This window comes from Fringilla coelebs (genome assembly GCF_963513975.1).
Source record: "Fringilla coelebs genome assembly, chromosome: 1".
Lineage (NCBI taxonomy): Eukaryota > Metazoa > Chordata > Aves > Passeriformes > Fringillidae > Fringilla > Fringilla coelebs.
The window spans coordinates 149,573,907-149,718,085 of record NC_140028.1 but is presented as its reverse complement, the minus strand read 5'-3'; the positions used below and the strand labels follow the sequence as shown (position 1 = coordinate 149,718,085).

Here is a 144,179-nt window from a genome sequence, read left to right as displayed (position 1 = left end):
TGAATTTAAAATGGGCAAAATCTGTGTTTGAACAATTAAATTAAAAGAAATTTAATATCAGCAGAGGCTGATATGGACATCACTGTGCATTTAGCCCAGATTGATAGAAAAGATTACTTAAGATTTGTTTTCTCTTGAATGATATTTTGAAGGCATCTGAAGAGAAAATCAATCTTGAATGTCCTCAGAGTTTCCTTCCAATTGGAAGTTGTTCTCTCCTCTGAGAACAGAAGACCCCACTGGACTTCCAAAAACCAGCTATAATGCAGTGAGAAATTTGTCAGCACAGCAGGTTTTTTCATCACAGAAACAACAAAGCCACATGGGTGGCATTTTGTAGGTGCCTACCATGAAAACAGCTGCAGCTGCTTTGATGTTCTTTGCCTGCCCCTCAACAGATTCTCATTGTGAGCATTTTCAGAGCATGATCACAGCCCTGCATTTCAGACATTTACACTGCACTGCCTCCTGCCTCCATTTAACCACCTTTTTAGGCTGCCTGGGCTGCCCAGCTCCAGAGTGAGCCTTACCCTTCTCTGGAAATCCTGATTCTCTGGCTATGAGAGCTGCACAGCTGCCAAACAGTGACAGGACAGCTATTACCATTTTTCTGACACTTCTGGGACGTGAAATAATAAAGATGACTATCTTCCAGCCCAGACACAAAAGGGAATTTCCCAGACAACTGCTAAACCAGCCTGCATCAGGAAGCAGACATTTTTTTCCTTTTGATTTTCTTTGTGCCACCAAGTGTGACAGCAGCATCTCTCCAGAGGATGCACCATTGTGGACCACGAAATCTTCACCACTGCCTGTTCTCTGACACACAGCATGGAGTGCCAGGGAAAAGGAACAGAAAAGTTGTCTTTCATCAGGAATATCTTCTGTCAGAAGGCAAAATTCAGACAAATTCTTCCAAACTGGGCATTTTTCTCCCCAAGGTTATGCTGGAGAGAGAAGCCACACACTCTTCTCATAGCAGCAGCAAACTTCCAACAGCATAAATATGTTAAAAACTGCCCTTCTCATATCAGTAATAGATATTAACCAAACAAACATCAGTGCACTCTGAGGGAAAGCCATTTTTGTGAGAAAGGGGGTATGAACCCTTACCATAAAATAGAAGAAAATCTTATGTCTTTCTCCAAACAACCCTTCTCAAACACTTTTATTCAAACCCCTCTCTCTTGTGAAATAGTTTGTTTCTCAATCTCAGAAAACGCAGAAAGTGCCACCACATTGAGGGCTGAACTCCAAATATTATTCATTTTTCTTAGTGTACATATTTAGCAACAATTGTCCTTTTGAATTTCCTGTGCCCAGTGCATCGCTGGGAGGTTGACCAATTTTTTTTTCCTATTTTTTACCCCGCACATTGTGTTACATAAAATAATAAGTCTGCCAGGAATACGAGGCATGACACACCAGTGACTGTGCTAATGAAAGCCTTGGTAGTTCATCACAAACACAGGAGGTGAATAAACCATTGTTATGGCTATAGGAATATTTTCAGTGTGGATCACTGTTTGCCCGGCTTTTTAAAGCACAATCCAAGCTGCTGCTGCCTTAAGCTGCAAAGCTCCATGAGAGCAATGCTGACGATCTGGTTGTTTCCAGGGAGGTTTTTTATGTGATTTCCATGAGTTTTGTCACCAGATTTGATCGCTGTGTGTGCTCTGTGCTCTGTTTCCCCTTGGATCCGCTGCTCAGGCTCACAGCTTGTCTTTGGCACAGTCCGAGGTGCTGATTCAACAACAGAGACTTCTTCAGAATAATGAATTTCTTTTAACTGCCAAGTGTTAGAGGGCACTGGATGTTGGACTGATAGGGAAAATAAAAGGGAGACCTCGAGGTGAAATTTGTGACCTATTTCCCAAGCAGAAAAAAGCCTTGAGGTGAACTTTGTCAGGTTTATCACACAGCCACAGCCTGGGAAGTGTCAGCTGGAATTGTCAAATCTGTGAGATCACATTGCAGCAGCAAAGGAATTCAGCATTTGAGACAGGCTGCAGAAATGAGGCAATAAAACAAAATCATCATGGGCAGAGCACTTTTATCTCTTACAGAACGCCGTGCCAAAATTGTAGTGAATGGATCATCCTTGGGAGCTCCTGAGCCTTCCCTGCATTTTCATTACACTTCATCCCCCTGACAGCAGCTCCTCTGGGCTGTCTCAAAGACCTTCCTCCAGGAGGGGGATTCCTGCACCCCTTTAGATGCTTGATTCCAGTGTTTACACCCAGATTTTCCAAATCTCCCTTGTAATAAAAGCTAAACCACATGGAAATTGGAAAATTTGGAAGATTTTTAAAGGTTCTCCATCTTATTTTTTATAGACTGATCAACTCATTTTCTTGCAAACTTTCCTCTTTTGGTTCTCTTGTCTTCTGTTAATGTAGTTCTTTATCAGATGTTTTTATGATTATAATACAGTGAATTTTCTCTATAGAAAACATCTTTTGCACTTCAGACCAGTTTTATAATCCTCAAGGTTCATTTTAATTCTAACCTTGTGCCTCCAGAGTACGGCTGCCCCTTTTAACTCAACAATGCTTGTGACTTTTACTCCTGCTCGCTGCTCCATCAGTCCAGGCATAAACCAATGGAAAATACCACACCAGAACAAGATCCCAGCAAAGCCTCTACCTCCATCACTTCCTCAGTTTTGATCATGAATGACTGATAATTATCTCTTAGCTGTATTTTTCCAGCTTACCATAAATTCATACCCCTGGCTGGTTTCGTTCTCCTTTGCTTACAGGAGCAGGAAACTCAAAGCTTGACCAAGACCAAGGGATAATCATTGAAAAGCACTTTAAAAAAAAGAGAAAGTCCTTAGAAATAGCAGCAAACACTTCCTATTCTGTTAATTTTACTTGTTTCCCTTGCAGTCAGTGGAAAGAAAAAGGCACTTTTGGCATGTGACTCTGTTTATAAATCCACTTTGGATGCTCAGAAACACCATCAACCACATTGACCACATCTTTACCTCAAAGTGAACTCTGATGCACAAAACTACAGTGCTTGTTTGTGACACCAGTTATTAGCAAGACCTACCCCATTTCTTCAGGAAAAAGTGGGGAATGGGTTAATTATTCCTTCAATTACAACCTGGAATGGATTAATTATTCCTTGCAGAAGTAATTCTAAATCAATTCTAATAAATTCACCAAAAAAAGTGTATATTTATAGGAAGCACCATTTTCCTTCCTTGTAGAAAAGCATCAATGTGCAGCACCATGGAGTATAGAAAGTTTGCCAAAAAACAGAGATGCACATCTAAAAAAAATAATAATAGATGAAAAAAAGACAAAGAAAAAGAAGAAAAAATTTTACTGGGTTCCAGCTTTCCATAAGAGAAGCAAAGCTGAGATCCAGTAAGCCTTAAAACTTTTGGCCTTTTCAAAATCATCTGTCAGTTTTGTGGTTGTGTGACTCCATTCTCCTCTGAGCAGCAGCAATTGGCCCCTATTAAATTCCCTCCTATTTTTCCATCCCTTCCTGATGTCATAAGGAAATAAGACTCCAGTGTTAAGTGCTTATGGATTTGTGCTCTGTAAGGGTGAGGTAGCACCTCCCTGAGTGTGTTCACACTGATGCTGCAGCAGGGCATAAAACACTGATGCTGCCATAAAATGAGCTTTTGCAGAGATTTCTGTGGAGGTTTAAGACCTGTTTGTGCCATCCCTGCACTGCAGTCCCCATCCCATGGGTAAATCGGGGTCAGGGTCTGTGTCCAGGGGAAACTCAAAAGTGCCCACAAGGCAGCAACCTAAAATAAACCCTTTGGCTGGGACAGAAATAGATTTTGGATGTGCACGTGGTGTGGTGGTGCGTCTCAGCCAGCTGGGAAGAAACTTTCCTTTAACAAATGGGAAAAGCCAGTCAGAGAGGAGCCCACAATGGCCAGTGTGGCACAGGGAGAGCTGGGTCACACCCTCAGTTTGTGCATTCATTCCCTTCAGCCATGGGAGGCTGGCATAATTACACCCCCCCAGCAGGGTCTGCAGAGCTCTCAGTAATTCCAGACTCAGTGTTTATATTCTGCTGTAGAAATGTGTGTGTGTTTTTATATGGCACAGTTCTCCAAGGTTTTTCTTCCAGGGGGGCTGTCAGGATATCTGTGAGTAGTTCAAATGCTTCGTGTGTGTTCATTGCTGTTAACAGCACACACCACGTAAGGATTGCAGTGATCTGTCCAACTCCCAGAAAGAGAATTAAAAAGAAAAAGAAAAACGTTGCCATTTGCCATAAGATTGGTTTCAAAGAAGAGATTCTGAGAAACAAGGATCACAAGGCAAAGCCTAAGGACAAACAAGTCAGCCTAGGCATAGGAATTTGAACTCTGAATACCAGTGAAGAAGAAAAATGGCTTCAATTGACTGCTTTTGAGAGACTGGCAGGAGTTTGTGGGCTTTAGAACTCATCCCTGCTCTGCAATCCCCCTTTATCCCATGGATTACGTGGTAGGTGGATTTGTCTGTCTTCAGGAAGGGTGGAGAAAATGGAAGGCAGGATGGCACCCAATGGCCAAGACCTTCCAAACAAGGAAGAAAGAGGAAAAAGCAGTCAGTGGCCTGTTTGACTCAAACAGCAGTCACTTCCCTCCCACGGCTCTCACCCCAACAAGATTTCTCCCATCATGTGGGACAATGTATCCACCAGCCCCAGGGCAAGGAGAAAAGGTAAAAAATCGTGTCAGCATTCATTTTCCCTCCCTGTAAGAGAGGAAGTGTTCACTCACATGACAGCTGGATCCCAAAACCTTGGAATGAGATGATGGGTGACTTTCTTCAATTGTAGTGGCCCTGCATCTCTTTTTTGCCTTTGCAGGGCAAGAGAGAACATGGGAATCTCCTCCCCAGACCTTCCAGCTGGCCTGAAAGTGAGGGGAGAAGCCTCTCAGTCTGATGGCATCCAGCAGAACTGTTCAGGGTGGACTTCAGCTTCCAAGGGATTTCCAAGGCAAACCTTTAGATTTTTGCCCCCTAAACTGCTCCAGCTCATGGGTGATTGAGATATCTATGATAGAAAAATGTGCAATGAGAAGTGATTTTGGAATTTGCGCTGGGAGAGGTGTGGATCCTGGAAAGATGTGTCTCTGCTCAGCTGGAGAGCAACAGTAGCTCAAGAGTTTTCCATAAATTAAGTCTGTCCCAGCACTTTTCCATAATGACTGGATCACTGGAGGTGAGAGAAAAAGAAGAGTGAGTCTGGATGATTTTCCCTGGTCTGGAAGACAAGAAAAATAACGGGATTTGGCAGGTTTGAGCAAGGACATTTAGAGCATGAATGTTAAGAGCACCTATGGGGGCTTCAGCTGTCCTGGAATTCAGAGCCTCCCAAGCTTCTTGAGGCACAGCTGGACTCCTTAAGATCAGGGACAGTTGCCACTGCCACAGAGGAGTGACATTTCTATTAGCAAAGCAGCTGCAGATCTGGATTTTGGTGTAATCCTGTTTCCTTTGATTATCCACCACCATTGATCCAGACTAATGAACAGTAAGGAGTGGAAAGCTAATAACTGAACAAATTATTATTGCAAAGTTTGGCTCAACTGTCTCTGTTTCAGCTGAGAATTATGCTTGGATTATGGTGGAAGGAAAAATGTCAATTTATCTGAGAGGGGGAGGCTCAAGGGAAATAAAAAAGGAACAGCTGGACATTGTTCTCTGCACATGCAGGAGTTTTGGCTGACTTTGTTGAACAAATTGTCTGAGACTTGAACAATAACTGAGCTCAGCTGGGCTTCCTAAATAGCTGCTTTCAAAATCAGGGACTGGCCCTCTGGGAATACCAAACCACCTTCCAGACTGCTGTCCTTGTAGTACCACAGAGGTGAAAGACCAACCACGGCTTGGGTCTCCATCACTCTGAAATCACGTAGAGGCCATCAAATTGTTACATATTTTGTCTTGCATGGCCAAGGAATTGCAATGGCTGAAAAGAGCATTCTCCCTCGCCCAGCTGACAGAACTGGGACTGTGATTTAAGTTATTTCAAATAATAGTTTGACCAAATGTAATCCCCAGTCTTTTTAACACTGTGCAATGTGAGTAATCTGAAATGGGACTGAAATGAGGAGTAAATATGAATATTGAATAAAATTACACCAATTAAATGCAGGTTTATTTCAGAACTTCCAGTGGATTAGCAGTTGGAAATATCTTGTTTACATTTGATATCTCCTACTCCTAAAAAGCAGGGATATATTGTGGTCACAGAAAGAAGTAAGGTGGGTAGTTAGAATATCTCCAGAATATCTCCTGCCATGCAGATATCCAATACCCTGCAAGATTTGGATGGAAACTTCTGATGCCTCATCCTTCCCCAAAATAAAGTCGAATTCAAATTCTTCAAGGTGTTAATGTGACAGTGTTTGTTTTCATTTTCTATTTTAACCTGCTGGAAAGCCACATGTAAAGCAGGCTACAACATTTTCCAGCCTTCTCAAAGAGATGGGGATGGCAGTTCCAGGTAGAGCCATTAAGGTGGTGAAGCAGCACTTGTTTTCATGGGATGACCTTGTTCCTTGGCCTTTCTTGATGAGAAATTTAAGCCTCTTAGGCTTCGTAGTGAAAGATTTGCTTTCCTGCCCTGGATTGTGTTTGCAGCTCTCCTTTGAACTCTCTCCATTGTTTAGATGAATTTTCTGAAATGTGCTCCAGAGCTGGACACATCATTTAACAAGTTTTAAATTGGAGCAGTTTACAGAGGCAAGGTCACTTCCCACCTTCTACTGAATGTTCTCCATGTACATCCAAAAGTTCCACTGGTTTTTATTTTGCAATAATTGCCATTGAGAAAGTTATCACTGCCTCATTTGCCACTTGCCAGATAAATTTATCTCCTCCCACACACAGAACTTGCTGTCTTTTCTCCCAGACATTTCAGCCTCAGTTTGACTTTATTAAAACAACTTTGATTGGACTGTGAATAATTAATCCTTCCTTTCCTATTGATTATTTACTAACTGCTCTTTCTTGTGACACCAGAAAACTGAACTCAGAGTTTTCTCATGGGGTGGTTCCTAACCATCAGACAGCGCTGAAGCAACATCAACTTTAGTTTTTCCTCTCTTCAGAGAGGAAATGTGAATGATCTCTGGAACACTTGATAACATAACAAATGTTTATGATGTGAAAAAATAAAATCATTGGCTGTCAGGACAAACCACTTCCAAAAGGGTCTCTTGTGCTGATCACACAATGTTACCTGTTCATAAAGGGTATTTCATTTTCTTATCAGAAGAACAGACAACTGCACTCTTGTTGGCCCATTGAAAAAATTCTGTCCAGTCTTTCCAATTTTTAAAATATAATCCTTATTGTTTCAACACAAGACTAACCTGGCTTTTTGGTTTATCCATTTCACACAGTTTTGGAGGCCTTTTCAATTCTGCCCAATATCTACTGCATTCAAAATAAACAATTTCTCAGTTCCCTGTGTCCATGCCTACAACTTTTTCTGTGGAAGGTTCCTGCAGACTGCTATTTTATTTATTGCTTTGGGTTCTGGGGTTTCCAGTGTTTGTGTGCTCCCTGTCTGCCCTTATCTCTCGACCCTTTTGCACTCAGGTGCAATCTGCAGCCACACTGGGAAAACCAGAGGAGCTCCACCTCAGCCCTTCATACCCTTTGCAAGGTGGCCAGCAGCTCATGGGCAGCTGGATTCTTTGGCTCCTGAAGAATTATCAGCATAAAGAGAAATACTTTTAACTCACACAAGACTTTCCAAAGTTTTATTTATTAATCTTTATGCCAAAAGCTATAGTTACAAACAAAAGTTAAATAACAAGCAATGGTGTAATCCCTTCTGTGACTTGCTGCTGTGTCTGACTGGTCTGGAGGGTGGGTGAGGACTGCCTGGGGTTCAAGGCTCCCACTTCACTCCTTCCACATGCCCAGCAAAACTCCAAAACCCTGCAGTTACTGTTCTCACTCACTCTAAGGACAGAAATCAGAGCTCTTGAGGGGCTGGGGCTCAGGGTCTCAGTGTAGCTGAGGCTCAGGTTTTGGTCTTCTAAAGGTTCATTTGCATTGACTTTTCCAGAGTAAACACTTTGAGTGAGTCACTATAACCATACAATCTGTGAAAGAAGGAGGCAATAGGCCCTGATGCAGAGTCCTGAATGATAAAGATATTTTGTAGGAATTTTTGCTTGCACAGGGGTGGGTAGTGAATTGTCCAGTGAGCACATACATTGCCAGTAACCAAAACTCTTGATATCTTTGGCAGGATCACATAAATAATGTTTCTCCTAGAATAACATGTTCTTGAACTGTTTCTCCAGTGTATTCTCTGCACATATGCTTCCTATTAGTCTCAGACAGGGAAGTCTTACCCAAGAGCACTTGTATATCCAATTTACAGAGGTGAAAAGGAGAAAACTGAGAAGTTTCTAACACCATCTTAGAGTCTGGTTTGAAAACTTTCTATCTGCCCCATCTGTGCATGTCTTAAAGGACATGAAGCCTGGGCAAGACTTTGGATGCTTCAGCACTGTTTTCCATGATTGTGATCTTCATGATAATTCTGCAGGTTAGGGGTGAAGCAGAATGGTGTCACAAAATAAAATAAAATAAAATAAAATAAAATAAAATAAAATAAAATAAAATAAAATAAAATAAAATAAAATAAAATAAAATAAAATAAAATAAAATAAAATAAAATAAAATAAAATAAAATAAAATAATAAAAAAAAGAATCCCTCTGGGGACTGAGGCTTAGAGAATTGGGGTTGTTCAGCCTGGAGAAGTGGAAGGATGACATTTTTGTGGCCTGAAGGCACTGAAAGATGGGAATGCACCCTGTCCCAGCACAGCATCCAAGACAGGTGATGCAAACCATTCCCTGGAAGGACCAACTTCTCCTAAAGAGCTGCTCCTTCATCTTCAGATGGCTAAAGGTGATATGCATCCTGAGCTTCACATCAGGCTCAGTGCACATTTTTCCAGTACTGTTTCTCTTCCTGGTAGAGGATGGAATGTAACTCATCCATAAGGAATGACTTCAGCCTCACCTAAGCCCCTGTGGAAGCCTCTTTGACACACACACACCAGCTCATGCCAGCACTTTCCACCTCGACAAACATGCAGGACTGACACAATCTCACTCCAAGCTTGGAAACATAATTAATGGTGTGTCAGAATGACTCACAGCATCCCTTACCTCATGTTTCCCCTTCTCCCTCTCAACTCTGCCTCATTTTCCAGCTCCTGCCCCTGTGCAGGTGGCACACAGACTTGTCCACTCAGGGTTGTCACCCTGCTCAGTGCAGCTTCTTCTCTTCACCTCCCTTTGAGGAACTAGAGATGAGCTGCAAAATTCCGTAGTTTTCAAGGTTTCTGTGTTACTGGGAAAGACTTTCATGTCCTGAGTCATCCCACCTTATTCCACTTAATATTTTATTTAATATTGCTTTTCCTGTCAATCCACTGAAGGGCAGATCTCATTTGGGCTCTTATCATCTCTTCTCTTTTATCTCAGATCTTAAGCTACACAACCTTGCCTTGTTATTTTGGTTACCTTGCCTTGGGAACATCCATATCCAAAATCCTCCATGTGTCCTAACTGGGAGGATCTGTTGTCTTCCTCCCCTGATCCTTCACTTTATTCCTTTCCTATCATATGGAAAAACCTTGCTTCTTTTCAATCACAGGGACTTGGTTTTTTTTTCTTTCTTTTTTTCTTTCTTCTTTTCAATAAGTATTTACAAGTGGATAGAAAAATCTGAGGAGGCAGTGAGGACAAACATCTTCATCAATTTGTTCCATTTTCTCGTGGTCTGATCTTAGACTTTTTCCCAAGTTATGTTTTATACACCAAAAAAATTATTTTTTTAAATGCCCTGAACACTTTTATTATGCTACACTCTGCTTGTTCACAGAGTGCCAGAGTGGTTGATGCTGGAAGGGACCTCTGAAGGGGATCCTGTCCATCACTGCTCCACGAGGGCTGATGGTTCAAATCTCTGTGACAATAAGATCAACAAGACAAATCTCAGTGTTTTCCTTAGCTACAAATTTCAAATGGTCAGTAAATTCCAGAAGCCCAGGTAATTTGTTTCCCACAGCCTCACTTCATGTGATGCATCCTCAGATTCCACATGAGATAATACTTGGGGGTAAAACCTAACAGTGCAGCATTATGATTGAAATATGGTATTCTATGTGGTATTTTTTTTTCTGAAGTATTTATTTTCCTGTTATTGGAAGTTTCTATAATCTCTCTTCCAGGACTAGCTAGGAAATTATAAAATGTTCACATATTAAACTAAACAATCTATGAATTCTGCCAAAAGAAACGAACCTACATGCTGAAAATCTCATTACCTCTGTGAAAGTTCATGAACTTGTCAGGAACACCATGATTTATAGCTTTGGGATTTTTTTATTAATGATGATTTCTGGGGGCACTCAGCTCGAAAAATCAGAAGTCTCAGTGTTCATACCTACATGTAAACTAAGTGCCTATGATCCTTATATGTTGAGATCTGTGATTTAACTCAAGTTACCTAAATATAGGTATCAAGGCACCATATCTTTGTGTCAAGGGGAATTTATTTTATTTGGGATTCCATCTCCTGTCTGATAATCTGTTGCTAGTCCATAAATTTGTCAATCCTGATAATGCCCACCTTTTCCATATAGGTTTACCCCAAATGGCACTAGAGCCCATCTTTAGACAACTCAGTCCAGGGGTAAAATTGCTGGAGCTTTGAGAGTTTTGAAGACTGCTTTGAGGAAAATGAACACATTTTATCAGTTTAATTACTCTCTAGACTCCATTGATTACATCCACAGATTGCAGTGGGAAATGGGACACAATTCCATGTAAACACCTCAATATGTACATGTCTTAATCTCTCAGGTGAAACCCATCACATATTTCTAGACAACCTGGTTCCAATTTTGCTGTCTCCAACCCAATATATTCCTTGACAAGTCAGAGTTTCAAGTAACAGCTGGAAAAAAAAACACATGTAGAAGAAAAATACCAAATATTTTGAGGGTTGTTGGTTGTAGTTATTAAAGCAGAAGGTTTGGAGATCTTCCAAGAAAAGGGAAATCAGTATATATTAGGATTTGTTCAACAGCCAAATGCTGTGGACAATTCCAATTATATACAAAACTGAAGAGTCATACGGAAAGGTCCAGTTTATTTCTTGTTCCAAGAAACTTCTCCAAAATAATACCTGGATGCAAACACTAAAAATGGAAATACATTCAGTTCAGTGTCTTTTAATTGCAGTGTTTATGTATCCATTGTCTTTCAGTTGTATCATTTATATATCAGTCGTACATTTGCTTATTTTTATACCCCTTTTTATTAGAGTATTTTTATATTTCTCTCTCCAGCTTGAATTTAGATCTCTTCATTGTGCAGAGTTATTTACTGCCCCTTGGAAAACTGGTCCAGGATCTGACAAGTCTCACAATTATAAAGCTGTTTATTGCATTAAGCTTAAATTACATTTCTTTTTTCTTTCATGTTGTTTTATCCTCCTGGTGATGTTCACAGAATCCTAGAATGGTTTGGGTTGGAAGGGACATTAAAGATCATCCAGTTCCAACTCCTCTGCATTAATAGCACTGGGTCTCTTATTCTCTGTTGCACTTACCTGCCTCATTATTTTAAGAATATTCTTAAGCCCCTCCACTATTGCTTCATTAGGTTATTTATAAAACGTTTTTCTTCATCAATTTTAGCCTTCTCATAGCCTTTGCCGTTTCTCTGGCTTCATTCCTATCTCCATGTAGAAGTTTTACATCTAGAATAATGTCGTTCACAACAATTATTTTCCCCAGCCCTGACATGTCAGATTTAACTATTAAACACTCAAAACCATCGTTCTGTGGGTTGCCTGCCTGTATTTTAGGATAATGATGTTTCCTGCACACTTAGCAACTTTCATAATTGGACAAACAGGATAAGCCTCAGTGCCTAAGGTCTGCCTTGCATCATCTTTAAATCCAGCTCTCTTCTGTCAGGAGCTGCCTCTATTCTGAAGAAAAATGAGGGGTTCTGCATAACCTTTTCCATCATGGATCCACAGTGCCATTTGGCAAAGCAGTATGCCAGCTATTCATGAGAACAAAAACACAGTGAACTCAAAATATCCACTTTTTCCCCCCCTTCTTACCACATGTTAAAATTAGAATAAAATAATCAGCTAGATATAAACTTGGTGAACTTACAGTTTCCAGCTGCATTTTTCCTTCACCACCTGAAAATGTGATGTTTAACTGTCCTGGGCCTAGCTCTGAACCTTTTTACCCACATGTGAATAAGCCAGAGTCCTGTAGAAACTGAGAACTTACAGAATGTGGGGATAATAATTCAGGACCCTTCCATGATATTATTTGCCAGCACAGATTTTCCCAGGACAATAAGTGGAAATGTTCCAGGAGAAGAAAACAATGGTGGTGCACTGTGAAGGAATAATGGAAAAAAAGCATTTTTGGTGATGAAAAGAGCTGGGGCTGTGAGACTGCCTTTCTCATGCTACATTTGTGATGCTGTAACCAGTCCTCTAGAATTCAGAATAATGATGAATGGGGGCATTACACAGCAATTTATTCCAAGGGATTGTCAGCTTCACCCTGCCTGTGCTGTGAAGATTTTGGCCCTGGGCCTTTGATTCAAACCTAAAATTGCTCTCCAACGATGCTCCTTCCCAGGGCATTTCTGCCACGGAATGAAATTGCAGACTCATGGTTGGTTTTTCTGCCACTGACCACAACAGGCCATGGCCTATGGCAAAACCTGTATTCAGAGAAGTTAAATGCCACATACAACCTCTTTAGAGCAACAACCCACCATGAAAAATACACCACAGGCCTTCCTTGCTATGTGGCAAATCCACATTAGCACAGCAGATCTCTTCTGCAGGAGCTCAAGAAAACAGGCTTAAGAAGAAAAACTTTGATTTTCAGGGGCCACACCATTTTTCTTTTTTAATTATTACTAAGTCTGGCACAGGGTGAAAACACTCTAATTTTGCTGCACTTCCTGTGAACTATCTTTAAAATTTAAGTTACAGCAAAATAGCCTCGATAGCAGCTTCCATGATAACGATGCATGGAAATAAAATGAGATAAGAGACAAAACAGAGTCCTACAAGATGAGAAACAGAAATTACTCCGTGATCCATGGCCTTGTGATGATACAGAGTGAAAGCAGATTGCTTGCATTGTTTTGAAGGTTTCAAATAAGGAGAAAATAGCTTATTTCAGGCTGGGGTTTAACTGGTATTTGGAAGACTTCCAGTAGTCACAGAGTGCTTGAGCCTTGTGCTTTAAAATAAGATACAAATGGCTTGACAAACCATTGGGAATTTGTGCAGCCAAGGGAAAGAGGTGGGGAGGGGCTGGCAGAGGCACATTCCTGACTCTCATCTGGATGGGATGTTAGAGTGCACCAGTCCTTGGCTGGTGCCAAGGATTTCTTGTAAAAACAAACCTGGGGGAGGGCGGGGGCACAGAGCTCTCAGAGCCTTTCCTGGGCGATCCAAGAGTCCTGGCTCACTGTCCACTGCTCTGCACACCCTCTGTTTCTGCAAAAGCATTCAGAAATTCTGTTTGCATTTTGAGCATGGTAAGTTGCTAATGTATAAGGCAGATATTCTTTAATGGGTAAGAATTCCAATGCTGTTTTCTAGGATTTATAAATACACTTATTCCATAACGAGACTAAAAGACTGAAAAGTCCTTAAAAAGGAGATCACTTGGAGCAATTTAAAACAATTTCTAAAAGAAAGGCATGAAGGTAGGATGAGGCAGATATTGATCTTGGCTGAGCTATCAGTGCCAAGAGACAGATGGCACTCACTGACTCATGGTAATAATCACAGAGATCAGCTTTTAATACACTGATTGTCAACATGCAGAGAAAAACATGATCAATAATCTATTGCTGTTTTCTATTCTTTTCAACCAGTGCTGATGGAAAAGAAGGTTCATTGGGGCTGGGCTATACACCAGTAGTAGCGAGTGTTCAGCTGAGCACGACCCCACGTGATGACAGAAAATATATTTTTAATGTTTTGTCTCAAATCTTTCTGCATTCCCTTCCATATTCAGGACTGATTCTGAGAATACAGAGCCCTGCTAAAATCAAGTGCCTGTGAAAGTATCCACAGCACTTCCAGAGCGTGTGCTGTTTGAGGGAATAATATGTGAATTACACCACGCAGGGTCAGCTTCCCTACAGATTCAGTGGGGAAACTAAGGCCAAAATATCAGAAGAAATGTAGCTGAATGCCTTCCAAAAGTTCAGGTGAGAAACCAGTGAAGTCTAGCATCCCAGCCTGTAACAACCAGGTTCTCAGCTTCAGTGCTTCAGCCAAGAAGTTTGGCGGATTTAAATCCTTCTCTGGTGTTTCTGAAAAGCAAACTGCCTACCTTTCCCAGAGAAAAATTTCTGGAGACAGCCACACCATGTTAGAGATGATGGATGGTAGAAACTTTATTATACAAATGGTTTTCTGCAGGAGACACACCCCAGGACCTGGACTTGTTCAGTTTTCTTGCACAAACACAGGCAGTTTTAATCACCTGGACCCACAAGGTGTGTGTCTCAGGTTAGAAGATGTGGCTGGGCCTGTGTGTTCTATCACCATCTGTCAGAGGTGGGCAGTTATCTCTGTCCATGGGGCAGTTTTCTTTCTCTCTCCCACAGCCCATCCTCCCTCCAGCAGATCTCTGCTGTCCATGGCCAGTGAGTGTCCCTGCAGGGCTGATCAAATTCCACCATCCCATGGGGAGATGCTGCGCCCAGGGCAGGAGCCAAGCATTCCTACCTGGATACAATCTGCCCTGGAACAGCACAGCAGCCTTTGCCCCCTGCATTCCCAGAGGAGCAGCTTTCTCCTGCCCTGCATTCCCAGAGGGAGAGCAGGCCCATCTCCAGCAGCCCTGCAGCTGCAGAGGAAAACTCCCCCCTTGTGCAGGATCCTGCTGCAGCAGAGCCACAGCTGGCACTGCAGGAGGGCTGAGCCCCCCTGGGATGGGGCTGTGCCCCCACCCTGACACACAGGGGACAGGCACTGCTCTGGCTCTGGCAGTGGTGTTTTGTATTACTGAATTTATATTTTATTTTTATTTTCTTCCTTAATTAAGAACTGTTACTCCTATTCCCATATCTTTGCCTGAGATCCCCTTAATTTCAAAATTATAACAATTCAGAAGGAGAGGGTTTACATTTTCCATTTCAAGCGAGGCTCCTGCCTTCCTTAGCAGTCACCTGTCTTTTCAAACCAAGAGAGTGTGACAGGAGGATGAGAAGGTGGGATCAGCCGCTGGAACTCCTCTGGGGACTTTCAGCAGGACTGCTTTCAGTTGTCCTGAGCAGGCATCAGGATGGTGACATGGAATATTTCCCATTCAACCAGCTGTGTCACAGCAAGAAGATCAAGCTGGCATCAGCAGCAAAAGAAATTATGGATGAACATCTTCAGGGCAGACATTTGATTTGGAGGATTCCTGTTACTCCTGCAGTGGAGGGCAGATGACACCTCCTGCCCCAAAGGCTTGTTCCTGACTGTTCCAGGGGAGAAGCTCTGCCCCACTGCACTGTAATAATCTCTCCTCCTTCCTAGCAAGCTGCTGTGGTTTTCCATTTCCTCTAGCTGGTTTGGCCGCGGGGCTTTTGCATTTTTTGTTTTCCTTTTATGTAACATGAACATCAGGTAGTAAAGATCAAGTGGTTTAATGCCTGGCTGATGCATCACCTGGGTTTAATAACTCGCAGAGTCAGTGTGGGGCATTAGAGGGAGATGGGTGGAGAGGGGGGTAGGATGGGCATGAGAAATGATTTCCAGATTTTTTCTCTTCCTATTGTGTCCAGAGTTCAAAAGCAACAAATGCCAGAGTCTGCGAAATACAGACAAAGTTTCTCTACTTTTCCCTACTTTTGATTTTTCCCTCACACTGGACCAATAGGGCAGTAGTAGTTTACAAGAAGTGTACTAGCAGTAGTTACTAGTAAGCAGTAGAAATATAATCAAGAAGAGCTATAAAAATTACCATGATGGCAGGAATTGGTTTATATAGTACAGGAGATAGGAGTAAAAGAATTTGGAGTATTTTCTGACCATGAAAGCCAACAAAGTCTAATGCAGCTTGAAATCCCTCAGGCACACCAAACAAAGCACCCAAGGAGGAACAGCTGGATTAAATTTGACTTAAAAGTCACCATAATTGGCACTGACCAGTAGTCTGCAGTACGGGGATGAGTAGAGTGATTTTCCAATGGCATAAATTATAGCCTGGTTCGGGTTCTGACTCCACTGTTTCAAATTCATGAGCTGATTGAGAAATTTGCTCTGATCTTGCTGAATGCAATGAATTGGGCCATGAAGGAGTAGCCTTACACGTGCATCCCCGTAAATGAGACTGAGATAACCACAGTTTTATTGAACACACAGCACCCTCTTCATTAGCTGAGAACCACAGCCTGATTTCAAAAGCTTTCCTCTGCTGAAATCTTCCATATCCTGTCCATAATCTCTTAAACCATCTCAACCCTGGAGCACAAATATTAGAGAAAAACAGGGAGATACATTTCCATTCCATGTGCTTCCTCTGCATGGATGTGAATGACATTCACAATCTCTTCACTGGCCCATGTGGTTTTGCCAGCATCTGTTTCTTGGAAGTGAAGTGAGTTGCATGACCTCTTCCATAATTAAATTCAATTCACTGCTGTTAAAAAGAATCTATATCATATTCTGACTTCAGTAAATGCATAAAGCTGCAGCTCACAGTTGCTTTTCCCTCTCTTTCCTCTGTTTCTCCCATTACAAAGCTGTTTCCAAACTTCAGTGCAGGCATGGCCAGGAACATTTCATTTCAAAATACATATATATTATTCTTCAGATAATTCCCACTATCCCTGTGCAATGCTTTACCTTAAACAATTATTTTTCGCTCCTCCATCTTTCTGCAAAGTTACTACAAAAAAAACAGCCAAAGCCTTTCTCAATCACTGCTTTTAGCCAAGTTTTTATATTTTCTGCTTTGCAGCCAGGATGACCAATTTAAAACAGACATAGAACAATATCAGCGAGGAGACCTCTATACATGCAAGATTAAAAACAGTTTAAAAAGGTTTGAGCTTTGGCTCAAATTTTATTTTATATTTCTGCTCATCCTGTCTGTTAAGATACACTTTAAACTGTCTAAATTTTCTAGAAGTCTCAGAGTTATCAAGGATTCCTGCACTGGACTAAAGCAGCCAGCCTGGTTTCCCAGGCTAATGCAGACTACTTCCACATGGAGCATCCTTTGGTATTGTTTGAAGAGCCTGATAAAGTCTTTATGCAGTATGAATGGCACTTTATGTGAAATAAAAACATGTTTGGGGGAAAAAATACAATTATTTCTTTGGCTAATGTTCTTCCCAGGAAGCATCTTCTTCCTTTTTTCCTCCTGCTGCCCACACTGGGCGGGCACCATGTCCAGCCAATCCTTCTTCGCTGGCAGATTCAAAAAGTGCTTCTTTCTCTTTTCTTTTAAGGACCTGAATTAAATTTTTACCAATGCCTTTTCTGGCCCTTAACTAAGAAAATCAGGTAACCTGTTTCAGACCTAAGATGAAGAAGATGGAGATGAAGAATTCAATTTACTTCCATGTGTATGTAATATGAGCAACTCATGGAGCGGATTCCCCTGGCTCATTTAGGTTTTGGGACCTGCCCAGTCCAGGCAGGATAAAGAGGAAGGTGGTGACCCATTAAGGCTCCCCTGGTTAAAATATCCCAATTTACATCTTAACCATGGCAATGCAAATCTTGCTGCTGCAGCTGCTGCCTTCTGACCTCTCTTCTCCTTGGCTTTCAGACACAGAACACAATTTTAGATGTGCTCTGGGCATTGTCCTTGGCTGCTGACCAAGGCTACCCAGCACTTTGCTGCTCCCAGAGACTTTCAGCTGCTCACTCAAGTGTTTTCCACTGAGCAGAGAGAAGCAGGATATTGGAGGCAAGATTAAGTCCCCCCATTTCCCAGCACTGGATCAAATAAAACCTTCTTCCACCCACACATTGCTGTCTCAGCTTAACAACAAAAACAACCTGCCAATCTCTCCCCACACAGAAACCTTTAAAGTTTTCATCAAAAGCAGAGGAAAGATACCACAAAATTTCTCAAGCCCACCAGGCATAAATTGCCGTAATTCCTTTCAAATTATCTGCTGTTATTTTCTTTGAAATCACTGGATGAATCAGATGAGAAGTGAGGGAGTGGGGTATTTCCTGTACCAAAAACATGCCACAAATAAAGACAAGAAAATTTTGCTCCTCTCTAGAGCAGCACTTGTTGGACTGAACCGTCAACATTTTTGAGCAAAAACTTTTTTTTTCGCCTCCTAGAGAGACGGGGAGGTTAAAAAAAAAAAAAAGAGGTAAAAATCAGAGCCTTTAAATGCCATTGCAGGTATAGGGGAGATTAATTTGGGGAAGGCCACCATCAAAACAAAAAGAAGAAAAAAAAAAAAAGAAAAAATTGAAGAAGAACCCACTGTAAATAGGGACAAGAAGAGAAAGGAAAATAACAAAGTGAGATTCAATCTTAATGAAGCTGAGAAAAAGAAAAGCAAGCAAAATATTTGCACTTACAAGGAATGAAGAGAACTAACAATGAATACTCAGAGTCTGATTCAAAGAATATGGCAGAGCAAGAAACTGAATTTTGGTATTCCCAGACCTGCAGCCATGGGGCTGTGCTGATTTCCTAGAAGCAAGCTGGAAAAATAATGAATATTAACAAAAGGCTCATGAGAGTGAGTAGTTTATCCAAGCTGTAGGATAGGAAGGGCTCTGGGGTACCATGATTTAATGATGTGTTAAAAGAACAGAATCAGGAACTTCTTTGAATTACATATATATATAGAGAGAAGAATCATATTTCACATATATATTTTTAAATATACACCCTTAAGAAGAAAAAATCTAGGACAAATTATCAAGGTGGAGGAGAAACTTTCCCAACAAGACCTACTGTATAATAACCCCCCTGGAGAAGGGATGAGCACAAAGTTTCTTGAATACTAAACATGATTTTTTTTCCAAACCAACAAGTGTGCACTGAACAGAAAACCTGTGCTGGCAAGAAATGGGAGCATTTAATAGACTTGTCCTGTGGGAAACATAGAAAAGGGAAAAAGACTTTCAGAAAGCTGTGAAAGCAGCTCTCAGAAGACATCTCTGGTTTGTGAAGATCTTTGGGGATTGAAGGAGCCACGGAGATGTTTTGCAGTTGTTTGCTATCAGTCCAAAGGAGGAAACAGCTGGAGAGTTCCTAGAGCAGCTCATGCAATCTCCCAAAGCAGTCACTCCAATCATCCTGTCACCCTGGAACGTGATGGAGCCAAGAGGGGAAGCATGGAATGCCACAGGACATCTGCTCTGCTCCAAAGACCCATGCCCTGTCATTAACAGGGACAGTCTGATTTCCTTATTGCTGTGATCCCTTATTAACCTCATGAGGAAAATTCAGAAAAGCAAGGAGCAAGATAATCAAAACTGATGAGGCAGAGGAACAACATTTTTTCTTATTTTCCAACTTCTTTCCAGGGCATGCCTGCTGACCCACCTATCTCCAGACCAGAGAGCCAAGGGCAGGGTCTTTGCCCAAGAAAACAAACTTGTGTACCCTCTGCACGTGGGCTTTGCCTATGAATCACCTCCTGGTGTCATTCCAGATCTTTCTGTGCCAGTATTAAAACCATTCCAAGAGTGGGATGGATGTGAGATGAAAGATGCCTTGATAGAAGAAGCTCTAAATTCACATGGAATTGCTTCAGGATTTATGCATCCAAGAAAACCATGCAGATGTGTTTCTGAGCATTAACTTATCACTGAATAGGCACTGTTTCAACATAATTTATACTTCAGTCTTGGGATTTCCCTGACAGCCTCCTCCAAATCATTCCTGCCTGCTAATGTCCTGTCAGATTTAATGATTCTGGCTTCTCTGACAGTTTTATCCTAATGCGAAATAAATGCCTTCCTGATGCTTCGCTCTCTGTTGCTGATGATGTGATAGATCAACATTTTTATTTATGTTTGTCTTTTGGCCTTCAGAGGATAATCAAAGCTGGCCACTGAAGGCCACAAAATGGATCCTGTTGGCTTCACTGGAAGCCAGAGCGGGCCCCTGACCAGGTGGGAATGCCGTGGTCATTGATGCAGGGGACCAGCCCCAAAGCAGGGGAATAATCTCAAAGGAAACCACTCCTTCTTGCTAATTGAAGACAGACAAGGGATTTGAGAGACAAAATAATTTTTTGCCAGAGGAAGTAGAAAGAAGGGAAAGTCCTGAGGCTCTTGGGGTATCACAGGAGCAGTTGCATTAAGAACACACCAGAGGAAGGAAAGTTTTCATCACTAAAGCTTCTTTCACTTTATACAAGCCATTATTCAGGTGTCACAGTGCACAGAGCCCCCACAGCCAGCCCTGGTGTATCACCCACGAGGATTTACTCCAGACACAGCATTCCTTTACTCAGCCCTTGCAAGAATTAACATTTCTGACTGGGTCCAAGCCAATGCCAGCAGGACAAATGGTCCTCCCTGGGAAGTTGTCATCTTTCCAAAGGAAAATCTTTTTCTTCAGGTTTTGCCTTTTCTGGGCTGCAAATTCCCATTCTGTGGTCCCTCAGGACTGATTATCATGGGAAGAGGATCACAGTTAATGTAATTTGTCTCTTGGATTGAACAAGAGGCTCTCACAAACACGTCCCTCTCCTTTGGATAGGCGCATGGATCCTAAATTGCTGACTTTTGTGTCAAACTTTGGATTTTAAAATGAGGTGACAGGAATGTCTCCCTCCCCACAATGTCCATTCCCTGAATTATGGAGCCTACAGAGGGATGCACATAGTTCTGGAAACTTGATAACTGAAAACTAAGACACTCCAAGGGACATATTCCCCATGATAAGACTTGATTTGACTTCTTTTGTTGATTTTTCCGTGCCTGCTTAATGTGACCAAAATATCTTCAGAACAAGTCAATGCAAGAAAACAGGGTGACCTCCATAACAAAATATGAGGTGGAGAAGAAACTCCTGTCTCTAACACAGCAAATATTTCAGAAAACATCATTTTTCACTCTACTGTTTCCTCCTCTGATTTTTTAATCTCCATTTTTTTCCACAGAATAAGCCAAACCCAAAAAAAAAAAAATCCAACCAATAAAAAACACCATCCCAAAACCCCAAACCTTCTCAAAAGGTCAGAATGATGAATAATATTTCATACTGCAGGTTGCAGAGTCATTGCATTCCATTTCAACAACTCCAAAACCACATGAGAAAGTTTGAAAATACCTTGGAAGATAGAAGGGAATGAGTCCACTTACAGAGGGCCTCACTCTCCTACTAAGGCAATATTCAGCCTATAAAACCTAATAACTGGTAACAGCTTCCATTATTAACAGCAAATCCTCTATAGGCAAATTATCCCTTAATCTGCCATTACCACTGTCAACATTTAATTAATCTGCTCAAAAGCCTGGTGCTGCCTCAGTGAGGCAAAGGAAATTTTACCATTTATTTAGAGCTAAATCATAACCCAATTGCCATTTTTAGACACTTGAACACTCTCTGACTTTCCAGATGTGCAACACCATTCTTTCCAGTGGCAGCAGTTCATTTCCAGACAGATTTTGAAGCCTCATTTCAGGGTTAATTTCAGTGTTTTCCTGTAGTATAAGTATTGTTTAAATACCAGGCACTTCTCGGGTGCTCAGTTATCATTATTTGTTGTCATTCTGCAAATGAATACTCATGAATTAATTAATCCTAGGGCATGATGGAAGGATTAGCTATTTGTCTTTCACATGCAGTTTATGCATGTGATAAATTTCAGGTTTAGCAACTGTGTTTTCACTTATTTTCCAATTCAACCCAACTCCTGGAAGGGGCATTTTTTCCAGGAACCAGTTTGGTATGAAAGTTTTTCGACCCAGAATATGAAATGCTCTCATGGTGTGTGCTCATGTGTTGGCCCATGTAATCTTCTATTATAAAGACACCACTGCATGTGGAGTTATTGTTTTCTGATAAAAATAGTCAGTTTTTTTTGGTGGTATCAGCAGCACTTTCAGCAATCACCATACCAGAGTGAAGTGATTTAGGCCCATTAGGTCCCAGCTTCTTACAAATCCTTTCTCAAACCAAGTTCTGAATTTGAATCATCTGTTTAAACAACAATGTAAAGTAAAGTTATTCTATTCCTGGAATCCTTCAGCATGCAGAAACAGTGGAAATAACAACAAAATTCCATTAAAAAAAATTGTACATACATTAGCAAAGTCCTCTCTTTTGGCCAATGCCCACACCCAGAACAACCTGGAGTTCATCCTGCATCCATTTGTTTAAACAACTGAAGAACAATGAAACATTTCTGGACATTCCTGCAATTGCCTTCTATCCATCAGCTCTGGCAGCTGCTTGGCAACTCTTCCCTTGACCTCCAAAATAAACCCACCCTCTGAAGAAAACACTGCAAACCTCTAGAGCCAGCCTGTTTGCCTGCAAAGTGATTAATTTGGGTTTGAAACCAAAGCCAGTGTGCTGACAACGTGGAGAAAACAGAGGGAGAAAAGTGTTGAACAGCTCAGAACGAACTGTTCCTGCTTTGCAGGATATTCTTCAGGTTTTCCAAGGGATGAGAAATGAGCACTCTGGGCAAATTTGAAAAGTTTAGGAGGGGATCTTCCTCATTATCCACCTCCTCACACCTGACTGTGGAGACACCCTTTTAAAGTCTGCATTGGAGTCCTTCATGTTGCTCAAGTCTCTGTCAGCTGAAATTCAAGGGCTTCCCTCTCTGAGACGCCCCTGAAAATTCCTTCCATTATTCTACTGATAAAACAAGAATATTTCATAGAACAGCCTATACTGATAAGAGGTGAGGGCTGAGATGAAGAGGAGCCTTATGAAACCCAGTTAAGAAACACTTGGGTTATCTCAACCAGATGTTATGAAACTCACCACAGGAATTACTGGCTTAGATATGCTGGCCTGGGTTGGGAAGTGTTCAAGCCACATAATTAAAATGATCTCATTTAGCTTTAAAATCCACCTATCCTTGCAGCTATTGCACTTGCTCACTTCTCCAGAATTCATGGGACAATATCAGTTTCTACTAATTTTTTTCAGAAAATTATTTGCAAAGAAAGGCTCAAAAAGCATCAAGAGAACAAAAGGTTCCCCATTGCTTTAATAATTTTCAAGTCAATATTGAAACTGGGAGTCAGGATTTATAAAGATATGAAAAGTTAGAGTTCTTACCTACCATGTACACTTTTATTTCATACTCATCTAATCGTTTCTGGACATGCCCAGCTACATCCAAGGAAAACTTAATTAATCTTGACTTAAGTCAAAACAAACAATTTAAAGCATTTTAAAATCCTCTCTGGGGCTCAGGAAAAAAAGCAAACAAGCTTCATAACGGAAGACATGATTTCATTTCACAGGCTCTTACTAAGTTTTCTACAATTTGCTTGAACATCTGCAGTGATTTTCCAAAAAGAAATCAACAAGTGTTGCTTGTAGCTCCAGAGCTTGAGTTCATGTCCCACCTGATTTTTCCTGACAGTCCTCAAGATGCTCCTGGACTTTTTTATGATTTATTTTATTTCCCCCACTCCTTCCTTCATGTATAGCAAAGAGTCCTGGGGATTCATAATAGAGGGAAAGGGGGCATCTCTTGCTTGTTCCCTTGAACAAAGAGAGTGTTCCCAGTATCCCAGCTGTGCATGGGGATTGCAGACCTAGGGCCCCCTTAAAACACTGAGTTCCTCTTGCCTGAGTGTCCTTTTTGGATGGAGACAAATAGAATTTTTGGTTTAGGTTGATATCAGGAAAAAGTTCTTCTCCCAGAGCATGGTGGGGCACTGAACAGGATCCCTAGGGAAGGGGCACAGCTCCAAGTCTGCATGGTTTGAGGAAGCATTTGGAAATCACTCTCAGGCCCAGGGTGGGATTTTTCTGGGTGTCCTGTGCAAGGCCAGAAGCTGGATTCCATGATCCTGGTGGGTCCCTTCCAACACAGCATATTTTATATTTCTATGATAATGTATTTTTGCAACCAGCTCCACATGCACCTGTATTTACTTAACTTCAAAATGAAGTTTGTGCTGGACATTGCTGGATAAAGTGTCATCCTCTATAACCTGGTTAAATTCTTTATGCTCCCCAGGAAAAAACCTCTGAAATTGTTAAAGAAAAGTGCTAAATTCATTTCAGGGCATACAGAAGGTGATCTAAGTGGGTGGTTTACAGTTCATTGAACTATCACACATCCACTGCTTAGCCTGGAAATATTTCCAAGACACACAAACCAGAGAGGCAGGATGGAGCAAGGAGGTATCAAAGAGCTCAGAAGAGCTGGTCAGGGCCCAGGAAAGAGAGTGACCTGAGAAAGGAGCTCACGTTGAGGTCAACAAGCTCCCATCAGAGACCAGCTAGGAACAGCAACTTCCAACCCCTCCTAGGACTGATGCCAGTGTTTGCTGATGCCATTGGAAATCCAAAGACAACCCTCAGCTGTGACCGTGTTTGCAGGGGTCTCAGGATGAGAGAAGAGACAAGAAAGTTGACTCCATGTTTCAGAAGGCTTGGTTTATTATTTTATGATACATATTATATTAAAAACTATACTAAAAGAACAGAAGAATTTCATCAGAAGGCTGGCTAAGAATAGAAAAAGAATCAATAACAAAGGTTCAGACTGACTGAAACAGTCTGGACAGCTGGACTGTGATTGGCCATTAATTAGAAACAACCACACGAGACCAATCCCAGACCCACCTGCTGCATCCCACAGCAGCAAACAATCATTGTTTACATTTTGTTCCTGAGGCCTCTCAGCTTCTCAGGAGGAAAAATCCTAAAAAAAAGGATTTTTCACAAAACATGTCAGTGACACTCAACTTCATCTCTCCCATGTAGATAACAACAGGACCTGTCTGTGTGTTGTCTTGAAGCTCAGTGTCACAACGTTCATCCTGTTCAATTAGTCAGCAAAGGGCCATGACTCAAGAGGGACCAGAATACAACAGGAAATCAGGGATATTAAGGATATTAAGGAAAAAGTTTTATCTGCTGGTCTGTTCCTGAAAGGAAAAGGTTGCGGAAACTGTATCGTAAGCAAGATGTGAGAAGAGGGAAAACTTATTTTTTGCTTTTTTGTTTGTTTCCAACTATTAAAGGAAGGGAATTCCTCATTACCTTCTAAAGGGGTGCACAGTTCTGGGCAGCAAAATCATTTGACATTAAGTTTTGGTGCTCAGGAAGGCATATGTTCCAAAAGCTGAGAAAACTTTCCTTTAAAAATTCCTAAACAGTTCCTTAACATTTACCATGCATGATATCAAGATCATCAGAATAAGAGCCACAAACAAGTCTTCTATGTAAAGTCTTTGAGGCAGAAGAAACACTGACATTATGAATTGTCCTCCCACCAGATATGGGAAGGAGAAGCAAAATTCTTTTAAGGTAGATGAAATTTTATTTTGGTTAGAAGTCCACCTCCTATTAGTTACCACAATGGAAATCTGGTGGGATTCAGCCATAGACAGTCAAATTCTGCATTTCTTTACTCTTTATGTTTTTTTTCCTTTATGTTCATTTCCCTGTTTGTTTCTTTCTTTTACTTCAAGATAACAATTTGCTGTCATTTATTTTTTCATTATTCTTCCACTCAGGCATGGCTTTCTATTTGTTTCTCTCTATCATACTTGACCAATCTTCTGAAATGCTAGATGTGCAAAATTGATTATTTAATTTAAAATTCTTTAGAAATGAAGGAATTATTATAAAAATTAAATCAGGAAATGCTTTCCTGGTGGTGTACATGTGCATGACTTCTTAGCTCTGATATTTATTCATTTTTATAAAAACTTTAATTTGAAAACACTATTCATTATTACAGTTCTGACAGGTGATAAGTGCTTGCTTTGTCTTTGAGGGTATTTTTTTGTAAATGAAATTACAGATGGTTTTAAAATGCAAATTTGAAAAACATCTGTTAAAACAGAACATGAAAATGTAATATGAAATGTCCTGGTTCTGTGCCCCTGCTCTATTCTGGATGGAATATCAGACCTACCATTGGTTCTGTGGGTTTTTTTCCTTCATGATAAGCATGTCCATGCCATAAAACCACAAAATTCTAACAGATCAATAAAACACCCAGCTGAAGAGAGGCTTTCTGTTTGGTGGGGCAGCAGGCACACAACCAATTCCACCACGAGCTGTAAATTTCCAGAGTCACAGGGATGGGCACTTGCTCAGGAACAGTCCCCCCATTTATGCAGCCTCTCAAAGCCATGTCCTGTTCCCAGCCCGTGTTTGCTGCGAGCAGGGAATGCCATCCCTGGGGGTTCAGTGTCTGAAGGGCCAGACCAAAACACCCCTGGGCAGAACAATCCCCCCACACTGAGACCTGGGCTGCCCTGGCTGCTCCACCTCCTCAACAAGAGCTGGCTTGGCTGAAGGTAGCTGAAAATAAGTGATAAATTCATGCCATGGGATCAGATGTGTCTCATTTACAGTGCAGGGCAAGACTTTGGAAAAATTCCCATTTACTCATTGAAAACAAGGTTTTCTAAATATAAGGAAGCTTTAAGTCATCGGTGTTTTAAGGCAAGCGCTGAAGATCTACAGAACTGCAGTGCTTTGGAGTTCCTAGAACCTGAGGTTTGACCTACATGTAGAGAAAAGCAAGAGAATGGGAAAGAGGTTCATCATCCAAGCTGCCCAGGTGCCACTTAAATATCAAATAAAGCCCTTTCCCTCTGTCCTCAAAGCTGTCAGGAGCTGCTATAAACCTTCCACTCAGCAGAGCCTCTGAAGCAGGCTGTTAGCATTTGTCATCCTCCCTCTCCTGCAAAACAAACCCTCCATCCATGTGTTCCACTGCAGAGCAACAAAACAGATAATGGAGATGCCAAAAAAGGTCATTTTGTGAATTTCTTCTCCTTCCCGTTTCACTCAGCTTCTGTGGAAGATCCTGACAGGTGGTTTGAATAAAACATCCCACGTGCTTTCTTTTTGTCATCAAAGGCTGACAAAGGATAATTTGTTTTTTTGCATCCCTCCTGCAATGCCTTTATTGGGAAAAGCTGCAGCAGAGGCATTTTTGGGTTCAACAGCGATCCCAAGCATTTCTGGGTGGCTGAAATGAGCAGCAGGTGTGGGCAGACAGATAGATCAGACTGCTCTGATGCACTGCAAGCCAACAACACCTTCTTTCCAAGCCAGCCAGGGCTACCAGGGATTCCTTACAGCTGAGCCTTGGCCAGTGGGTGTCACTAAAATTAAGCTGCAAGGGAAATTAAGGGGAAAAAAAAAAGGCATGGGGGCAAGACAACCTGAATTTTAAAAGCATTCCAGACCTTACTTTTGGCCCCAAGCCTTGTTTTGAATCCTTCCTTTGGTCAAACAATGGCAATGAGATCAGAGCCAGGCATCCAGTGCCCACTAATTACGAAGCGGACTGACGCTCGCAGGGAATTGCTGGTAGGATGCCTGGATGGGATGGGAAATGGTTTTACTGAGGTATCCCTGGTGGTGGTGGCATGTTTCTTTATGGGTTTCCTACTGCCCTGTCCCCCCTGCAGCGGGGGGACGCCAGCCAGGTGACTCACTGAGGTTCTGCCCCATGTTTACTGCAGCAAACCTCCCCACAGGGAGTTGCTCGCTGTGCGCAGCCTGATTTTCCCAAGAACACCTCAAAGGGCTAATTTTAATAGAACAAAAGCTTTGGAGGGCAGGGAGAAGGGAAGGGGGAGGAGGGTTTCTTGAGGGAGGAAAGAGATGGCAGAAATAGCCTCCTTCCTTTTTCCTCTCTCTTGTCCAAGATAAGGAAACATCACACGCTAAGGGCAATTTAAAAACAACTTAAAAGGCAGATAAATTTAGTCACACGTATTTCACTGGGTGGACAGTCAAGATACAGAACAAGTCTTCAGCCAGAAAGATTTGAGGGAAAATTGCCAGTGGTTAAGGCAAAGGGGCAAAAATCAAGGAAATATGGTCAGCATTAAAACTACTGTAAGACAGGGTCATAAAACCCCAATTCATCCACCCACAGCAAAGGGAAACTGAGCCAGGGTGTTTCAGTATGCTTTGATTAGAGGTGTCCTTCTGTCAAAAGGGTGGAATGGCCCATCATGAGTATAAATATGCAATTTTCACATTACAGAGTTCATGCTGCTGTTCTGTCAGGATTCAGACTCTTTCAGAAATCTAAAAGGGTGAAAAAACTACAATTATAGAAGATAAAAAAGGAAGGTGATGAATGGACATCACAGGCACTGCTGTGGTCTGATGATCCTTCCATGAAAAGCTGAGGGGACTTGCAACTCTGAGGCAGGGAAATGCCCCCAGAAAATTACACTGGCAACTGCTCAGCAATTGGGATTTTGCAAGGAACCAATGTGCTGGAGTCACACTCCAGATGAAATACAAGGATTATAATAAAGTCTCCTCCTTTTATGTCTCCTTCCAACTGTCTTTTTGTTACTTTATTGACTGTCTTCTCAGTGGTCTTTGGTTTATATGGAATTTGATCCGACTTCTAAAGTTGGACAGGCCAGGAAAGATATTCTATTCATCATTGTGGTGAGCATGTATCAACCACAGGTCAGCACTAGCTCGAGGACATCTGCACAATGCTCCATTGCACTAGGCAAACATGTCTTTAATCTCTCTGTACCATCTGGAAAATAAGATTTCTTTTATTTTTCCCTTTTGATTTTCTTTTCTGTTGAGATTGCAAGTATTAAAAGGCAAGCCCTCTTTCTGGTTACCAAAGGATACACCAACACAAGCAGGACAAACAGTCCAGGACCAGTTCCTTGGCCCTGAAGGCAAGTGGTGTGATTCATCTTATGGACATATGGCTAAACTTTTGCCCATATGAAAAAAAAAGAGTGGCCTCACCCACACCTCCTCCTGGGAACAGGCTCTGACCCGTGGTAGTATTTGAACCATCTCTGAGCATTTTCTGGGAAAGAGAAAAAGGGCATGGAGTGAAAATGCTTCAGGGAGTAGATCACTATGGAAGATTGCAGGCTCAGCCCAGGTCATCTTTAACAGCATAAACCCAGCTTGAGTGTACAAAGCCCAGGACAAAAAGACACAAGGTTGGTTTAGACCTGCAGGTATTACTGGAAAAGAAAGAAAGGAAAGGAAAAGAAGGAAAGAAAGGAAAGAAAGGAAGAAAGAAAGGGAGAAAAGAAGGGAGAAAGAAAGAAAAGAGGAAGGGAGGGAGGGAAGGAAGGAAGGAAAAGAAAGAAAGAAAGAAAGAAAATAAATAAATAGGATTTTTCCAATTTTGTTTTTGGTTTGGCTTCTGTTAACTCAAATCCTTGGTCATGAGCACCTCCCAGCAGGAAAATACCGACTCAAAGGCAGCAGGCAGCCCGACACAATCCAGCACATGCTCGGGTGCACTCCCAGCCATTCTTTACTTGGTTTTCCAGCCCTGGAAATATGTGTTTCCAGCAGAATATTTTACACCAGTTCATGAGGTGGAAATGCCATTAAAGAGCGTGACTCTCTTGACAGAGCAGTGCTGGTGTGCATTGATCGGCTTGGCTGTGGTGCACTTCCAAACACACAGCAAGGAAAGAATCTCCTCTCAGATAATCCTTCCCAAGAGCAGCGAGAAGGAACTGCTGGTGCCACAGAGCAGAAAAGATTTCCAAAGCCTGGATTCTAATTTCCTGATCTTTAAAAGGAAAATGCTCATCTGCGGCTAATCATGTTTGCGCCTTTCGCCGTCTCCAAGAGCAACATTTTCCAAGGTGCTTTTAATGAAGTGAACAGCCTCCTAAAGACTCAGGAGAGACAGAGAGACTGTCAGAGACAAATCCCTTTATTTGATTAGGCTTCACAGGATCTTGGTACATTCCTAACAGAAAAGAACACAACAAAGATTGATCCTCCTCCCACCCAAATCAGTTGGACTTTCTCTCTGAGGCAGGACCAAATCCAGCACATATTAATTAGAAATGGGTTTTGATGAAATGTTGTTCTGTAGAGTGAGGTGTGGAACCAGAAAAGCAGATGGGGTTGCAGAGAGACATAGCTGGAGGTGACTTCCAAAGGGAAAAGGACAAGAAGAGGCCAAGGTGGCAGGTTTGACCACGAAATACAAACAGGGAACAAGAAGAGGCAAACACACAACGAACCTCACCTCTCATGGGAGCTTGGCCCCTTCTGTGGGACGCAGTGGTGTAACCCCACCTACATTCCCAACTCTGGGCCAATAGATAAAGGCATTTCTTCCTAATGAACTGCTTCATGTGCCTTGGCAGCAAAGCACATAGCTGGGAGCAGTTGGGAAAGCGTTTTGTCAGAGGCAGTCTGGCTGAAGGTTTGCTTGTAGCACTCTTTGCTGGAGTTCTGTTGGGGTACATTTCTCATTTACAATCTGTTCTGCTTTTGCTGCTTCGTTTTTCCTCAAGTATTATTTCTATTCTATCTAAAAGAGCATTTTTTTCCCCAAACCCAGATGGAATGCTTAGAATTCTTAATTTAGTCATTTTGTGAATTTAGTGGCAGATTCTTGCAATTACCTGCGCATAAAATGGTCTCATAAACACCTTTGACAGAAATCACAAGGCACATTCTGCACTTCTAGGCAGAGTCTGTGGTTTGTCTGTCAATTTATCTCCCACTTTTATGCTCTCTCTTTTTCTGGAAGCCAAATATTGCATAAAATTTGAGCACATAATTTGAACCAGCTCAACATAAACTGAAATGTTGTCAAAGGTTTATTCACAAGTTATAGATTCAGCTCTAGAGAAAAACAGACTTTTCTTTCTGCTCCATTCTTTTGATGATAATCTACTTTTGAACAAATGAAAACCCACTTCAGTTTTCATCTGTAGCTTTCCTGACATGTGAAAAATGGACTAATTCCGTGAAATAACATTTTCTTACATGTTTTCCTTCTTTGGTACAACTGAGATTTGGCCAGGACAGAACACCAACCTGCCAGGATTATGCGGAAGGCGTAGGATTCGTGGTATTTCAGACCCAGTCAACACAATTAAGCCAGCTTTGTTCTATTTTAAATTCACAGACCACGGCAATCACCTCAGAAGTAATTTCCAGAAAGTTTTGATTTGTTTTGTTTTGTCCTTAAACGCAAGTTCCGGGCTGATTTCCAGGACATTGAAGTTTCAAACCCGAATAATCAGCTTCTGAGGGATCACCTGAGCTGAACCTGCAGGTCCTTGACAAGAAGTACCTGCTGGGAACAGACAGATCTTCTCTGCACACAGAGTTCTGTTCAGCTTCAGGCCTCCCTGTAAGATCTTCTGTAACTGCTAAACCATATCTTTCCAGAAGTATCTAGCAAAAATCTTCAGCATCTCTGACCTGTTGGGTAAATGAAAAATGAAATGATCTATAAAGCCCTCCAATGTTCCAACAGTGATGGTCTATATGATGAAAAAAAACCCCAAAAATCTCAGATGTCCACTTTAAAAAATATGATCCATTATTCTATTTTTGTTTTTCTATTTGATTGCAAACTGATTTAAATACCAGGTTAAATCTAGCTCAGTCTTTTCAGGGCTATGATAACCCCAAAGCAAATTGCATCCTCAGCTTGCTGACACGAGTCTTAAGGGTCAGAACTCTAAATTCCATCACTTAGGTTGAGCGCCAAGTATTTTGGAAAGAGAAAAAAATAAAAGAATCAAGTAATCTTCATATGCATCTGAACAGATGCAAATAATTTTAATAAAACTAAAGTGTTGCCTGGGGCTCTGCACCCTGGAGCCTCATTCCAGTGTTATTCTGACATGTAAAATAAAACCTAATGAAAAGCTACCATTGATTTATGGGAAGAGAAAGGGAAATTTTTTTTTTTTTTCATTTCCAAACTGTTGTGGAGCCAGGAATGGATAAGAATGATCTGCGCTGGATACTATAGTGCAGTTTAGATTGTGGTTACTGGGTTTTGGTTATGACATAATATCAGCAGAGAAACATAGAAAAGAATCGATTTTAAGGCTTCTTCTGGGCTTGCTGTACCCTTAGTTAGCAGAACATTTTTTTGTATTTAGCATGAATTTGATGATAATTTCAGCATTATTTACCAACTCGCTACTAAGTTGTTAGAAAAGAAAAATCTGGGAGATTTGGATTCAAAATATGGAAACCAAACACTCAGACCCTGCTATCTGTCACCAAGCTCTTGCAGCTTTTACAGAATCACAGCAGAGTTTGGGTCAGAAGCAATCTGAAAGATGATCTTCTTTCAATCCCCCTGCCATGGGCAGGGACACCTTCCACTGTCCCAGGGTGCTCCAAGCCCCATCCAACCTGGCCTTGGACATTTCCAGGGATGCAGGGGCAGCCACAGCTTCTCTGGGTAATGTATTCCAGAGCCTCACCAACTTCACAGGGAAGAATTTATTTCTAATATCTCATTTAAACCTGCTGTCTGTCAGTTTGAAGCCATTCCCCCTTGTCCTGTCACTCCAGGCTTTTGCAAACTGTCTCTTTCCATCTTTCCTGTAGCTCCCTTCAGGCACTGCAAGGCCACCATGAGGTCACATCTCTTTTTCAGGCTGAACAATCCTTATTTTCCCAGCCTTTCCTCCCAGCAGAGCTGCTCCATCTCTCTGATCCTCTGGACTCTCTCCAGCATCTCCATGTCCTCCCTGTGCTGCTCCCAGGGTTGGAGCAGCTCTGCAGGTGGGATCTCACCTGCCCTCCCTCAATCTGCTGCCCACACTGCCCAGGGTACGATTGGCTCAGCCTAATGATTCAGTCATTAGAGGGGAAGGTAAAATCTGCATCATTTTTTTGGAAATTAAATAGCTCTGGACATTATTGAAAGGCAGGTGTATCATAACTGAGACATCTCAAGTAGAGGTTAAAATGGAAATGGGTTCAACCTGTTCTGCTGTTTCCGAGCACAAAGTCAGAAAGCAAGGGAGTTCTGTCCTCATACCAACAGTCCCTAAAGCTCCCCTCACCTTGACAGCTCTAAAATTGTGAAAACCAATTAAAAATGAGATCAGGTTTTCAGAAATATCTTTTAAAAGCAGGAAGCTGGGATGTCTTGGAGATTCCAGTATTAAAGTGTTCCACGTGCAATGAATTCCTGCCTCTTCTCGGTTCTTGCTCTTACAGAATAAGGCTAGGGAGGTTGATTAAATACAGAGAATTTATTCTTTTGGCTCCTTGGCAAGAGGAGGCTCTGGGATCATCCACTCCACACCGCTTCCCTAAAAAGGAGAGGAGGAGCATGCATTGTAAAAAGTGCTTCCCAGGGAATGTTGAGGGAGTGATTAGGCACTAATGACCCTCCTGGGGCAGGGAAAGGTCCCATTTCCCCTGGCCCAAGCTGGTTTTTCAGCTCATTTGCCCTTCTAGCAGCACTGCTTTTTCATATCCCACTTTCTGTTGAATCAGTGATTCGGTTGTTTCAGTTCCAAGTTTTCTTAATTTTTTTTTTCCCCTGCTAACCTTGGTAAATAGTCCTTCAGTTGTCAGGTCCTGACTGATTATCTTCACCTGGCTAAAGACTCTGCATTTTTCCTTCTTTGGTAAAAACTTCATGGGTGTAGACGTCTATTCCCTGATAGGGAACCCAAATTAACAGATAAAAACCAAGATCTTTGTGTAGCCAAATGGTTGTACTTTTTTTTTAAATTTTTATATTAAGTGAACAGAATTTTTCTGTTTAAGTCAAGGCTACATTTTGTCTGGGAATCTGTACTTGCTCACCCAGTTAATTAATCTGAAAAAGGCCATATGATTCTTTTTGTGAGGAACCATCCATCACTGACTTAGCACTGAAAGTGCACCATGGCCATAAAACTCCAGCTGAAATAGGCCAGCCCAATGGAATAACCCACAGTCGGTTGGTTTAAGACTATTATATTTATTTATTTTGTGCTTTGGGAGCTACCAAATCAAGAACCTATTCTCAATTATGGATTTTGACTTGATTCCAGATACCTCGAAGCCAATTTTTAGTGAAATCTTCTTCATTTTGAAATCAAATCATATTGATTTCAACAGGACACCTTCCACCATCCCAGGTTGCTTCAAGACCAACCCAACCTGGCCTTGAACTGTTTCATTTCTAATTTTACAGCATCCACTCAAAATTACAGAGGAATTTTGCTTTTTATTTTGTGATGGAATCCTGCATGTTAGAGTACAAAGATGCCAGTTTCATTCTCAAACTCCATGCTGTTAAGAAATAGGAATTGAAAAATTAAACTCAGTCAATAAAGACTTCCCTGAATACCTTTAAGCATATTAGGACAGAAGTAAACAAAAGACAACTGGATGAGGGCACTTTATTTGAATTTATTTGAAGTTTTGAAGTTATTTCTTTCTTCTCCTGATTTCCCTTCCCCTTACTGCAATCATGTATTGCTGTTGTCATTATATTCTTTATTTCAATTTCAAATTAGAGAAGAGAAATCAGGACATTTAAAGTAGTCACTTTTAATTTAATAATAACTTGATGTCATTTACAACATGGCTGCTTTCAGAAGGACGTGAAGGCTAAATTGGGGCTGCCAGATGCTGCTAATTTTGGATAAAGCAGCAGTTTTACACTCCAGCTCTGGAGGATGTTGGAGCATTCACCCTTCTCACTCCTAATTTACACAAAGGGCAAGTGCACCGTGGCTGAGTTTACTTGTTATAGCAGCAAACATCTTGGCACAGGTTGCCACTGGCACAAAAAGCAGAGAAATGTCACCAGAGGCTGTTTCCTACACCCAGCACTGGGATTGCTCAAAAATCCCCACTGGAAAAGAGCCTGCTGAGCCCTGAGATCACAAAGGGCTCCTCGTGCGTAAATGACACCGACCCTGATGCTGAAACAAGCAGTTAAAGACCCTGAAAACTCAGAAAGAGCACGGGGAAAATGCCTCTGAAGTTATGGTTCATCTTATGTGCTGGGCTTTGCTTTTGTGTATTCCCAAGGTAACTCTAAAAGCTGGGTGAGGATGGGCCATCCCATTCATCTGGCCCTGGAAGTTGTGTCAGGTGATGAGCTCAAATCAACCTTGCAAGGATAAAACTGAAATGGGCAGGTGTTACCTCAAAAGGAAAGTGGCATTTCACACAATTCTGATATTCAGTGTCAGATATTCTGGTATCAATCTCTGTCAGGGGTGCTCAGGCCCCTGACTCAGATTGTCAGAGCAGCTCTTCAAAAGCATCCTCACAGCCCAGGAGAACTTTATGTTGGTCAGAGGGGATGGCAAGTAAAGCCCTTCCCCTCATTTTGCCTCATTTTTGGTATAAAATGGAAAGCAGACCCGTGCTGCAGAAAAACAAAATGCAACTCTTCTTCAGCTGGAAGGGATGCTTGTTTTTGAACATAAAAGTGATTACAAGAAATAGGTAAGCTATGATTTTGACTTGAACCCAGATAAAATCTCCTGGCTAATCATCACTTTCTCGATCTGAATAGGTTTTTTTATCCAGTTCTATGTTTCCACGCTTCAAATTTGTTTATGATTTGCAGACTTTAATAGCACAAAAGGCACAATTAGCCATGAGTTTTCACAGGAAACCCTGATTGAGATAAGTTAATGAGCTTGTTCATTAAAAAAAAGTCCTTCATTTTTTAAAATCCTTAGCAATAAACTGAAAAGCACAAACCACAGATGAAAATAAAGGTCATGCACTGGTGAAGAGCACGTAAGCATAACATTTTTAAGCAATATTTAAGAATAAAATATTTCTGAAGATAAAGAACAGAAGAAGAGAGTAGATCTGCCTTTTCTGTAAGGCTCTGGCAGGGGTTTGTCTTTGGATTTTCATGACAGATCAAAGTTATCCATAGTATAAACTCTTTTTGCTTGTATCTGTCTAGATGTAGGATATTTTTTGATAATGAATATTTTTATACTAATTGCCATTAAAACTCCCAGCAAAGCAGAAGTTGGTGTTTGGGTTTCACTGTGGTGCCATGGAGTTAAAAATCAGTAACAAAACTGGTTCAGACACCTGGCATTTCATCTTGGCTTTGTGACTGGATGCAATGGGATTGGATTGGATGCAAGGCACAACACACTGGTTTGGCATTTCATAACTGTTCATCTTTATAATGGAAAAGATGAGAGGAAATATTAAATCAGGAACCCACTGGCCATGGAATTACATAATCCCAGAACAGCTGGGTTGGAAGGGACCTAAAAGCCCATCCAGTTCCAACTTCTGCCATGGCAGGGACACCTTCCCCCAGACCAGGTTGCTCCAAGCCCTGTCCAGCCTGGCCTGAAACACTTCCAGATCTGTAGAAACATGGGAGAAAAAATAATCTGGATTGTTTGGCCAGCAAAAAGAGATGATCTCATGGAAGAGGAAATTTGAAGCTCCCCCAGACCAGGAATGGTGGTGATGTGACTTTGATATGTGTCTGCAGTGGAATGAAGGAGCAAAGGAGATTTCCCTGAATTGCTGAAGTCAGCACACAGTGTCCTACAAGTCCTTTCAGGAACATTTGTTGATGGAGCAACAGGTTCCCATCCCAGAGATTGAGAGCACAGCGAGCCCTCAGGGGGCTGCAGCTGTCCATTAGTGCTGTTAAAACCTTACAAAAGTATTCACATGAAATTTATTTCCCTTTTTTAAAATAAAAAGCTTGAAACAGGTACCCAAAAGCTTGGTCTCTCCCTTGGGGACTTGCAGCATGACTGAAAGCCAATCACCACAAGCACCAAGGCTCAGTGAGGATCAGAGGGATGATGAGGAGGGAGCAGAGGGATGATGCATGTCAGAGGCATTTGGGATCCCAGGGGATGTGGGGTGGCCACAGCTCCACACCCCTCAGTCCTGTTTGCTGAGAGGTCCAGTGTGTGTCCCCACAGCAGGGCACACACCCCACAACCTCTCCAGGAGCTGCTTGAGACCTTCAGACCCTCCAGTGGGGTTACCCTCTATCCCACAGTCTCTGCCAGGTCCAGCTCACTGACCTCTCCCCTTGTCCCCAGCTGGGCTGAATTCCCTCAACAAACCAGGCACATCCATGATTGCAGGAGTGCAGCTCCTCAGGGAACACTCACAGCCTGCTCTCCCCAGCTCCTGGACCACACCAGCCCTGTGAGCCATGGCCCCTTCTCCAGCTGCTGGCCCTGAGACCCCACACCAACCTCTGGGGGCCCCTTGCCCAGGAAAATACCTGGAAATGGAGTTTAATAAGGAGACAGGGCAGCTTGAGCAAGAGCAGAGCATGGCCAGCCCAGGTTTTTTGCATGTTCTGCAGCTTTTATCCCCTTATCTCTGTGTTTTCCCACGCTTGCTCCTCCCCAAGCCACATTGATTGGTCCTTCTCTAAATATCCTACAATAACTTTCACATCTCCTGTAAAATCATCTCACTGTGAGTTTTATGTAATCTTCAGATGCTCCTCCCTTGCATCCCTGGTCCTGTGAGGGCTGTAAACCCCACAGCTCTCAAGCTAAGACATTCTTTGGCCAAGCCAAGACATCTCAGTGGGGCTCAGCTGCTCACCAGCCCCAATGTGACTGAGACAGAAAATCCCATTGGCACCAATCACATTATTGGGGTTTCCTCCACCTAATTGTAGTTCCTCAGCTCCTTGAAGAGCCTTTGGGTTTATGGTGATTAGCTGTTAATCACCAGTGCTAATGGCTTAGGGAAACATTCTGCCTGGTTTATTGCTCTTTTTGGCCAGCCCTTCCATGGCACCAAGCATGACTTGTACAACTGTTAATCCAAAAAAAAAAAATTTCCCAAGGTCTGGGGAGCCCTGCCTGGTGAACATCTTGTGCTCTCTTCCTTTCAGCCACTCTGTATCAATCAGCAGCTTCTCCTTACCCACATCTGTGAAGGTTTGAGATCCTATAAAGCTTTTCCTGATAAACAGCTTCTGCTCCATTTCTTGGCGTGTGCCTTTCCCTGCAGCTCCCTCCCTCCAATTAAGCCACGAGTTTTATTTCTGAGTTACCTTCTCATTCAACTCTGAGCCAAAGATGTGTGATGCTGACAGCTGTGCCCCTTTCCCATCCCTGCTCAAAGCTCCTTTTCCTGGGAAGACTCATCAAATCAGCTGGTGAAACGTGTTCTCCAGCCCACTGTGAGACAGAAGGGGCAGGAATGAGGAGATATTGGTGAAAACCAGCAGCAGCTGCATTATCAAAGAAATATTCTAGATCTTTCAGACTGGTTTTAAAGCAAAGAAATCAGTTTTGAAGCAGGGTCCACATGAAATTTTTTTTGCTTTTCCATAGCTAAGGGTATCTCTTCCTTCCGGACTCACTCCACAGAAGGCAAAGCTCCTCCTGCCCGAGCTGCATATCAGAGAATTTAACAGCACCCCAATATGCAGCCTTGAGAACCCCAATAAGAACAGATTGTCCCATTTCCCCTTCACTTCACCAGCCACTTCAGGACACATTTTTTCCATCCTCTTTGATGCTTTACTGGAGCAGGGACTCTGCTCTGAAGGTGTGGCCATGGCACAACTCAGGATTTACGCAGCCCTGGCCCTGCATTTTACCTTGGCCTTTCCAAGGTTTAATTTAACCCAAGGCCAAGAATTAAAATATTAAACCAAACCAAAAACAACAAAAAAACCCCAACAATTCATGCCTGGTTACATTTGTGCTTGTGACCTACGCCTGTCCGAACAGGAGTCGGACAGGACAAAGCACAATGCACTTCCTTGCTTTTATTGCTCTCATTCACTTCATGTCATGCCAAAGAAGGTTGATTTAGGAAGTTCTAGTAATTAACTGCTGATGTTTTTGACTGCTGTTCCCAAGGGACTCACAATGACTTGTAATTGTTGTTCTGTAGGAAATGCTTTCTGGAACGATTGTAGATAACATATATTCTCTCTATGGCTTTACTTTTACTTGATTATTTTTTTAAGCTAGGAACATGATTTTTTTTTTTTTCCTTTAAGCAAAAGTCACCTGTTCCCTGCATCCTGGAAATCTCATAAATCACCTTTCTCCTCACAGACTGTGCTTACATTTTGCTGTCCAAAAAATAAAGAAGCTTCTTATTCCAGTTACACATAAAACATAGAATATATGAAATGAAAAAAAACAAGGAAAGAGTAAAAATTAATGCTGTTTTTAAGCTTCAAGTTACAAAGTGCCTTTCTTTGCTTTTAGCAGCTGAGAAAACTTGAAAGGAGGAGGTAAGTAAAGGGGCCATGTATATTTAGAGAGCACCAGTCGTTACAAGAATTTAAGCCCAGACTGGTGCTATTAGAGGAGACTCTAACAGAATCATAGAATGGTTTGGGTTTGAAGGAATCTTCAAGATTATTCAGTTCCAACCCTCTGCCTCCCACTGTCCCAGGCTGCTCCAAGCCCCGTCCAGCCTGGCCTTGGACACTTCCAGGGATCCAGGGGCAGCCACAGCTTCTCTGGGCATCCTGTGCCAGGGCCTGCCCACCCTCACAGGAGAGAATTTCTTTCTAATATCTTTCAGGGTGAAGCCATTCTCCCTTGTCCTGTCACTCTACACCTTTGTAAATCCTCTCTCTCCATCTTTCTTGCAGGCTCCCTTCAGGTACTGGAAGGCTGCAATTAAGTCACTTCTCCAGGCTGAATAATCCCAATTCTTTTAGCCTTTCCTCATAGCTCTCAGTATAACCTCTCACTCATCATGGCATTTCCCTGTTTTCACTCGCTGTTCTGTTAAAAATTAATTTGTGGGTGCCTTAGTGCTATTGATTTACTGAATGCTTTTATAGATTCTACTCAAAATTAAAATAAATATAATAATTATAGTTCTAATTCCTCTTTTCATTGCCCCTGCTGCTCATGCACACAGACATGTGGTGTGATTTTTGGGGTGTTCTGTTCAGGGCCAGGAGCTGGACTTGATCCTTGTGGGTCCCTTCCAGCTCAGGATATTCTGTGATTTTATGCATTTCTCAAATGCACCTATTAAAAACCTATTTTCTCTCTCAGATAACTCAACAGTTGCATATCCAGAGCTATATTTCATAGTGAAGAAAAAATTTCCAAAAGCCTAATTTTCAGATTTTAACTTATTATATTCCTCTGCTACTGACAGAGAACCAACCCCAACGACCCCAGAGCAGATTCCACTGCTCGTGCTGAGTTTGCCAGGTTTGCAAACTGGAATAACAATTTGAGAAATGCTGGATTGTTTCACAGGACTGACCTGAGCAAGAGGGACTCAGGAAGGATATGGTGATAGGAATTCAGCCCTGAGAAGGATGTCAGTCATAATAAAACTGCTCTGCATTGAAGTGCTCGTAAAAAACCGGCTTTCTTCACACGCCACGGCAGAGCACTCATTACTCATTTGTCACCCTGCCTGGGAGTGACATTTACCAGCTGCAATTTGCCATTGTGATAGTTTTCCCCTTTTGCTTCCATTGACCAAACACAAACAATTTTTGACAGCAGATCTGAGATGGCATCAGCAGCGTGCTGCAGCCACTTCAAAACAGGAATATGGCCATGTGTCACTGACAATAGAACATAAAGGCATGGACCATGAAGGTTTTCCTCAGCCAAGATGTCACAGCATGCAAGGGAGTGATCTTCCATCAGACAGAGAAAAATGTGGAGCCCGCTGAGCACGGAGTTTAGCTGATTTACACAGAAATGGGTCAGGTTGGAAGGGAGCACAGTGTGTCCAACCTCCTGCTCCAGCAGGGTCATGGCACAGGATGGTGCCAGACAGTTCTGGAATATCTCCAGACCTACACTTGGAATGAGCTTGGCCCTTTGTAGGTTTTCATCCTGATTTTAATGGTCAATAAGGCAAATGAAGCACAGGCCCAAAACTGCATCACAAATGAAAAATAATCTGAGTAACACAGAGGTCAGTGATTGGTGATGTCCTGTACCTCAGAGTAAAACAGTTTGTCTTCTCTTCCATGTTCAATGTTTAAGGTGGATTTTTATTTCTTATTTATATACTAAAATTAATTTACTGTCAGACCTTCCACCCCCCACTCCATAACAATGCTTTTATAATGTTTGGGATTTAATACCTACCAAAACTCTGCTAATGTGACCCTTGACATGTTCACAGCTCATCCACAAACTACAGCTGCTCCCTGCCTGTGATTTTCAGCTTGGATTTTCACATCTCTTGGGAAACAGCCTTGCAGAAACCCATCCATCCTCAGGGGAACTGCCCCCACAGACCTGCACAGGTGGAGACCCTGGACTGCTCCCTTTCCCCAGCCACAAGGGACATTTTTCCACTCTCCCTGCAGCAATGATTCAGCCCAGGGTCTGGAGACCTTGGCTGCCATCCACACCACTCACCAAAGCAAGTACAGCTCAGCAAAAGGTATGTCAGTGGAATGTAACTTTCAACCTCCTACCCTTTGTGTATTTTACAGAGAGGAGCTGAACACTTTTATTCTTTTTTTGGTCACACATTCTTCGCCGGTGTTCTGTCAATTAATAAATATTTGCTGAATTCCAGTGCACGGAGTATTTTTACAAATGCCCAGAATATTTCTTAGATTAATTCAGAAGGCCTTGCCTGAAGATAAGGTGATGATAAGGAAGCAAGCAGAACACTCACACAAGGTACAGTTATCTTGGGTGTTTTATCAGGATTTAGGGTTGTGACACAGCCCCAGTGCTGTTCTACAAGGAATCTGTGCTTACAAATTCTCACGTCCAGGACACCCTCCAGGTCCCACCTCTGACACAGCTCCTGTGTGCCCACGTGGGTAACCTGATTTATCAGCAACTCCTTTTCCAAAAGCTGGCAAATTCCTGCTACTCAGCCCCGTGCTTTCTTCCACAGAGGTGATTCTCTCTCACAGGTGAAAGCTGTGAAGTGGAAGCCAGAGGTGAGGATGGTGCAGGAGGCAGGAGGAGTCTCTGACCCATTATTTAATTCACTTGTTCTGCCAAGCTCCATAAACACAACTTCCTTCTTTTCAGGCTTTATCATTCACACACAGTGGGATTCACTTGAATCACTCATCCTGCACCCCTCCAGTAATGAGTCTAACCTGTAGAAATCCAGAGAGCTGCAGGCAGGGAAGAGAAAAAAGCAATTCCTTCTGTAGCACCTCAACCAGACCAGGTGACTGAAGCCCATCAGTGCCTGTTTCTCACCAGTGGCTTTCCAGGTATTCTGGGTCACTGGTTTAGATGGAGATATCCACCCTGTAAACACCTGTGAGGAGATGTTTTGATGATGATGATGACATTTCCAGTGATGGGGCAGACACAGCTTCTCTGGATAACCTGTGCCAGGGCCTCACCACCTTCCTTCCCAATGTCCCATCCATCCCCGCCCTCTGGCAGTGGAAAGCCATTCCCTGTGTCCTGTCATTCCATGTCCTTGTCCCAAGTCCCTCTCCAGCTCTCCTGGAGCCCCTTTAGGCAGTGGAAGGGACTCTGAGGTCTCCCCTTCTCTAAGCCTTCTCTTCTACAGGCTGAACAACCTCAAATTTTCAGCTTTTCCTCAAAGAAGAAGTGTTTTATTCCTCTAACCATCCTCACAAACCTGGACTCACTCCTGCTCAGCTGGAACTCAGCTTCAGAGCCGTATTAAAGTCACCCTGCAGATTTACCACCTCTGAGTACCTCTGCAAGGCTCCATCTCAGCTCAGGCTGTCCACAGCCAGCTCATTGTGCTCTATTTTTTCATCAATTCTCCTTGAAAATCGAGGCACCCAAATGCAGGGGCTGCTATAAGAGATTTTATCAGTGCTGGGCAAGGATGTGGAATGCATGGGATGGGCACAGTGCCATGGAAAACACTGAAACACCACCTGAAAATCACTGTGGGGCCAAGAGGCAGAGATCAGAGGAGGTGTTTTAATGTGAGGGTCTGGAAGAGTCTCATTGCTATCGTTGCATGGATATTTGAGTTGTGCCTTTAAACTGGAGTTACCCATAATTCCTTCAGAAAAAAGAAAAAAAAAAATAAATTTAAGGAAAAAGCCTCACAGCAGATGAAATGAAAAATGTTGAATTATAAGCCAAAATTTTCCTTGTAAAATCTGTGCTTGATTCCTTGCTGATATAGTCAGCAACTATTAGTGAGTGATGTCACAGAATCTGGTTGTTTTCCACTGTACCAACAATCCCTCCCCACCTTGTTTGAAATGACAAATAAAACACCTGATTAAGCCCTTTTTCCCTTTCTAGCTTTATAAACAAGGCTGCCAAGGAGGAACTGCTTCCTTATTTCAGAGCTGGTGTTGAATTTATTAATTGATAGGCAATGAAAACAAACCAATAAAGAGTGTGAGTGTACACAAAGTGTCCTTCATGGAATGACTTTTCCTTAGGAGGTGCAGCAGATGGGATCATGCAGAGATGCAGGAGCAACCATTTTCATTCCATTAAAAAAAAAAAAAATCTCTGTTGCCAACAGAGAAAAATAATGAAATTTTTTTGGATGAAAACTAAAATAAAACTATGCACATTAAGGCTTTGATGCTTGATTCTTAATTTTGACATTTCTGAAAACACAAACAGAAGAGACAAATCATCACAGGACAAACTTTGGTGAAGGTTAAGTTTTGTCATCTAAAACATAATGCTGCATACCCCAGATATTGACAAAAATTCAGGGCAGTTCCCTTCATAGTAAACTTACTCTGGGACAGGAAAATGAAGCAGATTTACCAAAATAATTGAAATCCATCTTTTTTACTACATTATGGTATTGCAATCATACCCCAAATCATGTAGGCCTTTTGAAAAAACTATTTTACTGCTTCAAAAGATTGTTGCAAGTATTTTCAGGAAAAAAAAAAAAGTGGATTGATGTCTTTGGTTTTTTAATGCAGCTCTCAACCAGCACCAGAAAAAATCCTGTCTTCTCCCAGTACTTCACTTTCAGCAAGTGAATCCTCAGAGCCCCTAAATCACTTCTCCCTCATGGAAAACTTGGCTTATGGTGGTGTCATTCTTCCAAGCTCTCCTTGATTACTGAAGTGACCATTTCCTGCCATTGCACATTAGCCCATTAGGTACACTGCAGACATAAACAAATCAAAATCTGCCCCAGGAAAGTGAAAACTTGAAAGCAAGAGACTCAAATTGTCATTTTTAGTTTACCTGGGAACCAAACCCACAGTGACTGCAGGGATTCATTCATGGGATCAGTCATCATATCTTAAACTTCTCCCAGATTTAAGCAGAATAAGGACAGGCATGTAAAAAATAAACATCAGAAGGTCTATGAAATAGTGAATTTTTTACCCACAACCATAATTTTTTGCCTTTGCCATTATTTTTCCACTGAGCTGCTGAAGCCCATGAAACATTTACAACTCAATCTCCCAGATTAATTTCCAGTAGCAAATCAATTATTAAAAAAAATGAGGAGGAAATCTGAGCTTTTGCCTGACCACTGCTTTAAATGTTTTATTTGTGTGAGACACTCTGTACAAGACAAAGCTAAATAAACATTTTGTAAAAAGGTGGTAGATATGACACCCTGCCAAAATAGTAACTCTGCTTCCATATTCATCTCCATAATCCATGTTTGTTATTAGTTAAGGGGTCGATTTTCAGCACAGGGTGCACTTTTTTATTCCACAGAAGCAAAGGGAATGAAATGAAGACACCATGCAGACCCAAGTGCCAACACCACTGGTGCCTTTTAAAGCTCAATTATTAAATGGTCACTGCTTTGTTCAGCTCAGGAAGTCACATTATTTGGGAAATTAAAAAAAAAAGACAAAAAAAAAGAGAAACATTGAAGAGGAAAAAATATTTTAAAAATTGGATGCATGTTGTGCACAGGATGTGTTTTTACACAGATCTGTGTAAATGTTTTTGCATTGCCACACAAGTGTGTGATTGACACAAAAAGCCCTGCCATGTCTTAAGGGAAATAACTTCTGCTGCTTTACATGGAATAAAAACTTGCAAATCTTGATGCAGGAAGCTACCAGGCAATGCCCTGGCATTACTTTTCGAGAGTATTTAGGTCTAAATGAGAGTTCTGGTTGCAGATTCCTTCCAAGGAGCCACTCCTTTTTGCCTGGTAAGGACACTGAGCCCTGCAGAAGGAACCTGCTGCTCTCAGGCTGGCCAAGGAGCTCAGCAGTGCTGAGGTGCCCTGCCCAGCTGGGGGCTTGGGGAGGTGGTTCAGGTTCTTTTTTCCTTCATTTGTGAGCCATGGCCTGGGTGAATCTGGAGTTAATTCACTGTCGGGTGGGCAGTGGGCTTTGCAAATAAATATATAAGGACACAATGACAGATAACAGGTAAGAAAAATCTGTTTTAACAAAAAAAAATTCTCCATTTTCCATCAACCAGTGATGAAGGAGCCTGAAAGTTCTTTGGAGTCTGTTTTAGAAAGAGGGACAGAGTTCAGGGCCTCTCCTCATCTTTGTGTATCCTCCACAAGAACCCAAAACCCACATTTTTCAAACAGTCTATCCTCTTTCTCATATCCTAAAAATCTTTACATCTTCATGGGTGTGATGCACTAGAGACAATCCTCTTGGGATCCCTTTGAAGGAACAACTCTCTCATCCCAAAACAAAGCTCCACCACACCCTGGTGTCTCCCCTCCTCTGGACAGAGAACAGATGCCCTGAACACATCAGCACTGCAGACATCCAGATTTCAGTCAGATCAAATCTGCCTGTCCCACAGGGCAGCCCTTATCTCTGCCTTATCTCCAGCCTGGCACAGTTTAAGGCTTTGAAATAAACGGTGTGGGTTTACTAGACTGGAAAAAAACAGAAAGAAATTTTTTTGGTTCCAAAAATCTTCCAATATTTGTCATCTCCACAGTATTTTCTGTCCAAATACACCCCTCAAAGTTTTATATTATGGGCCTCCTGTGAGGCAGGTGGGAAAATCAAACTGTATTTGTTTCATAAAACAAAGTGTGCATTATAGAATAAAGAAATTTCAAAGAGGGGATAAAGGTTTTCCAGCTGGGATCTTTGGCTGTTTGGGACTTGCCAGAAACACTGAAGCTCAAGCTGAGGTATCTTAAAAAAAGCATTATTGAATCCAGCTGCAGCTGGCAGCACAAACACATCCCTAAGTACACAGGGATGGCAGAGCCAGCAGGCAGCAATGGGCATGGATCTGGTGCTGGTGATGTCTCAGAGGCTGAATCTCTTTGGGAGATCTGGATCTCCCAAAGCTTTAAGTTCATCTGTCTGATCTAAACCAAACAGATTTTATTACAGTGAAAGAAATAAAATTAAAATAACTGCAACCCTGAGATGCTTTACTGCATATAACAGCTTTAAACTGAAAGAGGGCAGGTTTAGATTGGATATTAGGAAGAAATTCTTCCCTGGCACAGGGTGCCCAGAGCAGCTGTGGCTGCCTCTGGATCCCTGGAAGTGTCCAAGGCCAGGCTGGACAGGGCTTGGGACACTCTGGGACAGTGGAAGGTGTCCCTGACCAAGGCAGGGGGGTGGAACAAGACGATTTCTAACTTCCCTTCCCACCCAAACCATTCTGTGACAGTTTGATGTGAATGAGAAGCAAAGGGGGAGGCAGATCTTCATCCAAAGGCCGTCTCAACCTTTCTGGCACTCCTTTGTAACTTCTGCTCAGGTTGGTTTTCAAATCTAACTCCACTGCACATTCCCTGAGATCTCCATTTGCACAGTCAGTTTGCACCTACACCCAGAACAGCACTGAATTTTTGCTGGAAATTGATTTTGAACTCATTTTTCAGGACCCAGAGGAGTTTCCACACTGACCAGGAAGAAGGTGCTACAATAAACATCAGGAAGTAAAAGTCCTTTATTGAACTCTCATGAAATATTCACTCCCAAGAGAGGAATACCTCTAGAAACACCATTTATCTGCCCTTTTCCCTGAGGCATTTTTTCCAACCTTCTGTCCAGTAACTTGCCCCAATTTTGGTAAACTGTTGCTAAAGCAGAATTAATCAGATTACAGACTGTGGCTTCAGAACCTCAGTATCCATCTCCACAGTACCTCATTCCAGCACATGCATTTTATTTAACCACAGAAACTGGTACTTATCACAGATAGGCACCATTTGAATTTCAAAACTAACAACTCTCCTGCTTTCTTGTAGTTATGAGGAAGCAAAATCCCAGCTCTGATCTGTCACCTGGGCGTGAATAAACCCTTGTGTAGAAATAAGGGCATCAAGGTAAAGACACTGATACAGCTGCCTCTCCCCAGAAAGAAAAACGAGCTATATCAGCATGAGGCACTGTGACACACCAGCTGCACCTAGGAACTACCTGTGGGATTATTTTGGTAACACACAACCACAATCCTTAATGCAAATTTAAGACACAACAAGAACTTGGTATAGGCCAGGCTTTCCCCAAAAAAGCCCAGATGGTCACCAGCCTATTTAGGCTTGCTAACACCAGGTAACCAGGTGAATGCATGTTCCTTGGATGATGTTTTATAGGGGCACTGGAGCTTTTTCAAGGAAGAACAAGGCAGGGCAGAGAAGGCTGTAAAGTGAGAGAAATCTGGGTTCAGCATCTCCCATCAGATGCTTCCAAACAATTGCAGGATACAGAGTGGATCCAGCAGGAGACCTCGAGGGGATGTTGATGACTTCAGAGCTTCATCTGTAACCTTGATTTGGTGGTGGGAACCCAGCCTGCCCTCAGGAGCTTTATGCTGAGGGCAGTGACAAGGAATTTACGTCAGTGTTGTTTATATTAAAAGCAAAATAGCTGAAGCACAAGGTGACTGAGGTGAAACTCTGCCAGCCTGCAAACCTTGTCATTCTTCCTCATTTCCAACTGCCCCATTTCCTGTATTGGTGGGAATAGGAATGTGCTCATTCAGTCATTTCCTTTTGCTCTTCCCCAATGAAGTGCAGGTCAGATCAGTCACAAGATGGGTTCTGTGCCGTTCCAGTCGATGACAGCTCCTTGCCACCTAGAAATGAAATCACTGACATCAGTTCAAGGCAAACCCACACCCCTGAAGCACCCAGGGAAGCTCAGAGAGACTGGGATGGACTTGTTTGGGGTAACTAATCCCATCCCAAAGGGAATGGAGCAGAAGGGAGGGAATTGCACCTCGATTTTAGGTGCCAAGGTCGGAGGTCTCTGTCCTGACCCTTCCTCCAGCTACTCTGGGCAACAGAGCAGCAGCTGATTCACAACAGAGGCTGTGTCATGTTGGACACAATAATTAGGGAATGCCCAGGATGGCTACAAGAATTGACCCTAAAGAACCAAAATACTCACTCAGCTGTCAGTAGGCAATTTGCTTGTTTTGTTATTTTTGTTTAGCTCTGATTAGGAACTCTCTGACTTTGAGATCCTGAGCTGGATCGCTTCACTGAGCTCCTATCTTGGCTCCTCCAAGCACTCCACAGCTCACTTTAATGGTGATGTTTTGCTTTTCTTGTGCTGAGGTTCTCCTTTTCTCTGCCCTTACTCCTCCTTCAGCATCACCCTGAAGATGTACACTGAGAACAGAATGATTCTGGAACCTTCCACCTTCCTCATTCCTGGCTCTGCACTGCCCACCTCAGCAATGCAGTGAGTGAATGCAAAGGAGGCATCAATCCTGGATCTGCCACAAAATGTGTCTTCAAACCATGGCAAAAGACAGAGATCTGACCCAAAGGCTGGTGAAAGCAGGATGGTGCTCTCCAGTCCCCTCCCTGGAGTGAGTCAGCTCACCCCTCGTGGCGTGGATTCACTCTTGGCCGTGGCTTTTCTCATCTGCAAGGTCGTGGTCCACATTTTCTGGGAACTGAACTGTTGTATCCCCAGTGCTGAGTGTTTATATCTGTTCTGAAAATCTGTCTCAGAGTAGTAAAGCATCGGTGAGGGGGTGGAGGGAGCAGTGAGCTGCCAGTGCCACATTCTTTCTGTCACTGAGGACAGGATGTGTCAGCAAGGGTATGGCAGCTCAGTCCTTGAGCTGAGCAAGCCAATTAAGTGTAAAACAAAACCAAAAGCTGAATTCTTGCAGCCTTCAGGGCAATGTCTCAAAGGAAGTGACCATCTGAGGGCCGTTGTGAAATTTTTTCCTCCTGTTTTTTTGCTTTGCTGAGAAAATTAAAATCGAGAATTGCAGCAAGATTGTCTCCATCCCAGGAATACAGAGCAGAGGTGCCCCACATCTTAAATTAAAAGCAGAATTTGTTTCATCTGGGGTTACTCAACCTAAGTCTGGCATTTGCCAGAGGTGAGAGCTGTCCCTATCAGACTGTTCAGAATGTCACCCTCAAACACCAAATGGAAAAACCAACTGCCACCTTCTGTCCCCATTGGATTTGTCAGGTAAAGCCATCAAATCATCCTTATCTTTGAGTACAATCTTCCCAAGGTGCAACTTTCTGTCTCACCAGGGTGATTAAAGCTTTGAGAGGGATCCACAGAGGGCAAAAACCACCAAATGAGCCTGCACTGTGCCCTGTGGGATTTCTCACCTTGCTGACACCGTTTCTGCTGTTGGCAAAGTTGTTAATCACTGTGCAGTGAGGAATTGGCCTTTTTTAAAACTGGCTTGCAATAAAGAGCTTGAACAGAACATAATTTTTGAAGCAGGACTGAAGATTACTTTCAGAACAAGCCTCATCTCCTGGGTTTATTTTCAAACCATTTTTAGACCAAAAAGCAGCCTTTGGCTGTTTGCTTCTATGAGACAGGTCCAAAGCTTTTTTCCCCCTTCTTGCATCTGTGTTGGGGTCTCTAGCTGGTCAGGGTGACCCCAAAAAATGTTAAAAGTCTCTTTTCCCAGCCTGGCACCTGAAGAAGGAGTCAGAACTCTTCAGTTCTCGGTCTCAAGGTTGTTTATTGTTCCTTATCTATAAAATTCGTTCTCCTGTCCTGCCAAGGTCCGTTCAGCAGGACAGACAGAGGCACTCTGCCTGCCCCAGGGTGGTGTTATGTCTTTATACTAAAAACTCTGTGTACAATATTTACAATAACTTCCCAATACCAATCACCTATGTTAGACAGTGAGCTTCTACTCTAAACCAATCCAAAAGTGCCAACATCACAGCAGAAGATGGAGGCCAAGAAGAAGAAGGAGAAAGGCTGGACACACCCAGATCCCTCCATCTTGCCCCAAAAATCTGTTTTTCACCCTGTGATAAATTCACTAACATTCTACCTAATTTTTCATGGCCTGCAGATCTTCATCTAAGGTTGGTAACTTGCTCCATGGGTCATAATCAAAGTCACAGGCACCTTGAGCTCTGTGCCAGGGTCTCTGAGCCCCCTGGCAGGGGTCTTGGCTGCTCAGGACAGACAGAGGGATGTCCTGGCTCCTGACACATCTGCACAAGAAAAGGTGTCAAAGAGTGAGGAATCTCACTCACAGATGCTGAAATAATATTTTATTTCCAAGCAGATCCTGGACAATGCAGATGCTCACTTCCCCAAACTATCCTGCCCACAGTGTAATTGCAATGAGAGGCATTTTCTAGCTGCTGATTCAATTATAATTTATCAGATTAGCAAAAGGAAAACTGCATTTGACCCACCTGCCTCAAGTACAACCTGACCCAAGGGTCATGCAGTTAATGGGAACTGAAGAGGAACAGGTCAGGGCCTGAACAATGCTCAGTCTGGAATAGCACTCAGTGAGCATCTCCTGTGCTGACAATTTGGTATTGTTTGGGAGCACATCAATAATTCAGGGTGAAATGCCCAGGCTCTGCTCTTCTCTCATCCACCAAATCCCCTTTGGGTGTTTCACTTCACAGCCAGCAGGTGAACTCATGGATCCCACAGCCCCACCACCACAGAGGGTTAACAAAAATTCCTGCTAAATTCAGGTTCTAAGAGCAGAGGAGGGTTTGGTTCCCCTCAGGCAGAGCTAACAGATGTTATTTCCTCCAGTGCTGAGGATCAGCACTGTGATATAAGAGTATTCCTCAGGGAAGAGCAGGATGAGTTGTCTGCACGGCATCTCCAACACAAGCCAGGGATGCACATTCCAGACATCCCTGGGCAGAAGCCACTGCTGCCACAGATGTCTGGGGCTGAGAGACACAAGAAAAGCACTTTTACTTGTCCTTTTTTGGGGACCTGCAGGTTACACTGGTACCTGGTGGTGCCTGTCATGCCAGAGGCAGCTGAAGGGTTCCCTGCTCTAAACTCAGAACTGAAATAATAACAATAACAATAACAATAACAATAACAATAACAATAACAATAACAATAACAATAACAATAACAATAACAATAACAATAATTAGAAGTATTAATAATGAGTATTATTTTTATTAAAAACTAAATTCAAAACTATTATTATTACTATTACTATTACTATTACTATTACTATTACTATTATTACTATTTGTTGTTGTTGTTGTTATTATTTAAATATTAACTAAATGCCACAAGAAAAGCACTTTTACTTGTCCTATTTTTGGGGGCCTGCAGGTTACACTGGTACCTGGTTGTGACTGTCATGCCAGAGGCAGCTGAAGGGTTCCCTGCTCTAAACTCAGAACTGAAATACTAATACTAATACTAATACTAATACTAATACTAATACTAATAATTTTACTAAAATAAATTCAATTATTATTATTACTATTACTATTACTATTACTATTACTATTACTATTACTATTATTATTAACTAAATATTAACTAAATGCCACAAGAAAAGCACTTTTACTTGTCCTATTTTTGGGGACCTGCAGGTTACACTGGTACCACTCAGAACTGAACTCTTCTGATGTTTTATGCAACAGGGACTGAAAACAGGAGTCTCCTCCTCCTCCTGCAGAACCAAAACAACCCTTCTGATGATGATGATATTATTATTATTATTATTATTATTATTATTATTATTACTACTACTACTACTACTACTACTACTACTACTACTACTATTACTATTACTATTACTATTACTATTATTACTACTACTAACTAAAAGTAAAACCAGTCTATTACCAGTGCAGTTCTCCCCTTTAGGAGAGGGTAAGAGAACAATGAGCAGGCAGATGTGAGGCACAGAATTCTCTGTGTTACAGGATGGTGGTGCTCAGGTATTGGGGAAAGCAATGGGCTTAATTTAATTAATCAATTTAATTTAATCCAGTCCATTTTCATGGATTAAACCAGAACTGAGGCATTTGAATGAAAGGAAAACTCTCAATTAACAATAACACCAATTAATGATAGTTTATTGTCTCAGCTCTGACTGTCCAGACTCTGGAATTCTCCACTCTGCCTGAGAAATTATCCTAAATTTTTTGAAGAGAGAAGTCTTCATCATGAATTCTTCATCAAAATAAGTAACAGCTCTTTGCTTTATGAAAAGTTAGTTTAGGGGAGTTTTCCACAATGTATCATAAAAAACATTCATTTTTTTATCCCCTAAATTGCTAAACTTCTGGTTATTTGGATTGGTTCCTACTTTTCCTTATATGCTGTTCTGTAGTTGGAAGAAAAAGCTCTTAAAAAAAAAAGGAAAAAAATTTACATGAAAATTTTTTGCAGCAAGGCCACGCTTAAATAAATACCCTCAAAGCAAAGGGAGAACACTGAAAACAAGGAGCCAGCCTGCCCAGGGTAAATCAAACTGAGAATGCTACAAACAAAATAAATTGACACTGGAATTTGCTGGTGATTTACCTCTCAAGCAGATGAAAGCAGGGAACTTAAAATAAACAAACAGCAGCACTACCAGCACTGTAGAACTCTGACACAATGCCAGGAATGGAAGATATTCTATGACTTTAGGTAGTTCATGCATTATTCTCCCTGTGGGGCTTTCTGAGGTTATACATTATTTATTTTAGTTTGAAGTCATGCTGGTGTGTCACTGGAAATGAGGAATCAATAAAATCTGTGTGTGCAGGAAGGCTGGACTGATGTCACTGCTGTCACCTTGCAGGATGACTCTTCTACCTTTCAGTGATTTTTTGATCAACACACTGGCAGCCACTGTTCTTATTTATTTATTTTCTGCTGGGTTTTTTTGTTTTGTTTTTTTTTGTTGGTTTTTTTTTTCAGAGCAAATTGTAGCAAGGACAGGAGGGAAACTGCAAGAGAAACCTGAACTGCCTGGCTGGCTGATTTAACAAATGTTATGGTATCTGACAATGAGGCTTTCACTTCTTGCTCCAGAGATATTCAGATAGTAACTTCCAAAGCTGTGCTGGAATTGATGTAAAGCTGAATTTTCTGCCCAGTTAAATTTCTCCATTTTGTTTCTTTCATGTCTCACTGAGCTGAAAATGTTCCCATTAACTTCAGTATGATTTGGATGAATTGCTTATAGAGGCCTCAAAATGGCCATGAAAATCCCAACACAAGAGGAATTATCCTTGTCTGTAAGGTGAGAAAATGAGCTAAGGGCTGTCAGGAATGGCTGCACAAAACCTGACAAACCCTGTGCTCTCCACAGAAAACTGAGATGTGCAACAGGTCTTCATGCATTGAAAATAACACCCAGGTCCCTCCTTTTGTTCTTAATCAAAGACTGATGAAAATGGAATAATTGTCTCCTTTTCTCATTATACCTCTGCAATCAAGCACTTTTGGGAATTAGATTTCGATTTAGATTAGATTTAGATTAAGATTATATTTAGATTCAGATTCAGATTCAGATTCAGATTCAGATTTAGATTAGATTCAGATTCAGATTTAGATTTAGATTAGATTTAGATTCAGATTTAGATTCAGATTCAGATTCAGATTCAGATTCAGCTTTAGATTTAGTTGCAACCAAGCTGTGCTCTCAGACTGAATTTGGCTCAGTCAGTTCTTGGTGATGGAAGTGAAGGTTCCTCTAGGAACGAACACCTTGGACAGTTCAATGTTAATTACAACAGCACACAATTAAATGTGTAGCATCTATTATCACAGCCTGGCCCATTCAGATCCTTTCTGATTTTTAAGCATTAATTTTTCAGCTTTACTTGCTGAAACATTTTTTTTTTTGACACTCCAGCCTCACATATATGACTTGTGTCAACAACTGAACGTATCTGTATGAAAAACTGGAATTTCACTTACTTTGTCCTAATACAGTGCTCAAGTGGAGGAGTAAGATCATTTTCTTTATTTTCAGGGCACACCTGAGTTGTATCTGCAGAGACAAAACAGACATTGTTAGTGCCTGGGGAACCTTTTCTTCCTACACAGCCCCAGAGAAAAAAACCTCTCAGATGGTTTGAGTCCAACCTCTGCCACATCCACCACTGACCAACATGCCTGAGCCTGGTTAGATTGCTCATACAGAGATGGTTTCAAGGAAAACCACAGATCAGAAAGGGAAATCACGTGCTGCAGGGCTGTCATGAGGCTTTTATTTTGCAATTGATGTTGTAATTACTGAGTAGTTTTGCTACTCAAACTCTAAGGACCGTGGTGGTGCTACACTTGAACAGGAAACCCCAAGCCCAGCTTGAACTGGGTTAGGACTATTCCACCCTGGAAAAGAAGATGGTCCCTTTACTGCTCAGCAAGCAGTGCACAGACAGGAGAAGAAGAAGCTGTGTGGAACACTGTTGGGGAAGATGAAAAGGAAAGCCTTGTAAACATGATTGCCTGGCAAAAGATTTTGAGAATATGGAAACTAAGCAAGATTGTGATGAAATCAAGCTCTGAGATACCTTAGTTACTGAACAAGTGGAAAGCAATGGTGTGGCTGGCTGAAGGATGGAACAACACCCTCTGCTTGCAGACAGCTCCAAGGGGCAGAGCAGACCCTGTTAGCTTGGCAGAAGGGGCCCAAAGAGGAGTTTTCAGGGTTTAAAATGTAGCACAGTGTGGCAATGTAATGATTCTTATGGGCTGTATGTAAATGCTGAAGGATTTGTATCCTGTACTAGATTGGTTAGTGAGAATTAGAATGTTCAGCACAGAAGAAGATTTATGGTATTGCAATGGGAACCTCGCTGTCTTATCCTCTTATCCTCTTTTACTCTCTCATCCTCTTTACCACACTCTTGCCTTCTCTCTCTTTCCCCCTCTCTTTACTTCTCTTGGGCAGCTCCCAGAAGAGCCCTGCACCCAGGCCCTTTGCAATAAACCCCAAGTTCCACCACCTGGCTTCAGGGATCTCTGCTCTCCATCCATCCCGACTGTCCTACCCCCATTGCTCATACAGAACACCAGGGAGCCTCCCTGTAAGAGCCACAATGAGGGATGCAGGGCTCCAGGCAGCTCTTCCAAATGCAGTTTATTCCATCCCAGATGTCCCAGCAGTGCAGGGTTGTGGGTGACAGAGCTGTGCCTACAGCTGTCAGCTCCAGCTGCAGGCAGGCCTGGAGACCCTTTGGTTTGGTTACAATGCATTGTAGACTTTTCTTTGCTGAGCATCTTCATACAGAAGAACCAATCTATACCTTAACTTTTACCTATAGCCTGTCATAACTGCTATCATTACCATTCATGTTACCATTCTCCAATCACTGAAAGTCAGTACATTACAGTTTAAGCTAGAAGCTGTTATTCAGTTTTCTTGCAGTGGAAAATTCTGAGACATTTTCCTACTTGCCACATTGGCAGGCTTGTTTGCCTGTGCTATCTTCTTGCTTGGTAAAAACATCTTCTTGTTTGGGGTCTAAGTCATAAAACCCCCTTCTAACTCACACACCCTTTTGCCTCCTTGGTTATTCAGTAAGACTGGCTCAGCAATTCTTTTCTTCTATATCAAAACTTGCTTCCAACTCTATTCCTTCATCAGACTCCACATTCAAAAATCTTTCTGCTAAGCAGACATTTCTTGTCAGACTTTCATCCTTCCCAACACCTCCCCAGGCTGGGAGCATTCCTTGGGATGGAGAGGCCATTGCAGTGCTCCGGGGAAACAGAGAGGTCACTGTCTGAGCCACGGCATCTGTCAACAGTGAAAGTAGAGCTGAACTTCCCAGGGACAAAACATCCTGCCACCAGCTTGGATGTCAGTCTGCTCAGCTGTTTCCTGTTTTGGAGTCAGACATTTAAACTGCAGCAGACCAAGAGGGTTTTTTTTTCTTTCTCCTTTTCTGTCTGTCGCCCAGCCAATGGAGCACGATGCCAAGGCAGGGTGCAGGATTTGGGTCTGCTTCAGTGAGACTGATGGAGACAGGATGGGAGGGGATTGTCCTGACCATTCACAGCTGCCAGTCTCAGATCTAGCTGGCTCTCTCGAGTCACAGAGAGGACCTGGCTCTCCCCTGTGTGTTGATCTGATGGGTACAAACACATGCAGAAAACTCGTGATGACTGCAAGGGTTGGAGCGGAGGGAAATAGACAGCATTTAAAAGCACATAAAGTACTGGTGGTTTTCCTCTAGATCCTCAGGAACTTAGAGGCACACAGGAATCTTTTAAGTTGAAAAGAGCCTTTTTAAGCCATAATTTTGAAGAGTTTGTCACACATAATTTTAGAATAATAAAAGTTGAAACCCCTAAAGTCATCAAGTCTAACCATAAATCCAGCAGCACCACCAAGTTCACTATTAAACCATGTCCCCAAGTGACACAACCACAGGTTTGTGAACACTTCCAGGAATGGTGACTCCACCACTTCCTTGGGCAATCTGTTCCAGGGCTTGACAACCCCTTCTGTGAAGAGATTTTTCTCTAAACCTCTCCAGGTGCAACCTAAGCCACTGTCCTGATCACAGCCCTGGTAGGAGGACAGGCACATGGTGTGGCTGCCTTTCCCACTCATGGCCAACTTTGATGAATTTTGTCAGTTTTAGACTTGAATTCTTCCAATCAAAAGGTTTGAATGGAGTGTTTCCATTCAAAGAAACAGGAAAAAAAGTATAAAGATGTATCTAAGAGTAAAAGAAAAAAAATATGTATATTCTACCTTTAATTAGTGAGAAACTGAGTGCCTGCACTGTTAAAGCTCTTATTTGCATACCCAAAATTTCTACCCCAAAGATTTGTTATAATTATTTTCCTCTTTTTATGATGGTATATTGATGTCATTAACCTGCTTTTATGAAGGAATTTTATGTTTTTTGTCTACATTTTGGCAAATGGTTAAATATGAGAAGCAGAGTAAATTCTCAATATAAAGTAGCAATTGCTGCTACTCCCAAAATAGAATTCTACTCTTCCATCTTTTTTGCCTTTCTTGCCCAGTGCAATTTCTTTGATATTTCCTGAAATGTGACCTTGATAGTAATTCTACCTAATTATAATCAAGATTCCCATTTTAAGGAATTCAACTTTTTGCTCAAGTAAAGCAAACAACTTTGCTAGCCAGCAGCAGGGAGGTGTCCCTGGGGCAGCACCCAGCTCCTCATGCTGCATCTCCAGGTGATGCTGCCTAAACATCACCTCTTGCTGGGATTTCCACAAGGGAAATACCAGCAATATTTAGCATTCTGGTATTTCCATCTGCCCCTGTGTGCTGGGTTTAGATGTTTGGCCAGTGTTACCTTTTTGGATGTAAAGTAATTACAGTTTTCTCCAGACCTAGCAAGGGATTACTGCACAGCCAGAACCAGGGCAGCATTTTTGTGGAATGATGGAAGTATTTGCATTTTTACTGCCTTTTGCAGAATTTCACAGATAACAAAGGATTTACTGGGACACAGCCCTGGAAGGGGCTATGGCCACAACAAAGAGATATCTACAACTCTGTGCACATTTTTGTTTTGAGGAGAAACACAAAGGAATGCCATGACAGGTTGGACAGCAAAGGGAAAAATTTATATGTGCTCTGGGGAATTTATCATCCAGGGGTCTCAGAGGGCTTGGCAGCTCATGATTTTGGAAACATTCCTGGTGATGGAAAGACACATCAGGATACCTGTTTTGGACCAGACGTTATGTGGTACAACACAATAGAAAAAATGTGTCTCTAGTCCTGTGCTGAGCTGTATCATCCATGTCACTTTTGTCTGGGATGTGGGAACCAGCTGGAAACCACAGTCCTGTGAAAATTGATCATTTTTGGAGCTAATACATCATGAGACCCCTGCAGCAGAATGACAGGGATTTTCTTTAAAGTAAGAGGATAAATAACAGGCAGAAAGATGATTGAACTCACTACCAAATCTTGTGAGGGGCTCAAACCCCCAGCACTCCCAGCACAGAAACAACTTTGCCACATGGACTCAAGCAGAACATACCACACCCAGCCTGTGCAAAAACCTGGATGTTGGTGCAAATAAGGAACAGAAACCTGAATGTTGGTGCAAATAAGGAACAGAGACAACTTATTTCTAAAGAGCAGACTGCAGTAGAGTGGCTCCTTAAGATTGAGAAGGAATTTGGTTATCAAAGAATCACAGGCAAGATAGTATAAATGTACCAAAGGAAAGAAAACAAATGGGAGTAGGATATTATTAGCAAACAGGGATTTAGTGGTGGGGAATGTATTGAAGTAGGTGCTTTCTAAGGATCAGAATACTCATCCAAATGCTTTCCAGTTGAAGAAGTATTTACTGTAAAAGCAGCTGTGTAATTTGGCATGGCTTCCTGAAAGAAGGAGTGTGACAAGTTGGAAGATCTTTTGAAGGCTTGTGCTTCCAGGCAGGTAAGAGACTAAACTTTTTTAGCAGATTACTGCCATCTTCTTGCCTTGGAGGCAAGGATTTCATGTTTCCTCACCCTCTCTGCTCATTTTCCTACAGGCATTTAGGGTGAGGAACTGGAGACTTGCACTTTCTGCTGCTTTGAGATGATGTGAATGGGAGTAGAGGAATATATTTTGCAGTCCTGGGAGTATGAATAAGCCAGAGATCACAAGCAGTTCCTTGGGAATCAGTGCCACTGGAATTTTTTGCCAGTATGCATAAAGGGACCCATGCTCACTCTTAACCCTTCCAAGAGCTGATCCTCAAAACTTCCTTGCAAAGTGCAATTAATCACCAAAACCAATGATGGAAATTAGGCAGCAGCACGCAAATTAACGTTCACTGCCTGCAACCATCGCTGTTTTTATTATTGATCCTCCTTTCTGCCCCCCCAGAGGTGAAATGCAGAGGCAGGGAGCTGCTCATACCCACTGTCAAGCGAATCTCTCCATCCTGGTTGGCCAAGCCATCGTAGTAATAGAGGTCAAACCTCCGCCCTGTTTTCCAGTCACTGAGCAAATCCTTCTCCAAACAGAAAAGCACACTGAAGTGGCTTTCACTGCAGACCAGCCAAATTGGGAACTTGGGGGTCTTCAAGTAACAACCAACCTAGAAGAAAAATACAGAATAGCAGAACGTCACTGGGGTTGAGGGAAGAAACAATTCAATGTGGAAAACATAAAATTTGGAAGATCATTTATTTATTCTAGGCTACAGACACTAATGAAGGCTCATTAGAGACTGGTGATGAAGCAGACCAGTACAGCTCTGGTAAATCATGGAGCATGTAAAGAAAATATTAGGCCTTGAGTTGTGGCAGGTAATGAAATGCAGTTGTAGTGCTCTTACAGCTCCAAGATCAGATCCCAGAAGAGCTGAACAGGCAGGAAATATGTCCCCTGCAACAGCTGCAAAACCAAAGGAATACAACATGGGATCAATGGGAGGCTGTGCTGTCACCCAACAGTGACTGGCAACCAGGTAAGACAACCACAGGATCTCAAGTGCCCTGAGACATCCCTGCCTGGGCAACTCAACTGAGCCCAAAATCTTGTGTTGAGTAAAGAAAGCAATGTATTCCCTTCACTTTACCACCTCCTAGTTCACAGTCCAAACATGTATTTTCAGCTATAGAAGAAAGCAAGAACAGAAGCATTTGTTTTGAATCGTTATTCTTGAAAATGAAATATGCTCATGGGAAAGTAAAACTTGAACCAAAGCCTTTTCTAAGCCTTTGTCCTTCTTTTGAAAGTGTATTTATAAATAATGTGAATATTCTCTAGGAAAATTTATAAAAACTTTCATATTCATTCATAGGTGTTTTAAACTAGAATACTCAAGAGATTTATTCTGTAAGGAATGGAGGAAGGGGATATCAGCAGCACTGCAGCTGGGTTTTCTACCTTTGAGAAATTGCTTAGGGAAACTGAAATCTGAAATTAAACATTTTGCTTTCAGTGAAATCGTTTTGCTTTCAGCCATTTTGCTTTTCACTGAAAAAGCCCTAGAGGAAACTGAGGAAGTTTAACAGAAAAATTCTCATACATGATTTCTAGATATAGATTTGTGGATGCAGCTCCTACAGTGCAGCCCTCAGATCTTCACCCTGGGCACAGGGGCAAATGGCAAAAGTCAAAAGGCAGAAGCCAACATTAATTCTGTTGTAATCAAAACTATAACCTGCACCCCAAGTGACAAGCAGTTTGATGGACATTTAGAATTTATATCTGAAGTGTTACAAGTGCCAATTCAGCTGCCTTCCACAATGAGAATTTCTTCTGATATGTTAGATAACAAATCTCCAGCTAATTAAGTAACTGTTCCCTGACTCATTACTTTGCTAATATCTATTTAAAACAGCCTTTTATACAACAGTTTTGCTTTTTATGTAAATTCTTGGCTTAGAAGCAAAGAATTTTTTACACGCTTCCAATAACACTCATAACAGGAGTTATCAAAAAAGAAAATACACAGTTTCAACAAAAGATGGCAAATTAGAGGGACACAGATGAAAAGATTCAGTCTCACAAACATGCATATTTTAATATGCAGATAAGTCAAAGCCAAAAAGAACAGCCAGTCTCCTCCTAAAAATGTGTTCTTCCTACGTTTGTCTGCAATAGCAACTTCCCAGCTTCATCAAACAACATTTGACAAAGATTAGAGAGATGCAGAACTTTCAAAGCCACGTCCACTCCAGCTCTCACTCACATGAGCCATCCCCTCGAAGCCAGGACAAACTGTTCAGATGATTGAGGGCTGCAGGAACATTCTCCAAAAATGTGCACTTTTCAATTACAATCTTTGCAGAAAGCGGCGAGGGCATGAACTTTGAGACAACTCAAGAGAGTCTAAAAATATTGTAGCTCAAATCCTGCTCTCCCAGAAGAAGGGAGAAGTCTTTGTTTTGGTCAATTTAACCAGCTGAGGGTTTGCTGCTGCCTTTGGAACCAAGATGCAGAACATATTTTGTACAAAATATAAAGTGGATCTATGCTGCTGGCACGGCCAGGACAATCCTCACTGGGAGGACTCCTCTGGCTGCCTCCTCAAGCAGCAGCTGCCATGTGTGGAGCAGGATCACTGAGTCATTTGGGTTGGAAAAGACCTCCAGGAGCATCGAGCCCAGCCTCTGGGTGAACATCACCTCGACAGCCCGAGCAGAGCGCTGAGCGCCACATCCAGCGGTTTGCTCAACACTCCCAGGAGGGAGGGCTCCACCACCTCCCTGGGCAGGTCATTCCAACATCTGACCACACTTCCAGTGAAGGAATTCCTCCTGCTGTCCTGCCTGACCCTCCCCAGGTGAGGCTGAGGCCGTTTCCTCTTGTCCTGTCACTTGTTGCCTGGGGGAAGAGGCTGACCCTCACCTCCCCACACCTCCTGTTTGGAGAGAAAAAAGGTCATCCCTGAGCCTCCTTTTCTCCAAGTTCAACACTCCCAGCTCCCTCAGCAGCTCCTCACAGGACTGACCCTCCAGACCCTGCCCATACACAGAATTATGGCCTCATTTCTCTGCTCCAGCTGGTGCTTCCTGAGTGCTTCCTCAGCAGCATGGCCAGCCTGCTTGGTGGCAGTGATACTGGATAAAACCTGGAATAAAAGCTGGAGATGGGACAGGGAGGAACAGCCAGTGTTGTGACTCCTCAGGAAGCCCCTCAAACTCAGCAGTGTCTGTGTCACCCAGCAAGAGCCTGGCAGAGGACAGGGCTGACTGAGCCCCCTTATTTCCAGCATCTTCCCGACATCTGTAGGGCTGAATTCCAAAGGCAAATCAGGGATATGTGACTTGCATCCTTTTTATGATATTTTTTTATTAAATAAGAGCTCAATGGCTGTGTTTTTATCTCTATTCCAGGGTTGGTTTTCCAGCAGGCTCACTACTCATTTTCAGGCAAAAAGAAAAGAAGGGGGGAATGAATGAGGTGTCCTTTTGTGCTGCATTTCTTCAATTCCTAAGGAGACTTCCCTGACCCTGATCCTCTCCCTTACAAAGCCCTCAAGAATGCTGATAAATTTCAGGAAGACCCTTCTGATCTTTGGGAAACATCAACTTTTCAAAAGCAAGCACCTTCAAAGGGCTCATTCTCCATCTGATATCTCTGTGTGTTCACACCATGGTGAAATTCAGCCTACAGACAAGTATTTATTGCTGGGGAATTATCCCAACAGACCTGCCAGAGTGAGTGGATGGTGCCTCACCATTCTGCCCTTATCTGTTCCTTGAACAAGGCCAACTTTTCCATGGATATTCCAAAAAAAACCCCAAAAAACCCAAAACCAACCAAACAAGAGAATGTGATAGCAAAACCAACCAGGATAACTGGATATGATCTGATGGCATTTTTCCCCAGGAGTTTTATCACTTAGCATAATTTCAGCCCCTTGCTTTTAGGACTTAACTATTCTTTTTCCAGTTATAATCAATCATTCCTTGCTTTATGTTTCTTTCCCTGAATACAGCTGCTAGAGATGTTTATTTGAGAAGAAATCACAGCGTGTCATGGTTCCACAGAGGGCTGGGTTCTGCCAAACTGAGGAATTTCTGGCAGGATTGACAGGCAAAAAGATAATTACACCAAGCTTTCAGAGTTACAGGCAACAGCCCATTGTTTGTCCTGTCAGGGTTTTATTCCCCACAGCTGCAGTGACCTTTCCTGAATGAATACTGAACAATGCTCCAGGGGTGCTCAGAGTGAAGTGTCAGTGCTGTAAAATCAAACACCTTTTCAGCAGCCCTTGGGGGAGCAGGGACCCCACTGAGCCAGGGCACCCCTGAAACACCAGCTCAGCCACACCACTGCTGTGTCTGCAGGTAATTCAGGGGCACTGTCAGGGTGAAGTTATTGCCATTGCCAAATACTTGATTTCAATCAGATTGAGAAAAATAAAATTCATGCTTATGAGATCTGATATTCAGAGTATGCAGCATGCCAGGTGAGACAGAAATTGAAGAGCTTTTAGCCATATAAAATAATAATATCCATAAAAATAATTTTAGTCTCATAAAATAAAATAGCAAACACTACTGCTACACTGGAGCCTTAGGTAATTTCTCTGGAAATTGGATCATTTTCTCTGGAAGCTTTGGATCCTTTTTCTTTTTTTTTTTTTTGTAGAAAAGGAAATCTTTCTGATAATGAACTTGGAAAGGACATGACTGAAGAAGAAAAGAAAGGGATGTGTGTTAAATCTTAGGACTCCCAAAGCAAAGAAGAGACTCCCGCAAAGAACTGGCTTTTAAATAAAGTTCCCTTGTACTGCCATGGTGTAAAAAGCAGCAGATGTAAAAAGGAAAAGAGACCTCAGGGTGCCAGGCAGCCTCAAGATCTTTTCTTTATCCCTGTCCCACTCAGCTGCTCTTCTGGAATGTCCCAAAAAATGAAGAAATTTGGAGGGAGAAATTTGGAGGGAGATTCAGACCTTCCCTCAGATTTCAGCATTTTGCCATTTCCTCACTGCACACATGGTTTATAGCCCACTTCAGGGAGTTACATCACTGCAGTGACACAGACAGGGCAGGATTCAGCCCACAGAACTCTTCTGCATTGATTTCTAGGCCCTCTCATGCAAGTCAGCCCTTGGGCTTTGGCTGTAAAATCAAATAAGCAAGAGATGGGTATTGTAAGAAATTTAGACCCTCCCTTTCACCAGTGATGCAGGGAGCTGGATGAACTCCTACCTGAAGCATTTTTATCCTTAAAAGCACTTAAAATATGATGGGATAAATACAGATCCACATGCAGGTGCTTATAATCTAGAGAGAGCTGTGAGAAATATCTGACTTATCATTTTCTGCTTTACCCATCTGCAAAGCATGCACAGCTCTACTAAACATGTGGCTTTGCTATCCTCATTGTCTTAAATAAAAACCCTGTGATTCTATTTCATTTGCAAGAGGGAAGCAATGCCAATACCCCAGCAACAGTGGGAAAATAACTGGCCACAGCTCAGAGGACAATAGGGCTTCATTAAAGAAAATTTGAGTTCCAGGCTAGAAAGGGAGATGGAAAAACAAGGAATGAAGAACAGATTTTCTCAGAGACCAATGCTTTGTCAGCCTTGTTCCAGTCAAATTTGAACGTACCCCATGTTTTTGCCCACAGTGACGCTCACTGAAGTCTTACAGAAATAGCAGCTTCCTTTGCTGCACCTACAGGGCACAACATTTACCCCTATTCCTGAAAAATAAATGGAAAATTGGAGGCAACCATCAGTTTCCATTTTGCACTTGTGTGTTTTTGTGGTTGGTTTCTCAGAGGAGGTGGTTAAAACCCTCTTTCCAAACTTTCCCCTCCACAACCCCACCAATGTCCTGGCTCGAATCCAGCCCCTCTGATGGGGAAAAGGGATTGTTTAGGGGACACATTTCCCTGGGAAGGAGGTTACAGGAGGGCAAAAACACAGGTGAGGTGCCAGGAGACAGAGCATGTGTGCTGAATTTCATCATTCAGGCCCTGCCATAGCAGAGAGTGGTTTCTTCAAAAGGACCAAAGATAATATTTCCCATCTGTGGAATTTAAATGAATAAATTCTGTTTGTTTCTGTTGCTTTGCTCTGTCTTTTTGAAAAGAAATAGGGAAAACGTGTGCAGCTTCTTTGTCGATGCCATCCCCATTTTCAGAGAAGCAAAAACTAAAAAGCACCAGGTCCCTTGAAGTGCTGGGGTAGTCAGGAATCAGAGTAGGGGGAATTTGGGAGGTCAGACAGCAGGAGATTTAACTGAGAAAACACCTTAAAGCAGGAGACAACTGTTGAAAACAAAGACAAATCAGAGAGAAGCCTCAAAAGGGACAAATAAATTTGAATATTTCCATTTCTTCACATACAACAGCACATACCTAAAGCAGTTTCCAAAAACATTTCAGAAGGATGGTGAAATTCATCAGCCAGCACCATACTGCCTTTAAAATGATAGATTCAGACCTGTACTCATCCCAGTTCAGCCACTTTGACTTTTATTCACCTATTAAACCTCTGTGTAAAGTGGAAATGACACTTGCCACTCTTGCAAAGCACAGATCTGCTAATAGGAAATTGCATGTAAATGCCATTTATTATTATCATTATTCATGTTAATTAGCACTGTGGCGTTTGTTAATTGGTTGTTAATATTATTAAAGGATTAGCAAGTCACGAATGATAATAATGATAATAATCTGTTAAATTTATTACCTGAGAATGCAGATTGTTTTTCCCTTTTTCACTGTTATTTAACGATCTGGCATCAACATGAGGAGCCTCTTCTTCCATCTCTTCCTACTTTTAACATCTCAAAACATTTTGAAAGAAAGAATTTCATCAATCTAAGTCTTTTCACCTGCAATTTTAATGTGGCATTTAGGCCAAAGGCTCTGACTCAAACACAGGGATTTTCTCACCCAGGAGTGCTAAAATTGGTCCTGTGCCTCATCCCCTTCTCCAAGGTCTTGTCCCTGCTGAGAAACCACTCAGCTTCCCTGAGACTGAAGTGCTGCATGCTGCAGCTCAGCAGACAGAGCAAACCCCCAGCAATTCCATGTGGAAATGTTCCTACTGCTGGACATGCTCTAAATAAATCCCAGGCAACTTAAATCTCAACTTGGGCTTCTAAGTTAAATGTGTAAAATCACATGGAATTGATATTGCTTAGCACAAAGAGAAAAGGAACACCAAGATTTGTAACTTGCCTACTGAAAAGTAGCAGAATTGGACTTTTAGCTTTTTTTCCCCCCCATTAAAATCCAGAATCTCACTGTGAAACTAAACATTTGCACATGAAACAGATGGAATGGATCCATCTGCCATTGTGAAACAATTTGCAGCAAGTAATTACACTGCAAAAACTCCACAGAGCTTGGTGATACGGCAGGACTGAGAGTGATGACTGAACATGAACAATTCCAGACAAATGACTCGGGGCACACGTTTTTCTCATCAGCAAAGATAACACAGGATCCACTGGAGGAGATGAATGGATGGGGAACACAGGGATTCTCCAGAATGGAAAAAAAAGGGATGGATCATTTTCTTTGGATTTGCCACTGCTGGAATTTGAGGATTAATTCAAGTGCCCTCACAATATCTGCAAGTCAGAAACCACGCCAAGGGAACCGTGGATTCCACATGTTAGAAAAACGAGATAAAATGGTAGAGAAGTCTTCTTCCGTGTGGATTCACTGCATCTAGCCTGGAATCTTAAATATCCCATCCTCAATGTGTTGGAACAAGCCTAGAGCAGGGGAATAAAAACAAGCTTTGGACAGGATGTGCTGATAAAAAAGGGAGGCACTCTTACATCAGCTGCAAATGCCCAGCGGATGGGGATCAATTGTTCAGGGGGCAGGCTGGATTATGAGTGAAATTATAATTAGAGGAAACCAAGTAAATGAAGAGTCTGATTTATTAATAGTATTTCCAAACACTCCAAACACTGAAAATTTCCAAATTCACAAGGACTTGTGAATCTTTATTTGCATTTATTCATGTTTTAGAGTAGAGATGGATGACAAAAACTGTAAGATCACAGATATGTGCACTAAAATCAATGAAAAAATGGCCATCTGAACAAAAAGGCAGGAACTTCATGGATGAAGATTTTTAAAAGAAACCCTGCTATATAACAGGACACAAAAATATCCTGAGTTATCCCCTGAGAGTTTAGCTGGATGTGACCTAAAGGGAGTTTTCTGACTCCAGTGTCCATGATTCACCATATAGCACGCTCAGGATTTTCTTACTCCTGGAAACAAATAATAAACCCAACCAAAAATGACAGTCCTTTTCCATGGCTGGCTTCAGTTACCAGCCTCAGAACCATGCTGTAATTGGATGCTGAGAGGAATAAAAGAGTCACTTAGAAAGACAAATTCTATTCTCAGTTCCACCTCTGCAAACTGCCACTGACATTTCTTTTTCCTGAACTGCTCTGAAATTTATAACAGGAAGCAAAATCTGGCCCCTCATGCAGAAGTCACAGGGGAGACTCCCCAGTTTTGGGCCAAAATCCACCAGAATCTGACTTTTGTCCCAGTCCTAAGCAGACATTGCCTCTGAACTGAAATGCAGAGAACACCCAGATGTTCTTAATAAAAACCAGGACAATTTGCAGCAGATGCCCAGCTAGTGTAGACTCTTAAAAATGAAAAAAGGAAACTATGTCTACTGGAGTTTCTGTAACTGATTAAGTCACTGACTTGGAAAAACAGATCCCTGCTCATGAGTCCAGCTGCCATGTAAGAGCCCAGCAGTGGAAAGAGATCCCCTCTACCATATAATTTGCAGAATAAGTGGAAAATGGTGTTGGAATCTCTGGGTAACTTATTTTATTTTTAGAGGGCAGGTGGGTAAGAAATAGCTCTTACCTGCCCTGACCTCATTTACCATTTTGCTACTCCCGAGTCATTTTCCTCTCTGGAGAATGGAAAAAATGCTGGAGTGGTGCATAACCATTTTTTGAGGGTTTAAATGTCACATTGTTTATAGAAAAGAAAAAGAAGTGTGAACTAGACACAGAAGCTTATTTATTTTTAGTCCACCCTGTTCTGAATTAATCTGATTTGGGTACACTGATAAGATGCCTTGACTGAATTCAAGCCTTTTATAATCCTGTGAATAATGTAAATGATTGTGCTAATTAAAAATAACAAAATGTGTAGTTTGCCAGTAGCAGGAGGATGTAGCTGACTTCAGCCTCATGGGAAGGAGTTAAAATCAAGCTTTGTTTTGTTACACATTTATATCAGATCAGTAAAAACACATCCTTTGGTAATCACTTTCAAACTTTTATAGAGGTGCTGCTGCTGCAAACGCAGGTGGGACTGCTACAAGTATCTAATAAAAGCAAGAGAATTTAAAATAATAATCCTGGATCAAACACAAGATTGGCTGTTTAGGACAGAACTTGTCTTTAGGAAAGATGTCCATCCTACCATTCTCCATCTCCTGCTGATGGAGAACTAGTGAACTCCATTCACAGGTTTTTCCTGAGGTAAGTTAATACCTGCCATTCCTTTGAAAGTTTCAATCTATCTTTTAATTTTCATAATGACTACAATTAAAATATGACTATTAAAAGCAATTAAAGAGAACAATCCCATTGAATTAACAGCTATTTTAATTGTCTTTAATTTTTTTTTTACTGGTAACAGAACCACCACTACAGCACAGAAAAGACAAACTGAACCAAGCCAGTAATTTCTTTGCTACTTTACCTACTCCAAGCTGATTTTAAAAGAAATTGTTTTCTTTTTAATTAAATTTTTAATGGGTAGCATACCTGACAGACATCATAGTGCTCAAACAGGGACAGCAAACCAATATCACTGCGACTCGTGATGCCTTTCAAAATGGTGATATTGCCATTCCCAGAGTCCAGCTCAATCACATTGTTGAAAACATTGGACACAGCTTTGCCAGTCAAAAGCAAGTTCACCAATTCCTGTTTTGGACATGTTTGAAATTAAAAAAAAAAAGAAGAAAACAAAAACCAAAAAATAGTTGATCAGCAGAAGACTGATTCAGGGTTGATGTGAAGTTACACATGTACATGACCCCAATTTATGGAGTGGCTTTAGGTTTATGGTTAGAATTATAAAAAGATTCCAGATATTTTAGTCAAAGTCTCCCATAGTAAAATGAGGAAATTATAAAATCACTGTGTTGGAAGGGACCTACAAGGACCATCCAGTCCAGCTCCTGGCCCTGCACAGACACCCCAACAATCCCACCCTGTTCCTGAGAGCTTTGTCTAAATCCTCCTGGAGCTCTGGCAGCCTTGGGGCTGGGACCATTCCCTGGGGGAAAAAGCCTTTTCCAGCTGTGGGTTGGACTTCTTGTCCAAAAGGATTGATGCCTCAGGTTTCTATTTTCACATTCTGTGCTGCTTTAGTGTGTGGGTCTGAGCTCACATCAGAGCATGGTGAGCTCTGTGCACAGAGCAGGGAGACAAAACAATTCCTGCTCCAGCTGGGCACCAAGGACAAATGAGCCAAATCTCAGGCCAGGAGCACAAACCCCGTGGGCTGGAGAGAGAAAAACAAGCAGGGTGGGACTGCAGGGGCTAAAGCTGGGATGGGACAATGAACTGCAAGGTGCAAATGGAGCAGAGCTGATCCCAGGGAGAGACCCCGTGCCCGGCCGGGCATTTTGGGGCCATTTTGGTTCATCTTGGGTGCAGCCCTGGCTGGGCTCTGGTGCTGCCCAAGGTGCATCCATGGAGGAGATCCTCTGGATAAATCCCTGCTTTATTCTTTAGCTCTGTCCAGTCTCTGCTCTAGGGCAGCCTGCACAAGGCATCAGGATGCTGTGAGAGACAGTATTGAAAGCTTTGCTGATGTCCAAATATTAGAGGAGTTTTCAATTTTCATCCCTCTGGAGGAGCACTGGTGATAATTTATTTACTCTCACATCCAGCTATCAAACATCTCATGTAAGTGTTGTTTTGGGTTTTTTTAATGGAAACATTCTGGTGTCCTCTCTTCTCTACAATGAAAAGTCCAGCATGAATGGTATAAACTCAAAGCCTGTCCAGTACTACATGGCATTTCTGTATGTGCTTAGTGATGTATTTTGTATGTTGGACAAAATTTGTTACATTATGATTCTTTCTCACTGGTTATTTCTGGATGAAATTAGATCTCCTTCAGTAAAACATTTACCCATATGGATCACTAAGATATTGATATTTCCTAGAGATAACTGCTCATGATTTCCTCTCCAGTTGAAGCAGGGACGTGTCAGAGGCTAAATGTGAGAGGGTGGGTGGCATTTGCACATGTGAGTGTGCCTGAAGTTCAAGAACAGAGATATGGGATATTTTTCTCAGCTAACATCTCACCAGGGCCAGCTGGGGTGCATGAAAGCAGAGCTAACAGCAGACTGTGCTGCAGCAGTGAACCAGCTCACTATTAATAAGTAACATATGGCTAAAACCAGGAGGGGAAATAACAAAGAGAAAGTTTCCAGAAAAAATACTGTAAATTACCATGCCCAAAGACATGAATAACTCTGGCATGGCCAGTTTGGGATTGGTTTTAAAAATACTGCACACAATTACAGCTCTGTGTTTCTCCTGAAGGATTCCCCAGATTTTATTGGCTTTCACTGACATTTTTAGCACTTTTATTCACCATCACTGATGTTCTACCACCTTCTTTAGGAACCATTGTGTGGTGACAGTACAGAAATCCTCTAGCAACCAGAGAGGAGCATGAAGCTTTTCTTTGGCAACCACAAGGACAATGGATGGAATCCTGGAATCACTGAGGAGCTGCAGGATCAGACATGGAACCTCAGGCACCCTTCTGGAGGGCAGGGAGGGAGCACAGCAATATTTCAGCACTGAAATCAACCAAGGAGTCCCAGAGAGGAAGATGAGAGGACTGTGAGTACATGGACACACAGCAGGCCAGAAAACCAGCCTGCAAAGCAGAGCCTCTGAAAGCAAAGACAACAATGCGCCAAAACAAGAGGAAAAATTAAAAAGGATTAAGGTTCTTGCGGATATGGGAATAAGGGAAAAAATAAAAGGAAATGGATGGAGGTTTTATAGCATAAATCTCCACCAATTAATTTTCATAAATAATTTTTTCCCCATACCTAAAGGGGCTGCAAAAGAGCTGGAGAGAGACTTTTCCCAAGGGCATGGCGTGATGGGACAAGGGGTAATGGCCTCCAGCTGAAGGAGTGGAGGTTTAGCTGATATTAGGAAGAAATTCTTTACTGTGAGGGTGGTGAGGCCCTGGCACAGGTTGCCATGAGAGGATGTGGATCCCCATCCCTGGAGTTGTTCAAGAAGAGGCTGGATGGGGCTTGGAGCAAGCTGGGACAGCGGAGGGTCGGAAGGGTTGCAACAAGATGAGCTTTAAAGTCCCTTACAACCCAAACCACTCTGTGATTCCATGATTTTATGACTAAAAAATAAGAAACCCATCTCTTCCCAGAGGTCAGCTCCCAGCAGAGGCACAGAACATCCCCAGAACTGGACCTTTAGCTCACCTGGGTGCAGTAGCCATGGCTGCCAATCAGGCGGTTCGTGAGCACGTCAAAGTCATTGCGCACCCTGCAGAGGAAAACACAAATTTAAAACCAATCAAATGTCAAAACATTTGCTTCTTTTCATCTCTAAACCTTAATGAAAAACAAAATCAAACTGTTTCCCAACCATAAATGTAGCCCTGTATTTTCTGAGTCCTTTCAAGGTGATTTTTTACATGGCAAAAAAAAAAAAATAAATTAAATCCCAACTAAACCTGAGGGAAGGAGAAGTTTGGTAGAGGTTGAAGGAAACAGCTGCAGAGGAGAAAAGAAGTCATTGTCACCACTAGTTAGAATTTCAGAAATTAGAATTGCTGCACTGTTTGCATGACAGAATCACAGAATGGGTGAGGTTGGAAGGGAACTCTGGAGGTCCCTTTGTCCACCTCACCTCTGGTACCTGAAGCAAACTTCCCAGGTCCAAATCTGGATGGTTTCTGAATCTCTCTAAGGAGACAGACTCCACAAAGTACCTGAGCAACACACTCCAGCACTCAGATAAGATCTGCTATTTGCTGTTCCTATAATAAATACTTGTAATATATCCATACAATCTATACACTACATTGTCCGTGAAAAAAAAGAAAGGAAAAAAAAACAAAGCCTCTAGGTGTACACATTTATAATGGTGCTGTGTGGCTCCTAATTCTACGTTGTGACACCAAAGAGAAAAGTCTGTGAAACTGCATTGCCCATAATTATGGAGTAATGTGTCCCCAAACTAAGTTCACTATCTCATAACTCCTGGAATTACTGAATTAGTGATTGGTTGATGGCCTAAACCATAAAGGTTGTAACTGAGATCATTTTTTATCCTGCAGACATAATGGAATTGCAAACATTATTTTACACATGAATAAATGTTTAATCTAGGTTTGAGGAAAATCAATGTACTATGTTCAGGGAGAGTTGAGGCAATAAAACCCACTGATTAATTCTGTGGGTCATAAAAAAGCTATTTTCCTTCAATATAAAAATGCTGATCTCAATTGTTTTGACTCCATCCTTATTTTGATATTGCTACTGAGGTGGAGAGAATGCCTGAATAATGATCAATTAGAACTTAGTTATTCTATACACATCCAGGTTCCTCATTCTCATTTGAATTGACTTGGCAAATCTATGCATACAAATATCCATGTTTCTTGACAATTGGCACAATTAATTCTAGTTTAAAAGGAAAGTATTTTGTTTCTGACAAAGCAGGAGTTGAATTGATGTGGTCAGGTCACAGCTAGCTGGAAATTTCCCCTTAACATTGACACACATGCTCCATTAAAAATGTATTTATTAAGTAAAAAGCCAGGATGTTTCCTGTCTTCATCCTAAACTTTAGATAAGTATTTTTTCATAGGTTTTCTCTGAATGCCAAAATCAGAATGTAACATGTAATTTCGAGGTTTACAGTCCTAAAAGTATTTAAAATAATTCAACAAAAATCATAGTCATGGAATCACAATTCCCAAACTTTAGGTAATTATTTTCTCACAGGATTTCTTTGAATGCCAAAATCAGAATCTAACATGTAATTTCAAGGTTTACAGCCCTAGAAGTATTTAAAATAATTGAAAGAAAGTCACAGTCATTGAATCACAATTCCCAAACATTGGGTAATTATCTTTTCATAGGATTTCTTTGAATGTAACATATAATTTCAAGGTTTACAGCTCTAAAAGCATTTAAAATAATTAAGAAAAATGTCATAGTCAATGGGACTCACGATTCCCATTTTGAAAAATGCACTTTACCCCTTTTGCAAAAACGTATTTCATGCCTTTTAAAAACAATTATTTTAAAGACAATTCACAAGTCAGCGTCAGACGTAACAAAGTGCCACTGATGTCTCCTGCCCGTGTGAAATCAAAGGAAAGGCTGGGGAAAGTGTGCCCGTGACACGGAAAACTCCCTCGTGCACCACTGCAAGGCATGGAAGGGATGATAAAAATCTTTGGATTTTGGCCATTTTTCAGTTTTAGCAACGGCCTCATCTCGCCAGCGCCGCGGGCAGAATGTCCAACATGCGTCAGTCGGGGACGAGGGGACATACGCCACACACAATGGCAGGAAGCTCTAATTCCATCTGAAGGCACAAACAACCTGGGAGTCTGGAGGTGGATCTCAGCTCCCCCTGAAGAAGGACAACATCTGCCTTTGCAATCAGCCGAGGAAACCGACGCGGCCGCGGGATTTACACCTCCGCTCCACGCGGGGCTTGCGCCTCCGCTCCACGCGCTTGGGGCTCCTCTTCACACCTGCCAAAGGCTCCCCAGCCTCTCTGCAGGTGTGTTTGGGGTGTTTCAGGTGCGAGTGCACCTCAAGCTTTGTAAAAACGTCAGATAGTCACAATCCTGCGGGTGGGTTTTGCCGGGGTGGGGAGAGGTTCATTGGGAACAGGCAAATCTGAAGTGTTTGCTCGTTCTGCCATCCTGGCTATCAGATGTCAATGCAGACATAATCCATAAATCATTATCACTAATTTGACTCCCCCAGCGTGGAATTTTCCATTTATAATTTTTAAAGCACTTTAGAACAGAAAGAACACCCATTAATTTGAAGCCAGGAGCCTTTTAATAATCCCAATGATCATCAGACAACGATTTAAGGCTTGACTCCCTGAATCCCTTTTTAATTTACAGCCCAACATGCCACGTGCTGCTGTAACAGAATCACAGATCAGTAAAAAGACACGAAAAAGCAACAGTGCTAATGGTAAATATTCCTTTCTTGTGCTATATTATCACTATTTTCCAGTGTTGTGATAGTTCATATCCCAGCTGGAGAGTGAGGTAGGAGAATGTTGGCTGCTAGAGCAGAACAGTGGGGTCTGCTTCTCCTGGTAATATTATAAAATCTGTTTTAAAATAAAAATTATCCATGCAGAAAGCAAGATACTGATTTTTTAACTCTCCTGAATAAAGATTTTAAATCAAGCACGTGCTCCATGTGCAGTTTTCAGCAGAAATCATTCCCTGTGCTGATACGAATCCAACAGTTGACAATGAGAATTTGCTAAATTTCAGGTCACTTGTAAATGTCCCTTCTTGTTTTTTAGCTTTAGTTGTAATGTGTGTGATGTGCTTTATGTCTGCCTGAAAGCAGGGAAGACAGAGTTTGAATTCTAAAATACATACAGAATGTGGATGTGTTTTAATATGCTCACAGAACTTAAATAACATGGCAAAACTCAGCTCCACATGGTTTATTCACTCAGCTGTTATTTTAAAAAATATTTGTATTAAAGCCTTTTTCTCCCTCCCAAAAAAGAGTAATTGTGAGCTCTTATCCTGAGGCTTAACTGCAGTCCTTTCAGTCCTCATGCAAGCAAACTTTTTTTTCCCTCACATTATTATCACACAAAATGAACATCCTTATGTGGTGAAACCAAAAGGTGTGTAAGGCGACTTCAGAATAAAAACTAAATTTATGGCATCTGGAGAAATCTCCTCATGACAGAAATTACCAAAATACAGCTGGTGTGAATTATACCTATAGTTTCATGGTTTTTAATGCTGCTGGGTTTAAGGCAGGGATGCTTGAAAGTCCTTCAAGATAATATCTTTATATATTATAAATTAATTTCCTCTTCACGCTCCTGTTGGTGGTGAATCTGTGTTAATCTTCAGCCTGGTTGAAACTGTTGGTTTCAAGTTATAAATAATGTGTTTATAAAGGATGTTAGGTACTGAAGGTGGACAGATGTTCTGAGCCAAAGCTTTGATTGCTCTGAATTGTCACAGCCATGCTGACACCGTTTGCTGACTTCCAGGCAGTTATTAGAAATCTGCCTAGAAATCAATCCATTCTGGGATATAAAAATAGCAAAAAAAAAAAAAAAAAAAAAAAATCTAAAAGCTAAAGATGGATGGACCAAACCACACTTGAAAAAAGAAACTGCAACGTCATTATAAACTTTAGTTTATGATGGTGCACTGACAAAATACATTTCAGTGATCTGCATGGACTCAATAAAGTTTTAAAAGAACATAAATACAAATCCAAAATATAAATTTTTTGAGCATTAGAATCTCCAATATAATATAACCTACAATCAGATGAACTTTTCCTTAACAAAAACTAAGTGAAATAAATGTTTTTCAAATGCTTCCCATACATTTACTCTCAACTTCCAGGAAAGTTCTTGACAAGTCTTCAATGGGGAATAATTAAATACTGAATACAAAAGTCCCATTCAAACTGAAATAGGAATAATCCCAGACTATCACAATGTGAGTCAGTTCATGCCATAGGTATGGCTTGGCTTGATATCAGAAAAAAATAAAATAATAGAAAAGAGAAATGTAAATATATAATATAAAATATAATATATATGTTATATATATATAATATAAAATAACAAAATAATATAAAAGAAAAAGGAGTATATTTCAGTAAGTGCTGACTGGTTTACAGTCCCGAACTCTGAGGCAAAGCTGCCACAGAAAATTGGTGACCTCACTTTGTTCATGGCAACAGACAGTCACATTAACAAACACACAATTACAAGTCTACTCCCAAAATAGATTTGGGGCTGGCAGGGAGAAAAAACTCATCTTCAAGCATAAGGATTTCAAATAATTACAATGGGGATATGGAAAATGACAGGATGGGTGACTGCCTTATTGTGTAAATGTTCCAGAATATTTCTTTTTTTTTTTTTTTTTTTTAATACTGGCACATGGCAAACGTTTCAAATGAATGTTCAAAGAAGAAGGGAAGAGCCACCCTAAAAAAAAAATAAAATTAAATATTGTTTAGGATTCAGAGCAGGGGAAGCAAGGAAGTGGCTTCATTCTTTATTTATCACTTTTGCCACATACCTGCTAATTTCACAAAGTTCTTAAAACGGTCTGAGGGACTCATGCAGGTTAATTCATCAGCTCTGCTGCTCCATGGTGCTGACAAATTATGAAAGTATTTCATTTCACAGAGACAGATCTGATGGGAAAAATGATTAATCTATTGGCATGTTCAACCCACTATTTAATTTTTTTTATAGAAATTATCTTTCTGACTGAATGCAATGTCCTCTTGACAGAGGAGGAACAAGCAAAGATATTAAATCTGTATTTATCTCACCACATTGGCTCTTCAGCAAATAGCTGAATAACCTGAATGTGTGAAAGTAACCTGCTGAAATTTGGCCAAAATATGAACATTTATTTGTTACTGCTACATTTTGTTGTAGAATCACACTTATTCTTCCACACCTCTCCCGTCATTTAATCATTATCCTTTATTTTCCTAAAATCAAAAGAATAATTTCTGAAATCCTTTGATTCGCTAAAAGAAAAGGGAAAAGGGAAATAAACAAGTTTGGAAAGATGAAAAAGCTGATCAATCACTGCAGGGCAAGGTTCATATCACTGATTTTTATATCTAAAGATAAACACATAAAGCAAAATCTGACTATTTATTTGTTACTGCTATATTTTGTAGTAGAATCACACTTATTCTTCCACACCTCTGCAGTCTTTTAATCAATATCCTTTGTTTTCTTAAAATCAAAATAATTAATTTCTGAAATCCTTTGATTAGCTAAAGGAAAGGAAAAGAAAAAAGGAAACAACAAGATTGTAAAGATGAAAAAGCTGATCAATCACTGCAGGGCAGGGATCATATCACTGATTTTTATATCTAAAGATGAACACAAACAGGCAATCCCTCTAGAATTCTTTTAATTTGCGAACATGGAGAGAAACTGGTAGATCCTGAAGGCACTTTAGGTCACCTTGCTCAGGTAATTTGCAGAGCAGAGGAAGAAACTTCAGGAAAATTCCTTTTCTCCATCTGATGAGCACATAATAAAAGGAGCCTACCACAACCTGGCCATGGCCATCAAACTTTTACATACCAAGGACTGGAGGGATAAATCACAAATATTCTGGCACTGAAGACAGACTGAATTTATTATTTTTTTAAGATTAAAAGCTGAGAAGTGAGAAATAAGGTTGATCTAGAAATAAAAACACCCTGAAGTCATTCTTTGAAGAAGACTCCTCAACTGAACAAACCAGTTAGAAGTGCAATTTCTTTAAGTTAATACAGATTTTAGCTCAACAGAATCTGAGCATTTAGATATTGCAGGGTCAGAGGAATTTCTGATGGTCAGAAGGAAGGAGAGTTAAAACCTGGAGCAGTTTTCCTGTGGGAAGAAGCTGAAGAGACCAGGATCATTTCACTGCAGCAGGACACAACTGGTGGACTCCAAGGTAAGGGGATGATTAAGGAAAATTTCCTCACTACTTTTCCAAACCTGAATTCCACACCACTCCTTAAATGTCACCATAGGACACGAAATAACACGGCGCAGACACGTTGTTCTTTTCGAGGTAAAAAGAGACTTTTTAATTTCTGACTCCAACATTTATAGACTTCCAAAAGTGACAGTGGATTGGAGGGTGACAGTGCCACCTCTCCAATGACACTGGACAAACCAACAGCCCATCAAATTTTTCTTTTTCCATAAAAGAATGCAAAAGAGTGAGTTATTTACAAAAAATGTGTGAGAAAGTTCATTACAAGAATATAAACATCAGAAGGCTTAGAAAATCTTAAAAAATTAGAACGACACTTAAACTGACTGGGCAATTCAAGGGGAAAAAAAAAAAAGGAAAACTCTTTCACAAAACACATTTCTGCAGTGGGGAGCTCATTGCCACAGGGGTTGTGGAGGCCAAAAGGATTAAAGTGTTCACAGAAATTGGTGTAACACAGGTTTCATCAATGGCTCATAAACTCACTGACCTGGGCACAACTGGAAGCTTGGGAAATCCTGGGATTCCTGCTGGGAACATGGAGAATATCCCAGCAGAATGATCCATCATTGCATTTCTTAGTGAGTTTCCTGTCCTTTCCCTATCAAACACAGGCTAACAGGCTTGCAGAGCCTTTCCTTGATCCTACAGGGGCAGCCCTGTGAAACAAGGGGCAGCTAAACCCACAAATCTCAGGTGTCACTGACATATTTCATGAAAAATCCTTTTGCTGGGACTTTTCTCCTGAGAAGCTGGGAAGCTTCAGCTTCTCCACATTTTGCTCCTTTGGAATGTGATTTGGAGGATTGTTTTCCCAGCATGTGAAATTGTTTTTACTTGATGATCAATGACAGCCAGCTGTGTTGAGGCTGTGAGCAGCCACAAGATTTTATTATCATTCATTTCTATTCCTTTCAAGCTTTCTGATGAAATCCTTTCTTCTATTCTTTTAGTATGGTTTTACTATATCATTTTCTTATAATATATATAATAAAATAATACATCAGCCTTCTGAAACATGGAGTCAAGATTCTCATCTCTTCCCTCGTCCTGGGACCCCTGTGAACACCCCCACACTCAGGTTGTCCCCAGAAGAATATTCCATGTTTATATCAGCCCTGGTGTGACTTACAGCCACATCCCACGCTGGGATAAAGCAGAATTGTGGAGAGGGAGAGGAGAAGATGATGCTCTCTGCATCTGGCAGGTAAAACCCAGCCATTCCAGTTCCTCTCTTTCACAGAAATTCACATTTCTTGGTTGTTTTCTCAGTGGTAGCTCAGGACCCTGGAATCTGGTCACACTTTGATAAGATTTACTGATGCACTTTCTCTCTGTGCTAACACTGATCTTTAAATTAAATCACTTTCTCTGCCTTTCTTGTTTATTTACAACCCCCACCATCTCAGTCTTTAGGAAACAATTATGTCCCACCTCAAAATTTGCTATTTTAAGGCTAAAAAACATAAAAATTCTGTTCTTTTAGAATTCTTCTCTGACAAAACAGATTCCTCCTTCTCCTGCTCTGTGCTTTTCCTACTCTTCCCCCAGATTTAATGTGTGAGCCCAGCCTGCTGTGGTGTTTCTCTAAGGACAGATCAGCGCCTTGCACAATCCATTAACATTTCTTCACCTCCTAAAACTATTCTGATACACCCTCAGAGCAGATCCAAGGCCATTTTTTAATGCTGGCTCAGAGGCACTGTGTGCTCTGCTGCTCCTCATCCTGCCCTCTACAGCTGATGAACCCCCCAGCACAGCAGTGAGCAGGCTCTGTTTACAAGACCTTGCACTTTCTGTAGTGGAAATAAATTCCTTTTTTATTGCCCTCATCAGGAGGCTGAGCCAGTTCTATTTTTTTTTTTTACAGCACAATTTGTTCTCTCTATTGACAGGGCCTTTCAGCTTTTCAGTCATCAGGTGCCTTCATCAGCACACCACTCCCTTTTTCCATCTCAGGGTCCCACATGCTTTTTTAAAAAAAAATTAAAATTAGAGGGGAATATAGCTCCTCCAGAACTTTACACTAATATTTACACCAAAAATTTTGGAATCAAATCAAATCAAATTTGGCCCCTTACCTTTCTGAAACACCCTTGGAGCCCCAAGAGTTGGAGCTCCTGCGTTCTGTGAAATTGGATTTTTTTTAAAATACACTGGAAGGAATCAGTCTAAAATCAGTCTAAAACTTTTTAAAAGTTTCTCCCTATCACCCTATCACCCCTGTGTACAAGAATCAAACCTTTTGATTCAATTATACTTCTGGCAGCCTTTCTAAATCCAATAATGCCCTCCCTGTGTCTGCCATCAGGAATGCTGAATTTTTTTGTTTATAAAAATCAAGCCTGAGCCTTTTAATGGCTGGAGTTTTTAAATTAAAAGATTTTTTTTAAGACAGCCATGTATGTGATAATTTTTGATAATAATAGTTGTATTAATCATGATTTCATGTATTAATCGTGATTAATCAGGTTTCAGTGTGGGCAGAGATTAATTAATAAGGCCATTAAAGGAGTGGTTTTGGTGGAAATGTTGGGGTACACAAAGCAGAGAGTACTTTGAACCTTATTGGCATAAGAGATTTGGCCACAGGATGCTTTGGCAAGAGCAAACAGAGCTTTGAGAATTAAATCAAGATTGCAATAAATCAAATCTGATGGATTTACTGGAAAAAAAGAAAATTACATCAGATTTCTGCAAGCAAGAGATGTTCAAAATGTGTAAGTTTGTTTATGTGATCTTTAACCCAATCATTGCAGTAAAACATCAGGAGCCTTCCTAGAACAGTCTATAAGCATTTCTAGTCCACAATAAAATCAGATTCTTTGACCACCACACTGAATCCCCATGTCCCTCTTCATCACTGACATTATTGTAAGGAATAAAACATTTTTAATCCCAGACTGATCACTGACAGACTCCATCAGTCACCTTGCCCATGCTAACAACACCTCTCTGAGTCTCTTTCCTTATCACCTTTAGAATTCTTAAAAGATGGGTTATTTTCACATCAGTAAATAATTTTTCATTTGATATATCAAATAAAAATCTCTTATTGGGCCCTCATTAACTAATTTTATTCTCTTTTTTTTTCCTAATTAACCACCAATTCTCCATTTGCTCCTATAACTTGCAAGCCAGGCTACTCTATATTTAAACAAGGCATGCCAAAGGTAAGCTTTAGGATCAGATCCATTCATAAAGTCTGGCAAAGCAAGAGAAAGCTTTGAAGTGCTGAATAAATTTAGCAATGAGGTGTAGGTACAAAGGTCCCTGGTTTATTTTTTCCTTCCCTTTGTGTAGCCATCATCACTTTTTCAGGTTAAATTCCACCTGCCACAAATTTGATGCAGTTATTGGGCACGAATTCCAATCAGCCATGCTGGCTTTGCTGTCCTTACTGAAAGGCAGAATATTAATTTAGACTTGGAACATTCTTTACATTATTCCTGATATCAGCCACCTCTACTCTACACAGAAACCTCACATCTTTTCCTGATATCTCTGCACTAATAGGATAAGGAAATCCCTTCTTGTTTCATTTCCTCATGTGTGACCTCATCTGAACCACATTTTTTCTCCATTTTCCAACACCAGGACTCAGACCACTGATGACAGAGAAGATTTTTGCTCACTCCACTTTTTTCATTCCTCTGCACTATTTTAAGAAGTCAGAAAACTCCCCAGAGAATGAGATAATAATCTTCCCTTTCTTCAGCTCCTCAGCTTTATGATTTCTCCTGATCAGTTCCATGGGGGGTTGGATGTGTCAGGGGAGCAATCTGTTTTTATCTCCACAAGTGACCTTCCTGCTGCACATCCACACCAAATCAATCTGCTGTCACTCAGCCTCTACTCCTCCACTTCTGTTCTGTGAACCCAGCTGGTGACACAGCTGAAATTCCTGAATTTCCTTACCAGGAGACAAGAGTCACATGTCTCAATTTCCTGGGCAAACTCCACGTTTTCTCCCATTTATTTTTTTTGGCATTGTTTCCCAGTTGTCCAATCCCTTACCTATCAAGATAACAAACAGAACCAGCAGAAAAACATCTTTGTCTTCTTGATTCTGCCCTTTTTTTTCTTACCTGAGTCTCATTTACTCATTTTCCTTACCACTAACCTTTGTTCCTTGTCCTCCAGTGCAGCAAACACTCTCAAACCCAATCCAGCCTTTCCTCTTCTTTGCCTTTGTGGTCACATTTCCACTTGGGTCCCATTCCTTATTTACAGTGCTAAATAGCTTCCTTATATTTACATTTTATTTGGCAAATTCTACACATTTCTTTTGAGTGAGACCCTACTCTCCTTTCCTCTGCTTTGTCTTCCAAACCCCCTTTTCCCAGCACCTTTTGTCCCCTCTCCCTCAAGCATTAGAAAGTGACATTTCACACATCAATCTATTCCACTCCCCTTTTGAAAGGACAAAGCTTCAAATCTTGGTCTCACCTCCTCCCACAAATATTGCTAAGGCTGTCACTGATCATCCCTGTATTCTTGCCTTTTTTTTAAGGAACAACATTAAATTCTTTCAAGCAAACTCCCTTCTTTATTACCCTTTAGCAGCTGCATTCATTATCCTACATTTATTAATTGATTAACGTTGCAAGCAGCTCTTGCCCAGTGAACATTTTGGCTACAAGGGCCTCTGTCCAATTCCCACCACAGAACCTCAAAGGCAGGAAAGATCCTGAAAATTAGGAATTGCACACAACCCATCAAACAGGAGGCACAGAAGTTCACTCACCCCAACAAAAAAGGGCTCAATTCTTCCCTAACAAAGTCTAGATCCCACAAAATCTCTCCTGTTTACTCCTCCCCCTGTTCCTGGTAAATCTAACCTGCTTCCCTCATGTTGCAAAATCACAAATGGCTCTTGGGGAGCTTTGAGATTCTCAAATATATATACAATATTTTTTTTTTTTCAGTTGTGTCCAGCTCCTTGTGTTTTAGCACAGCAACATAATTGACAGCTGTTTCCCCTCAAAACCAGCAGCTTCCCTGTGTTTTCCAAACACCAAAAGTTTAAAAACCACGATGACATCTATTTATATTACGTAACTGCAAGCCCTGAGTGCAAACTGCTCCCAGACACAACTTCCCCCTGCTGCTGCTGCTCTCCCAGGCACTCTCAAGAGGAGGGGAAACTACCTTTAAAAAGGTTTTCCCAGAAAACTGGTGCACAGGAAAACCTATTTCCATCAAGAGCAGAGAGTGCCCCAAGTGATGGGAACCTTCACGAGAAGCTGGAATTGGAATTTTCCCCCTGGCCCAGCCAAAAGGATATTTCAGAGAAAGCTTTCCTTCAGCATCAGGAGAGAAGGTGAATTTCAGGGGAACTGCAAATTAGAGATTGGCTCTGGCACAGGAAAAGGTGTCAGCAAAGGAAAGTGGATTGAGGGTGGGGGACCCTTTGTTCCACCCCCAGCTCGTGAGCCAGCAGAGCATCACTTTCCTTTTCAAAGTCCTGCACGACTGCAAGAGCTTTAAAGTCCAGTAAGGTGTCAGAATTGGGGTTATTTTACAGTAAATGATACAGAAAGGATACAGAAAAAAATGATTACTGCAGTAATGATCATTTCCTAAAATACTAAATATACTAAAAATAATAAATAGAATAGAAATAAAAAGTAATAGAATAAAAACTTCTCTTGATGAGTAAAGGCAGACAGAACAGTTAAAATTACAAAAAAGAAAAAAGTAAAAATAGTTTGCCAGTGGACCAGAAGAGGAAGATTCTTTTAGGATTGCTTGCAACCAGATAAATGATTACAGAAGGAAACCCAAGATGATAAACAGATCTATTTGACCACGGGAAAGGGCAAAGTAATGGGCAGCATTTAACATGATTTGGTGCTTCTGCATGTTTTTATTTCAAAGATGGAGCAGAATGGCACAATAAGGAGATTTAACTTCTACAGTGAGGTAAAACAGTACCAGGAATGAAGAGTAAGTGCACAGAACAACATCATTTTAGTAATTTGATTTTCTCAAGTGAAAAAGTGTTCATTAATAGATTTCAGAGAATGAGGTGAATTGGTAATAATCAAGGACAGAGTTGCTGGGTGTGAGAAATCCTACACTGACCAGGAGCCATAATGTGATTTATTTGATTTAATAACAACTAAATAAGTTAAATAAAGAAACCCATAAAGCAACCAACTCCAAACAACCAAAATTCCCCAACACCAAAATGGGAACATCACAGATAACTCTGAAACAGGTCTGAACTCTTCTCTGGAGCAGTAAGGGCTACAGAAATGCAGTTAATAGAGCTGTGGGATCACAGCAAGGAAGAAGATGTTGACGTGTATTTTCCAAGGTTTATGAGCAGCCAACCTTAATGAAGTCCACAGCCTCCTCCTGACTTGCAAAGTCAGTCTCCTTTTTTATTTTTCCCACAGCTAAAGCCATTGTTTTAACTTATTCTCACAGCAACACCTCAGAGAAAACAGGGAAAAGAGACCCAGTGGCCAATCCTGAGTGGAGAGTGGCACGTGACCTGCTACCAGTAACTGATAAAATATCCCCAGGTGACAAAAATGATGCAAACAGAGGCATTCTGATTTGTGAGCAGCACAACGAGCCTGTGTTTCAGATCAGGCTCTCTGCATTGTCTCCAGGTAGCCTGAAAATGGCAATACATTGGTTTTCCACCTGAGGAATTTTCTTCTTCCACGTGTTCTTTGCTCTCCTGGGTTCTAGTAATGGTGATTTTATGCAGTAAGTTGTTGTGGAGGAGGTGTTACAGTGACTTCTGTGAGCCAGAGAGAAGCTGGATAAGAGGATCCATGTAAAACCCTGAAAGAATTTTCTACCAAGGTTGCTGACACAGAAACCAAGAAAAAAAGGAGGATAAATAAGAGAAACCTGTTCCAATGAGCTCTTTGTTTGTCTCTTCTGACCAATGAGTAAAGTGTAAACTCAGGAGTTTTTAAAGAATGTATAAAAAGCATGCATGCTAGAATAAAACCAGTTTGAAGCCTCCTGAAAATGGAGTGTGCTGCTTTGTATTGTCTTAACAATAACAACAAATTATTGCAGTGATCAGGAAAAATGTGGGAACAGAGTTGGTAAGGAGCTGGAATTTAAAGAAAGCTGAGGATCCAGTGGGGGCATCCAAAGGAGCCACATCCCCCTCCAGGAATGGCTTTGCATGAGTGAGCACAGCAAGGAAGGGACCAGGGGCTGGGGAGGATGAGGGGCAGCCAGCAGGGAAAGCTGGGCTGCAGCCCCACTGCAGGCTGGAAATTCAGTCCTGCTGGAATCCTGGATGCTGAGAATTTTAAACTTCCTGTGCTGAAAGGCACAGACCCACAAGAGAACACTGCATTTGACCTGAGGCTGTGGAGAAGGCTTCCAAAAGTGATTAACAGCACAAGGATTATACATGTGGGGTGGGTTAGAAGTGTGTAATATCACAGGGTGGAAAAGTAGAGTTTGGGGTTTTAGAATAGTGAAATAAATATGAAGCAAGATAGAAGTTTTAGGGCAGAGGCAGGTTGCTCTTCTTTACCTTCTTCTTCCTTCTTTTTCATGAGTTTGAGTGATGCTTTGTAATTAGACAGAAAAGTCTGCATTGCAGGCTTTGAGGGATCAGTTATTGACTTAAAAAAGAAAATAATCTGAGTGTCATTTCTTAATTTGATAGTTTAGTCTTAAAAGGCCTTATAGCAAGAGAGTGTTAGCCATTTTGTGCTCAAAAACCCACACAGTCAGACTGTGGGGATCACTTGAGTGGTCACTAAAACCAGGGCTTCCAGCCCAAATTTTGAGCTTATTCTCTCTCCCATGCAAGGAAAATATCCTGTAGCTCTCATCAACGTGAAGATCCCAGCACACATCTTGCACACTCAGAAAGATTAATCCCTTGAGCTGCTATAATATGGCTTTTTAAAAAAAAAAATTGCTGGTTGTTTAAAAAAAAAATAAAAAACAACCAAATTAAAATTAAAAAAAAACAGGTAACAATTGTTAGGAACCAGAATTCCTTCCTGTACCAGAAGCAACAACGCGTTCTCAGCAACTTCCTCAGGAATTCTCACTCCTCTCTGGCCATTTGTTATCAGCTCAGGCAGTGATGATCATTAGTGCTCAGAGCATGAAAAACTCATTACCCAAAATCTACAAAGCAGCACAAACCCCTGCATTTCCTGGCATGCGTCCCCCTGAAATAAAAATGCTTCAGATTGCCAGTGATCTTAGAAGAGCTGCCCAGCAGACCTGGCTGAGAGCTGGAATTTCCATTTGCAGGGGAAGATCTATGAACAATGTAAAAATTATGGAGCAGGACCAAACAAGCAGCAAAAGCAGCAGGAAACATCAAGGCAGAACACAAAAATGGGGGACGTGGGGATAACATCAAGGCCAGGGGGTTTAGGGATGCTGGAGCTTGCACCTTCCATTAATTGCTCTAAATTTAATTGAACCTCTTGATGCTTTTGGCCTCCTCATCTCCCAGTACTGAAAGTTCTTTGTGCCGTGGAAAAAATTAGAATTATGCTTGTTTTAACACCAAAGTCTGAGTGCCACCCTGAGAGCACCCAAGATTTTGGACTTTGGGGAATAATGTATTCATCCTTGTCATGAGTGCCTGAATTTTTATTACTTCCAAGTTATTCTTCTTTGTTGGTGAAGAAAAAAAAAAATTTTTTATCTGTGCAAATTAAAGGGAAACTTTGTTTTTGTCTTCCACTTTATTCCAGCACTAATGTGACTTTACTGGCCTGAGGAGACAGGACTACATGCAAGATAAAACAGGGAAGATCATATATTTATATGAATCCATTCCTGTGTTTTTATTCTGTTCTCAACCCTCAACACGTGATTTATCTCTTGTCTATCAAAGAAAATTGAACTGATGTGTTCAGATAATTAAATTTCTAGTGGTGGTGCCAGAATTTCTCTCCTTTTTTTGTAACAGCCTATTTAAAGCCCATCACTAGGTGAGTACAGTTGTAAGAGTGTTTTTCTCATGTACAATGCTCTGCATTATTAACATTTAATCTCCCATTTTTCATTGACCTGTCACTAAAAAGCAGATTTCATTTCATGACTTGATATTTACAGTGAAAAATTTATTTATGAGTAGGCTATCTAGATTTTCGCACTTTATGGGGGAGATAACCAAGCACTTCAAGAGATTATTTATGTCATTCTGAGACAGACATCCAAAATAAATGAAATTAATCATGGGGTTTTTTCTCTTTTTTTTGAGTTTAAAGGCCTAAATGCAAATACTTACACATAAAGTAAATAAATCATTGAATCCTGGAATGGTTTGGGCTGGGAGGGACCTTAAAGCCCACCCAGTGCCACCCCCTGCCATGGCAGGGACACCTTCCACATCCCAGGGTGCTCCAGCCTGGCCTTGGACACTTCCAGGGTGGGGAGTCCACAACCTCCTTGTGCAATAAAGATCATTAAGGTAGATAATTACACTCAAATTAGCAAAAATCTAAATGCTGTTAACTCCTCAACTAATTTTTTTTTTCCAGTGCAATATGCACACAAAAATCCAGACAACTGAAACCTCCATGGAGCTTTCTGCTGTAAAAACCTGCTGATTTTTATGTTAAAAAAAACCCCAAAAATTGGGGCAGAACAATCCCAGGGAGATCTATTGCTGGCTGAAAATTCCATTATCTAAACCAACTCTGGTTTGTCTTCAGCTGTTCATCCAGAACTATGTTAGTTATGTAAATAATTGCTTACCATGCTGGTAACACTCTCTGAATGGTACATATTTCTTGAGGATATCAGCACTGAGTTATTTGTCTTGATATTTTTAATATCCTGAGAGAAGCGAGGTGACATGGGCAGCTAAATCGATTGCTGAAGATTACATAAACAAAACTCAGTTTGTACTTAAAAAAAAAAAAATGTGCAAAGGTCTAAACTGTAAAGGTCTTAAAAAAAAAAAAATTGCAAAGGTCTAAACTGCAAAGGTCTAAAACCACTTCCAAAGCTGCAAAGGTCCAAAATCACTTTCCATTGTGTTGTAAAACAGAAAAATTCCCATTTCTTGTAAAAAAAAAGGTACCAATGCAGCGTCTTACACAGCACAAGCTAGAGGAGAAATATCACTTTCAAATGAAGTTTTGGGAGAAAATCATGGCAATTCCTCAAAATAGAACTGCACTTCATAAACTGCTCTGACATTCTGGATCAGAGCTGTAAAAATATTTAGATAGCTTCAAATGCAAACAGGCACCAAAAGGAATTGTCATGTTCACTTTAGACACACAGCTCCCCCAAATAAAACCACAAATGATTGATTGGCCTTGTCAGAATCCATCTGGAAGGAACTGGGAGATGATGAGGGAGAATATATCCTTGCTTAAATGATTAAAGAATATTTATCACTTGATAGCAAGCAAAGCAGTGCAGACAGCAGCAATTATGAACCTACAGATCATTACTTGCACAAGTAACTTTACTAATCTGAACCTCTCTGCTGTAACCAGCTCAGAAAAATGAGAATAAATGGCATGTGCCCTGAAATTATCAAATCATTTGTGTTAGAGTACAAAAGTGGAGTCAAGCCAAAGGCTGCAGCGTTACTATAAGCAAAAGAAAGGAAGAAATTACAATAAAACTAAAAAACCTCAATCTGCAAACCCTTGCTGGGATCCCAGCAGGTGAGCAACTGATTGTGGATCTCAAATTTGGACTAAGCTGCTGTTTTTTGCCAAGACAATGCAGAGCTGTAAGAAATAAAACTTCCATAAATCAGCCTCGTGCTGCTTTCAAGTGCAGCTGCTCTCTCTGTGCCACTTGTTTATTGCAAACTGGCAGGGAGCAGCTTCCCCTTGCTCCTGGGGCTTTTCACAGCAGTGAAAATTGGACTTTATATTCTGACCCACTGACACTCACAGCACCACAGAAACACCTTCAGTCTGTGTAAAAACTCAGTTGAATGCCACTGTATATAAAAATTAAATGCCACCGTGCCTGGGCAAGCCTCAGGGAGTTTTTAAAGAGGTTATGGTGACTTCCCATGAGTTGGAGCTCAGAATATTCATGACAGCAATGAGCAGATCTGTCATACATTCTTTATAGCTACCTAAAAAATGAGCTGCCTCACCCATTTTATTCTGGCTTCTCCTTTTCATTTTCACAGAGACTGGGAAGGCATCACAGGTTATTCCCCCCTACCTAAGATACCTGAAGCATGTGAAATAAATATCTCTCTAAACAAGTCAAGGTAGAGAGAACAAAAACCAACTTCAGGCATGATACCTAATGTGCAGATGGAGCATTGGGTATCAGATGTGATGGGCTGACCACTACAATAGATATATATAGATAGATAGATATAGATAGATAGATATAGATATAGATGATATAGATATAGATGATATAGATAGATATAGATATAGATATAGATATAGATATAGATATAGATATAGATATAGATATAGATATAGATATAGATATAGATATACACACACATTATATATACAATCATTAATATGTTAATATAAAATCTTATATATTATCTAATTATAATTATACACACACAAGAGTGTGTATACAACAAGCCAAGATTAGGTGAGCAAATCTGCACAACTCCCCCATATTTATCAGAGCAAACACCAGGACAGATTCAAAAGGCCAGAGATTGAAGCCCACCACGGATTTCTCCTCATTTTCCCAGCTCACTTTGCAGTTTATGACACAAGGCTAGAGAGGCACTCACAGGTTGATGGATCTTGATAAGATGACAGACACAGTCAGGAGGATGCAGCCATAGGGACCAATTTCAAACTGAAAAAGAAAAGGTGTTATTTTTGTGTTATTTTGTTGCTTTGTCTAGGATTTTGGTGCTATTTTGTTTTGTTGTGTATAAAATTTCTTTGCCCAATTCTCCAGAAATGCAAATGGAACTGAAGGAATTGCTGTGATTGATGCTAAAGCTGAAGTTGTTGCTGTGTTTGTTAAAATGCAAAACATGCCCACAGAGTGGTAGGAAACAGTGTTGAGAGTGTGAGACTAATAGACACAAAGGCTGGCAGCTGAACCATAATTTGTTTAATTAATATATCATTAAGGTAGTACCTGGTGAATATTCTGCTGTAGGAATACAATCAGGTCCTCATATCTCGTGGCACTGTGAAGTATTAGCTGGGAAGAAATTAAAGGAAAAAAGGTGACTTAAAAAACAGCAACTCAATTTTATAACTTGAAAGCTGAAATGAAGTAGCCAAAACTTTCAAACTGCCTGGAAAGATCTGAACTAACAAAAAGAAATAAAGATCTAATCAAATTTACCTCTTACTGTTGTCATTTTTCATAGAATCATACCTCAAAACCTGATATATTCTGAATTTTTCAATGCTGCTTTTTTATGATTTTTAAGTTTCTTGAACAGACATTTTGACTCAATTTTAAGCATTGTCTATGCCATGAAAAACAATCCCTAGGACAGAGGAATTCTGCAGCTTTAGAAGACAGAGGGTGGGTGAGAGGTTCAGGTGTTTGTACCTATGTGGGGAGGCATTTACCACACTCAGAGAATATGAGCATTCCTATTTAACCTGAAATTCATGTTAAATTCCTGTTTAATGTGAAATCCATGTGAAATTCCTGTTTAACCTGAAATCCATGTTAAATTCCTGTTTAACATGAAATCCATGTGAAATTCCTGTTTAACCTGAAATCCATGTTAAATTCCTGTTAAACCTGAAATCCATGTTAAATTCCTGTTTAACATGAAACTCCCATGCTCAGGGTTTTGTGCCTATGTGGTGAGGCATTTACCACACTCAGAGAATAGGAGTATTCCTATTTAACCTGAAATTCATGTTAAATTCCTGTTTAACATGAAACTCCCATGCTCAGGGTTTTGTGCCTATGTGGTGAGGCATTTACCACACTCAGAGAATAGGAGTATTCCTATTTAACCTGAAATTCATGTTAAATTCCTGTTTAACATGAAATCCATGTTAAATTCCTGTTTAACATGAAATCCATGTTAAATTCCTGTTTAACATTAAATCCCCATGCTCAGGTGTTGGTACCTATGTGGTGAGGCATTTACCACACTCAGAGAATAGGAGTATTCCTATTTAACATGAAATCCAGGAGAGCTCACACATCCAGGCCCTCACTCCAATATTCTTTGCCTGTTTTTCCATCTCCAGATTTTTTTGAGACATCCATTCCCCCCCCTTTAGGAGGCCAAAAACATTTCCTGCAACCACTAAAGCCTGGCTGAAGGCAGCACTGCTTGCCAAGCCATCAGAGAGCCTCAGATGGAAACAAGGCATAACTGGAAAGTGTTCTGCCATTTGGAGCTTCTGGAGGGGGGGGAAAAAAGGCAAAGAATTCTGTGTAAGACAAGAAGAACACAGAGCCTTTTCATGCTCATTGTCAGCTGGAGGGGCCCACGTTGATTTTTACTGTGTGTCATTAAAAGCAGGCAGAGTTTTTAGGTTTGGAAGGTAAATAGAAAAAAACAAAAAAGGATTTCAGAGAGCCCAACTGCCCACAGCCACTGGGGCAACATAGAGCCAGGCAGGCTGTGGGATTTTATTTCCTCTTGGGTTTTGGATCATGACTAATCTGATTTTAAAATGTTAGGAGAGACACAGAAATCAGATTGATTGAACTGAAATAGGGAAAGCAAGAAAGAGGATCTGGAGGATGGGAGTCACACGGAGCCTTACAGTTTCCAGGATTCCATCTGCCTTGTATTTCCCTGTGGGAGTGAACTGCTGTCTTCCTGATGGCCTGAAGGGGGATATTCAGACAAAATTCATGTTAAAAGGAAGAAAATGGCATTAAAGAGAAATCAACACGTTATATGAGCTGAATGATGTGGCAAAGATTTGCAGTATTGGTTTTTTGATGACTTATTAAAAATAGATTTCTTGCAAGTAAGTTTATATTGCAAATCAAACTTCTATCAGTGAGACAAACACTTCATCTGTGCTGTGCTCTCTCAGTCTAACATGAATTACAAGTTTCTTCATACAGAAAGAGGATAAATATGTAAGTTTAAGATGTTGATGACAGTTTTTTACTGAAAAATATTTTTAGAGTAATGACATTCAAACAAGCAGAAGAACATATGTAAAATATCACAGAGGAAGCAGGTTTGAGATGTAAAATATGTGAAATATCATTTGAAATGTCTTTGAATTTGCTGCTTCTATTTCAGGTTTATGAAGGATTTCTGTGTCCCAAAGCCTCTCTGTTATTTTGCAGCTATTTTAGTTGATCTAATAAAGGAAATTAATTATGACCACAAAATCTGACTCACTTAAAAAAGTCCTTTAGATTCCAGTGCAGCCAAAACTAGGGATCTAAAAGTTGGATGTTTTGTGTACAAGCAGCCTAACTGCATTGCATAAACCAAGCAGGCAAACACAGCAAAAGGAGCATAATTCCTTTTATATATATAAAAGGAGCTTAATTCCTTTATATATATATTCCTTTAATAAAAGAATATACAGAATATTCCTTTAATAATAGAATATCCAGGAGCAGAATGCTGCATCTGGAAAAATAACTCTTAATAAGAAGATTTTGGAGGATCCCTACAATCAATAAAATCCAATCCATCAATTAAATAAAGATGCAGGATCTTTCACAGCAACTTCAAAGTGTTGTGTATGCTGCCCCAGTTCTGTCCCAGCTACTGGGGCAGCAGAAATTACATTTTGCACTGCTCTTTAGGTTACTTTAGATGACATAAATGCAGCTTACAAAGCATTTCTGTGGTATTTTCGGGGTCCCCAGGATGAAGAAGGAGTTGAGAATCTGATTCCATGTTCTTTGAAGGCTAATTTATTATTTTATGATATTGTATTAAAGAATGCTATACTAAAACTATATTAAGGAATAGAGAAAGGATACAGACAGAAGGTTATCAAGAATGATAATAAAAACTTGTGACTGCTTCCAGAGTCCTGACACAGCTGGCTGTGATTGGTCATTAAGTTAAAACAATTCACATGAAACTAATCAAACAACCACCTGTTGGATAAACAATCTCCAACCACATCCCAAAGCAGCAAAACACAGGAGAAGCAAATCAGATAATTATTGTTTTCCTTTTCCTCTGAGGCTTCTCAGCTTCCCAGGAGAAAAATCCTGACGAATGGATTTTTCAGAAAATATGACAGTGACACATTTCTATTGTAAATTAGGCAGATTTGGGACAGACAGAGGTACAAGGGCAGTTTACAGACACTAAAAGTGGTTTTCCTACTCACAGTGCCACCAGGGCTTTCTCGTGGCCCCCCGCACGCCACAGAATGTCAGCGAGAGCCAGGGAGAGGCACTTGGTCCTGTGAGCCTCTGAGGGCTGGAGACAACTGCAGTCCAGGAAATAAAGGAGAGAGACAAGCACCAAAATGTGAGGGAAAACAGATTCAGGGCAGGTTTGTCCTTTAAAGAACAAAAGCATCTTCAGAGAGAGTTTTATAACGATTAATAACAAGGCTCCGGTGAGCTGCGTCGGGAAATCAATATTTAGGTGCTTCAGTTCTACAGTTGAGAAAGAGACAACCTGGATGGCCAAAAATGCTGTGAGTTGGAGAGGCAGCTGGTATTTTCACTGGGGAGACATTCCAGGGGTAAAGGTAGAGCTGAACCCCACCTTTCCCTGGGAATGAGAGAGCACAAGAGCACCCTTGGTGCTCCCTGTGCTGAGACTGCTCAGCAGCTGCAGAGGGAGAGGACACTGATGGCACCATGGGCTTTTTGGGAACCATTCCCTGAGGAGAAACCTCATTTCAGGCATTTAAGAAAGTGCTTTGGACCTTGAAGATAACCAGACCCAGTGAAGGGAGCTGTAGGGAGAAAAATCCTCTTTAGATTGCTGCAGAACAAACTGGGCACACTGGGTGGGTTTCTTCTCAAGTCAGAAGTAAAACAACCATTGGAATGACATTAATTCAACAAAGTCAAGTGTTAACAGCTCTGAGCTGCTTTTTGGGAGGCCTGTATGAGTTTATGTTGCTCCTAATGAGGGTTATAAATAATTGTAAACTTGCTATGTCTCTGTGTTCTGTGACACTGCTCCTGTCATACAGGTGAATTTAAGTGATGAAGTTCACTGTGGTCTTCACTTCTAGGGGATCCTTACTTAAGGTGGTGTCTGATTTATAAGGAATGATTAAAATAAAACTGGTTTTGTCATTAAAAGCAAGGGATGAAAATCAGGAGAAGAGTAAATAAGGTATGATCAACAACAGGAACTGGTTAAGCACAGATCTGTTATCACACCCTGATCTTCTAAAAGAAGGAGTTCCTCCTCCAAAGAACATATTTTTAATTGCTTGGACAAAAGAGCAGGTAAATGCTTCAGGGAACAAAAACATATTGGCAAATAATGGACAAGAGAAGCTACTTCATCTTTAAATCTGTAATAAACTTTCAATATTCTCCAACAGGATTGTTTAATGTTTTAAACACGACTTTTAGTTTCTAAAGGCATTCATACTTAATTTCTTTCTGAAGTTTTTACTTCTTAATCCTTTTAAACAAATCTACACCATAATGTTTTTAACCACTACTAAACTTTCTCCAAAGTACTATCTGCAATAAATTCTGCTTACATTTTTTTTTAAATAAAGTGTGCCCCAAAATCAGGACCTAAAACATTTTAGGACTAGGAGGCTGAAAGTCCCAAAGTGGAAAAGTGGCAGATTTGAGAATAAACCCAATATCCACGAGACTTAAGAAGGGGCCAAAAAGTCCCATGCCCCTGGGAAGAACATAAGTGGAGTTTTCTCTAGTGGCTCCAAGAATGGCAATCTTTGAAATTCAGATTATATCAGTTTTAGAGTGTTACCAGCATGGGAGATGAGGACAAAACCTGTTCCCACTGTTTGAGTAAAAGATCTAATAATTCAAAAGACTAAACAAGAAACACCAAACGTCAAAAAAATTAAACAGACTTTCAAGTTCGATGTCTGCCTTGAAAATAATGTTAATTTAGGGAATGTTTCCCTCTCTGAAGGATGTGAGATATGGGAAATAATTGGTGAGAGTTTTCAAGTGCAAAAAAAAAATTATAATCACAACTTTCTCTTATCTCTGCCTGTGTTCTAATACAGACACCCAGAAATTCATGGGAGTCACAAGTAATTTCTGTGTCTGAGAGAGGCAGCAGAGGAGGAAGGAGACATGATAATTATTTCTTGAATGTTGAAGAAGCCTGAAATCAAACACTTCCTGTGAAGTGGTTGATAATTTGAAAATCCAGGTTAGAGTTAGAAAGGAATATTTATCCTCTCATTTGAAGCTCTGAGGCTTCCCTTTCCTTCTCCTGCTGAAAGTTTCTGCCCATGGCAAACACACTTAAGAAAAGTATGTTTATCTCATGAATAAAACCCTAAAACCTTTTAAAGCCTTATGTGGATTGTAAGAGGGGGAAAACAGGAGAGGCAAATTCTGCCAAGTAAACAGGATTTGTTGGAGATGGCACAAGCTGGGACACACAGTTTAAAGAACCTGGCCTCCATCATTTGGGTGCCACATAATTTTATTTCATGTATGATCTCTGAAGGAGGCTGCAAGAGGGAAATTATCATCTCTGTTTTCACTAAGGATGACCTGAGACACAAAGGGACCAAGGAGCAGATGATCAAAGGCTGTCCTCAGAGCTGAAAGGAATTCTTGGTTTTCACAGCCAGAAATAATTCTTCTGTGGAGATTCCTGGTCATAAAATCTAAGTATGCACTGAGTTTCCTGCAAGAAAGTTTCTGAGGTTTTTCTTTTATGTAGACAAGAACCTTGAAAAGTCTGCCCTCATTATAATCTGAATTAGAATCTTAAAGTTTTGCAGGATAACTTCTGTCACTTCCCATCCTGAATGCTGAAAACAAACAATGATCCTCTAAAGGTACCTGTTTCTTTCCAATATTGATGAAAAACAGCCCAAACAGTGAATTTACATTAAGAGTAAGGCAGACAGCACTAAGGAATATCAACACAGACGACAGCACTTTCCTACACAGTTCCAAGCAGAAAAATGGGTATTTAAGGCCAAAATGTAATACACAGAGGAACATTTTTATATTTTAAGGTAATGAAAGATCTCAGCATGAAAGCTTCTCTTCAGACTAAATCAAAGTCAGACTAATGGAGGTCACAAATAAAAGAAGGTGGTGGCAGCATAAACCAGTAAAATAATTTTCCCTATTAAACATTTTGTTCCTTTAGGGCACAGGGAGGCTTTGGAATTTGTCTTTTGTAAAGGACTTAAAGTCTTTTTGAAAACAAGAGGAAAATAGATGAAAACTGGTAACAAAGTAATTTTTGAGGCATTATTTTCCCGAATTCAATTCAGTTACCCATGTTCCTTTAGCAATGTGACAAGTACATCATTATTATAGCAGTCCAAGCAATTTCCTTGTCAGCAGCAACACCTAACAAAATTCCTTTAAAGCAACTAGAAAATACACAGAATATAAATTCAAATTCCATTAAGGAGTTTAAATAGCAATGATCAAAAGCAGTTACAAGAAAAAGAAAATCATTATAACTTTAATTTTTCAACCCTGTTGAGATTCTTGGTGTCGAGCACTGGATGAACTTCATGGACTTTCAAACCTTGATTACTTTTTTGTTTGAAATCCAATTTCCATGAGGACCTCGAGGTTAAATAATTTTCACTGGCCTCAATTCAAGCTGTTTGGTTTTTGTAGAGGTTCTTGGGTTAATCACAAGCAATTACACAAATAAGACACCAACTTGTACATTCCTACAGTTCCAGGGGAAGCAAACACAAGTAAATCAGAAGCTGCTTTCTCTCTCTTTCTCTCTCTGAAACAAAAAGAAGTTCAGGAAGTTCAAACTCAAAAGGCTCCTGAGTGGCTGCAATAAAATTAATGATAATAAAATTATTATTTATAATTAAATTACTTTTTTTTTTTTTTTTTTTACTTTTGTAGGCAAAATTCCTGAAGTTTCAGTGCCTTACCGGGTGTCTTTGTTCCTGTTGCTGTCTGCAAAGATGAGCTGCTGCAGGACACAGGCTTGGACAGCAGCCAGAACCCCACATGGGCCACCCTGGGGGAAAATGGGACACTCCATCAGCAAAAAACTGCTGGAAGCTGGGGAAAACCCCTGGGAGCTCCCACCCAGCCCAAAGCCATCCTTTCATCCCTCTCTCTCCAGCCAGGACTTCACAGCGCTCTCTGTGGCTCTGGGGTTTTGTGCAAGCCAAGGAAAATCAGGGGTTTTAAGTGTTTTTGTGGTTCCTGCCTATTTTTCCTGAAAAAAACAAGACATCTATAATGTGAAAAGAAACGTGGGGTTTTATGGAAATCTGGGATATGTGAATTAAAAACATCCTGATCCCTGTCTGGGCTGGCTGCTGTCTGTCTGTGCCCAGACACGGTGAGATGGGTTCGCTCCGATCGGGCTCCACAGGACGAGGCTGGACTCTCAGGTTTTTGGTCTCCAAGGTTGTTTGTTATTTCTTATCTACAAAGTTTTCTCTCTGCCCAGCAGATCTGACCAGCAAGGCAGCCAAAGGCACTCTGACCACCCACGGGGCAGTCGCATCCTTTTATAACAAAACCTACGTAAATCTTATTTACCTTTTGTCCCCAATACTTATCACCCTTATTACCAAGTGTACCTTCACCAAGAACCTATCCAAAAATATCTGTGTCACACAGAAAATGGAAGACATGAAGAAGGAAGAAGAACCCCGAGGCAGGCCCGAATTCCTCCATCTTGTCTCCATAACCCCCCTGTACCAAAACCTTAAAACTTGTGTTTCACCTTGCAAATATACTGGTTTTACACCATTTAAACCCCAGTGATTCTCATATCCTCATACACAGGTGGCACATCCCTAGAGGGATCCAAGTCAAGCCTCCAGGCACTTTTGGCAACATTCCAGGACCTTCGAGCCCCTCAAGGGTTCTCTCAGTAGCTCTGGACATCCGGAGCGATGTGCTGAGTTCCCACAGATCCCTACTGAGCTGCAGTGACATTTCCAGAGAGAAATCAAATCTGAGTGTTTTCCAAGGACTGAAAACAAGCCTTGCTCTTGCACCTCCCTGAGCAACCTCGAGTTCCCACCTGCAACACCACACAAAGATTTCAGGTCTCAGCAAAGCCCTCTGCACCTCAGATCCTCCCTCTCTCCCTCTCACTGGGGAAGAGAAAGAAAACCAAGACAGTTCCAATCTTTCAAATTATCAGTCTCTCAGAGGAAATAAATCACAATACCAAGAAATGCCATATTAAGTTTAAATTTTATGGATTCATAGCTGGTTTTGGGCTACATGCAGGACACGAGGCTGACATCACAGACACCACAATGCCACCCATCAAACTCCTCTCAAGCCCTGCAGAAGGGGAAGGGCAGCCAGCACTGCTGCTTTCACACAATGGGATTAAAAAATCAGTTTAATTCTCTGATTGTCCTAAATGCAGGACCAAGGGAAGGGGACATGCAGGTAAATGCAGGATGGAAATTAGAATACTTTAGATATTGACACCACCTCATTTCTCATTTGTGTTATACATACTTTGCCTCTATAGATTTATTAAGTAACTGATGAGTGAATAATCTGAAATATATCAAGGAAAAAAGCAAGGTTTGTGTCAGTCTATCCTCCCAGCCAAAAAAGAAATGACAGGATTTATTCTAAATATCTTCTTATAGCACCACAAAAGCTTAACATAGGAAAGAAATAAACAGTTGTTCAGCTGAATTGAATTTTGGAAGTGAGGAGGAAATATATTAACATGCTGGAACAGGCACAATCTAAGCAAAACACCATTGCTGCACTGGAATTCATGGTGGGGAATTTAATGGCCAGTGAGTGGCTGGAAGTGATGAGATATCCTTTCTGCAGGCTGGAAACACCAAAGTAACATTTACTGTGGGCCAGTGACCACCACAGCCACGGCTCCTTTTGGAGCATAAACTAAGATTAAATATCTTCTTTTCCCAGTAGGATTTGTGAGATAAGCAGCTTTCTTCTCAGATCACCAGCCTAATGAAATATTTAACTAGATGAGGTAAGTTAATTAAACATCTTAATGACATGTTTATTAGCCATTGTCCTTGCCTCAAAGCCTCACTTCCTCTCATTTCTGTATAATGGTTTATTGTATTTGTGTTCCCCCCAGACGAAGGCAGAAATGATGAATCTGACTCCATCTTATCAGAAGGCTAATTTATTACTTTATGATACTATATTATATTAAAGAATGCTATACTATACTAAAGACTACAGAAAGGATACTTACAGAATGCTAAAAAGATAATAATGAAAACTCCTGACTCTCTCCAGAGCCCTGACACAGCTTGGCCCTGGTTGGCCAAAGAGTGAAAACAACTCCCAGCAGAATGCAATGGAACAATCACCTGTGGGTGAACAATCTCCAAACACATTCCACATGAGCACAGCACAGGAGAAGCAAATGAGATAAAAATTGTTTTCATTTTCTCTGAGGCTTCTCAGCTTCCCAGGAGAAAAATCCTGGGCCAAGGGATTTTTCAGAGAATGTGACAATGGTCTACTTCTCTCAGGCCAGATAAAGATTTTCTCCACCAGCACAGAGGCTTTAATGAGTGTTTTAGAAACAGGAGCCTACAAGTATTTACTGAATTCCTCAGATCCCTGCTCTTGAGGGGAGAGACCTTGTGTGGACACCCCAGGAGCAGGTGCACAGCCCCAGGGCTGGCACAAGACACCACAAAGCTGGGGAGGATCCATTCTTCCAAGGGATCTGGTGGATTTTTGGGTAGGAGGTTTTGCAGCAGTTTCTGGGAGCCAGAGAGAAGTTTGATGGGAGGATCCATGTTTAGCCCTGAAAGAGTTTCCTGCCAAGGTTGTTGACATGGAAACCAGAACAGAGAGGAGGATAAATAAGAGAAACCTGCAATGAGCTTTGTCCCTTCTGACCAATGAGTAGAGTGTTAACTCAGGAGTTTTTTGAGAATGTATAAGGAGCATGCATGCAATAATAAAAAGGGTTTGAAGCCTTCTGAAAATAGAGGGTTGTTTTGCATTGTCTCCATCTCAACCATGACCATCTCAACTAGGACAGATTTTGGGGGCAGCTCCACAACCCTGTGGCACGAGGGTGGTCCCTGGGCTGAGCCTCTGAAACCAATGTGAGCCAGACAGAGCAGAGAGGGGGGAAGCACTATCTGGGAGCAGGTGCTCAGGCAGGGTTGAAAGGCAGAGCTCAGAGATGTTACTGAATGCCCTGGATCAGAGAGCACCAAAAATCTCTCTGGATTGGGCACGTGCTGGCCCAAGTCATGGCTGCGTGGTTTTACCAGCTGTGGTCACCACAGGAACTTGCTGGACATCCCAGATGTGTCCACCTGCTGAATATCCCAGATGTGTCCACCTGCTGAATATCCCAGATGTGTCCACCCAATGGACATCCCAGATGTGTCCACCCAATGGACATCCCAGATGTGTCCACCTGCTGAACATTCCAGATGTGTCCACCCAATGGACATCCCAGATGTGTCCACCTGCTGGATGTTCTGGATGTTGCCCCAGGGCTGGCACAAAAGCACCAAGCAGTTGGGGAGGATCCATCTTTCCAAGGGTTCTGGTGGATTTTGGGGGCAGCTCCACGACCCTGTGGCATGAGGGTGGTCCCTGGGCTGAGCCTGTGAAACCAAGGTGAGCCAGACAGAGCAGAGAGGGGGGAAGCACTGTCTGGGAGCCAGGTGCTCAGGCAGGGCTGAAATGGAGAGCTCAGAGACGTCACTGGATCAGGGAGCACCAAAAATCTCCCTGGATTGGTGCAGTGGTTTTGGTTTGCCAATTTGAGATTTCCTGGCCAATGCACCAATGAGTGTGGTGGGTTCCATGCTGGCCAAGCACCAGGGCACTCACTAGAATGTGCTAGAATGTACTTATTTCCTGCTGTGAGGTAGGATTAGGAGAAAGGCAAGGCAGGCTCAAAACTTTAAAAGGGTATAAAGAAAAATTTATGAACAGTAACTAAAAGAAAGAGTAATAAGAATCAGAAAAAATCTTTTAGGACACTTCTCCTCCACCTACAACTTCTTCTTTCTTACTGACAACGTAAAGAGACAAAAGTTAAAATTTTCAGTCTGTTTACCACCTCCAGAATAGTCTTCCTTTAGTTCACTTATGGAGAGAAGTCTTTCTTGTTAATGCTCTGGGATGCAAAACAAGCACAACTGGGCACGTGCTGGCCAGGCTGGCCCAAGTCATGGCTGGGTGGTTTTACCAGCTGTGGTCACCACGGGGACCTGCTGGACATTCCAGATGTGTCCCCCCGCTGGACATTCCAGATGTGTCCCCCCACTGGACATTCCAGATGTGTCCCCCTGCCAGATGTTGCCAGGGAATTGATGAAAACCTCACTGTAGGGAAGAGCTGGGATCTTGTGGCTGCAGGAGAGGGGAGCCCACCAGCAGTGCCAGGGTGCCTGCAAGGTGTTTGTTCCTTTCATTTTAGGAATGAACCCCATCACCTAACCCCAGTTTCTTCAGGAAGTAAAAATCTCCACGTGATTTTCCAGGCAACTCTTGCTACATCTCATTCTGAGTCAGATCAAGCTGCATCTTTAATTTGTTTGGCCCCACATATCATTTTTCTCTTACACTCCACCCTTGATTAATGCTCTTTGATTCTTTTACCACCACTAGCTTTCAGCTGCAGTGGCTCCTCCTCCTCCCTGTGAATAATTCCCCATCACACACACAAACACAAACAATTGCACACTTTCTGCAGCTTTTTTCACATTTTCATCCATCCATCTCAAGTCCCCCATCATGACTTGACAAGGTGACAACATCCACTGGTGACCAGAGTTTAAAGGAGGAGAAAAGTCATTAGAAAACTAATTTTTTTCACTGCTGAAACACACAGCCTTTGTAAAGTCAGTGTAAAAAGCAAAGATCAGTGTTAGGAAGGAATTTACAGTACCTTTTTCTGCACAATGCCATATTTTAGCTGTGGGATATTGTTAAATGTAAAACTCTGGATTTTCCATTCTTCACTGAAGCAACAAAGACTGGAGCCAAACAGAAGATTTTTTAATTCCTATAAAAGAAAGGAAAAATAATCTTATTTTTAAAACAAACCCAAAACACTGTAATTTGTAGAAAAGAAAGGAGGAGTGTGGAAGGGTAATGACTAACTATACAACCATCCTCTTCTGTTTTATCCATACTGTAAATAGCAACACCCCAATGAAAAGGAGCAATATTTTCCTTTTCCTGCCATATTCCTTCCACTCATAATGCTGGGAGCTGCTCAGCACTGGAAAATATTTATGTCTAATGTCTGGGGCACAGTTTCCCATGAAAGCATCCCAGTGCACTGCCTGAAATTTAACAGCTGGAAGAGCAACCAATGGGGACATGAGGGAGAAAAGGACCCTCTACAAGAGAAATGTTAATTATATGTTTGATTTCTGTATTTCAGGTGGCACAAATCCAGACCTTGGCCCTGAACAACTGCAGACCAGGGCCAGCAATAGCCACACTAAATAAATGGCATTCATGCTAGAGCAGAGCTCAGGAAACTAAAAAAAACAACTACTCAGGGCTGGTAGAGTTACTCCAAGCTCACTGATCTAGAAGTGAAATTGGAAAACACCCTCATTATTTGGTCTGGGATTTTTTTCTACTCTGTCTGAATGGGAAGGGAAAGTATTTAATAATTTCATCTCTGCTCAAAATAGGGGAGATAAGAAAGGCAGAAACAGTGAGAGGGGAATAATAAACCACTGCCAGTTGAAAGGACTGGAGAATAACCACATGAGTAACTGACCAGGGGCATTAAAGAAATAATACAAGCTTAGTTAATTAAAGCTATTATCTGTGCTTCAAGTGGGCTGATGCATGAGGGTATTTTTCTGAATTTAGGCATCCCTACATTACTCTGTCACCTGGACAAGGAATATACTCAGGAATACAGCACATGTTCAAAAATACAACTCAGAGCAACCCACTGCAGCTTTGGCTAAGGAAACTCAAATAACAACCCCACAAATCTGTTTATATTTACCATAACTACTCTTACTTTTGCAAGAGAAATATCAATTGCCTTTGATACTATTTGAAGCATAGAGAGTGTTGAAAGGTCTGGGGTCTTATTGACTTCTCCAGTTGTCTCTTCATCTTCAACATCAACTGAAAGAAAAAAAAATAAATTCAAATGTTGGATGGAAAGAATTGTTTTCCCCAGCACACTCAGTGCTAGGGGCTCATCAACATCAAAATTAACATTTATTGTCTTTATAAAAAGGAAAATAGTTTTGGCCAGAAAGGGCAGATAAAAATACACGAGCCAGCCTTTGTTTGATTATTTCTTAATGATTTGTCTATTTAGAAGTTTATAGCAAATGCAATTGCTCTAAATCAACTAAGAGTTACAAAAGAAGCCACTCCTATGTATTTATGTGGCCACAGCTGCTCTGAACAATACAAAAGATGGCAAAAGCCAAACTGAAACTTGACATAACTTACCCAATTCTAGGGCTTCTTTTGTCTGGTCTTCTTTACAGCCAGTGGATGTTGGAGACCTCCTATGTGAAAATTAATCAAGAAATTAATGACAAAATGTTAATTTTAAATGACAAAAGGTGTTTGAATAAACAATAGGAAATAGGGAGCATTTCCACACAAGGATATAACTTTTAATATAACTTTTACATGTGTGTGTTCATATATATATATATATATATATATATATATAAAAAACAAATACATGGTCTAAGAAATAAATGGTTTTTGAGAAAAGCCTTTTTCAGTGGAAGAAAGCTGCACTCCAGGAGTTTATCAGGAAAAGCAGCCAGCACAGAGCAATACCCTGTGTTTGATTTGGGATTTCAGTCCTGTTCCAGCATCAATCTCATTTCATTTGTGTGATATGACAGATCAGGTCATAAAATAAAATTTAAATCCCTGACAGGGTTCAGGGTAAGATTCAAATTAGTCTTTAAACTACTTGAAATATCCAAATAATAAAAGTGGGAATAGGTCTTAGACTGGCTCCTTTACCAGGGTACATTTTTAATCCATTAAGAGGGATCAGTTGTTCAACTCCTCTTGTGATTTAATTGTATATTACACAATTAATAGCTTAAAATTCTTATAAATAACTGCTAAAAGGATTAAGCATTTAAACTTGGCTGTGAAGTCAGAGCTGAAATAAAACATTTGATTTTTGGAGACCAAAGGGGTTTGATTCTTCCAGTTGAAATCACACCAAAACAAATTCAGAATCAAGGAAAACTTTCGAAAAACCTTTTCTAAAAAAAAATTTTTTTTTTCCAAAAAAGCATTACTGTATCATTGGCTTTTGCTTTGGAAAAAAAGGAATTGCACTGACAATCCTTTCAAAAATAGAATGGAATAGTTTCCTCAGCAACATTCTTTGTAGGCACGATATTACAGCAACAACTGCTGTCATGTCACATACTTTCCATGAGCTTAATTTCCTTTTCAGAGAATGAAATAATAAAACCAGAACACAGACATATCACACTCAGGATTTGCCCAGTTTAAAGGCATTTTGGCAGCTTTCTCACAGATAGTATTTGATACTATAAGAACAGAAACACTTCTCTTTTAAGCTATAAATAAGTTAAAGGATGGAGGCAATGAAATGTGGGTGGCCCTGATTCAGGCCAGACAGAATGGAAATGAATCACCCACATTCTAGGAATTTCAGGTAAAAATAAATGGGAGGCCCAGCAGGTCAATAAAAATAAGAGGACTGAGAGCAAATTTGTGTAGTGGCATAAGCAGCCCTGAGCTCCCACTGAGTATTCCTGTATTTTTATGTGATACAGAATTGAATAGAGTTGATTGTGGGGTATTTTACAACACAGTCAGATCTCCCCTTGGTGTTTCCTGACATGAATTTCAGCTGAGATTCCCTTCCCATAGCTGCTTGCAACTATTTCCCTCTCTCCTGGTCAAGGAAAGGGTCTTAATGACAATAAATTCACCAATAAAATACTTTTCAGCCAAGTCACGTCCCTCAGGCATAACCAAAAGCCACATTTTTGTCTTGTCTGAGATTGCAAACTATTCTCTCTTCTTTCCTAGTGCTTCTTCCCAGTCAATCCATTTCCATCTAATCTTGCAAGAGTTTTTAACACCTTCCAAGGCCAGGTTGGACAGGGCTTGGATCAAGCTGTTCTAGCAGGAGGTGTCCCTGTCCATGGCAGGATGATCTTTAAGATCTTTAAGGTCCTTTCCAACAAAACCATTCTGTGATTTTGTGATTCTGTGATCCTGACACTTAATGCAGCACTTCAGTTCCCATTTCTAAATGAAAATACAGCCCCCCCCACAGTACAATTCCCATGTAGCTCTCCTGGCACCAGTGTTTGTAGTGTTAGTTCTGTCTGGAAAGTCTAAAAGAGGTTGGTTCTACACCCATTCCAGGAAGAACCAAGCCCGGGATGCAAAGTGCTCGGAATTCTCAAGGCTGAGAATTCCCATCAAGCTGAGGAAAGCACTGACACCCAAGATTAATGCTGGGTGTTTTCTGCTTAAGTGGGGTATTTTTGCAGGTGGAGGCTCCCCTCCTTGAGGGGAACTCGTGTTTCTCAAAACAGCCAGGACATTTATTGCAATTTCCATTTCAGCAGAGGGCTTCTGTTCCAGGAAAATTTATTGTAGGTGTAAAACCAATTGGTTGGAACACTTAGGGAAGGGGGAAGTCATCCATCATGGCAGGAAAATGGGACAGGAAGAAAATATGTTTCATTCTAAACATACTATACAGTACTTTCTCTAAATATTTGAACATTCCTCTCTGGCCTCCAAGCATTGTAGGAAAATGGATTTACAGAGAAGAGCTGAACTCGCAGAGAGGGAGCCCCTTGGCACAATAATGGATGTGCATTCCACCATTTCCTATTTACACCAACACTCACAAGAGGTCAAATAAACAAAGGGGCCTAAAAATTAAATATCAGTGGCTTTAAGGTGGTGGTGAAACCCATTTTCATTGCCAGATTACAACAGCTTTTCTACTGGATACAGAATAGGCAGATATATCTGATATTCTTGGAATTGTGAGTAAAATCTGCAGAGTAGATAATTAAAAAATTATCCCTCCATTGCTGTTTGCAAGAGGGTAAAAAAGGCCATTCTGTGTGGTGCAGCTTATCTCTGCTTTGGGGCACAATTATAAAATCAGAATTATTAAAAGAACTTGTAAAGATGCAAAGGACATGATCACAATCAATGCCAGGCAATATTTTTCGACAGGAAAAAGGTCTTGTCATGAGGATTTAATATAAATTCTATCCTGTTGGCAAGGCACGTTGACAAAGGTAACAGAGGCTCATCCACCTAATTTCCCCTAATTTCCTTTTCAGTGAAGACCTGCATCTGATTTGATTTGAACATTTGCAATATGAAAAATTAACTGGTGAACAGATGACAGATAGATTTGTGAACACTGACAGATATAAAACAGGTAAATAAGAAACTTGGCATTGAAAGGGTAATTTCTAATAGAGGTGGTCACTTCTGATAGAAATAGATTCCCTCACACATGAATTTGCATTTGTCCTGCTGAATTTTACTAACTGTGACAATGTGAAATCTTTGTTGGGAAGGTTTGTATATAAAATAAGAATTACTACAACCACAGGTTGAGCTACAAGGTGGTTTGAAGTGCCTGATAAGTTTGGCTCACCTGAACACAAAGCTCATCCATAGGTTGTGAATAAATAGTTATCTCCAGCTACAAAATCAAAATTAGAATAAAAATGGAGCTGCTTTGTTCCTACTGTTCTCCACCAGAGATTTTGGAGTGTGAAATTCCCACTGGAATTTCAAAGCTCAGTGTGAACTCACCATTATGTTCAGCACCTCTAAACTGCTGTCAGCAAAATAAACAGGAATCAGTAAAATTTAAAAAAGAAGGAGATAAAACTCCACTAAATAAAAATGCACAGCACCCACAAGACACTACATAAAGCATAGAAAAGGGCTCCCAGATTTTGGCACTAAATCAATTCACATCACTGGAGATGAATCCACCCTCTGCTCTGTTCACCATCCATAAAGTGGTTTGGGCCTTCAACTCTCAGGCCATTTAATTTTTAATGATGTGGAATATTTGTGGTCTTCCATTTCCTGTCAGAAACCTCAGATTTTTAACAGTCCAAACCATTGTAACAATATAAATTATCTTCCTGAAAACTAGTACCAACTGTTAAACTGGGAGATAAAAGCTTACACTGAGGATGGGGTACTCTCTTACCTTATCATAAAAAAAAAGGTGAATTCAAAAAACAGGTTACTGGAGAGCCCACAGAGATATTACCTCCTGGTAAAGTAATCTTAGGGGTAAATAGGGGTAAAAAAACTTCCTTGTGCTACCTGCACACAAATGATTTTTTTTAAGAAGCAATAATTCCACAGAGTTGTGGAATAGTTTGAGTTGGAACACACCTCCATGGTCCTCTAATGCAAATTCTCAACTGACTGACTGCATTTCAGGCAACAGGCTGGACCTCTCCAGATTTACCTCCTTTCCAAAAATAAAGAAATGATACAGAAGCCATTTGTCATTTCCAGTAATTGCAAAGTGCCTCTTCCTATGGAGTGCTGGAAAAATACCAAAAGGGCAAATGGCAGCCCCACAGATGTTACACCATGGGCTCTGCTGCCATAAATCCATTGGCACCACACTAAAGCCACAATAGTTTATAACTTTATTTTAGGCCCTTTTTTCCGGTCCAAGCATTATGTTACAAAAGGTGTTACACAACTCCGGGCACTTGAAGGTTTTCACTCCTGATTTGGCAACCACAACCTCTCTTTTCATCCATGGGTGAGTTAAATCCATATTCCCCATGGATGAGGCAGTTTTGTTTGACAGACATTCCTCTGCTGCCAGCTGGATGAGTCAAAGCCAGGCTGAGCCCTGGAGCAAGGGACCAGGACCCCTCCAGGAGGGTTTGGTTCCTCTCTCCAGGAAGGTGTGGCTGCACTGTTCTCACCGTGTTTCCTGCCTCCAAAACCAGCCCAGAGCACTGGAGATGATGCAAAGTGTGGCCTGAGTGAAAATGCAGAGACCCCAGACAAAGGTGGAAGGAAATGTGCCAATGTAATTCACTTCTAGGCTGCTCCAGCACTGTTCTCACTGTGTTTCCTGCCCCATGCAAAGTGGGGCTAAAGGATAACACAGAGATGCCAGACAAAGGTGGAAGGAAATGTGACACCCTAATTTACTCCTGGGCTGTTCTCACTGTGTTTCCTGCCTCCAAAGCCACTCCAGAGATGATGCAGAGTGTGGCCTGAAGGACAATACAGAGACCCCAGGCCGAGGTGGGAGGAAATGTGGCAACCTGATTTACTCCTGGGCTGTTCCAGCACTGTTCTCACCGTGTTTCCTGCCTCCAAACCCACTCCAAGCACTGGAGATGATGCAAAGTGTGGCAGAAGGATAACACAGAGACCCCAAACAAAGGCAGAAGGAAATGTGCCAATATAATTTACTCCTGGGTTGCTCCAGCACTGTTCTCACTGTGTTTCCTGCCTCCAAAACCCAATCCAGGCACTGGAGATGATGCAAAGTGTGGCTGAAGACCCCAGACAGAGGTGGAAGGAAATATGCCAATGTGATTTAATCCCGTGTGGCATTCACATTCTCTGAAAAAATCCCTTCACCCAGGATTTTTCTCCTGGGAAGCTGAGAAGCCTCAGAGAAAAGGAAAACAATTCTTATCTCATTTGCTTCTCCTGTGTTGTGCTCATGTGGAATGTGTTTGGAGATTGTTCACCCACAGGTGATTGTTCCATTGCATTCTGCTGGGAGTTGTTTTCACTCTTAGGCCAATCAGGGCCAGGCTGTGTTGGGACTCTGGAAAGAGTCAGGAGTTTTCATTATTATCTTTTTAGCATTCTGTAAATATCCTTTCTGTATCCTTTAGTATAGTTTAGTATAGCCTTCTTTAATATAATAAAGTATTAAAAAGTGACAAATGAACTTTCTGAGAACATGGAGTCAGATTCATCATTCCTGCCATCCTCGAGGCATTCCCAGCAAACACAATACTCCTGGGCTGCTCCAGCACTGTTCTCACCGTGTTTCCTGCCTCCAAACCCACCCCAAAGCACTGGAGATGATGCAAAGTGGGGCTGAAGGACAATGCAGAGACCGCAGACAAAGGTGGAAGGAAATGCATCAAAGTAATTTACTCCTGGGCTGCTCCAGCCAGACTCTGACTCAACTCCCACTTTCTAGAAACACCACCCCAGCCCAATGCATCCTCTTCCTCTGACAGTGGGAAAATTTGAGTTGATTCCTCAGGCATTGCTCACACACACACTGAGAATCCTGGAATAATCTGGGGCGTTCTGGGTGGTTTTGAACGAGATCACGTCCGAAATGACCTGACTGTGGGAGCTCAGCCCTCATTCCACAGAATTGGCTATCCAGGTGGTGAGGACTTTTAGGAACTGCTCAACGCCTCCCAGGATCAAAACTTCGTTACTCACCAAATTGCCAGTGAGTAATGACAAGTGCCAGCCCATCCCACACACTGATTTTGTGAGTAACACTGAAATATTGCAGCCCACCAGGCAAACAACACAGAATATTCCTAGAAAACCTACTTTCACACCGAAATTCACAGTATGAAAGACTGAAGCCAAGCAAATCTGCTGGGTAAATAATGTACATTACATAACTTAGCTGGAACTGTTTTTCCTTTCAGTTGGAAGTTCAATTTTATTTTTAAAAAATAGCATTAAAGCTGGAATGTTAATTAGTATTCTTTATGAAATGAGACATTCATATCTTAACCTTCAACAGGCATTGAATTCTCCTGTTTCACTGTGTCAAGAAATTATCAGCGCAGTCCAGAAATCTCCTGGGCTGCTTGTGCTCTGCTTTGTTGCTCACACTGACTGAGGGAACACCAAATCCTGCTCAGGACTTGCTCAAAAACTCATGGCCAATGTTCTCTGCCAATCTCCTAATGCAGATCAGCCCAGATTGTGGCTGGGGATGATGCAGGATAAAAAGATAGGAGAGGATATTTACAGTTTTAGGCACTCAACCATCTATAACTGACAGGTATTGGCTCAGTCCTCACATGGAAAATAAGCTTTTTTATTCCTGTTAATGACAGAGAGCATGAATATCAATCCTTTAAGGACCATAAGACTTTTAAAATAATATTTGGGAAGGAATATTATATCCTTATATTTATACAATAATATTTTGAAAGTGTCAGATATCTAAAAGAATAAAAAACCAAAACAGCTAAACAACCCTGAATATATTTTTAAAGGATTTAAGGAATTTGTTTAAAGATCTGTATTTTTTTTCCTCTAGGGATTTCCTATTTCTATGAATAAGTTTCCAGGGCCCTTTTTTGTGGAATTTATGAAAGAGAAAAAAGCAGAATTCTCACTAACACAATGGGTTCACCTGTACTGTGATTTTATAATGCTGAGGATCAGGCCAGGAGCAGAAGGTGGCAGTTCTTGCCCGGTTATCTGAGAGTCACAGTGTGACAATGCCAGAGACACCCCTAAATACATGGGGAAAATATAAAACAAATCAGTAAATCCTAAGAGAAAAACAACAGCAAAAGTTCAGAGCAGCAAAGATAAAAATATTTAGCAGACAGTACAAGCTTCAGACAAAAAATGCCTAAAGGAACATGAAAAATATTTAGAGTATTTTAACAGAGGTGAATATGTAGCAAGAAAAAGAAACAGCAGTCAAAAAAATCAACTTCAGCTATGGATAACAGGGCAAAAAATAGCAAATAGAAAGTGAATATAGCAAAAAAAAATCATTATAATAGGAACTGCTAAAAAGTAAATGTACTATCTGGGGAGAGGGGTCACCTGAATCATTTAAGACTGGAGAAGACAAAACCTGGAAAAAGTATTACAGCAAATATAAAAATACATAGCAGTGATTAATCTGCCTTAGAAAGAAATGACCCTAAAGGTTCTTTTCCATCCATAATTTCTAAGACTCTATGAAATATGAGAAACGTTCCACTTGGTGTCTGTGGCAATTCCCTAACCCAACCCTTTTCGTGTTAGAACACAGGGCAATGCTAGGAAAAGGCTTCTTACCAACAGGGAGGGAAATTGTGGGGATGGGAAGCCCTGAACAGTGCCCAGCTGTGGTGAACTCAGCAGAGAGACCATGGCAGGAGGAGAAACCCTGGCTCTGAGCTCACTGGCACTTTCCTGGAGCCACAGTGCATGGGAGAGGCTCAGCTTTGGGTTGGAAATTATGCTTTGTGCAGGCTGACCTAGAGCAGAGGCTGGGCAGAGCTAAAGAATAAAGCAGGGATTTATCCAAAGGATCTCCTCCATGGATGCACCTTGGGCAGCACCAGAGCCCAGCCAGGGCTGCACCCAAGATGAACCAAAATGGCCCCAAAATGCCCGGCCGGGCACGGGGTCTCTCCCTGGGATCAGCTCTGCTCCATTTGCACCTTGCAGTTCATTGTCCCATCCCAGCTTTAGCCCCTGCAGTCCCACCCTGCTTGTTTTTCTCTCTCCAGCCCACGGGGTTTGTGCTCCTGGCCTGAGATTTGGCTCATTTGTCCTTGGTGCCCAGCTGGAGCAGGAATTGTTTTGTCTCCCTGCTCTGTGCACAGAGCTCACCATGCCCTGATGTGAGCCCAGACCCACACATTAAAGCAGCACAGAGTCTGAAAAATATAAAAACTAAAACCTGAAGCATCAGAAAAGGCACCTGAATCCAACTTCCACAGGCATACAGCAGTGCCTGGTGCCTGGAATCCCCCTCTGCCCTGGCAGAATGCTGCAGCAGAGCAGCAGCACAGCCAGGCTGCAGCCAGCACTGGTGGCCAGGCACAATCAGGTAATTGTAATCCAGGGGAGTGTTTACAATGGAAGGATGAGTGCAGAATCAATTATCCTCCCTGCTCCTGGAGCTGCAGACATCCCTGCCTCTGGACAATGGGATTCACTGCTGCATCCCCCTGCTCACTAATGGCAGCAGGAAATCTTTATTTTGACGTCATGATACTCCCAGTTCTTTGTGCCTTTCTGATTCTGAGCCATTCCCTTGGAGTTCCTAGGAAATATCTTTAACTTCAGGTCCTTTTGTTCCCTTGGTCCAGTTTTACCCTTTTTTTTTTTTTATTTCAGTGCTCTGATTTTAATTTTATGCTGTTTTTCCTGGAGCTGGGGGAGGGAAGTTGGTTGGCTTTGTATGTGAAAACCAGAATTTCAAGTATCACATGTTCTTCTTTGTAACTACCAGAACAGAAATGGAGCTGTACTGATCAAATCTGCCCCTCTAACTCAGCAGAAGTTGGGTGCACCCCACTGCAGAACTGCCTGCTCAGATTTACTCATCCAAAAATTACCCAGCTGACAACTGAAGGGTTTCCACAGCACCACCACACTTTGCACTGACAGACTTAATGGAAAATTAGGAAAACACTTCAGGGGCTGCAGGAGCAACAACTGCAGCACGCCTCTTTAGTCAAGACAAAAGAACTGTTTCTCAACTGCTCTGAAGTGGGTTTTTCTTGCTTTTCCCCAATTTTGTTTGCTCAAGCTGTGAAATGGGGCAATCTTGACCTTCTAACCCCACGTAACCTTCCCAAAAAGTCATTATTCATCGTGGCTTTGTTTCTGGAAAAGCAATAGAAAGTCTTTAATGCAAGGACAGTCATCAGCTTCAACACCCATTTATTTCTTAATAATTTCTAAAGATCATGAATTCCATTCCACTCATTCTTTACTCTGTGTGCTGAGGTTAATGATAAATATTCCCCTCCAGTAGGGGATTCAGCACCAAGGAGAATCACAGGATGATTTAGAGGTCACCTGGCCCAATCGTACCTCAGAGATTAAAGGAAGCAGAGAACATTTCCTTGCTGCCATTCCAGGTTCTACCCAGGATAAAAGACTCAGGAAAGTCTTTATTAATTTGCTCCCTGTGACCTGAGTTATGTTCCCTCAATATCATCTCTCCCAAGTTCCTATGAATCTCAAGAAACCACAGACACAGCAATTTTTAGGGGGAATCTTGGACTGGGTACTTTTAAATTTAGGGTTTTAGTCCCTTCAAAATCTCTTAAAAAAAAAAAAAAAAAGGTAGTGAATAATCCACATTTCACTTGGCCTTGCATACAACTGAGAGGAAGAGACTCAACAAAAAAAGGGAATATTCCTTTGAAAATGAACAATAAACAAGAGCATCAAAATGACCTGAAAGTGGTTTCAAATTCTCCACTGAAGTGGAACTGAGACATAAATGTCATTTTTATTTGTTAAGTTAAATAAAATTGCTGAGAAGGAGCATGGAGGAATTACTGACATATTTCTGTATAAATGTGTGTGCACTGCTTGCACAACATCACCACGTCCCAGCATTTAAAGCCTGGCTCCAAATAAGATGGAAACTCCCTTTTTCCATGGAATCACATGGAAAAGACAAGAGGCCATGGGTACAAATCACTCCTGGGGAGATTCCAACTGGGCACAAGTGGAAAACTTTTCAAGAGAACAATCAGCCATTGGAACCATCCCCCAAGGAAAAGAGCTGAATTCCCAAATCCTGGTCACTTTTAAGATTTGGTATAAAGGGTGCTGGGTCACCTTGTCTAGACTGTGCCTCTGCCAAGGAAGGTTGGACCAGGTGATGCTTGAGGTCCCTTCCAGACTGGTGCTGTGGGATTCTCTGAATTGAGAAATTCAACTGGCTGCTTGCTGCTTACAGCTGAGGATAAATGAAGATTTGCTGCCACCTATATGTTGCTTTTCTCACGGATTAATTAAAAACAAAAATTCTAAAATAAAACCCACCTGTAGAATCTGGGTAGGTATGCAAACTCTACAGCATAATATATTTTTTTTTATTAAATAACCCTTCATGACTTGGCAAAAAATACAATCATGGCAATAAAGAGCCATCATTGATCCCTGTGATTTCTTTCATTAAAAGGTGTGAGTCAAAATGCTGTGGATCTGCCTTTCCCTAGGATATTTTATGGCCAGGTATTCTTTTGAAGCTTGGCAGTAGTTTAACTTCCAATTTTTTTCTCATATGTTTGCCTTCAGCTTGCATGCTGTTACAGCACTTTTGGCATGGGAGAAAAGAGAATCAAAAAGTAAAGTAAATGAAAGGAAAAATAAGATTTGTCTTTAGTTTTCTATAGGAAACAAAACCAGAATTGCAGATGCTGTGTATGAGCCAGCTGTGGTTAATCCTACAGAGGTTTTCAGCTGCTAATCTAAATACTTAGATTAGGATTTAGTAACAGAGAATGGAAGAGGATCCAGACAAATACCTGCTGTACTTACACTGTAATTTTTCACTGTATTACCACTGTAATTTTTCATTTTTTAAACCGCTCAATCACTTTAACCAAAACCTGCAGGATTTGGCTGAAGGGAAATAAAAGTTTTGCAAGAGCCAGGCCTGATATTGTGGGTATTTATTTGGAGTCTCTATTCCTCCCCCTGACCTCCAGGAGTGCCAGCAGCCCTGCTGGGTCCTGCGGGTGCTTCCAGGAGCTCGGAGCTCAGCAGGGACCAAATGCTCTGCTGTGGTGTTGTGAGGTCCCCAGGGTGAGGTGAGAGATGAGAATCTGACTCCATGCTTCACAAGGCTGATTTATTATTTTAGGATATTATATTAAAAGAAATTATATACTAAAACTATGCTAAAGAAAGAGGAAGGATACATGAGAAGGCTTGACAAGAATGATCATGAAAGCTCGTGACAGACTCAGAGTCCAACACAGCTGGCTGTGAATGGCCATTAATTAAAAACAATTCACATGTTTGGATGAACAATCTCCAAATCACATTCCAGACAAGCAAAACACAGAGGAGCTGAGGCTTCTCATCTTTGCAGGAGAAGAAATCCTGGTGAAGGGATTTTTCAGAAAAGATCCCTTTGACACTCAGCTGGCTGCAGCTCCCACTGCCCAGCAGGAACGAATAAGGAAAGGGCTCTGCTTGGGAAAGGGCTCCCTCTCCTGCTCCTGCTGAGACCAAAGCAGCTCTGGGAGGGAAGGGAATTGTTCCCAACCCCTCCCTGCCTGCAGGGATGGAGCACAGACAGGACGGCAGCACTTCCCATGGGTCACCCCCCTTCCAGCCCAGCTTCTCCAAAGGTTGGGACGTGCCAGCATGTCCAAGGGAGGTCTGGATGAGATTTACCACTGGTTTTTAGGATGAGATTTACCACTGGTTTCCCTTCCCAGGGAACTCCACCACACCTCTGGGGCTCATCCATCATGAACTGCTCATTCACTGATTACCAATACCAGGAATAATACATTCAATATTCTCAGCTTTGCTGGGGAGCTGCCAAAGGCCACTGCAGCCCTCTTCACTACCTCAATTAATGCTGAGTGTGAGGAAAAAATCATCCTGAGAGTGGAAAGGATGAAGGGATGGGCCAGCACTACCTTATAGGACCAGCACTACCTTATAGGATCAGCACTACCTTATAGGATCAACACTACCTTATAGGACCAGCACTACCTTATAGGATCAGCACTGCCTTATAGGACTAGCACTACCTTATAGGATCAACACTACCTTATAGGACCAGCACTACCTTATAGGATCAGCACTACCTTATAGGACCAGCACTACCTTATAGGCTCAGCACTACCTTATAGGCTCAGCACTACCTTATAGGATCAGCACTACCTTATAGGACCAGCACTACCTTATAGGATTAGCACTACCTTATAGGACCAGCACTACCTTATAGGACCAGCACTACCTTATAGGATTAGCACTACCTTATAGGATCAACACTACCTTATAGGATCAACACTACCTTATAGGATTAGCACTACCTTATAGGACCAGCACTACCTTATAGGCTCAGCACTACCTTACAGGATCAGCACTACCTTATAGGACCAGCACTACCTTATAGGCTCAGCACTACCTTATAGGCTCAGCACTACCTTATAGGATCAGCACTACCTTATAGGACCAGCACTACCTTATAGGACCATCCAAGCTGTATGAAACCAGAGTTTTAAGACTTTAGACTGTGGCACTTTGGCCTGTTCCATGTTAATCTTTTTCAAATTGAATGAATGTGGAATTCTGGCACTGTGGAATGCTCTGTTCAGCAAATTTTTGGTTCCAGATAGGAAGCAGGTGCCACTCCTGGCCCATCTGCAGCTCCAACACACCCCCATTTTGATAATTCCCACAGCCCCTAACTTATAAATGTACTTATGCCTAATGTGTAATTGCTTCCTTCTCAACAGGGCCTTCATATATGGTATCTCAATAAGAAATTAAACTGGAATACAAAATAGCAATAATAATTTTGAGAAATCAGTGTTAGAATATAAATTTAAAAAATGCTATGCCTCCCACTTGTACATATTTTCTAGAAAAATTTAAAAAAAAATGTAAAAACCTCAATTAAGAACATAAGAGAGAGAAAGGCCAAAAATATATATTTGGAATTCTCAGAGGGAGACACTTCTAGAATTTTTATACCACGAAATAGTGCAGAAAAATAATAAAAACTCTGGTTTAGCACAATATCCCCAGAAATACTCTCACCTGTGGCCTGACAACCGACTCTCAGTTTTCCTGAGGGATCTTTCCTTCTTTTCTCTCCCAGCCCCTGAATGTCTGTGAGGGACATTCCCTTTAAGGCTTTTTTCACTGCTGTCTGCACCAGAGCTCGGAAGAGATTTCCTTTCTTCTGTCTTGGCCCTCTCTCTCTCAGACAGCAGCTTGGACAAAAAGTCCTCTGGATCTTTGGGGCTGTTCCTTGGTTTTTCAGGGGCAGAGCTGGTGTGTGAGCTTAGCACAGTCCTGGATGCAAATTCCAGGTGGGATTTTGTTGGAGATGCCTTGCTGTCCTGCAGATCAGGGCTTGGGACACTCAGGTCATGCTCTTCGTGCTCCTCTCCCCTGGGCTGGGCTGTGCTGCTGATGCTCGTGGATCTTTTGGAAAGTCTCCTTTTTTGGGGATCCTGGAAGAAAGGGCCATGAAAGCCATTGGTTAAAATGTCACCTTTATCTTTAAATAAACACAAAAAGCAAAGGAAAGTTTAGCACTGATTTCTGAGCTGACCTGTTCATTCATTTTTAGGAACCAGCTTAGAGAGTAAATCAGATTATTAAAAAATCAGGAATAAAACAGACAACCACTTTCACTTAAAATTTGAGCAGTATTAAAGATACTGCCTACAATTAAAGCGTGTTTTCCATGGTTTTGCCAAGAACAACAACAAATTACCTCAAAAAAGCTTAATTTTGGGATTGTATCCAGCTCAGGAAATCAAGGCATATAAGATATTTTATTGGTATCTACCACAACAGGTATCTAGTCTTTACTTCTGAATCAGAGATATTTACAAATATCCAACGAATTCATTGAATTTCCATATGCTCTTCAGTACTACCTAAATGTCACAGTTAAATATTTTAATTTCTCATTATGACAAGCTTAATTTTACATTGGAAAAGTCCCTCTCATTATAAAAAAAGAAGCATAAAGGAAAAAAAAATAGGCAAAAATTTTTTAATCATGCTTTGAAAGCACTTCTTGATGGAATATGGTCTGAGATTTGATCAATTCAGAAAAATATTTTCAACTGAAAGCAATTTTCAGTTCCAAACTGCCACTAATTAAATGCAGGGTCTTGAAAAAACCAGAGTAAAACAGATACTGTGAAGGTAACAAAGCAATTCTCATAGGAAAATGGAAAACCAAATCTGCCCAGAGGTTTCAAGAATGGGCAAGAATTATCAAGGAATTCAGTGACCTGAGACCACAGCCATGCAGGGGGTGGTTGCCTGCAGGGGTTTTATCTGACATTTATCTGACATGAAGCACAACCATTTCCCTAACTAACCCCTTCTTTTCAGCCTGCAGATTTAATTTCTGCATTACCATGCAGATGGCATTTGAACATTATTTGCAAGTGACTTTTTTATCCCAGCAGGCTGGATCTAAAATCCATGGGCAAGCCAAACATTTTATAAAGTGTTGGGAATCACCTCTGGTGAACTTGCCACTGGTCCAGCCATCATTCCTCTGGCAATGAGACCAGCCCTGGGCCTGGACTTCTCCTTCCCTGTGGATTTCAGCTCCTCAGAAATCACAGCTGCTTTTAAATCCTCCTGACTGCCCTTGAACTTCTTGTCCCAAGCACAGGGTAAGTTACTGCTGTGGGTTGTCCCTGGGTGGCATTTTTCACTTCTGTGCTGATGTTTTCTGGGTGGAGGGATTTTATCCAGGGGATTCTCAGCATCATACCTCGAGGGAAGAAAGAGGAAAAGCTTGAAACAGCAAAGTTATGCACAATTAATAAAACCAGCTAATCAGAGCAGTGCTGTTAAATTAAGTTACATTTTACCTTGAAATGGTAATCAAATGCAGTCACTTTTTACCTAAACATCTGGATGTAGGACTTGAGGACATTATTTCATCATTATTAGGTGTCACAATTGGTTATAATATGGGTAACACCATCCCATGCTTACATATTTTGATGTAAAAAGGGTTCAAACTGAGAGAGGGGAAATATATATTGGATATTGGGAAGAAATTATTTACTGGGAGGGTGGGCAGGCCCTGGCACAGGTGCCCAGAGAAGCTGTGGCTGCCCCTGGATCCCTGGAAGTGTCCAAGGCCAGGCTGGATGGGGCTTGGAGCACCCTGGGATGGTGGAAGGTGTCCCTGCCCAGGGCAGGGGGAGGAATGAGATGAGCTTTTAGCTCCCTTCCAGCCCAATCCATTCTGTGATTGTATGATTGTGTATCATAGCAGAAAAGTAAAATTTATTTTTTATATCAGACAGGTCCTAAGCTACAACCAGCAGTTCCCGCTCCTTCTCCATTTTTGAAAATTTGTTAACACTTTTCTCACATCCTCTGCTCTCCTGTAACTTAGACTGACTTTACTGACCCCTCTCACTCTTTGTTCAGCTGTAGAACACTTATTTTAGTCCAAAAACAAAAGCACTTTTGTGATTGCAATTATTTTACTGAGTATTTCCCAGCTCCATGTCCGTTATAAATTTTTAAATTCTGTCTAACTCAAAACCACTCGCCTTCCTTAATACAAGGAAAAAAGTCCCTGAACTTGTTTTTCCCTCTGGGATGTTTTCCTCCATCCTAATTCACTGTAAAGCAACTTCATTAGTTGAAACATCTTGTACCACAAAAATGTTCCTTTTATTTAACCCATTTTCCCAGGAGTGTGTCTCGTGTGCTGAGGACACGCTGTGTGTGATGTGTGTGATGCCTTGTGCAGGCTGCCCTAGAGCAGAGGCTGGACAGAGCTAGAGAATAAAGCAGGGATTTATCCAAAGGATCTCCTCCATGGATGCACCTGGGGCAGCACCAGAGCCCAGCCAGGGCTGCACCCAAGATGACCCAAAATGGCCCCAAAATGCCCGGCCGGGCACGGGGTCTCTCCCTGGGATCAGCTCTGCTCCATTTGCACCTTGCAGTTCATTGTCCCATCCCAGCTTCAGCCCCTGCAGTCCCACCCTGCTTGTTTTTCTCTCTCCAGCCCACGGGGTTTGTGCTCCTGGCCTGAGATTTGGCTCATTTGTCCTTGGTGCCCAGCTGGAGCAGGAATTGTTTTGTCTCCCTGCTCTGTGCACAGAGCTCAGCACCCCCTGATGTGAGCCCAGACCCACACACTAAAGCAGCACAGAATGTGAAAATATAAAAGCTAAAACCTGAAGCATCATGTATGTAAACTGAAGGGAGCCTGATCTACCTCTGGAATCATCAGGAAAAGTAAGGACTGCTACTCCCAACCCAGCTCCACAGAACCCCCCCCTGCCAAGGGGGGCTGGCTCAGAGGCTGCTTTAAGTTACAGACACTGACAGCAACCTCCCAGAGCAAAGTTAAAATCAAAGCAGACTCATTCGAAATGAACCAGTGCAGAGTCCTGTCTGATCAAAGTCTCCCCCCCTGAGAGCATGGTTAAAAGTTACAATTAAAGTTGAAATTAAAACTGATTTCAGGCACTGGCTGGCTGACCTTGGCAATCCCTGGTTTTCCCCTGCCCACAGGGGATGCCAATGGTGAGGATGAGCCTCAGGGCAGAAGGCAGGGTTAGGTGGGATATTGGGAAGAAATTCTTCCCTGTGAAGGTGGGGAGGCTCTGGCACAGGTGCCCAGAGAAGCTGTGGCTGTCCCTGGATCCCTGGAAGTGTCCCAGGCCAGGCTGGATGGGGCTGGGAGCAGCCTGGGATGGAATGAGATAATCTTTAAGGTCCCTTCCAATATTAACACCCCTGGGTGCTGCTGTGCCCTCCCAGAGCAGTGTCAGGGACTCCCCTGTGGGAGAGATCTATGAAAGGGAAAGAAAAAGGGATTAAAAAACAAAAAGAGGAAGGAAAAAAGAAAAGGGGGAAAAAAGCCTTTGCACTGCCTCCTTTTCAAGCCTTGCTTCTGAGCTCAAAACATCTTGGCTTTCTTCCCCTATAAGAAATGACTTCATGGGTTTTTTTCAGGCACTGATGCTCAGACTTGGCTGCTTTGAGCCTGTTGCATTTAGGATGAAGAACAAAACCTGATTAATTCCCTGAGGGTGGAGGCTGGGAAGCTGAATTACACTTCTGTGCCCATTTTAAAAGCGTCCTATGGAAGTACAGGGCTGTTAATCCTCTTTGAGGTATCAATAAATGAAAAACTTGCTTACATGCTATTTTCAGGTATTCTGTAAGGTCTATTTTAACAACACAATTTAAGACAGCAAAACTTGTTTTTGCCTATGTAAGGCATTAATATGTTCATAGTCTGAGCACAGGTGGTTTGTTTTACCTCCAAACCTGCTTCAATTTGAGTATTTCCAATGTAAAAGGCATGAAATCCCCTAGTTCAATGTGCTTCAGTGACTGAAAGATGCAATTGAGTTTATCAGTCTTTATAATTGGCAGAGAACATAAAAGATAATTTTTGAAGGGTAGCTTGCACAAAAAAAATTTGATAATCTAGAAAATTAAGTTTGTGTTACGAGGATAGCTAATAAAACAAAGTTGAGCTCCAGATATAAATGATAAAACATTTAAAGCTCTTTCCCTTCATTAAGAAAAAACAAGTGAATACACAGGGCAAGGAGAAATAAATCAGACTGTACCTGGAGGCCTGAGCTTTGCTCTCATCCAGAGCACTGGCATTGCCATGATCCTCATCCAGGAGCTCGGGTGGGTGGGATGCTGAGCTCTTACTCTGAGCAGCTGCCAGAGCAGAGCTGGAACCAGAGCTCCTGGAAGTGCCACGGTGCTCCAGGAAATAACTGGTGATAATTTCCAGCAGTGTCTTCAGTGGGTTCTCCTTTGCCTGGCCAAAAAGAGAAAAGTGAGAGAAATTAATTTGTAGGGAGTTCTCCAAGCCTGACAGAAGGCTCACACAATGTGTGCAAACCTTGAGATGAGAAATGCTGACTTAGAAACGCCATGGAATAGGACAGACATTGCTGAGAGAGAAATGGAATCAGAAACAAGTTTCAAATAAGACTGGATACTTTGGAGAACTAGAACTAGGAAAGAAGCATGGTAGTGAGACCCACGAGGGGTAATTTTAGATGGTGGCTTTAAGGCATTTTCAGCACGGTGGGGCTAAAGCTGACAGGCCAAGAAACACTTTATAATGTATTGGAATTAGGAAATGGTTGGCTTCAGGTTGTGATGGTGTGAATGGTAACATCTGTATTGTCTCACCCTTCACATGAGACTGAAAATGGAATAAAAGCTTTTAAAACACCTCTCAGTTGCCCCAGCTCTGGGTCAGAAAAGGGAATAATCTGACAATAAAGTTCTTGGTGGCAACTGAAACTCTGTGTTAGCCTGGCTGCAGGGCATGATTTTTACAGTGTAGAGCCACTGAACATTTTAACATTTCCTAGAGTTACCTGAGGGTGCATCCCAGGAGTGACTGTACAGACAATCCAGGGAAATGGAAGATGGCAGCTAGAGAATGTCAAGAGCTCAAAGGTGCTGCTGTGTTAAGAGAAGGAAGCAGGACACAAAAAAAAAGCAACCTGTCATGGGGATTTCTGACCCTCATTTCAGCTAAATACTCCAAAGTGTGGAAACTGTGCTAGAATGCACCTTTTCTACACTGGGAGAGGGCTGTGTGAAGTGGCATTTATAGACTTTATATGAAGATACCAAAATCACTGTGGTGCCTCAAGTTATGAGTGAACTGTTTATACTGCATTTCCAAGGGTAATAAACACCAGAAAGTTTAATTTCCATCTGCTGTGCCACATATAAAGCTGCAAATGGCAATGGGCATGCAAGGACACTGGCACATGGTGCCAGGTTCTCCCTCACCTTGTTCTGTTTGTACAGGGAGTGCAGGTGCAGGACATTCCTGAGCTCATTCCTGTTGTTGATGCTGAGCGCAGAGCGGGGAAGCTCCCGGTCCATGGTGCTGATGGTTTTCTTCAAACCCTGAGAAGGAAAAGTGTCAGAGCCCAAAGCTTTTACTCTGGGTTTGGTTGGGTTTGTGGATGGCAGCAGTTTGCAACCAGGAAAACCTCAGAACCTGTGCTGTGATGGTACAATCTTGAATTATAGCAGCCCGTGGATGTGAAAATAATTAGGGTGGCTATGTGAGATGGAAATTGCTGAACAGAAAAAAACCAGAAGCCTCTATGCAGGTGACTTCAGCTGCTAAACAGCCTGCTAAGACTGATGGTCTGCAGGAAATGCCCTGAGCTGAAGTTATTCCAGGCAGCCTCAGGTTGGAAATCAGTCACATCTCCATGGCAGCAGCTGGTTTGGGGTCTTCAACTTTCAGTCTGTAGCCAGCACCTGTGGAAACCCAGGAAATTCCTCTGGCTGCCCTGGAGGGCTGGAGACCCTGCCCAGGGGGCTCAGAGACCTTGGCATAGAGCCCAAGACCCCTGTGCCTTTGATTTAGCCCTTGGAAAAAACAATTACCAACCTTTATATAAAAGATTACAAGCCACGACAGTTTAAGTAGAATGATAGTGAATTTGTCACGGGGTGAAAAAATAGATTTTTGGGGTTTTTAGAATGGGGGTTCAGGGGGCAAGATGGAGGGATCTGGGTGTGTCCAGCCTTTCTCCTTCTTCTACTTGGCCTCCATCTTCTGGGTGATGTTGGCACTTTTAGATTGGTCTAGAGTAGAAGCTCACTGTCTAACACAGGTGACAGGTATTGGGAAATTATTGTAAATATTGTACACAGAGTTTTTAGTATAAAGACATAACACCACCCTGGGGCAGGCAGAGTGCCCTGGACTGTCTTGCTGAGCAGACCTGAGCTGGACAAAAGAAAAAATTTTCATAGATAAGGAACAATAAACAACCTTGAGACCGAGAATTGAAGAGCCCTGACTCCTTCTTCGAGTGCTGGGCTGAGAAAAGAGAATCTCTAACATTCCTTGGGGTCACTGTGAGCAGCAGAGAATCCAAGAAGCACCCATGGGCACTTCTGAGACAAAACCCAAGAGCATCTCACTCTCTGGGGGGAGACATTGATTTATTGTGAGTTGGATCCCAAAATAATTTAAGTGGTACAACACCAGGCTTCCATTTTGAGAGAGAAAGCCCTGATTCCTTCTGGGGAGGGTTACTGTCACAACAAAGGATTTCTTTTTTTCTGCTGACAGAGCGTCTGGCTCAGATTTATGAAATTGAGGGCACGTTGTGGTAAATAAAGGATCATTATCCTTGTAGGCTCTGATGTGTATGAGACATCTGGGGGGAGCAGAAGAACAAAGGATTATCAATGCCCTTTGTTTTGAAAATGTGAATTTAGAGACAGGATACAAAATGTGAGACTGAGGTTTGTGTAACACTTAATGAGGCAGAGACTGCTTAATTTCTGATATAATTCATCCCTGACACAGGGGGTCCAACATCAGCACTATTTCCTAAGGATTGAACAAAACAAAAAGTAATAGTAGGTGCTGCTACATGGAAATGTGAAGGTGGTTTCCAGTCTGCTCAATCCCACACTCCCCACATGCCTGTGCAGTCTGAAATTAGCTTTATAGTATTACATTTGTGACGGGCACAATGGCTTCTTCCCTCCCCTTAGCTCAATTCCTTTCCCCACTGTCAAAAAATGGCTTTTCTGCTGAGTTATTACTGAAAACTGGAGGGGGAAAATGCATGTTACCAGTTTATCTAAAACTGTGACCTTTTGCCTTAATTAAAAAAATAAATAAATACTATTTTAAAATGTTATTAAAAGTATATAAAATATAATTATATCTTATAATACATATTTATATTACAAAATATAGTTATATTTTATTTCTATTTATATTTTATTATATATTATTGTATATTTATTTTATATATTATTTATATTTTTATTTATATATTATTTATATTTACAGAATATAATTATATTTTAATGTATACTTGTATTTAATTATTTATAACATATATTTTATAAAATGAAATAATAAAAGTAAAAAATATTGAATTACAAAATATTGAATTATATAAAGCAATTATAAATAATTATATAATCATAATATATTTATATGTTTATATTTATATATTTATTTATATTTAATATATTTATAATTATATTTATTTAATATATTTAATTATATGTATTTATATTTATATTTATATTTATATTTATATTTATATTTATATTGACTTAATATATTTATCATATTTATATATTTAAATATGTTTAATTATATTTATTTATAATAATTTAGTTATTATATATAATGAGTAAATATATGTATTGAATATATTTATATATAAACAAATATAAACTAACATAATGTAACACAGTATAATGTAATATAGTATAATGCAATATAGTATAATGCAATATAGTATAATGTAATATAATGTAATATACTATAATATAATGTAATATAATATAATATAATATAATATAATATAATATAATATAATATAATATAATATAATATAATATAATATAATATAATATATATAACATAATTAATATAATATAATATATTTAATATAATATATTTAATATAATATATTTAATATAATATAATATAATTAATATAATTAATATAATTTTTTAAATAGCAATTTTGTGCCTCTTGCAAACAGAAGGACGACAGCAAAACAGGCAATTAAATAAGGCCAAAAAAGAAAAGAAAATTTAATTTTTTTTAAATAAACAAAACCCTGCAACCAACAAGGAAAGCCAAAGTGAAAGTGCGTTTCTGGATGTCATTCCCAGTCTCGCCGGAGCAGGAGGAAGCCGCTCCATCCCGGCAGTAAAAGGGCACTGTGGGAGATGTAGTCCGGCTGCTCCCCCTGGAGCTCTCCCTTCCCACCCCGCTGATTTCGGATCAATCCCGGAGCATCCCCGACCTCCTTTCCCCCGAGCATCCCTGAATTCCCTCCCCTTTCCCCGCTGCGGCCGGCAGGAAACGCGCTCGGGTTTTACCTTTCTGCTGAGAAACTCTCTCACCAGTGATGCGGCCACTTCTTCCACCAGGGCGTGGTCCATGGTTTAAGGGTAAAAAAGCGGATTTTGGGAGCGGGGATGCTGCTGGGGCCGCGGCAGCCCCGCGGCGGGGAGGCGGCCCTGGGTACCAGGCATGGGAAACACGGACAGACGGACAGACGGACAGCTCCTCCCCCGGGAGGGACGGAGGGAGGGAGGCGGGGAAATTTGGGATGGAGGGAAGTTGTAGAGAACGGGAAAAAAAAAAGAAAAACAAAACAAAACACTCCAAAAAAAAAAAACAACCCCACAAAACCACACAAACACACACACAAACCCCAAACACACAAACAAACAAACAGACAAAAAAAACCCCAACAAAAATAAACAAAACCCCAAAATCCCACATCAAAAAACCACAAAAAACACACAAAAAAGATAAAACCCAAAAAAAACCCTCACCAAAAAAACCCAACACCCAAGAAAAACAACAAAAAGCCCCGAAAAAAAACCAAAAAAAAACCCCTCCGCATCAAAAACTCACAAAAAACCCCAAAACCACGAAAACCCCCCAAAAAACCCTAAAAACAAAAAAAAAAACCCACTCAGAAAAAACTCACAAAAAACTCCAAAAACAAACAAACAAAAAAAATTCACAAAAAAACCTCCATGACCCCCCCTCAAAAAAAAAAAAACAAACAAAAAACCGCAAAAAGCACATAAACCCTCCCAAAATCTAAGGAAAAAAATATATTAAAAAAAAAGGCACGGAAAACCCCAAAAAAAAAAAAAAAAAACAAACACAAAAAAACTGCCACAAACAGCCCCCCGTCAAAAAACCCAAACCAAAAAAAACCCACAAAAACCATAACAAGACAAAAAACAACAGAAAAAAGAAAAAAAAAAAAAGAAAAACCACAAAGAACCCCAAAAACAAACAAAAAAAACTAACCAAAAAAACCCAAAAAAAGGAAAAAAACACACCAACAAAACCACAAAAAAAACCAAACCCAAGAAACCCAAAAAAAACCAAAACAAGAAACCAACAAAGAACCAAACGAAATATAAATTTGAAATAAAATAATTAAATGATAAGTTATGTTGTAAGTAACAAATACAGTTATTGGTTTTCATATTTATATAGTAAGTTTTGTTCTGCAAGTTCTAATTGTGAAAACAGAAGTCACTGCTTAGGGTTTTAAAACGTTTAATAATAATAATATTATTAATAATTATTATATTATATTATATTATATTATATTATATTATATTATATTATATTATATTATATTATATTATATTATATTATATTATATTATATTATATTATATTATATTATATTATATTATAGCATATTATAGCATATTATATTATATTATATTATATTATATTATATTATATTATATTATATTATATTATAGCATATTATAGCATATTATAGCATATTATAGCATATTATATTATATTATAGCATATTATAGCATATTATAGTATATTATAGCATATTATAGCATATTATAGTATATTATAGCATATCATATTATGATACTATATTATGATACTATATTATGATATTATGTTGTATTATAGATATATCATATATCAATAAAGATGAAATAATATAATAATAATAAAAATAATATTTTATTAAGGAATGTTCAGCTCTGAAATAGGGATTGGATTTGTGATAATTTCATTCTTTATTTTTAAGAACTATACATATTTACCTGCAGTCAAATACTCCTGTGCTAATTTAACTTTTAATCATGTGTGTGCCTTTAGTAAAGTGGCGCTCTCTAAATAAAGCTGTATTAAACAAAAAAAAAAAAAAACAAAAACAAAGCAAAACAAAACAAAAAAAAAAAAAAAGGAAAGAAAATTGCAGCTGCTAAGTAAAGCTGAATTTCTCCCACTGGCAGTGCCTGGGGGAGGAGATTGATGAGCTGAGCCTTTCCCTGTGGGTTATACCTGCATCAGGCAGTGATAGAATGTCATCAAGGCTGAGATTGTGGGGCCACTTTGGGCCAGGGGAGCTGATTAACGTGCCCTGTGCCCCTGGGGGTTCAGATTCCACAGCCTGTGGAGGTGTTTGCAGGGGTCTTAGGACCAGGGAAAGATGAGAATCTTGACTCCATGTTCAAAAGGCTGATTTATTATTTTATGATATTTATTATATTAAAACTATACTGATAGAACAGAAGAAAGAATTTCATCAGAAGGCTTAGCTAAGAATAGAAAAAGAATGAATAACAAAGGCCTGGACTGACTGAGACAGTCTGGACAGCTGGACTGGGATTGGCCATTAATTAGAAACAACCACATGAGCCCAATCCCAGATCCACCTGTTGCATTCCACAGCAGCAAACAATCATTGTTTGCATTTTGTTCCTGAGGCCTCTCAGCTTCTCAGGAGGGAAAATCCTAAGGAAAGGATTTTTCATAAAACATGTCGGTGATAGCAGCCTGCCCAACCTCTTCCCAAATTTGGCCCCTCTTGAGTGGGTGATTTTCCCTGTCTGTTTCAAATTCTCCTGCTGTGGCTCCTGGCTGTTCTGTCCCACCCCTTGAACTGAGCCCTCCCATGTGAGTGTTTTACTCTGGGTTTTACTCCCCCCACAGTCAATAGCTGCACACAGCCTACAAAGCCTTCCCAGGTCTTTTATTCCACTGTTTGTCTGGGAATCATGAACAGACTCCATCCAAATCCCTCTGATGGACAGAGGATCAGGCAGAGTTTGAGGTTTTATAGTGGTTGCTGCTCCAACACCATGTCAGGCTCAGGCTCTCACTGCAGTTTACCTGAGCTGGTTTGCTGTGTCCCTTCAGAGCTCCCCAAATAATTCCAGGTGTGTTGCTAAGCTCAGTTCATTTTCTTACTTAAGTTTTGGAATACAGTAGGTGTTCCCAAGGTTGTTTAATTCATTTCAGGGTTGTGGCCCTCTTCTTTCAGCCTCCAGCCCTGCAGGCTGCATCCTTGCCCTGGGAAAAACCTTCTGGAGGCCAGGTTGTGCAGATTGTCATCAAAATTGAGTCTGCTGCCAAGTTAAGCTGAGTCTAAAGCATTCAGTTTTCTGCAGAGCTGCTCTGGTGGACTACAGGCTCGGTGCTAACCACCTGCATGACTTTTTGGAGATGAGATTCCCATTCTCTGAGATTCCCTTTCTCCAAGGCCTTCAGAATGATTTTTGGTTGCACTGGGTAGCAGCATGAGCCGAGGTGTGATGCTCTTGAGGCACCACCTCATCCCTGTGGTCCTGGGATTTAATTGTTCTCCTTCATGTCAGCGACAGCAAGCCCAGTTTGGCAGCACCATGCTCTGCAATCCACAGACAAGAAACCAGCTTGCAATGGTTTCACTGAGAAAAAAATCACTTTTTTCTGAACCCACCAGCTGCATCCCACCTGCTCCAGTTTCCCAGCTGCTGCAGAGGGATTCCTGAGGCACATTTCCCACATATCCCCAATGTCTGTCTGTGCAAAGGGCTGCTCAGCAGCCACACTCTGGGGACGTGGCACTGCTGTCTGTGCAGGCCTGATAATCAACAGGAACTGGGGCTGCTTTGAGGGTTTCTGGTTTTAATCAGTCCTGGAGCTCACAAGTGTCCCTCTCCCTGCTCCAGGGTGGTGGCAGTCCTGTCACTCACCAGCTGTATGACAATTGGGCTGGTTCAACATCACCAGCTGCTGATCATATGCAGTCTAAAAACATCCTTCTGGTTAGGGGCTAAGGGAGGTGCTCCCAGTAATTTGACAGTTCCAGCAATCCAGCAAATGGGAGGTCTGGAAAGACTCCTTAAAGTTTTCTTTGAGCATTGTGGTACCTGTAAATACCATTATTTTCCAGAGTGGGTAACATTCAATGAGTGTAACAGCTCTGGCTTTTAAGAGGCACCTGTAGTTGGCTGACAACTTTTTGCTAGAGAATTTAGAATACAATAAAGCCTGATCCTAATGCAAAGTAATTAGAACAAAAGTAATTATGTATAGTTTGTGTAGTTGTACACAGCTAGGTGCGTGCTGCAGTTTGTTGGCTCCTTTGTTCTCTGCTCTGTGCTTTGGAGAACATAATTGCACTTAAGCTTGATGTTTTATGCTCTGTTTAAGGTGATCTTTATTTGTCTAGTTAATGTTCCTGTGGGTTTTTGTCGAAATGCAGAACATTTCACTGTATGTAACAGCTGAAAGTGAAATGCATTAAAAGAAATTTAAATGTCAAATCCAGCAACTTTTTGTGAACAAAAGGCATCTTTGTAAATAGTGGGGTTGGAGAGTGGCTGATTTGTAGGAAAGGAATTGGCTGGTATTTGTGGTGAAGAACAAGAAAATTTGTTGATAATCTTGTGTTGGAGCCCTGGCTGCTGAGAATTTCAGATTTCTGTGCTGCCAGGCACTGACCCCCCAGAGAACACTGCATTGACCTGAGGCTGTGGAGAAGCTTCTAGAATGGAATGACAGAACTGGGATTGTGGGTGTGGAGTTTGGATAGAAGTGATATCACAGGGTGGGAAACTCAGAGTTGAAGGGTTTAGAATATAGTAATAGATATAAAGCAGGATGGGGGTTATACAGTGGAGGCTGGTCCTTCTTCTTCTCCTTCTTCTCCATGGCTTTGGGTGTTATTGTGTAACCTTGTTGCCAAAACATTTTTGTTTTGGTCCTCACTTGTTTCTTTTTCTATTACCTGTCTCTTTTTTTCACCCCTCAGCTTGTTCAGAGGAGCTGGGGGGGGATGAGTGAAAGGCATGAGAATGAAGCAAATGAGTCAGACCTCTGAACACACACAGAACCACAGAATACAGAGGGACTTACCTGGGACTGTAGTTGGAAATAAAGCTTAATCAGGGCACAGGCCAGCCTGCACTGACCTGGGGCACAAAGACAAACAGCCCTGGCTGCACACAGCCAGCCCCTTCCAACTCCTGACCTTTCTATTTGCCTTGTACCAGAGATGTGACATTTCCCCTGTGCAGATCATGGGGATGTGACCCAGTGGCATCTAAACCCCTCAGAGCCAAGGGGGTGAACAATTCCCCTCAGCATTTCTCCTCCATTCACGGGCCATGCTCCTTTTGGATGCTGCCAGCTGCCTTTTCAAGACACATCACCTGCTGACTGCCAAGACCTCCACCTCCTTTCCCACAGACTCTTCCCAAATCCTCCATGCAGAAATCTATTCTGGCAGGACTCATTTCATCATTTCCCCACAAACTGAAAGGAAGCTGAGCACTTTGTGGGGCCCTGTGTCACAGACATGTTTTATGAAAAATCCTTTCTTTAGGATTTTTCCTCTTGAGAAACTGAGAAGCTTCAGAAACAAAATGTGAACAATGATTACCTGCTGCTGTAGAATGCAACAGGTGGGTCTGTGATTAGTTTCACGAAGTTGTTTTTAATTAATAGCTAATCACAGTCCACCTGTCCTGTTTCAGTCAGTCTGAGCCTTTGTTATTCATTCCTTTTCTATTCTTAGCCAGCCTACTGATGAAATCTTTTCTTCTGTTCTTTTAGTATAGTTTTAATATAATATATGAACCAAGCCTTCTGAACATGGAGTCAACTTTCTCATCTCTTCCCTCATCCTGTGCCCCCTGCAATCACCATCACAGCCCTGGGTAGAACTTTTGGCCCCTTTTTGAAGCAGCTGGAACATTTATCTTTCATCAGTGGCTGAGGACCTCCTTGGATGCCCACAACTGCTCAAAGATCCTGAGATCCTGGACAGCAGCCTGGCCATGACCCCAGTCATTGATGTGAGAGAAGCAGCACTTCTCTGAGCCCTTAAAATCTTCTACAAACATGAACTGTGGGTTCACTGGCTTTTCTGGCACCATCTCCACAAGCCTTGGCAGCGTTTCTAAATTCCTCCATTGCACCCTGCCATCCACCACAGAGCTCCAGCTGTTCAGGCTTCTTGTGTTGATGTTCTCGTGGTGTCCCTTGACCCATGGGAGGGAGCAGCAAGTGCTCAAGGGCTGGATGAGCCTGGCAGCTTCTCCCCATCCCTCCTGAGCCAAGGCCAGGGGAAGCAGCAATTCTCCCTGGACAGGGAGGTGGTTCTTTGTCATCTGGCTCTGGCTTCAGACACCAGGGCAGGAGCTCTGAAATGACCTGCAGTCCTGGTCAGCAGTAATCTGGGCAGAGAAGTGGTTTGATTCTTGGCCATCTTCTGAAATACCTTTGGAAAGGGGATGAAACTGCCCTTGGAGGCGTGATGAGAGAAGCTGGAACAGCTTGCCCAGACAGCAACAGATGCCCCATCCCTGGAAACATTCAAGATCAGGTTGAACAAGATCAACCTGATCTGGCTGAAGATGTCCCTGATCATGACAAGGGGGTTGGACTAAATGAATTTTAAAGGTCCCTTCTAACCCAAACCATTCCATGATTCTATGATGCCTCTGTTCCTTGAAACTGGGACTGACCTTCCTTTGTCTAATTGTCACAGAGGTGTGTTCTCCTGTGGGATTTGGAAGTGTTTGTGAGCTTGTGTGTGTTCTTTGTGTGTGTTCTTGGTCATTTGAGGTCTTTGGAAGGAAGGATTGGGAGCTGGGCTTCCATAGTCTTTGTGGGTCCCTTCCAACTCAGGGGATTCTGTGATTCTCAGTTTATTGACAGTAAAGATGCACCTGAGTGGATTTACAGAGGTTTTCTGGATGGCTTGGTAGCACCTTGACTGATTGCACCAGAACCTGTGGTGAACCAGATTCTCTACTGCTTAAAAAAAAACAAAACACTGTATGTAGCTATAGTTTTACCCTCAATTTAAATTTCCTTCCTTAGTGTCATCTCATATTAAGGATTGATCTTTGCATGCCTGCATTTTATAGATACAATTTTCTCTCCTCTGTGATTCATGTTCTTTATTCACATGAAGAATTTTCTCCTTTTTCTTTATTATTTAATGCAACAGTACCTGAAATGCTCCATTTCAAGCCTCAAATTAACCTTGGATGTCAGACATAGATTGGCAACATTGTACTAGGGAAGAATCTCTATTAAATAATTGACAGAGTCTTTTAAAGTGGTGCTTAAGCTCCTGAAGGCTGTGACACCCCCTTCAATTTATAGAATTTGGGTTTGAGCAAAATGATGCATTTAGCTTGAACTCGGCTCGTTAGTGCTGGTATTGATTAGAAAAAATTCCATTTCAGTTTTGCAGTTGTACATTTTGTTTAAAAATGTACAGTAGTTTGTGCTGGCTGTGAACAGGGATACAGGAAATGCTGCTGATACAGTGAAAAAAAAGAATTAAAAGAGAGAAGGTGTTTTTGGGGTGGGTGACCTGCTCTTGCCAGCAGCTTGTCAGGTTCACATTGCAGAGAATGAGAATCAGTTCTGGGGTTTATTGGCACCTTTGGTTTGCTCCAGTATTTTTAATTCACTACAAAGTATGTCAGAGATGTGGGAATCTCCCCAAGGTCTGTGTCACAAAAGCCCAGTAAAGAAATTCACTGGGTGTTTTTGCTACATTTTCTCCATCAAGTATTCCTGGTGATTCCTTAGCTGGCCTCCTGCTTTAATGCTTTTCAAGAACTTCTTACCATGCAGCTGAGTGTCCACTTAAGGTGCTGTTCAAATTAATTTCCATCCTCTTAATTTCTTGTTTAGCTTTGACCTGCCATGTGTTATGCTTTTGTGCTCTCTGCATGTGGGCAAGCTTTCAACTTCTTTAAATTCTGACCTTTTCCTTCAGCCTCCTGAACTCCCTTTTGAGCCAAGCAAAAATTAACTGGATTTTCTTTCTTCTTTTTTCCCCTTTGGTCCATGTTTTATCTGGCCTTCCAACCCAGTATCCTGTGTAGTCTTCAGCATGTTTGTAGGTGTGACAATTCCTGCTGCAGGAACTGTTCTTCTCATCATTTTCTTGTCTAATAGCCTTGTTTCTACATTGTTGCATTTCTTCACATTTTTTTATCTTGAGATTTTTTTTTTCAGCTCTTTTCTACAGCAACCAAATTTTGTTGTGAGCACCACTAGAAAAAGAGCTTTTCCAGTGATTCCACTTGAACTGTTTTCCAAGCACCACTTGAGTCAAAATCCAAAGCAGCATCTTTCCTGTGGATTCCTGTAGAGTTGCTTTGGGAAGTTTTGGGTTTGCATCTCATCTTGAAGAGCTGCAGACCCATTTTGGGTGCAGGTGATTTAACTGCTCTCAGTCCAAAATTTGCATTTCCTGGTCACTGTCATTGACAATGAGGATTCAGTTCCAGTGCTTTGGAATTAGATTATGTGGTTCCTTGCCTCAAGGGTTCTTCCACTCTTTTCCTGTAATATTTTCATGCTGTTACACTGCAAACATCTATAATTCTCTAGGAATTCAAGCAGAGCACAATCTGCCTGTTTGAGGCTGCTGCAGCCCCAGCCCTGGGAGCCTGCTCTGGCACCTCCCTCCAGAGAATCTGTCATTTCATTTCCCAGATTTTCAAAGTATCATCTTATAGCCTGTGTTTATCAGACCTACCGTCATTTAAGTGTTGGAAATCAAAGGTAGAAATGACTGGAGGAGTGAAACAATAATGGCAAGAATTTTCATAAAGCTTTTCAAGGATGAGATGTTAAGCTGATGCTTGAAAGCTTTTACACTGCTTTCCTGCTCAGGAATGCTGCTGTGGATCAGTGCTGCAAGAATTAACCTGTCACAATGAGATGTGAAGAATGCACTCCTAATGAAAAAAACACTAAAATACCTGCCACTCTCTGAATGCTTCAATATCAAAGTAATTTTCTGCTGCTGTGCTGACTGAAACCAGCAGGATCTGCCTGGGCCACAGGTGGAATCAGTTTCTCTTGTTGTGTATTTAGTCAGTGTTGAATCATGGAATCACACAATGCTGGAGGGGACCTTAAAGTCCATCCAGTGCCACCCCTGCCATGGGGACACCTTCCACTGTCCCAGGGTGCTCCAAGCCCTGTCCAGCCTGGCTTTGGGCACTGCCAGGGATCCAGGGGCAGCCACAGCTAAGCAGGACCCCTGATGAAGCCTCACTGTCTGGAGTGGCTGGAATTCCATTGCCCTGCTCTTCAGGTGCTCTCCTGCTGACTGTAATCCCTCTCCAGACCCTGAGCATCTTCTGTTGGATGGGAGGAATGGGATGGATTGAGCTTCCCCTCTCCCAGCAACTTTAGTTTAAAGCCATCATCATCATCATCATTATTATTATTATTATTATTATTATTATTATTATTATTTATATTGTCTCTGTTATTTTAGACCATTATTAAAACAAATCAAAAAAGACCTGTTTTGATAACTGTCATGTTGGTTTGGATTCCTCCAGTGTGCTTTGGTTAATATTTCCTTAAGAACTGTTTTGATGCTAGATTAAAAAACTGTTTCATTCTGCAAAAAAGAAAAGGCATGACACCAGGCTGCTTTTTTTCCCTACCATTCTTTCCTCCCCATCAGTTTAGGAGGATTGGGAACAAAGGACAGGTCTTCAAAACCCTTCATTTTTACACTGCCTGCTTACCTTGGCTGCATCTCTGTGCAGTTCTGAGTATTTCAAAATAACAAACAGTAAGCAAGTAATCACAGAAGTGCCAGCCACAGTTTGAAATACAGCATCACCATCCCTTGTATAACTTATAAACAGTGAGCAGTGTCATTGTTTCAATCTGGAGTTTCATCCATCTTTTTGTCTCACTCCTCTGGTGAAGGAGGACTGATTTAATAGAAATTTCAGCTTTCTATTACAGAAAAGTTATGAAACACATCTCAAAATTAAATTCCTTGGAAGAAATGAAAGCCAACAATGTGTACTTGCTCACCACTGAGTTTTGTAATTGCATCCAAGGCCTTGAGAGGAAGCAGCTGTGTAATTTATAATATTGTTGTCGTATTTCAGGTAGGAATATGATGAATGCCTTGTTCTTCCTGAGCCCTGTTGTTAAGGAACTGCTGGAATCCTGAATCACTGTTAACTATGGCCTGTGTGTAATGACAAGTGTGTCTTTTGGGTACAATGCTGTTCTCAGTTTCCTAATATCAGGTTGTCACATCCCCGTGAACATTGCATTTTAAATAGTTAAAAGCTAATTTAGCCGAAATCTCTGGGACTATTTGCTAATACAAGGTGTTAGAGAGCAGGAGGCTGAGATCATTGTCTCACCTTAATGCCTGGAAAATAGTTATGAACAAATGTTGGCCATGATCCTGTTGGAAATATGGAATCAATGCAGCTGCACAGTGGGGCTGTGCTTGGAGCATTCCCACAGCATCTGCTAGCAGCAGGATTTGCTGCTCTTTCTTTGTGCAACCCTTCCATGGCAGCTGACAGCCTGATTTTCTTGTATCCTCCCTGTTTTCATTCCATCCTGTCTTATGGGTGACTGTCCTGATGTCAGCTGAGGCTCTCAGGGAAATCCAGCCATCCCTCACGGTGCTATTTATCCACTTTTGCACAGTTATTTTTATTCAGCAGTTTCTAATGTTGTGTCCATGAGTTTTTCATGGTCTGTTCATCTCGCTAAACCTCACATAATTTTCTTTTTTTATAACATTCTGCCCCACAAAGATCCACAGAAACTTAGTGGGAAGATTTCATTGCTCCTGAATTATCTCCAGTACCAGCCAACGTGCCTGTGTGGAAAATCAAGAATGTATTTTGGTATTTAAATAGGAACTGGTGCTGTTGTCAGGAAAATAATTAACTCCAATCCAGCAGTGAACAATAACATCTTTTGGCACATAGACTGAGAAATAAACAAAATGCAGAATAAATGAGAGGGACAGAACACCCGCTCTGGCTGTCAAGTCAGATTTCAAACGTCCTTTTTCTCTTTTAAGGTTTTTTCCCTCAAGATATGTTTAATACAAGAATGTGAATCAGAAGAATTCAGGAGATGTTTTCTTTTTCTGTGCATATCACTGTCAGCAGAATAAGATGTTTCCTTGTCCCCATCATGCTTTTGCTGGCTTTGATGGGATCTGTCAAGCCCCCACTTTCGACTAGCCTTGCTCTTACATCTCCTCTGTAAATCTTTATTCTTCTTACAGTTTGTTCTGACTGAGATAGAAAGAAATAGATAGAAAGATAGATAGATAGAAAGAGATTTTTATGTGAGATTTTTTTTTTGCCTTTCTGAGGGGTTTTTAAGAAGGAATTAAGATGGAGCAACCACCTACCTTAGTCACAGCTCATGGATGAATTGAGACTTTCTTATAAATCCCACATGAAATGCTTCAGACTTTTAGCTGTTGCTTTTCTTCCCCTTCCTTTATTCTCTCTTGTGTCTTAAGCTACAGAGTAAAATCCTCATCAACAATTTGCTAAAGACTGTCCATTATAAATGCTGCTGTTCTTGGAGCCTGCAAAATAAACAGTAATTTACTGATTTGATATTCATTAATTGACACCAATATGGGCATCAAAACACTGTTAAGAATGAACCAAAGGCCTTTACTTCTCGAAGTTTTGCCCTCAAATTTCTGAGTCCATCTCAAGCTTTTCCTCCTTCTGTGGGTTTTGAATTCAGGTATGAATTATTATCATTATGCCAAGTTGTTGCTGTTCAATTGGGTTTATACACAGTAACACCGAGGCGTTGGCACACCGAGTGTTTTTCTTCCTGGTGCCATCCTGTTGTCCCTTTTCTAGGGGAAAGAACAAATTTCCTGCATCTTTGGAGCAGTTTTGTCTCAGATAAATGCCAATGTTCCCCCACCATCCCTGCAGGGTGGCTGTTCAGTGCTCTGCATGCTGCAAGACACTCTTTTCTTCCCCTAAAATAGTCCAACCACTTTCTGACTATTAAGGAATTCACCTGCTGGGGTGAATTGCCTTTTTTTCCCTTTTTTCTCTCAGCAATGAGCAAACTGCAGAAGATTTTACATCAGTCCCCAAAAAGTTGTAGCTTTCAAAGGCTTGGCCTTACATCTTTTCCTTTTCTTTCCAAATTTGCAGCCCAGTACACACTTCTGTTGGAATTGAAGTGTTTGCTGTCCCACTCCACCTGGTGCTTTCTGTCCTCTTCCTGAAGAGGGTAACTTTTCCAATTTTCATGGGACAGGCTGTGTAAAAACCATGGGTCTATTTTTTATTTTTTTTTCCCTCTAGGCTGGTCTGCATGATAATAGTATCCCAGTATGACAGAATGGGTTGGGTTGGATTGGGTTGATTTGGGTTGGTTGGGTTGGGTGGGGTTGGGTTGAGTTGGGTTGGGTTAGATTAGATTGTGTTGAGTTAGGTTGGTTGGATTGAGTTGGATTGGTTGGGTTGGATTGGATTGGGTTGAGTTGGGTTGGGCTGAATTGTGTTGGGCTAGGTTGGGTTGGGATGAGTTGGGTTGGGCTGAATTGGGTTGGGCTAGGTTGGGTTGGGATGAGTTGGGTTGGGCTGGGTTTGGTTTGGTTTGGTTGGCTTGGCTTGGCTTGGCTTGGAAGAAACTTTAAAGATCATCCAGTCCCACCCCTGCCATGGCAGGGACACCTTCCACTATCCAGGTGCTCCAAGACCATCCAGCCTGGCCTTGGGCACTTCCAGGGATCCAGGGACAGCCACAGCTTCTCTGGGCACCCTGTGCCAGGGCCTGCCCACCTTCACAGGGAAGAATTTCTCCCTAATATCCCATTTAACCCTACCCTCCTTCAGCTTAAAGTCATTCTCCCTTTTTTAGTCCCTATATGCCCTGGCATTGACCTGTTTGCCTGAAATATGTTATTTCATTGGGAATTAAAATTTAGAAAGCACAAAGTGGAAGAAAAATTAGAAAGACAGCTGCATGTAGGCTGTATTTATGTTAATGGACTCATTTCTAAAAACCAGGTCATGAATGAATTGAGAATTTTGTATAAATTGCGCATGAAATGCTTCAGATTTTAGCTGTTGCTTTCACCCCCCCTCCTTTCTTCAGTCTTGTGTCTTAGAGTAAAATCCTCACTAACAATTTGCTAAGGATTGTCCATGGTAAATATTGCTGTCCTTGGAGCCTGAAAAATAAATCATAATTCAGTGATTTGATATTAATTAATTAATTGACACCAAAATGTGCATCAAAACGCTGGAGTATGTCCATTTTGTTTTAAAATGGGAGAGCCAGATGAGGAAGCTTTTGTTAAATAAAAATGGAAAGAAATCAGAGCTTAGGTAAGGAATTTTTTGGCTTTTATATAGACAAGATGCACAGCTAAAATTATTTATGAAAACACCAAGTAAAATATGAAGGATTTTTTAGCTCCTCACTGCAGCATGATATTGAAACACTAGGGAGAGCTCCTGATTCGTGGTTTCATTTTTCCAGAGGTTTTTTTGGGAGAGCTGAGCCTCCTCATGTTCTCCTAAGTGTAAATAAAAGAGAAACTTTCAGCAGAATATTGCCTTATACTCCATATTACAGCAAATTTGGGGCTAGTTAAAGCTGAAATGTAATTAAATACAAGACTTAAACAATTTTCTCAGTAGTGAATTAACAAAATGCTAATTTTAAAGATCTTCATCTGCTGCTTATCCAATTATTTTTTTTCTTACCAGTAACAGTTGCAGGTGTTGGGAACCCACTTAACACAACTTTTGTGTTTTATTCCATTCTGAGAACAGCACAGGAGTTTTACTGCGATATTAGAATTTTGATCATACATTTTTGGAATATCTTCCCTGTCTCAGTGGTCCCAACTATTCTAAATTTCCTTTGTGGTATTTGGGAGCATTTGGGTAAATGAACCACAAGCAGTAGCAGCATTTCCGTTCCTTGATTGGATGAGCAGCTCTGGCATGAATCACATTCTTGTGTGTGTACAGATCCTCTCTGGAGCCTCAAATATGCACCCCTGAGAACTCCAAACTAATTTCTTATGAGTGCTTCTGCTAAAAAAAGGAATGCCTGGATGTTTGCTGAGAGCCAAGCTAAAGTCTATCTGTCCCAGGCTGCTGCAGGAATCCCAGCCTTTTGTTACACAGTAATCTGAATAATTTCCAGCCCAGAAGTTTACAAACAAATTTACAAACTTGTTTGGGTTTGGTACCCAGGCTGTGTGATTTCAGTTTACTGAGAGCTGCAGAACTACAAAATAATTGACAATGGTTAATGTTTGGATTGAGAAATAAAGCTGAAGTCAGACATAAATGTGCAGGCCTTGTGTATGTAGTCATGTGTATGTAGATGTTTTTAAGAAAAAACATTTTGTGGTTGCTGTCCTGGCCATTTTTCCAGCCCTCACCATTGTTGCCATCAAAAACAAGGCAATTTTACTCTATATTTGCACCCCAAGCCTGGAGAATGGCAAGTTCCCACATGGTCTTCTGAAATATGTTTGACTCAGAATAAGATTAACTGACCCAGACCTTACTGCAGGTTTGAAGTTCAACTTTTGGACTTAAATCCATGTTTTGGAGTACTAAGAGGATAAAGTCTTGGGGTTTAGTCTAGATCTACCCAGGTCTGGTCTAGTGGAAGGTGTCCCTGCTCTTGGCAGTGGAATTTGAACGAGGTAATTTTTAATGTCCCTTCCAACCCAAACCATTCTGTGATTCTATTCTTCTATGGTACTGGATATTTCAAAAGAAGGAGCAAGAAAATCTGCAGTGCACAGGCCTGGCTAAACCTTGCTCGTCTTCTCAAATTTTAATGGCACCCAACACACCTCATCTCCATTGAATGCTCTCTTATTAACAGTTCTGGTGGTGAGGACCTCCATCCATGCCTTAAAAACAAAGATTGGGAGAATTTGAGTAGGGAATGAGTTTAATGAGACCCATGAAGGGCACATTATTTGAGCTGGAGTAGAATTTACATCTCATCCCCATCTCTCCTGCACCAGCCTGGGTCAGGCAGGTTTTGCTGCACAGGTGAGCCTCCAGAAGAGGTACCTGCTTTGGATGTTCCCATGTCACCAGTCACTTTCCCCACGTTTTCAGTGGGACAAATCCTCATGGAGCCGAAGCTCCCAGTGACAGAGGCCTCCCAGGAACAGGCTGTGAGTGCAGGAGCCAGAGAACAGCACTGCTCACGTGCTTCCAAAGTGTCTGTGGCCTCTTTGTTTTCTCCTATTGTTTGTGGGTGTTCTCAAAGTTTAATCCTTTATTTATTGAGGCACGTTTCCCTCCTAATGTTTATGCATGAGCAAATCTCTATTTACTCCAGCATGACTGTAAGGTCACAGTTGTTGCTAACATGAGTGTCACTTCTTTTGATTGCTCTGTTTCCCGGGGTGTTTATTCCCCTCTAACAATGCTCTTCCTTTTTTTGAACAACTGCTCTCATTAGTGTGATGTTGTTTAATGATAATGTCTAATTGTTAGAGCCTCTGCTTCCCTCTTCCAGATGTGTGGGGAGGTTTTGTTTGTGGTACAGGGTTGTTCAGTGAAAACATTCATGGGAGTAGTTTTGGATTGGGAAACGGAGCAAGGATTGCGACAGGAACATTCAACAGAAATTAGGGAATTAGTGAAATTGCAAGGGAAAGTAAAAAAAAAATTTTAATGGAGATTCTGGGGAAGAAGCAAGGCCAAATGTTTCCCCTACAGTTAACCTACAATTAAAATGTTAATTGGTTGATAAGAGCATTCATCCTCTATGATATCAAACTTGTGTTGTCTCCAATGTCAGTTTTGTTCTTCCCTTCTCTAAAAGACTGTCCCTGGACCTTTCAAAATTCAGAGGTATTTAAAATTTGGATTTAAAATGTATTGTGCCTGAGGGCTGTTCCTACTTCACATGTTCTTCTCATTTGAATGAAGACCTTAAGGTCTGCCCAGCCATCAAAGGTATTGGAATTTGCTCTTTTGGAGAAACATCAAAATTTTTCACTGGGGGGAATGGAAAGGTAAAATTCCAATGGAAATTGTGTCCTGCCTTTCCAGCAGCCCTAGCAAACATTTCTCATCCTGTTTCCCTTCCTATTGAAGGCATGCCTTCCATATTAGAATCCTGTTATAAATTACAAATATCCAGAAGGAAGCTTTGAAACATTTGTGGCTCTACGATATTCCTGTGCTGTCTTTAGGATCATCACTCAAGCGTTATCAAAAATATCTACAGTCTTATGTTCATGTTTTTTTGAGGGAAGCTAATTATAGATACTCAAACTAGCTGAAGTGGAGGAGGTTTTTTTCTTTCTTTCTTTTTTTTTCTTTCCTTTTTTTTTTTTTCTTTTTGGTGGAGGCACCAAGCCAAGCTCCTCATACAAGGCTGCACAGTTTGTTGCCTGTGTAGGCCCGGGGAGCAGATGGAGGGAGGTATAGGGACTCTCTCAAGTAGAGCTGGCTGGGAATCTGTGCATCTGCTTCGTGAAAAATAGGGATGCTTTGGAATATCTGTGGCTGCCAGCGTGGAGCTACAGGGCTGGTGTTGCCCTGATGGATGGGGAGAAGGCAGCTTCCTGCAGCAGCAGCAGCAGCTTTGCTGTCAAAGACAAGCTCTCAGTGATGTCAGATGGTTTTGCAGCAAGATTTGAGCCCAGGAGTTGTTGACTAAACACCCCACAGAAGGGGGGGGGATAAGGAGAAGGGTGATTGCCTGTGCAAGTTGCTCTAAAATGTTTGTGGTTATTTTTCCTTTTTTTCCAGTTATTTGAAAGCGTGGTACTAAAGACTAAAATTTCACAGGGGCATGTAGGGACAGGACAAGAGGGAATGGCTTTAAGCTGAAGGAGTGCAGGGTTAGATGAGGATATGATGAAGAAATATTAGGAAGACATTAGGAAGAACTATTAGGAAGAGATTCTTCCCTGTCAGGGTGGTGAAGCCCTGGCATGGGTTGCCCAGAGAAGCTGTGGCTGCCCCATCCTTGGACATGTCCAGGACCAGGCTGGAGCACCTGGAATAGTGGGAGGTGGCCCTGCCCATGGCAGGGTGTGGAACAAAATGACCTTTCAGGTCCCTTCTGACCCAAACCATTCTGTGATTCTCTGATAATGTCACTGAAGACCTGCTCTACCCTTGGCTTTGATAAATTCTGGTTCAATGTCAGCTTCAGATGCTGAAGGATTTCCAGAGTCCCTGCAGGAGAGATCCTCTTCCTGTGGTTTCAGCTTGACACGGTGAAAGGTCTTGCTTGGATCAACCTTGCCTCTGCTTCACAAGGTTGTAAGAAGTACAGAATTACAGAATTAATTACAGAATTACAGAGCTGTGTCTCTGCTTGCTAGAATGACAAAGCCTTTTAGGTTGGAAGGGATCTCTGGAGCTCCCTGGTCCAACCTTGGTTTCCAGCAGGATACACTTCCCAGTCAGATCATGTGGCCTGAGGATTTTATTAGCAGAGTGCTGAAAATCCTCAAGGACAGGGATTCCACAGACATTCCAGGCACCTGTCCCAGTGCTGCCCCAGCCTCACATTGAAAAAAGCTGTTGCTTATTCCTCCCCAAATTCCCCTTGGTGCAGTTTGTGTCCATTGCCTCTTGTCCTTTCAGTCTGGTTTTGTCTTCCCCATAACCTTTGTCTAGACAGCTGAAGGCAGGAATTTGATTCCTTGCAATATCCTTCCTAATTTGGTGCAATTGGGACAGGAAAGGAGGGTGACTGCAGCCAAAGGATCACTCATTTCAAGTTGGCCATATATTCATGGATATTTCCCTGCTGACCCAGCTCACCCCATGGAACAGATTTCATCAGCACATCCCTGTCCCCCAGGTTCATTCCTCTAAGCAGCACACCCCAGAGAGCAGAATTTTCCTGCCTTTTTTATTTTGACTGCTCTAAATTAGATAATTACTTAGAACCCTGACAGATTTACAAGAGTAATTGCCTGATTTTATGATGCAACACCACCAAAACTAAAGATTTCTTGATTTAAATCAGGTCTTGAAAAAGAAAGTCTCGCTGGAAGTGTTTGAATAATGTCTGAAAAATACAGTTTAGCTGTACTACAGTTCCCTGAAGTTCAGCTGGGCACTGGGGAAGAATCAGCTCAGATTCTGGCCCAGCCAGCTCCGGGGAAGGAGCACAGGGGAAGTGGAGATGCTTGGAACATAAAACCCCTCAGTGCACAGAGAAGTGTAGGACAAGTGAGAGGACACAAGTAAGGAGATCCACAATAATGATTTAAAGACCTTGATGAGCCCTCTATCAGCAAGCTGAGTTCAATTTCCAACCAACTTCTTGGGTTTTTTTCTATTTTTCTCTCCATTTCTAGTCATTCAAAACAAGTTCTTCTTCCAGCAGTATCGACCCTGGGTTGAATTTGATCCACTCTGTCCTCTTTCCTTTTCACTGGCAGCATTTTTGGGCTCTCTAAACAGTAGAATACTCTAGAATAAGTGCACATATTGGAAAACAAAATAGTAAAATACAAAATTATAGGAAATTTGTCTCTTGCCATTATTACATTCTGCTCAAGCATTTTTCTGACTCTCTTCACAACTGTTGTAAATCAAACAGCAGGGTTTTGGCTTCTCTGTCTCTGCCTGATGTGCAAGTGAGGGGTCCCAGTTACTCCCTATACGTGGCACCCCCCCAGCTAATTTTTTTACTGTCTTTAGCACTGCTTTCAACACATCAAAAGGGATCCTGGAGCCAGGTGGGTTTAACTGAGTTATAATTTTACTGTGTTCAATCAGTTCAGAATCCCTTTTCCATGGACATGCTGGGAGAACTGATAATGGGATTTTCTGCATGTCCACGAGAGCTGTACCAAAACCAAATCAAGAGGGCTTTTATTCCAAGAGACCCTGAAGGCAAGGTCTAAGAACTGTGCAGGTGTGGTGGCGTTTGTGGGTCCCCAGGATGAGGGAAGACATGAAAATCTTGACTCCATGTTTCAGAAGGCTGATTTATTATTTTATGATATATATTAACTTAAAATAAAATGATATATTTAAACTATACTAAAGAAAGAGAAAGGAGACATCAGAAAGCTAGAAAAGAAAGGAATTGTAATAAAATCTTGTGACTGCTCACAGCCTTGACACAGCTGGACCTGTGATTGGTCGTTAATTAAAAACAGCCACGAGAGCAATCAAAGATGCACAGCAGCAGATAATTATTGCTTACATTTCTTTTCTGAGGCTTCTCAGCTTCTCAGCAGAAAAATCCTAGCAAAAGGATTTTCATAAACTATGTCTGTGGTGTGCAGGTGCTGCATTCTCCCTGCAAAGTGAATCCAGAGGGTTGAGGGCATCGCAAATTCCTCAGGTGACTTTGGGAGCTGGGTGGATTTCTTCCTGCAACAGGAATCATCTGGCTTGGAACAAGGGGCTGAATTCCTGGGTGGCTGAGCCAGGTTGCCTTGCCAGTGCAGGAGGAAGGTGGGATCTGGTGAGGGATTTGTGCCATCTCTTCCAGGGTAGGACCTCAAAAATTTGGGAGCAGGCACCTCCTGGAGGTGTCAGTCTCCCCATTTCCTGGAAATGGAAGCCTGGAAGAATGGCTGGGATCCAATGAGGCACACTGTGCTAAGTGAGCAGCTGGAGCTTACTGTCCTGCTCAAGAGGAGTGAAAATCAATGGAATTGAACCTTCTTGGCTCACATTTGGGTTTTCTTACCCATCTTTGGTCAGACCAAATAATTAAACAACTAAACAGGATATCCCACTGAAAGCTAAAGGATCCCAGAATGGTTTGGGTTGGTAGGGCCATGAAGAGCATCTCCTTCCTCCCTCTGCCATGGGTAGGGACACCTTTCACTAGACCACACCTGGATGGATCTAGTCTAAAAAAAAAAAAAATCA

General features: G+C 41.3%; 1 protein-coding gene across 1 annotated transcript; it reads right to left on the bottom strand.

The window, feature by feature from the left end:
- Positions 1–47,733: 47,733 nt before the first annotated feature.
- Positions 47,734–125,616, bottom strand: MINDY4 (MINDY lysine 48 deubiquitinase 4). The gene is made up of 18 exons (XM_084206681.1): positions 124,576–125,616; positions 121,483–121,602; positions 120,285–120,487; positions 117,184–117,442; positions 115,735–116,153; positions 102,670–102,728; positions 102,224–102,333; positions 101,123–101,239; positions 96,157–96,245; positions 92,440–92,541; positions 90,889–90,952; positions 89,279–89,344; positions 88,920–88,987; positions 70,926–70,989; positions 68,206–68,367; positions 58,877–59,057; positions 53,938–54,010; positions 47,734–47,872 (listed from the first exon to the last, which is right to left on the bottom strand). Exons 1-18 carry the CDS (start codon positions 124,636–124,638, stop codon positions 47,824–47,826), a joined length of 2,268 nt encoding a protein of 755 aa, XP_084062807.1. The 5' UTR covers positions 124,639–125,616; the 3' UTR covers positions 47,734–47,823.
- Between the last annotated feature and the right edge of the window lie 18,563 nt (positions 125,617–144,179).

Excerpts from the sequence above, each read along its gene's own strand:
- MINDY4 (XM_084206681.1), bottom strand. The coding sequence starts at position 124,638 with ATGGACCACGCCCTGGTGGAAGAAGTGGCCGCATCACTGGTGAGAGAG. Across the intron at positions 117,443-120,284 it reads AGCAAAGCTCAGGCCTCCAG|GTATGATGCTGAGAATCCCC; the intron begins GTACAGTCTGAT and ends TCTTCCCTCGAG. Across the intron at positions 47,873-53,937 it reads GAGCACTGTATTAGGACAAA|GTGGCAAGGAGCTGTCATCG; the intron begins GTAAGTGAAATT and ends TTTCATTTCTAG.